Source organism: Hippocampus guttulatus, chromosome 9 (assembly GCF_054856545.1).
Source record: "Hippocampus guttulatus isolate MCC_2025c chromosome 9, RoL_Hgut_1.0, whole genome shotgun sequence".
NCBI lineage: Eukaryota > Metazoa > Chordata > Actinopteri > Syngnathiformes > Syngnathidae > Hippocampus > Hippocampus guttulatus.
In genome coordinates this window covers 10,124,520-10,263,622 of record NC_141269.1, presented here as the reverse complement: position 1 = coordinate 10,263,622, position 139,103 = coordinate 10,124,520, and the positions used below count along the sequence as shown (strand labels likewise).

The window sequence follows — 139,103 nt, the reverse complement described above, 5'->3', positions numbered from 1 at the left end:
CTGGCTTTTAGTTCAGTTTGGTTGGCAAAATTGGCTTTGGTTAGCAAAATTGGCTTTGGTTGCAAGTAGTATTTTAACACCAACACTGCACGGAAATACTGTTGTTTCTACTTGAAGGGCAAAATGTGTTCACTTTCCTACCTTTTACTGCCTTACTTATTGAAAGACTGATCAATTTCCATTTCGTGACTGAATATAATCGATGCACATGTAACAGAATCAACGTGCATTGTGGGGGTTGACACATGCACCATTTTCAGTGATTGGGGCAGCTGGAATATTTCAGAGTTTAATTGTTTTTGCGTGTCAGTATAAAAAAGGGATGGTTTTGACATTGCTTCCATCTTTTACGTGAACGTTTTCAACAAGGCTTAGAGTTTCAAAGGTGTTTGTAATAGGTCGTTTTGCGAGGTAACTGTGCCCTCAGTTGTGTCAATGGTCAAGTGCGAGAATAATTATCAGTTGAAACATAGTTTATCTGATCAGCTGCTTTTAGTTTGGGCATCTAAATGGATTTGTTATTTACTTTACCGAACATTGTCAAACACTGTAAACAAATACGAAACCATAATTTTTTTCCTCTTTATTATTTTAACCTTGCAGTCATGTGTAATACTGTATATCTGAGAGAGAGCTGTATAATACATTCATCCAGTGTACACCCTAATTCCTCCGTGTGGGCAGCAGGCAATTTGTGACTGCTTGTACACAAAGGCGTACAAGTGGTGCTGTGGACTCTGTTTACCCATCCCCCCATTCCTACAAATGTCTGTCTGCTTCATTTGCTCGCCCATACGACAGTACTCCCCTAAATCACTCCAATGCATTGAAGCAGGCTGGTGAATTGCCTCTTGTCTGCATGTAACTGCATGATTTATGCACTAACCAATTCATGTTCATGTTGAATTCTTTTCACTTTTTTTGCACTGTTGTAGCGATGGCAATGTTTTAAGTGGCTGATAAGATTTCTTGTGTTGAGCTCATTTTTGTTCCCCCGCCCTTTTCATTGAATGTTTGCAGAACATTTGGTGCAAATAGCACACGAGATGCCTTCCTCTAAAACAGTGAAGTAATACCACACAATCGTGTCATGTTTCTTGAGTGTGAGGTCAATGCTTAATTTGGTCACAGAAAAATCCCACACACCTTATTATGTTTGTCCTGCACAAGCTCAGAGGAGGACAGTTTATTTTAGGCTGTATTCAATGGAAAGGAGCGCACCAAAAACAAAGGAGAGCTTCATTGGATTTTCATCTTCATTCTTGGATTTTTCTTCTTTCTATTTGAGCCTTTTTTTAAGTGTTATTTAATTTATTCACATGAAGTCATCATTCCTAATATCGGCCCGAGAATTGTGTATCTCTATTTACAAAACATACTTTTTTTTTTAACTGTTTTTTGTTTGTTTTTTTAAATGCATTTGTACAGAATGGCCCCCAAACCCAATCATGGCGGTTTGGAGTTTAAGCACTCAAATAAATTCCGTCTCACATTTTGTCACTATTTCAATGCTGCACAGATGGTGGTCAAAACCTACATGGACATGGATCAAGATTCCGAAGAGGAGAAGCAGCAGTATCTTGGTCTCGCACTCCACCTTGCCTCAGAGTTCTTCCTCAGGAACCCCAATAAAGATGTGCGGCTGCTCGTCGCCTGCTGTCTGGCTGACATCTTCAGGATCTATGCCCCCGAGGCCCCCTACACCTCACATGACAAACTCAAGGCAAGGAGCCCGCTTTTGACAGTGGTTATAATCTTGCACACTACAATGAGAATCTGTGGAGACATTTTGGCTGAACAAGTGATTTGTGCTTCTGTCTGCAGGACATCTTCCTCTTTATCACTAGACAGTTAAAGGGACTGGAAGACACCAAGAGCCCTCAGTTTAACAGATATTTTTATCTTCTGGAGGTGATACTCAGATTTGTTATTTAAAATACGCACAGACTAAATAATGCACAAATGTTTCAATAGAGTGTTTATGGATTTCTTCTCTCTTCTTGTAGAATTTGGCATGGGTTAAATCATATAACATATGCTTTGAACTTGAAGACTGTAATGAGATCTTCACCCAGCTTTTCAAAACCCTCTTCTCTGTGATCAAGTAAGACCTCTATTGATTCATAATATTCAACACGTGTTTTGAGTTGTCATTTTTGCTTTTGTTTATTTTTGCTACAATGAGAACAGAACAGAATACAGTGTGAATGCTTGCTTGAAGTTAGTCAGGGCCCAAACATGCAACCAAGGATATAGATTTATATAATGATGACCGATGGATGTCCTGATAGAATGAAATACTTAATCCTGTGAGCCAATGACCTGTTTAATGTTCCTTTTAAAATAACAAAGAATCAGATAAGATAAATTTAATAATAATAATTTCTGTAATGCTTTTAACTTGGGAGATTTTTTTGTGTAGCCATTTTGAATAAGAAAAACTACAATATGCAATTAGTCACTTTCACAAGAAAATCAGCTATTGGTGGAAATCTGCTATTTGCAGTCAAGCTCAACCCCTATTCCCTACCAATACGTGGGTTAACTGTGCTGACTGAACACTGTGTTAAAACTTATGAATAATTTCAAAGACAATTTATTTGTGGTCCACCCACCCGTGTGTGTCTTCCTCTTTCCTTCTGGCAGCAACAGCCACAATCAGAAAGTGCAGATGCACATGATGGACCTGATGTGTTCTATCATCCTGGAGGGAGATGGAGTCACACAGGAACTGTTGGATAGCATCCTTATTAACCTCATCCCTGCACACAAGGTGAGAAGTTACACCTGAAATGCTTTTTCAATATTTCAATGTCTTCATTCATTCATTCAAGTCATTTGGGATTTATTTAAGAAGCAAAAGGTAATGTTGTATAATTTTCACCACTATGTTAACTTTTTTTTGTACAGAATCTGAACAAACAAGCGTATGATCTTGCAAAGACTATCCTGAAGAGAACCGTCCAGACCATAGAAACGTGCATTGCAAATGTATGTGGCTGCATGTATACTCTACTTAATCTTCGGTATTTTGGCTATCAACCTCGTAGCGTTTATTTTTTTCTTTTGGTCTTGTTAAATAAATGTCATTTAATGTTTTGTTTTTTCTTCAGTTCTTTAATCAGGTTCTCGTGATGGGTAAATCCTCTGTCAGTGACCTGTCGGAGCATGTTTTTGACCTCATCCAAGAGCTCTTTGCAATTGATCCTTTGCTGCTTACCTCTGTTATGCCACAACTGGAATTCAAACTCAAGGTTACTGGCCCAGACCCACGCACACACACTCGCTATTAACTTTACACTTCACAAGTTCACTCTGATTAATTTATCTTTTTTTTCCTATTGTCTAGTAATATAATTTATTTATGCATATACAGTATAGATAAAGTATGAAAAAATGTAACCCACCATACATGTTTTTGTCGTTTGCAGAGCAATGACGGAGAAGAGCGTTTGGCTGTTGTACGCTTGCTAGCTAAATTGTTTGGGGCCAAAGACTCCGAGCTTGCCTCACATAACAGACCTCTATGGCAGTGCTTCTTAGGCCGGTGAGTTGTGTGGAACCTATGCAGCCGCTGAACTGCTTCTAGTTGAAAATGTAAATTAAAATACTGTAATTTAATGCATTTGAGTCATAGTTTGAGGTACATTGTAATATACAGGTTTATGCAATCTGGTGCCACAGAGAGCTGAGGAATCTCCCCCCAATTGTCCATTAATGGGCATTTTAAGTGCTTGTATAAGTACCTACATAGGGGCTCTGCAAAATGCTGGGTAGCCTCAGGAGCAATCAGTGAAGGATATTCATTATTGGATATTCTTTGTGACTATATTCATGCAGGCATGACGATCAGTGCAGTATGAATGTTTTCCTATAGTGAATTTTGCTGTGACGGTGATGTGTTGTTGATGTTGCGTTTACTGCTCTGGAAAAAGCTACCATGTTGGAAAAGATGCCAATTCAAACATTTATCTATCTACATTCTCCTTCATTCACTATAAACTAGTTCATGAGTAACTTGTGTTGTCCAGGTTCAATGACATCCATGTCCCGGTGAGGTTAGAGTGTGTGAAGTTTGCCAGCCACTGTCTCATGAACCACCCAGACCTGGCCAGAGACCTCACAGGTGTGCACATGCCTTGATGTTTTCTTTACATACCGAGTGGATTACTTTGGTTTTCTCTGGCTAATTCAGTCTATTTCTCTCTCCAAACACCTGATTTAAGAGTTCTTGAAAGTGCGTTCCCATGACCCCGAGGAGGCCATTCGTCATGATGTCATAGTCACCATCATCAATGCTGGGAAGAAGGATCTTAATTTGGTCAATGACCAGCTATTGGGCTTCGTAAGAGAGAGGACGCTGGACAAGAGGGTGAGATAAATGCAGCAGTGTAACATAATGTCACGGTCACATTATTCTTCAATATATGCATGAACGTGAAACGGAGTATATTGAGCATGTTTCTCACGTTTGTTTTACTCCTGCCAGTGGCGAGTGCGCAAGGAGGCGATGATGGGCCTGGCTCAGCTTTATAAAAAATACTGTTTACACCACGAGGCGGGGAAGGAGTCTGCTCTGATGATCAGCTGGATCAAAGACAAGCTGTTGCACATCTATTACCAGAACAGCATCGATGATAAGTAAGAGAGCATATTTTCATCAAATCAAATAAAAATGTATCTCTATGACTTTATAGTCAGGAAGATGAAACTTTTTTTTTAAATGCACCTTAGAATCTTGATTTGTGTGAAGATAATGAAATGTAACAAGGACTCTCCAGTTTGTCCTCTGAAGGTCTCAATTTCTGTTCTGCAGGTTACTAGTTGAAAAGATCTTTGCCCAGTTCATGGTCCCCCACAGCCTTGAAACAGAAGAGAAGATGAAATGTCTCTATTACCTGTATGCCTGCCTGGACACCAACGCTGTCAAGTCAGTAATCCTGCACCTATTAGTTTTACATATCTGTTTTCTGGACAAAGTACAGTGGAACCTCGAAGATCGAACACGAGACGTTCTGAGACAACAGTCAACCTATGATTCTTGATATGACATCATAATTCCTAATATCAGCCTGAGAAGTCATGCACACACCCAACAACTATGCAGCTGTGTGGACCCTTCACTTTAGCCTGCACAAGCCTACAAGTGATGATGTAAATGTATCGTTTAGCATTGAGCAAATCAATTGTGCTCTAAAGTTTTACGCTTATATGGGCGATTCCACCAAATTAGTGCCATTTGCGTCGCCAGGCAATAAGATGAAAATACATTTTTGGAAAGCGACCTCCACATTGATATGTATTAGGTTTAAAGTTGGCACTCTATTACAATAAATGCCATGGCTATCGTTCCTCCATTTGGTCATTTTTTATGCTAAAAAAACCCCCACTAATACAAAAAAAGGTTTGAGATGCACCAATACACATTGTGAGTTGTTGAATATGTTTATCATCAAATTTAGTGCTTATAAAAATGAAAGGAAAACCGAGTGTATTTTGAGAGTGTGACAAAGAACAATTGGCACTGATGAGGTGGAATAGTCCATATTTTATAAATGTATATAAAAAACATACAATTTGACATATATACATGTCTGTATATGTATTTTTATATTAATTTTAAATTTGATGCAACCTCTTTTTTTCTGAACGCATTGCCTAAGTATTGGCAGATACTTTAAACAAAAGAATCTGATTCAGACTTGGGTGATAAAGTGTGATTCGGACATCCCCCGTTCGGGCCAAATTTCACGATACATAATACAATTTTGATTACTCAGCAGAACAAAAGCTATAGTTGTCCACCATTGTGGCTAACTTGTTCCTTGTCTTTTATTCTTTTGTAGGGCTTTGAATGAGATGTGGAAGTGTCAGAATATGCTGAGGGGCTTGGTTAAAGAGCTGCTTGACCTTCACAAACTGCCTGTGGTGCGTTGAATCAAAGGATCTTCATCTTGCTTCGAGCACGGATGTAGATGTAACCCAATTTTCCTCTCTCCTTTAGTCTGAAACCAATAACAGTGCCATGTTTGGGAAGCTGATGAATATTGCAAGTCAGTAACCCATCTACTCAAAAACTGCTGTTTTCATTATAGTCAATAACTGCCAAATAAATCAAGGCTTTTTTTCTTCTTTGCATTTTTCAGAGAACCTGCCAGATGCGGGGAAAGCTCAAGATTTTATGAAAAAGTTCAATCAGGTTCTTGGTGACGATGAGAAGCTCAGAGCTCAACTTGAGATCCTCATCAGTCCGACTTGCTCTTGCAAACAGGCGGAGATTTGTGTGGTGAGAGAATGTGGAACGCTGCATCTTTCATAGTATATCGCTTGCTGTTTTGCAATGTATATGCCAAAGGCATGGCCTACTGCCCGAATATTGCTGGGATAGGCTACAGCACCCCCGCGACCCTAGTGAGGATGAAATGGTTCGGAAGATGAATGAATGAATGGTGATTTAATCAGCGTTAGTGTAAAACGTTGACATTGTAAAAACTTAAAAATGCTGTGACACCTAACCAATCCATGAGCTATTTTTTTCCTATTCTCTCCATATTTTCAAATCTCGCTGGTATGAATACAAAACTGCCATATAAACAGTCACACCATCATAAATATGGATGTATTGTATGTATATACTTGGCCTTAATCTAGAATCTGACAAATTTACCACATTAAAGCACAATCATTTGTTGTTTTCTACAGAGGGAGATCACTCGGAAGTTAACGTTTCCCAAACAACCGACCAATCCTTTCTTGGAGATGGTTAAGTTCCTGCTCGAACGCATTGCCCCAGTCCACATCGACTCAGAGGCCATCAGGTGTGAAAAAGTATGATAAGGAAAAAAAACAAAATTCATCGCCTGTGAAATTCTCTGTGGTGCACAAATGGAAGTGCACTGTAAGTAGGAGCACGGTTGAACCTATGAAACTTGAGATTCAATAGCTTCATGCTCATGTTTGCCTTTGTGTTAACACCGACACACCATCAACTGGCTTTTCTCATTCAGTGAGACACCGTGTGGTGGGGAAGTGTAACTGCTTTATCAGCAAGGTTTGAAGGTTAACCCTTTCTGCATGATGGAAAAACACCATTGGGACAGACCACTGTGGCTGAATAGATCATATATTAATACCACTTTGTAATTGTTGTAAAAGCCTACGTTTTTTTTTTTTTAACTTTTGATAACCAAGGCCTTTTTTTGTATTTAGTGCTTTGGTAAAACTGCTCAACAAGTCAATTGAAGGCACAGCAGATGATGATGAAGAGGGTGTTACCCCTGATACAGCCATCCGCTCAGGCTTGGAGCTACTCAAGGTACATGATACTAGAAAGTCATCCCATTTCATTTTTCGATCATTTTTTTCCCCAATTGATTCATTGCAAATTGATCATCTGTCATGATTAGGATTCCCTAAAACAATCCTAATTCTTTCCAAGGCGAAGTTGACTTCGGTGTTAATTAACCAGTCTTATTACTCCTTTTAGGTTCTGTCGTTCACCCACCCCACAGCATTCCACTCATCAGAGACCTATGAGTCTCTTCTCCAGTGTCTGAAAATGGAAGATGACAAGGTGGCTGAGGCAGCGATCCAGATATTCAGGAATACTGGACAGAAAATTGAGACGGAACTACCACAGATAAGATCGTATGTATTACGTGACACAGCGAACCTACCCCAATGCTGATTTGTCTCCTTACTCATAAATTATCTTATGCATCCATCAGGACCTTAATTCCCATTCTACATCAGAAAGCTAAGAGGGGGACACCTCATCAGGCCAAGCAGGCCGTCCACTGTATACATGCCATCTTCAACAACAAGGAAGTGCAGTTGGCTCAAATTTTTGAGGTAAAGGACCAAAAACAAATCCTCCATTTTTGAGATGCTTTCTCGAATAAAAGAAAATCTTGATGCGTTACATGTCCTCCATACCTCCAGCCTCTCTCGCGGAGTCTAAACGCAGACGTTCCTGAGCAGCTCATCACACCGCTTGTGTCACTAGGCCACATCTCCATGTTGGCACCAGATCAGTTTGCCTCACCAATGAAGTCAATAGTGGCTAACTTCATCGTCAAAGACCTCCTCATGAATGACAGGGTGTGTGCAACGTGTTTCCATTTTATAACGGTTGATTATGGATAACTGCTTTAAAGAAGTGGTAGTATTATGTTAGAAATAAAGCTTAGGTTTATATTGTTTTTTTGTGTTTTTAGTCGGTGGGAAACAAGAATGGTAAGCTGTGGACCACTGATGAAGAAGTTTCACCTGAAGTTCTAGCTAAGGTGAGAGACACACACACACACACACCTACACTTTAAAGCACAGGTGTCAAAAGTCTGGTGCTCGGGGGCCGGTGTCCTGTATGTTTTCCATGTCTCCTTGCTGCAACACACGTGATTCAAATGATCAGGATCATTAACAGGCTCCTATAAAGCTTGCTGATGAGCTGATCATTTGGATTAAACACCTCCGGATGGATATGACGTTGAGCAGTACCGGAGCTCCCTGTTCTAGACTTGTTAGAGCGCAAGTGTCCGGCCCTCAGCATCGCGCTCCAGGGCGCGTCTGGAAATACTCTCAAAGCGAGCACATTCCCTCTAACCATTCAGAAACCCTGTCTGTTGCTCAAATTTGGCATTTTGGAATATAGAGTACCCCAAAAATGGAGTGCCGGTGCCCGCACGAGGCACACTGACTAGAGTGAGGACACGGTGTGCCAATGCTAGTGCTGGCTGCATTCGGAAATGAATGCCCCTCCAAACACACGTGCACAGTAGTGCACGGGCATCAAAGTGACTTGCCCAGCGCGCCCTTTCTCATAATCAGACAAGTACAATATGAACAGAATATGGCAATAATGAGCCCACTAAAAAAATCTAGTGGTTGGTCAATGGTCGTGACTGCATTGCGAGAGTGTATTAGTTCACGACACTTGCATTGTATGAACATTGAAGGAATTTGAATGTAACTATCAAGGATGCTATCATACTGCTTTGGGTCTCCGGCAAATAAGCATTTCCAGTGCACTGCAAGAGCAGCAACTTGGCACGTTAAACTGCATTACAATGTGCCCAAAAACAGTTGTTTTTTAATCAACCAATATGAAATCGTTACATCGTACGTATAACTTTTCTGTCATATTGCCCAGCTGTAGCTGATTTCATTGGATAAATTAGACCTTTTAGGTGTAAGTGGGATATATTGCTTGTGCAATGAAAGAGGCACATGAAAGCAATACATGCTCCCCGTGCCTCACTATTCATCTAATCATTTGTGTTCATCTGATCTTAGGTCCAGGCCATCAAGCTGCTAGTGCGTTGGTTACTAGGAATGAAGAACAATCAGTCCAAATCAGCAAACTCCACGTTACGCTTGCTGTCAGCAATGCTGGTTAGCGAGGGAGACCTAACAGAGCAAAAAAAGATCAGGTAACGTTCAAGTCAACGACCTGCTGACAAATACTTCTGATTCGGACATACCTGTATATGTTCCCCTACATTTTTTTCCCCCTCCTCAATCTATCTGCCCGGCCTGCTACCAAATGACCTAGTGGTTGGGGACCACTGCTCTTGTAGTAATTAATTTTGGGTTGTTTTTTTCTTGCCATTTCTTTTTCACTGCAGCAAATCAGACATGTCTCGTCTAAGGCTGGCCGCAGGTGGCGCCATTATGAAGCTAGCCCAGGAGCCCTGTTACCATGAAATCATCACGCCTGAACAGTTCCAGCTGTGTGGCCTTGTTATCAATGTCAGTCTATTCTTTATTTGGCATTTCACAAACGTACAGTATTAGTGGGCTGCATTTCTTGGTGGGAACACCATTTCGTAGATATTTGCGACAGGCGTTTATATTTGCCGCAAGGTAGAACTGAACTCACAATTGGAGGTGTTTCTCATATTCTGACTCCCATGTACCGGTAGTTACATCAAGTTCATAGCCCTGTGAGATGCAATGTAATTCTTCACCACCAGTCTACCTCATCAACAAACACGGTTCGTTTAATACCTCTGACAGTGTCAATCAAAACTGAGCCATATTTGGAACAGTGTTGTTTTTGATACAGCTCTTGCATTTAATGCTCTTGCATTGTACCTAATGAAGAGTTTCCTTCTGCATGCAGGATGAGTGCTACCAGGTGCGTCAGATCTTTGCTCAGAAGTTGCACTTGGCTCTAGCTAAACTCTCCCTGCCACTGGAGTACCTGGCTGTCTTCGCCCTGTGTGCCAAAGACCCGGTGAAGGAGCGCCGCGCCCACGCCCGACAGTGCCTACTCAAGAACATCTCAGTGCGCAGAGAATACATAAAGCAGAACTCGCTCACTCAGGGTAAACTTGGTCACATGTCGACATAACATGGTCTTAAAGATCACTATGATCACTCAGCTGATCTTTCTTTTCACAGAAAAAATGGTCTCCTTCCTTCCAGAGTATGTTGTTCCTTTCATGATCCACCTGTTGGCTCATGACCCAGACTTCACGAAACCGCAGGAATATGACCAGCTCAAAGACATTAAAGAGTGTGTAGCGGGTGATACATTTTTGTGCGGTTTGCTTTTAAGTGACTGCTACTGAGCCACGTTTTTTACTTTGCGCTCAGGTGTCTGTGGTTCATGCTGGAGGTGCTGATGACCAAGAATGAGAATAATAGTCACGCCTTCCTGAGGAAAATGGTGGAGAACATCAAACGGACCAAAGATGCACAATGTCCTGAAGACACCAAAGCCAACGAGGTACACACAGCAACAAATGCGAAGGAACCAACTAATATTGGCACAGAGATGTTATTTTGTAGTCTTTCCTCATGGTGTGGTGTTACATTTTCAGAAGCTGTATATCGTGTGTGACGTTGCTCTCTTCGTCATCGCTAACAAGAGCACCGCGTGTCACCTGGACTGTCCAAGCGACCCTGTTATATGCCCCACATTCTTCCTAGCGCTAGACAAGGCAATGAAAACACACGTCACTTCGCCTTTGAATGACACTGTTGATTTTCTTGTGACAACACACTTCACATACATTTGATTGTGCAGTAATTCACAGCAGACATAGTATATTGTCTTTTACTCTCGTTTTCTTTTCTCTCTCTTCTTTTTCATCAGGATTTCAAAAATGACAAAGACTATTTGTCAGGAGAAATGCGACAAATGCTGCTTACAGGAAAGGTGAATGTTGCAAAACATTGGTAAAGTTGTTTCAGAGCGTTTGAAAGTGATGTCTGCGGCTACAATGTTGCACCTGAAACACTCCAGACATGCAGTATGAAAGCACAATATCTGAGAGTGTAATCACAATTGACATTTAAGCTGTGGAGTCCTCCCATTTCCTGCCGTCTCTGGTGGCAGTGGTCACATGAGGGTTGTTGGTGGATAACCATTCTGCATAACAACCAGTCATTCACTTTCTGAGACCTTGAAATGTGTGCACAACCGCTAAAAAGATGTGACTGTTTGTGAAGTCTAAGGTTTTGTTTTAACAAGCTAAACCGCTGTAGAAGCGTTTAGTATAGCCAACCTTGTCCGTTGTCTTTGTTCTGCAGCCTAAACAAGCTCCGGTGTTGGTGACTGTCAACAAAACTCTAACTGTACCGGGCAGGAAGATCTTTAAGACCCAGGTAGTCTCCGATACAAGTAATACCAGCACCAACTCCTCGCCGCTTAACTCCTCCACTGTCAACAAGAACAGGTACACTCTCCTAACTATTGTATAGTGCCCCCCTTCCCCCTTACAGTTGTATTTTTAAAAAGTGTGTTTTAATTGGTTCAAATGTGTTCAGAACTGATGCAAAGAGTTCACCGATCACCAGCAACTTTGTCTTTGTTAAATACGATTCGCATTCCGTTTGGCGACTCTTCTATCACTCTGCAGTTTCTTCCCCCAACGAGTAGCGACACCTCATGGCACTTCTTTTTAATAAGTATATAACTCGAGGGATCTTACAATCCACAACACCAAATGCTAAGATTGATCAGCTGACAGCTGTACTGCAGGGATGTGGACATCGTATTTTAATTTCTACTGTATGTAATATTTTTATTTTTCATGTTAATATGCAGTCACAAAGTTTGGTCACCCCTGCTGTACTGCATGATGTGTGGTGGGAAAGGCATCGCTATTCTTCTGCTTCACCGTACTCCTTTTGGGCTCTTATTACCACATACTCATTATTGTCTGGAAATGTATTGTCTGCAGTGCACCATACCCAAATAAACAACCAAACCACAACAAAGTAGGTAATATGAATGTTGTCGATGAGATCATTTTCTTGAAAAGCAAGGGAGGGTAGAATTTAGATTTAAATATACACATTATTGATGTAAGCCGGGGGTGAAAAAAAAAAAGCTTTCCTTCCTTGACTGACCAGCAGCCGCAACTGGTCTGCAATAAATACAAACACACTGGCAGTTGAAAGCCATGTGCCATTTATCTTTGTGCTTCTAAACTTGCAGTAAAAGCATCACAGCCACAGAGCCTGCAGAGAGTCAAACACAAGAAAACAATGAGAACCCAGTCATCAAGGAAGACATAAAGAAGGTATGCACTGTGAGAGGTATTGATTGGCAACAAGTACAGCTCGTACTATACAGTATATTCACTCTGCCTTCTCCTGCTGTTGTAGATCGAGGTGAGTAAGAACATGGCTGCCGATGCTGGAACGGATGCGCAACCAGCGAAACGGCGTGGCCGGCCACCCAAAGCGGCTGTCGCCACTTCTCCTGCAGCGGCAAGCAAAGAGACGGCATCGGCAGGTGGCGGGGCCGCAAGAGGCAAGAAGAGGGGAGCGGAGCCCAACTCCAATCCAGCAGAGTCCATCAAGGTGTCAAAGCAACAGAATGACGATGGGACAAATAGACAGATGGATCTGCAGAGGTAAGGGTCCAACAAAGACGAGCTAACATTGTGTGTTTCTATCCAAGTGTCGACTCAAGTAACAGTTCAATACAATGGCATTTTGTCAATGGTGAATGAAAACGTGTCCAGGAACAACAAACTCATTTCACCGTTGACAGGGGGAGAGAGAGAGAGAGTGTCAATGCGTCTAGTATTACATACGTTAAAGTGCCATTTATAATTTTGAGTGCAAATGTACAGTGTCAAAAAACATTAATATAAGATAAAGCACGCCCCTACACCCTGCAATAAATGCTTCACCTCAATAGATGGCCTGGTATTCTCTGCTCTTGAGTAAATGCACATCTCAGGCCACTGTATGAGGAAATATTAATTGTGACGATTATTGATACAAATGAAGTTGACTGTCCTTAGCTATCGGCACTAACAAACCATGGAGCAAAATTTTTGTGGACACTTGTCAATGGAGAATCCATTTTAAAAGCAGGAAAGATTTCAACCTGTTACTGGCACAGAATAAAGAGCATTTTAAAAGAAAGTCACAGTTGTCATGGACTGGACATAGAAGATTCTAATTGGACGGCAACACTTGTCAGATTTTAACAAAAGGGCTGACTTTTCCGTTATGCTTGTTTTGTTCAAGGTAAAGGAGTGGAGCCACAACTGTTGGGGGACCCGATTTTTTTCAAAGCCTCCCATGCCATCATACATGTTCCTCTTGCTAACTTCCTGGACGTTTATGGACCTTTTTGTTTTTTTTAATCCGTCGCACAGATCTACATTTTATCCACACGTGGACTATCATGACATCCTAGAAGGTTCTAAACACGCTGTAGTTATCATTTGAAGCTCATTGTATGTAGGTCTTAAACTTGCCCATGTTTTCCCCCTTTTGATTTTTCTTTGTTTTGTCACGCTACGCTGCGCTTCTTTTGTGGAGACATTTTTAAGGAAAAAAAAAATCATGGACATTTTACAGAAATTTTAATCCGGTAAGACTATTGCTTATTAAATTCCCTGGTAAAAATCCTCCCATGTGACTCTTGGCTTCTTCCTCAATATTCTGTATACAGTGGTACCACGACTTACGAGTGACCCAACATTCGATTTTTTGGGGGGAGATTTGGTGACCAGTTTGGCAGACATAAACAATTCAAGAAAGAAGCTTCAAGCTTTTTAAAGTCACTTCTAGTTAAATTTACTCTCAGGCTAAACATAACCCCCCAACTCCCCACAAAAAAACATTTGTCAATTTAATAACCACATCCCTATGAAGGTCTGCTAGCTTAATGGTAACGCACAATGCCATAGAACAGCTAATAAACAGCATCAGTGGCGGTCTTGCAACGCTTTAAGAAACAGATATTGTAGCACAAATGGTGCAACAACAAAGACAATGTCACTACTCAGATGGATATTTATTAATATTATTATTGCAGTGTACTGATTCAGTTGTGAAACGTTTGCCCTCCATTAAACTCCCCTTGGTGGCCAAAGCATGCACTCCATAAAGGAGTCAAATTTGGGTCTGGAATGGAATATTTGCATTTCCATTCATTTCAACAGAGAGACGATTTGAGAAGTGTTTTGAGTTACTAGAGTGGTCAATCGTAAGTCAGGGCACCATTGTACTGAACATTATGCTCTCCCCTAGCCCATCAAACGTGTACTTTGTAAATACTAATGAACAGCTTTAAATATCAGTACAAGACACTGCATGGAACGTTGGATTTTTCTGAACTAATGTTTAGGTGACTCTTTAATGGCTTGGACTTCTTTGTTACAAGGCTCATCTTTTTCTGATGGACCAAATGAAATGGCGATTATGTAGTGTAACCTGCTCCACCAAGCCTGGTCAGGAACCTTTGCATAGTTTCATTTGAGTTGAATTCTTTTGTTTGTCCAAGTATGTGACTTTACTTCACCCTGGAGTGCATAAATGGTAAATACTACCATGAAATTATTTTTCTGTCTTTTTCCTGTTTTATAATTAAATGTAGTTTATACCTTTTTTGTCAATTATTTGTCCAGGCACTTCTGCGCCACTGCATGCGGAACATTTTAGCATAGCGTGCATACTCTCACCATGATGCTTACGTACTTATTACACCCCAAAGTTTGACGGCAAATCTTGCACCTATAAAGTTTTGTACTGTATTTGAAATGTCCACACACTGAACATTTCCACAGTAATGCTATTTAGCCACCTTTTTCTTTCACCCACAGCGAAGTCAGATGTTGCCTCAAACATTCCTCATCCTGCAATGAAATACTTGTTTGACGGCAGCAGGTGCTTTCAGCAAGTTTGCAACGCTGAACCTACCATTAGTGCATTTCATTACAACTGTACCAAATTTGTTAAGATGGTCGCTCCCCTCTCCCTCTCTGTTTTTTAAAGCATGTGTTGATGTTATGTATAAAATAGTACACAAACAGAATTGGGGGAGTTATATTTTACGCATGTAAATGTGCTGTAGAAAACAGACTCTGAGTCACAGAAAGATCCATGCCACACCAACCGCAGCAGAAAATATCTTGAAAATCCTGGAATTTCAGAAAGTTCACTTTAAATTGATGAAATCCCGAGATGAAGGAAATATAACCATACATTTGTTTTTGTTTTGATTTTGCATGTTTGCCTTTTATTTGACCTTCAAAAAAGGCATGAAATAAAAAGCACCATCACAAATCCTTATTAGAATCTCATTTTTCCCAAAGAAAGTCCAAATGGAAAATTGCTTTTTAATCACGCAATGCTGGACTTTTTTTTACAACAATCAATTGCAGCCATCATCAATGCATTCTAATTAGGAGGCTCTTTATCAAGACTATTGGCACGGATGTGTGTGTTTTTGACAGACCATTGCTAATACTTTTGGCATTAGCTATCCAGTAAAGAATGTTTTTGTAAATGCAGTATGTTAGGCAAGAAAAATGGTTTGAAAAGTAAACATACAGTTTCTATCGACTACGCTTTGGTAGGTAAGGCTGCTATTGCTGCATTCTATATGAAATTGGAACATGGGGGAAAAAATAGACTAGCGGTGATTTCGTGTCCATTCTTAGTTGATGTATCAGTGGATCATTGTCATTTCAATACCCCTCAAGGTGTACCATATCGAAGCCAAACAATATACCTTAAAAATGGTGCCATTCTTCTTGAAATCATGTAGGACTCTGGATATCCAAAGGATTAAGTAAGAGTAGTTTGTCTTTACTTTAGCTTTTCGTATGACATCACAAAGGCAACCGCCGTTTATTAGCCAACGGTAATACCTGCTCAATATCATCATACACATTCATTTGCATATTGTAGACAAGTGTAGACTGTGCAAGGTTAACATATCCCATAGATCAGGCTCCACAAATAACCTGCACAGGCACATCAGAAAAGACACATCAAAGTAAGGCCCGGGCGCCATATCCGGTCCGCCCTAAGTCTCTGACTAGCCTTTAGTGACCATGAAGTTGCGTCGAATTTGGCGGCGTCTTTGGTGATTTTTTTTCTTCCAAAAACGACGATCTTCATCAGATGCAGATTTCTGACGGGATTATAGACAGTAGTGTAGTGATGTGTCGTTCGCGAACGAGCCGGCTCTTAGAAGTGAACGATGGGAGCCGGTTCCTCATTGGGAGCCGGTCCGAATAGGAGCCGACTTTTTTTTTCTCCTGTTTTTTCCCCCTTCTGTTAAAGCCGCACGTGATTGGTCAAGATCCGTGGTAGAAGAGGAAGGGGAGGGTTATACACACACACACACACACGCTGCAGTTTAGAGAAGGGGAGGGGTTAGAGAAGAGACACAGCAGCACACTGAGCAGCACGCGAACAAGACAGACGAGGAGACGAGGGAGCTAGTTAGCGAAAAAAAAACACCACGGTGGAAAGCGGAAAGGTGAGAAAATGGATAGGAAACGCAGTGAAATTTGGACTCATTTCAATTTAATTGATAGTTCAAAGGCAGCGTGTAGACTGTGCAAGGTTAACATATCCCATAGATCAGGCTCCACAAATAACCTGCACAGGCACATCAGAAAAGTCCACCCATCAGTACAATTTGAAGAGAAAAGACAAGCAAGGGAACCAGCTATTAATGAAGGTGCTAGTGTGTCTGCAACTGTTGCCGCTGCTGCGATGTCACAACTGCCTAGATGTACAACCCAGAGCTCTATGAGTCACTTATGCAAAAAGCTATAAAACCAGCAAAACAGAACACAATTGACGAGGAACTGGGTAAAATGATTGCAAGTGATTTTCAGCCATTCTGTGTTGGCTGTGTGTTGTCGCAACATCTGTCCCCTCAGAGAGAATCTTCTCCAAAACAGGGCAAATATTAACAGAGAGGAGAAACAGGATCAACCCCTCAAAGCTGAGGCACTTGTTTTTTCTTAATGCCAATCTTCGCTAAAGACAAGCTAAAACCTTTACCTGGATACTGCTTTTTTCTTTTTGTTTTACAAATTTTAATTTATAATTTGTTGTGTGGTATTCAACGCTTACTTATGTTGTTTTACTGTAAATAGTTAAAAGCTTATAAACATACACATGCAGAGATTGGAACTTTTTGACGACCTTGTTTTGAGATGGGTCTTTGTACTTTGTTTTTATTTTTGTAGCACTCCATGTTGTACTCCATGTTGAGTATGTTCAGAAGAATATAAATAAAGCCATATAAATATTTGATATAATGTCTATTTTTTGCATTAGTAATTCATTTTACACATAATATTACGTTATTTTTGGTAGTAAATTAATTTAAGCAACAAAAAAACTGAGGAGCCATTTGGGAGCCGAAAGAGCTGGCTCTTTTTAGGGAGCCGAGCCAAAAGAGCCGGCTCTCTAAAAGGAGCCGGAATTCCCTCCACTGAGTGGTGGCGTTTGCCTGACGCGTGTTCGTTTACTCTTCAGTGTACACTCGTGCTATACTGTGATTGGACGAGTGTTGCAATGTCAAACGCATTTGACCAATGAGCTGCTTTTGTTTTCCCTTCTCTCCTCCTTCCGCCCCTCATTCCGGATGGACGGCGTAAAGAATAATAATAATAATAATAATACATTTTATTTATAAGCGCCTTTCAAGACACCCAAGGACACTTTACAATCAGGAACAAAAACAATACACGTGCACAACAACTTTGCTCACGTACAGTAAACAAACGTTGCAGTGATGTGACACATCAAACCAATTTTCCTCAGTGCGTGCACTGAACTCGGAAGCTCCTTGCTACACTTAAAGTGTGCATCCTGGTCTTATTCCAAGTCCAAAGTAAGTTGGACCCCGGTTTTCTTCATCCTCGCGTCTGTTCTTGTTTAATCATCATTTAAAGGTCCACAGACCACATTTTGTTAGGAGTTGCCCAGCTGTTGGCTTCGTCTTGCTAAGGTAGCAAGACGATTGTTCATTGGAAAATGAGTTTGAACTTGAATTATTTTGTATGTGCTCAAACCTCGTTGACTATTTAGCGGTACCGAGCGGGACTCTTTCCCGTATTGTTTCCACATGGACTGGTGATTTTGCAGCCGTATCCTCCCGCGAATATACCGTAAGTCATTAAAATAATAATAATAATTGAAACATACACTCGCTGGATGTTATATTCAGTACACCAGCACCTGCTAAATATACTCCCCGGTGGTTGGATGCATAGATGCAGTTGAAACCAGAAGTTGACAAATATTACAGATAGATACTGTAGTGACTTCCTCAAAATGTATTTTCTGGACCTTTTGCATTTTACAATTGAGAACCCCTGCTATAGAACATTTGAAAGACAACTTTTCCCCCTTGACTGTCTTACGTGAAATTACACTAAACCCTGTCCAAATATGAAAGTTGTACAGTTTTGCCTCGAGGAGGTATGTTGATCTGAAGCTCAAAGAATGAGCTAAGTTTAGCTTGGGTTGTTGGTGGAAATTATTATCCAACTAAAGCAGGTGAGCACCTCTCCCTCCATTGACAATTGGTTTCAGATGGAACGATGAGAACCACACGTTCTCATCGTGCATGAACACCCCTTGGCACGCCAACGAGATGATTTGATATGCATGTTGATGCATGGGGTGCATTGCGGTTCAAGGACAGTACATTTTCAAATGTAACTATTGAAGTTTTTCCTTTTAAAATCGATTTTCTGATTCAAATCGCTCTGCATTACATTACTAATATTCAAAATCCCGCTTCACTGAGTCCAGGTTCTCTGTTAAAGGCAAAAACATGTAAGGCAGCCTGTTGCAATGAGGTCAGAACAACATCGAACTATGAGTCATGCATTGTGCACCTAGCTGACCACAGATAAAAGGTTCCAGGCATGGGTTCTTATCCATCTAAGCATTAGTGTGTTTTGTTTCCATTTAGTGAGCTACGGTACATCTGCAGAAAGGGACCAACTTCTTCATTTTCTGTTTTCACTTGGGGCCTTATTAGAAAAACGCATTGAAAAAGATCATGAGTAATGTCCTTCTTAAATGGAATTAACTTCCTACTGGTTTCCCCAAGACCACAATGAATAAAAAGTGTAGAATGACACATTGTGATGAAGCGTCTAAAAAGTAATTATTACAGAGCTTGTACAGTATGCTGACGCTTCCTAACTCAGCAGTCTCCTCCCCCGATTTGTGTTTGTGTGTCTGACACAATTAGCGTGCACTGCTCTGACAAGCAGGAGTTTTGGGTTTCCGCTTCCAGTACTTTTGTCTGTCCTGTTAGGACTATTTCTGCTTTGTACTCAGGTCACATAACTCTAAAGACATGGCAGAAGGAGGCTTTGACCCTTGTGAATGCATCTGCAACACTGAGTACGCAATGAGGCGCCTCATCAACCTGGTAAGTTTTGGAACTTTAATCAGATCTCGATTTAGCAGAGTGGATTAGGACAAAGCTAAAGGGTTGCCATAAAACAAAGTGCAATAAAACAGTATTTCTGTAGTATGGAGAAGAAAAGAAGAAAAGCTAAATGACATCATCACAAAGGAGAAACAATTGGGATGGTGCCAAGACAAACTGAGCCAACATCCTGGTTCCTGCTCAATGATTACCTTGAGGGCTGCGATAAGATGTGGATTTTACAAAATTACAATTTACAAAAATTGGTATTAAAGAAAGTTATACCGTTAGAGGATGACATTTTAAAACATTTCCATTGAGTACATTGATAAATATACTAAGTGTGTGGTCATTTTCCATGTGACTTTGTCAGCCTGTACAGGTGTAACTTGTATGGTTAGATGCAACTGGATTGAAGAAAGACGCTCCGAGGCAATTTGTATTGCTTGTAGAAGGGTGTTGTCCCAAAAGAAAATACAGTGGAATCTTTGAAGAGGAAATGACCAATTTAAGAATCAAACTCGTGCTCTCACGAAGCTTGAACATGAAAAGTTTTAACATTTGTCACAGTCATACAAGGGTAAAACTAAGTTGACCATTGGAATATTTCTGCAAAAGTCAAAAAACATTTTTGGGAAAATACTGCATGGTAGTATGTCTCAAAGAAAGAAAAAAAACTTCCAAGGTTGGTTCAAAACATCATGTTTAAATCAACATGTTTTGAGACTACTCTATAGAAGCAATGCCGTTTTAAAAATGATATACTGTACAGTTATTTTAGCAAGCAGTTATGTAATGATGCAACATGTGGACTAATGACTAGCTGTTGTCATTCTTGGATCTGCCGGGCAACTTAAAATGGTGAGGAGCTTAACTTTGTTTTAGTGTTAGATCATAGCATGACTAACCTCTCAGTACACTTGTATGGCAGTTAATGATGTTAAAATTTCACTTAAACATTGCCTGTACATGCTGCAATTGGCTGGTGGACAGTTTTGGGGTAGACACCGCCTCTCACCCAATGCGGCTCACTCGCAACCCTGATGAGTACAAGCGACATGGAAAGTTGATGAAGTATTACAATTTCAATACAATACATCCTGATTTATATAGCGCTTTCACAACAGCCTCAGCTGTAACAAAATCAACAAGAAGCTGTCGCATCCGTTGACCAAAAAAGAGATTGGTTCACTTCTCCTGTCACATGTAAATCCATTTCAATTCCAAGCAGCGACTCTCAGTTCCAAATACGCATCTGTGCTCCGCGCCGACGCTCCTCTCTCCTCATCCTCAACTTCAGCAGCCGCACCAACGCAAACTGTCCAACAGCGCCGACATCTCCACTGAACAAAAGGGGCTGTGAAAAATGTTGCCCGTTACAAGGCGCAAAAAACACAGCACCACCAGTCAAGTTGCGCCGACATTCCTCCCAATCAAAATCTATGCTGGTACATGCATGCTGCCGAGAAAGCGCAACCACAAGCGCAGATTCTTCTCCTTTGACGAATGTCGTGGCCAAAAAAAACGCTGAAAACAGTCCACATCAGGTCCACACGACGAAACAACAAACACCATGTGACAAAACAAAAGACAAAAATAACAAAAAAACAGCAAGGCTCTTGAAGAGCACTTGCCGACGGCTGCCTACTTGGGTGCCATCTTGGGGCGGGGGGGGTATTGGTGATGACCTGTATTTATTTATCTATTGATTGGGAAGAACTTCTTTGTCAACCAGCATCATAGAATAGTTTTGAGCATTGGGAACACACAAATGCATTATTTTAAGATAATGTAAAAATAATAGCACGCTACCTATAGGCAATATGTATTAGGATGTATCAAACCTCCATTTTTTGCAAAGTATTTGCTTTTTCCTTCTTACCAGTCTTAACCTTGTTTCCATGTGGTGAAAGTCATTCCTGCAAAATATTTTGTTGTGTCCAAAATACTGTCTCTGAAGTGGTAATCCATGTGAAGAACCATCCAAGTATTCTTGCTCTTTTCTGTTTAATTCAGTCCATCGTTTCTCTTCCAGCTCCGAAATTCTCAGTCCTACTGCACAGACACAGAGTGCCCTTTGGAATGTGCGTATGACACCTTCATACATGCTTATTTCAATGATGGCATGTAGAATAGGGCCAGAGCATTGTGTGTTTGTTTTCCAGTACCTGGGCCGAGCGGAGGGTCACTCCATGGTTGGGAAGAACTGACCCTCCCATTTATGGTGATTGGATGGATGGTCCTCGTTCTAATCCTCTTCTCGCTGCGCCCTTCTTCTCTCAGAGGTGGTCCCGCTTCCACTGACAAACCCACCGAACCCCATAATGTAAGTTTTACTCCGTATCTGCAATTACTATAAAAGAGTGCATGTGTCACTCTGTTTCATGTTATTCAATGTCTGTTTTACTGAGTAATATCAGATTAATCTCGATCTAAGGATGAACCCTTTACTTTGTACACATTCGTGACACCGGTGTTTCCCAAGTAAATGTTGGATGTTCAAAAAAATTTACGACACGCAACCAAAAATAATTGCAAAATTTTGAATTAATGACGATATCATCTCACTTTACTCACAAATATACTTGCTCATGTAAAACCGAAGCCTGTTAATTGGAACACAAATCTGTTATATGAATGGCAACAGATTCAAAGAATGATTTGTATAATCTGCTATCTAGTGGAAGAGCATTTAATTGTTCTGCCTATGACCATATGTTGTCTTGATGAGCGGAAAATGTATTATTAATAATCAAGAGCATTTGGGATTTTTTTAAATTACAATCATGGATAAAGGTTTTTGAACTGCATAGGACACTGCTGTCAGTGTGTACACTTAAATAGGAAGAGTGCCCAGGTTGTGGATGGAGGACAGAGCGGCGAAATAGGGTAAAGTGCTCATCTATGCTTTTTTTTTTTTTTTTTTTTTTAAATATTTCCCTAGCCAGATCAACTGAGAATAAATACCTCTTAACTTTGAAATTTGTGTGAGGGACATCTTTTTGGGACTGTTGTTTTAAAATTGTATTTATGTCCTAACTTGGGCTGGGACATGCCGAAACAGCTGAAGAATTTTGCCACTCAAAAATGATTGACCTCATTTTAATACAAATTGTAAAGGTTTGGAATTGAATCAGCAGGAGCACAAACATAAATCCAATTGAATTAAACAGTTCTTAAGACATGTTGATACTGTAAAACTGACAAATTATGAATCCAGAATGTACTTGTGAGCATAATTCAGTAAAGAAGCATATCAACACCCACCCTGACCGATATTGGCCATTTTTGTGTTGTGTTGCAGAGAGGTGGAAGAGAACCACCAGCGCCACCTGTTGACTAGGAGAGGGAATCTAGCAGTCCTCAACTGGAGATGCACATTGACCCAAAGTGTGTTGCTGTGGCACAGATAACACCCATGGCAGCCTTCATTAAAAGATATTTTTCCTATTTTTACTCGGTTCTAATTCGTGTGTTTTGGATTGTAATTGCTGGCACTGGGCCAAAACCACATGTCAAAAATCGAGTGAATGTCCTATGCTATCTATCGGTCAGTCCATATTTGTACGTACTTTTTTTTTTAAACAATTTATGACTACTCTAAAAAGTTGAAAATGGCTTGCACTCTTTGACAGTGCAATGTTAATGGTAAAACAAACATGCCGTATTTTTTATGTCAGAGGAAGTGATGATTTTAGAGGTACACGGATTCCATTCAATGATCTTTTTTTTTAGGTCAGTCCGTCAGAATGTCCAAATATGAAAACAAATATATATATATAATGTCCAAATATGAAAACACATATATATATATATATATATATATAAACAACGTATGGATGTATTGTATGAATGTATGCATACCAAACCCGTAATTACTTGCCTAATGATCAGTTTTTGAATGTATTATGTTACTGAAATGAAGGACACACCGTATTTATGTCACTCATTGAAAGCAAGTCCATGAATCTATCAGTTAAGATACTCCCATTGGATACAATGGTACAATGTGACAACTAAAAATAACCACAGCTGCATGCTAAGTGTACATAAAGGACAAATCAGACATAAAAAAAATTGAGACAATAAAAACAACACAATAAAACAACGCGGAGAATCGTGATGAGTCGAATGCATAAACCAAGAAGCCAGCATTTTCAACGGCAGTTTCAGGTGTAAAAATTAAATGTGTAGATATCGGGGCGGGTGGCCCGGTGATCCAGTGATTAGCGTGTCAACCTCACAGTGCAGAGGTCATTGGTTCGATCCCGGCTCCGGCCTTCCTGTGTGGAGTTTGCATGTTTTCCCTGTACCTGTGTGGGTTTTCTCCGGGTACTCCGGTTCCCTCCCACATTCCAAAAAATGCATGGCAGGCTGATTGAACACTCAAAAAAATTGTCCCTAGGTGTGAGTGTGAGCGCAGATGGTCGTTCGTCTCTGTGTGCCCTGCGACTGGCTGGCAACCGGTTCAGTGTCCCCCTGCCTTCTGCCTGAAGACAGCTTGGATAGGCTCCAGCACGCCCCACGACCCCTGTGAGGATAAAGTGGATCAGAAAATGGATGGATGGATGGATATCAGGGCGACAAACGGCGAAGCACCAGGCTTCCCGTTCTCTTTGTTTTATGTTCCTCTGGACGGGGTGCATCCGGGAAAGTAAATTCCTTGTTTGTTTTACATATTTGGCTAATAAATCAGATTCTGATAATCACTTCTATGACGTTTTCTTTATATGCTTCAATTATCTTTGCAGCAAAGTGAAGTGAAATCTCACCTGAGAGTGGACTCATCGAGTATGCTTTATGAATGCCTTGGCAGTTCAGGTATTGTTCTGGGAACCGAGCACAAACGTTCGTAGTGCCCAGTGTTCCCTTAGGCCAGTGCGCTACCTAGAATCCTGGAACCCTCCCCACCCCCCTAAATAAAGAAGAGGGTGTAGAAAAACTGGAGCATATGAGGCAAAATTAATGGCACCTCTGTCTTCAGTGCGAAAAACGAATCTAGAAAAAAATGTAATTCTTGTGTGGGGTCGGCATGTTCTGCTGAGTTACTTCCGAGTACTGTGGGTTCCTCCTCATTGCACGCGTCAAGTAAATTGAGAAATTGTCCGAAATATTGTGTATCCTTGTGTATTGTGAGATTTTTCTCACAAACACAAAAAAATGTAATCACACTAATACAGTGGTTCTTAACCTTGTTAGAGGTACCGAACCCAATCGGTTCATCTGCACATTCACCGAACCCTTTATTAGTGAGAAAAATATATATATATATTTATATTTATATATTTATTTTTTACAAATTCAAGACATAAAAAAAAACAGAAACACAATTAGTACAAGTATAAAGTATACGTTTTTTAATTGTGCACAAAATGAACCAGCCGGTGATGGCCAAGCGGGCATGTCATAACTTCTGTAATTGACATGTTGAGTCGGGTGTGTCTTAACCTCCATGGCAGAGCCTCTGTCGAACCCCTGAGACTGATGCACCGAACCCCAAGAGTTCGATCGAACCCAGGTTAAGAACCACTGCACTAATGTTTGGGTTACGGCGCCACATAATTTTTTTTTTGCCCCACATAAAAGCTACATCGTATGAAAAACGTACACTGACGTCAAACAAGTAGAGTCAGTCGCCAGTGAAAAGTGTTTGTGACCCTTTTAATTGCGCGTTAAAAGATCGAGATTTGGTCATTCCACCGTCAATAACCATCGCATTTGGTAAATAAATGTGACGTCACTAAATTCAGCATAAATCTGAAGGGGAAAAAAAGGAAAGACCGAAAATGAAACACGCATGCTTATTGAGAAACCGGAAACTACGTCTCCCTAGGTTACCGTCAACAAAATAGTACCTCCACCCGAGGTTTACGTTTAATGTATCCATCTGTTATCCAATCCGCTTCTTCTGATCAAATAGTCATTTTATATTTGCAGAAACGACTATATGTAGAGTGATAGTACAGTAGTGGTAAAGTATATGAGAACTCTGGGCGCTCCTTGTCGACTTGTTGCTGCTAGCAAAACGTAACGAGCATGCTAAATCCTAGCGAGGAAGCCTGATTATCGTTTCAGACATGACGAATCAAGCATTCGACATTCTTGCTTACTCGCAGAGTCCCAAAACAACAAAAAGAACAACGTTCCAGGTCAAGGGTGCACTATGCTTTGATTACCACGCATGGAAAATAGACTCGGGCGACTTAACCTACTTGCTGTGTCTTTGCAGGATGAACTTGAAGCTGCTCTCAACGTCAGAGCTAGAAAAACAACACTTTTGTATTCAGGAGATCTGGATGAGGATGGCGACGGTAAGATGTATTGAATAACATGAGGGATAACACCATTTGTTCTTACAAACTACACTCAGTGACAGGACTATGCATGAACTGGACTCATGAATGTCTAAGATGGTTTGAGTTCAGATTCTATGTCTTCTTGCGTTTTTGTTTGTTTGTTGTTGTTTTTTTTTTGCTCCACACCCCTCACGCTGTCAAGATGAATGAAAGCAGGCAACACCACTTCCAAAACATACTGCATGCTGTTTATTGCATATGTTGTTTTCATTGCATTGTTGAAAAGACTGTGACAGATGATAAACACATTTTAATACATTACATTTGTCAAACTGTTTGCTCTCTTGATCAGCAGCAGTCCACTAGCTGGGAGAATGTTGGTTTTAGTATGCGATATAGATGGAATAAAGGCGAATATCTATATATATATTTTTTTTAATTTCTGTTTGCCACAGATCTTTTGGGCAACCTTCTTAAATCAAGAAGAAACAGGTCTGATGCATTCAAAGCCAGCAAGACTAAAAGCCAAATCAACGACTTTGACTTCTCTGATGATGATGAAAAACAAGGGACGAAAAATAGGACTTCCTTCTTGAAATCCCTGAAAAGACTTTCTGTGGAGGGAGATCCGATTGCACCACAGCATGAACACGAGACTTTAAACAGTTGTCAGTTATCCAGTGAAGATGATATACGGCACAAAAAGGATGCTGTCAAATTGGCGAGCCATTGTCCTCCAGGAGACAACTCGAGTACATCACGATTATCCCAGTCAGATGATGTTCCTCTGGACTTGCCTTTTCCTTTCCACAGCAGTACATCTCCAGCACCAATTAGGCCTGAGAGTAGAGCAGACATCAATGGTAACACAGGTTGTGAAGAAAGCTTCCGGACTTCATTAGACACTGACCTTAAATGTGTGACAACTACTGGTCAGTTGACACAATTTCCCTGCAAATACTTTACATTTAAGGGTAGACATGTTCACCTGTTCCATTATGCATTTATATGCAGGTATTGAGCGGGAGACACCCAAACCCAAACCAAGACAAAGGACATTGGGACTGAAAATCCATGTGACAGAGAAAACAGAAACGTCTCCACCAGCTCCCATCACTGACATCTCAAGTCCTGAAAAGATTACAAGGAGCTGCAGTCCCCACGTGCGTCATTTTACATCTTACATAGGCGTGTTCCCTATCTATCATTATCCGTCATCCTGTCTCTTAAGGTTTACGAAATAGAAGGAACCGCAAAGCAGTGCAGTTCTCCATCACTAAAAACCACAACTAGAAAATGATAGATGAAATCGCTGAGTAATAATCAATTAAATGTATTTTTATTTTTCATAACAGATATCACATGCTCATTGCTGATAAACATTGATAAATGAAAACCTTAACAGAACAACAAAGAAATAGTCTAATGTTATGCGAGGCACGTATGATCGTTTCATGTCATCAAATGTATGTATGTGTCAAAAATATCTTGTCGTGTTTGTTAGTTGACGGATGGACACTGTGCTGGGTCATGCGCTTCAAGTGAGTCGTTAAACATCATTACCACATTTTAAATGGATGATGTACCACGCAGCATTTTATTATTTGTATGTCTCTTTCGATTTAGATAGCTTCACGTTAGGTGATGCCAAAGAACAACAGAGGGAAGAAGACTCCACATCAGTGAAAGAGTCTAACGTAAGACGTTATGTTACGATGTTGTTTTGGTGAGGATCCTTTTTGATGTTCTTCATTTTTTCTGTTTAATTTAATAAGGTTACTCTTCCTTTTTCAGCAAGAGTCAGGAGAACACTCCGTTGCTCAAGTCACTCCAGTTCCAAACAAATCTGATATCCGGTCAGTAATGCTATCTTACCTGCGGTATGCTGATATATTTGTGAAAAAGCTTTGTGACTTCAGTGTCTTTGCTTTTTTTCATATCATTCAGGGCACCCAGTTCTCAGTCTCAGAGACGCAACACTGCGCGCACCAAAAAGGTTGAATCAAAGTACCTGGGATCCCTCAAAATTCTGGATTGTAAAGTTTCCCCAAATTGTCAACCACAAGCTGTCGATTCTCTCAGGGCCACTGTTTACCAGGTGAGTGGGACAATGACGTCTCTTGCCTTTTTCAAGAAGAGCTCCCTAGTGCACCGCCTATTTGTATTCGTCTCTGATGAAGGCAGTAGAACATTGGGTGTCACTCTGTTCAAATGTTATTTGTATTCCTCCAAGGAATGGCTCAGAAAGAAAAAGGAAAAGTCCTCAGAGAACTTAAACAAAGAGAGGATTCTGCAAGAACAAAACAAACAGGTGAGCAGCTGAGAAGATAAGAACCTTTCAGCACAGTGGACCATCTCTACCAAACTACGGTAAAACAAAATCGTGGTAAATGTTGTCATTTTATACACGCAGCTGACTTTGTTCCCCCAAACCAAACAGAGAGAAGAAGAAAAAAAGAAAGGTGCTGCCAATTCATACGAGGCTTGGAAAGAAAAGAAAGATGAGATGCTCAAAGCAAAAACAAAGGAAGACAAACATAGGTTGAGGGAAGAGCAAAAAGCGGTGGAAGAGGTACAGGAAAAAAGGAAAGCGGCTGAACAGGTACCATGTTTAAGAATCACGCATAACTTTCACAGACGGAAGACTAAAGTGAAGGCAGCAAGCTCCAACCTTCACATAGTCATTAACGGTGAAGCATTTTCACCAGAGTATTAAAAATGATCTTTATATTTCAAAATCATGGAGGGGGGGGGGGGGGGACAATGTCCCAATTATTCTGGATCTAATTGTAAGGGATGCCACGGCAGGTGTTTCATCAATGGAAGCGTGAGCATGATGACGTACTGCGAGAAAAGTGCCGACAACAAAGAGCAACCGAGAAGACGCTTGCACTGAAGAAACACGAGGAGGAGGAAGAAAGAAAGACAGCCAGCAAGTCTGCTTTTTCGGACTGGTAAGTTCAGAGCATTGCCCATGTGAAATATCCCTCCGCAAGGAAATATTAAGGGTAACGGTGAAGAAAGATAAGATGCAAGTTGAACAAATAATGTCGATGATGCTGTCACCAATCTGAAACATCGTTCCTTATTCACACTTGGATGAACGTGGAGGTGCTGTGAGGGTCATGCTTTTTTAAAAACTTTTCCAAGGCTTTGAATTGGATCCAATCTGTTGTGCTAGATGAGAAGCTGCGTTGGATGGGTGTGTCATCACCCTTTTGGCTGCGTGCGGTCAGAGACGAATTTACAATCATGCGTGGGCTCTTTGAGGTGAACAATGAGGAGCTTGCTCTCGTCGTTCGCTTGAAAGAGCCGGCTTGAACAGCTGTTTCGTTCAAAACTGACACAGTCTATCTAGCAAAGGATAGGCATGTATCACAAAGAGAAAGATCGAAATCGAACAAGAGAATTCCTGCTTACACTAGAGGCTAAAATTGAGAAGTGTTGGCAATCCGTACTGGGGTGTACCTGCACACTTTGGAGAACACAGAGCTGGTGGACGACTTGTGGACTGGTACGGTAGGAAAACATCTTGTCCTCAACACTAGCAAAAGCTATTTTTTAGTACTGCTCTATCACAGGTTTCAGAACGTCTTGGCCTCCATTGCATACTTCACTGTGCAGGGTTCTGCCACAAGATTTAAGCAGTGGCCGAGTCTCAGCCATTGGTTTTGCAGCGATTCCGCATACAAATATACGATGTGGCGTTGTCGCAAATTGTAGTCTATCAAACACACAGAAGCTTTCACATAGACTTAAAAATACATTTCAAGTCAAGTCCAACTTTGTCAACTGCGCTGTATGTGCAACATACAGACAACAAGAGGAGCCGCTGCGGGTGCCTGCGCCGCCATCAATTTCCAGGTTTAAGCTAGCATTGACCGTAAACCATGTGATTGTTTTCCCCAGGTGCGAAAAGAAGACAGATGCCCTGAACAAAAAAGTCACGATAGAACGCCAGGAAAACAAGAATAAAACTGAGGAGAATCTATATATCCAAGAGGAGAAGGATAAAATAGCTGTCGAGATGTTTGAACAGTGGCTGGTATGTAGTTTCTTACCTGAATTGAGATCAACTCCTTGTATGACTTCTCACATTATTGCAAAAATGTGTGACTGTCTGGGAGCACTTTAATGGATTTATTTTCTATTTAAAAACAGGCAAAGAAGGAGATTCAACAAAAGCGACAAAGAGAAGAAAAGCGACTCCAAGTGATACTGCGAGACAGTCCGCCCCCACCATGGAGCCCTCCCAATAAAACCATTCAATTTCGAAAATAACATTTGAAACGTGAGCTGTCCATGCTGAGTTAAATTTCATGCAAATGGCTTGGGGCCAATGCATGATGACTGGCTGTTGACCAGTCAAGAGTGTAACTGAAAAAAGCTCCTGCCACTCCAAAACGGGTAATTGGATGCATATAGTTTGATTTGAATATTTAGAATACAGACTAAAAAGTGTTCCATTTTATTCTGGATCTTCATGTCAATATAAAATCGAACCGTAAGACATTACAGAAAATGGATTAGGTTGGATTCATAGTGTTTTTGTAATTTCAGTTTTGTTTATTGTCTTTACCCCAAGAAATATTTCCCAAAATAAAATGTATCAATTGAGGACAGCGGGGTAGTCATATACAAGATTTCTCCCAGTGCCACATAGGCTTGCCAGGCAGTGTGTGTGTGTGTGTGTGTGTGTGGCAGATTTCACCCTTAACTAGTCGCTAGCCGATTGCTGACTAAAGACAGAAGCAACCATACACACTCGCATTCCCAACATGCATGTTTCTGGAATGTGGGAAGAAGCTGGAGTACATGAAGAAAACAAGCAAACACTTGACAAGAAGGCGGAGGCTCGCATTTGAACTCACAACCTCTGGACTGAGAGGCATTGTGCTAACCAGTCGTTTCCTAATATTCTGCAGGGGAATTAACAGTTATTTCCGCTGATGTATGCAGGATGCCATCAGAGCAACCTGATTGGATTCTTTAGTGTCATGATCTTTCAGAGATGTGATGCAATTGGGAGATTGTGTCATAAAGAGTCTGTTTCAGTCCAAGTTTGGTCCGTAGGAAATTCATCCCCAACTTCAGAAAAAACACAGGGCGAGGCAAAAAGTCAGGCTGTTGACTCACTGGGACAGAACATTCTGTCATAAAGGGTGAGGCAAAATTAGAGTGTACTAAGGGTACTCGTCTACCTGGTAACATGACCGGGGGAGGAAGTGTTACATTTTGTACACTAGGGACGTGAGGATAATTGAAACCAGGTGCGAGACAGAAGAGTTGGGGTGTACACGAGGCAGGAAGCTGACATGGCTGCCACACAAAGAGAAGGGACAGCAAATGCTTTGTAAACCAACAAAAAGACCACAATTACACTTTTAATATTTTACATCTGGGGTGGGGGTTAAAATTTTATAAAAAAAGGGGTACTCGCAAATGTTCTGCATTACTGTAGCGAGTAACGTTCCACATTATCGAGTACTGTTGTAACATCAGTTGACACCAAGTGTGTGTTCATGTTTCATAACACGTTGTGACCATTAGTTGTACCAGAAACATTGACATTTTGTTTGAGTATGAGTATGCACGAGTTTAGTATGGGACTGGTCTTTACATGTCATGTAAGATGTATTGAAACGTTGGAAGTTCAAATCCTGTATGTTTTTCCCCATAACAACTGCTCAAGCTGGAATTGTACTCTGTACCTCTGCACTGTGCGGTCTACGCGCTATTAATCACTGAGTCAACTGGCCGCTCCCAGTCGTTGTTTTGCGCTTAAAATCCACAAAAAGGAACTATGCGTGCGAAGGTACGGCAATTGTACGAAACGATGTGCGTTTACACTGAAAATCTACAAACAGGAAGCGGTTGTGCGTGGGTACGTCAGTATTACGTCACTTTACGTTTGTAACCGAGCTGACAGAGTCGCTTCTCTTCAGTGGAGGGATTTGAGACGGTTCGCTTGTTCAACTCCTATTGAAAGGTAAGCTTACTCGTTGAGTGCTCACCGTATTATCAAGTCGTCGTCTTCTTTTATCATTACTGTTTTTTTAATGCATCACTTATGTTGTTCAGGTGAACAACTTTCATCTCGTCATGCCTGTCTTCGAGACATTGTAGAAGACAAGTAAAAAAAAATTCTAGAAGTTTGTTGTCGTGTTGGCAGAGGTAAAATAAGGTTGTCTCAGTCAAGCTAGACATTTTGCTACCTCAGACATTCCCTTTATATGTGACATATACTGTGAATATTTGTAAACCGGCCCAAGTGATCATCGGTCGTGGTTGACTCGGGCAGAGGTTCTAAGAATGCCTCAAAGTGTGCGCGTGTGTGTGTGGTGGGGGGGGGGGGGGGGGGGTGGAATGAAAGGCTCTTTATCTGACCAGGCTTTCACGGTTCGACTGGCACTGTTGATGGGATTTAGGCGCAAGCAGTAAAACTGGCAGAAATCAAGCAGATTAAGTCCCGTCCCGACTAAATTTCATTTGAGTAATCATAAATAGTAGTAAATCAAGTCATTCAAGCTTGCTCAGTAAATGTGGAGTGATTGTAAAAAAAAAATCACAGATTGAGAAGTATACTGTAGTTACACTGCACAATACAATTGAAAATCCAGGTATAGGTACTGTAATTTTATAACTCAACATATTTTTATGAGTTGTGTGTATTTTATGTGATCTTTTTTTACATGTATTTATCCAAAAATCGAATATAGACTGCAATGAAAAGACTAAAAGATTAATAATCTTATTTTGTAAATATTTGTTAGAAAAATCTAACAAATATTTCGTGGCCAAATAAATCCTGTCAAAATATCTGGCAGTACCGTGAACGTTCCTCCATAACTGATGAAAAGATGAAAGAAAACCAGTCAGGGAGACTGTCAAGAGGCTGAGAGCAACACTGAAGGCGCTACAGAAAATTCAACCTGGCTGCTAGTACACGTAACAACAATCTACCGCCTTTCTCGTATGTCTGGATATATTATAATCTGAGCTATAATCAAATGAGAGATCGAATGTCAGGATAAAAGTATTGCGATAGCTTTCCTCTGCCCCGTTCGCCCACTTTCTCAAACTCTGTCCCAATTATACCTTCATTTGGTTCCTGGAAATAGAATGAATGAAATGAAATCCTGAACTCCCCCCCCCCCCCACACCCCTCCCTTTCATACACAGATGTTCCAAATAAAGAGGATATGTTGCATTGGTGCTGGCTATGTGGGAGGCCCAACATGTAGTGTGATTGCCCAAATGTGTCCAGAGATCACAGTGACTGTGGTTGATATCAACGACTCCCGAATCAAAGCCTGGAACTCTGACACGCTTCCCATATATGAGGTATGGGGTCAACTTTATTTCATGGTGCAGTGCAACTTCCAGAGTTGTAGATACTACTTTCACTTTTGCTATAACAAGTCATGCTTTAACTGCAGACTTTTAATTTGAGGATATTTATATGGGGGGTGGGGGGGGACTGGGGACATGGAGATATGTTCAAGAACATATGATATGGCATAGTAGGAAGGTTGCCTCATGTCAGACTATCTGGATCTCCAAGTCTGCGCCTAAATTGATCTTAACATTTTTGTGTAGGTGTAATAGGTTTCGCCATAGTGGTGCCCCTCTCATGAATTCATTATTTATGATTGATTGTGATATTGTATGTTGATGTGATTAAAAAAAACATTGTTGGAATTGCACCGTCATTGTCAATAATTCCAGCTGGTTAGGCACTTAAAAATACTTTGCATGTTTGTTATTTTAAAGCTCTAAAAGGGATGAATAGCATTCATATGGCTTTCGATCATATTTGCTATTATTTACCCTTTTGGATAAATCTAGTAAACATACCTGTACTGGTGACAATACTTGCAAGTACTTCTTTGCTTTTGGTAATATGTTTTTTCACTCTCATTTTGATCTGACCAGCCTGCTGATTTTTTTTTCAGTTTTTATTTCCAGTTCTATAGTCATCGCATTACTTTTGCCCTTCTGTAGTTGTATAACGAAAGTGCAAAAAGCCAAAGGAGAAAAAAAATAGGTCATCCTTTAGAGGCTCAATGATCTTAAGTCTCACAAGATGAGCGTTTGGACCCCCAGAATTTGTTGGTTGAACTCCAAATTGTACCACTTTATGAGCGTTGGACTGTCTTGGGTAAAAGGTGTGATATCAAGAGCGATAGAATAACCTGCTTGGTGAGGTTTAAATATTCATCATCCAGGTAAGTGGCATGCACGTCAACTGCTGATAAGGAGCATTTGCACGCCAAGCTTCTTTTGCCTTTATTGCCTTACCCGATTTGAAAGGTTTCAGCTCATTGTGGTTGCTGGGTGTGGTCAGAAACGTTGAGCTGGACAGAATTTTAGAGGGGCTTCGGTTGAGTAACTGTCAGCATGCAACCATTTGTGACCAGAGTATTTCAACACCGCGCTGAAAAAAACTGTTCCAGATGGCTCATTGTTGCAGTTAGATCATCATGACGAGTGTGCGGCTGTTACGCCCCAGTTCATAAAAAACAATCTCTGTTTCTCACCCCACAGCCTGGCCTGAAAGATGTGGTTGAATCATGCCGAGGGAGGAACTTATTTTTCTCCACAGACATTGACTCAGCCATCAGGGACGCTGACCTTGTTTTTATCTCTGTGAGTTTTCCATTCACACCCATGCAAACACACACAATGCTCAGCATCTGCACTTCAAACTAACGAGAACCCCAATGCAGGTGAACACTCCCACCAAGACCTACGGCATGGGGAAGGGCCGGGCCGCAGACCTCAAGTTCATTGAAGCCTGCGCTCGGAGGATTGTGGAGGTGTCTGATGGCTACAAGATTGTCACAGAGAAGAGCACTGTCCCCGTGCGAGCTGCCGAGAGTATTCGACGGATCTTTGACGCCAACACCAAGCCCAGCCTCAACCTACATGTGTGTATTATTAGTATTTATTATTGTTGCAAGTTGGTCTTCTGCTCTCCTATGTTCTCACGATACACCTCTGCTTTAGGTGCTGTCCAACCCAGAGTTCCTTGCAGAGGGAACGGCAGTGAAGAATCTGAAGGAGCCTGACCGTGTCCTGATTGGTGGAGATGAAACGGCGGAGGGTCAAAAGGCAGTCAAAGCGTTATGTGCCGTGTATGAAAACTGGGTGCCCAAGGCCAAAATCATCACCACCAACACGTGGTCGTCAGAGCTGTCCAAACTGGTGAGTAAATAATAATTAGAAATAATAATAATAATCGAATTAAAGTGGGATATTGCGTGGTAGTGAGTGGTAAATATGTCTGCCTCACAGTTCTGAGATTTGTGTTTTGAAACTGTGCTCCTGCATTCCTGACAGAAAGTCTGGAATTGTAGTGAATAGTGATAGATGCTGGTTCACATTCTCCTCCTCCTTAGAACCTTGATAAGAGCTGCTGCTTATTTACCGTTTTGTATCACCTTCGAATAACTTGGTGTATGCAGGCAGCCAATGCATTCCTGGCACAGCGAATCAGCAGCATCAACAGTATCAGCGCGCTGTGTGAGGCTACCGGGGCTGATGTAGAGGAGGTCGCCACGGCCATTGGCATGGACCAGCGAATTGGCAGCAAGTTTCTCAAAGCCAGCGTGGGTAAGAGAGGCTGCGCCATGAACTTTTTGAAACAGGAAATTAAGAAAAGTTTGGCAGTTTTGTGGAAGCATAAAATTCACAGGCAAGTCTCATTAAATGTTTGAGGTACAACCATCACCATGCAGGGCATCACGTTTTACTTTTTTATTTCAACAGGAAACCACTTTTTGCACCACATTGAACAATAGCTGAACCTTGACCTCTGATTTTCAAACTATTTATCTATCAATTTGTTGTTTATATAGAATAATAAACTGAGCTGGGTTTACAGTCATAAAGGCCTTCTGATGAAAAGCCATAAAAACAATTATGACCTGTGATTAAAAATGGGCCACAGCTGTAAGGTCTCTTGGAATCTGTTCTGGGTTCTGTGACGCGGGCTGACTTTGACGTTCTTCAAATGTGGGAACAATTTTTCCAAATTGGAAGAAATAATGCGGCCAATTAGATTGTTGCAATTATAAAGCCTTTAATCATTGTACACATCTTGTATCTCCTCCAGGTTTTGGTGGAAGCTGTTTCCAGAAGGATGTGCTCAATCTGGTGTATCTGTGTGAGGCCCTCAACCTGCCAGAGGTGGCCTCCTACTGGCAACAGGCGAGGACAGCAAAGTTCTAATTGTATGCTCTTTATGCCTCTTGGAAGTAATTTTATTCTTATCCCCCCTATCCCATCAGGTGATAGATATGAATGAGTACCAAAGGCGTCGGTTTGCCTGCAGGATCATCGACTGCCTCTTCAACACAGTGACAGGCAAAAAAATTGCTCTGCTCGGTTTCTCTTTCAAAAAAGACACAGGTGACACAAGGTCAGTTCCCTACCCACGCCCTTGTATATGTTCATACGTTAATCATAAACTTGCTCTTGTACGTCGGTGTTTAGAGAAAACTGGTTCTTTCAACCTCAACACATATTAACTTTGGAAGTACAAGATTCTACTGCCACCTTCTCTGATCACGTCGTGTGTGTGTGTGACCTCAGAGAATCATCCAGTATTTACATTTCCAAATATCTGATGGATGAAGGGGCCAAACTATTCATCTACGACCCCAAAGTTCTTAAAGGGCAAATCATTCAGGACTTATCTCATCCCAGCATCTCAGAAGACAAGCCAGAAAGAGGTAAAAGTGTATGCAACGTGTGACTTTGGTGTCTGCTAAAATGCACTGCACAATGGATTATCTCCTTTAATTGTAATTATGGGATCAAATGATCTCATCAATTCTGTCCTCCTGCTTATATGTTAATAATATATAATAATATAATATGTTGGCTCATAAATATACATTACTGTAATAACTAACTGGAAAATGCTGACTCAGTTTCAGAGCTGGTGACTGTGACCACTGACCCTTACGAGGCTTGCCAGAGTGCACATGCTTTAGTCATCTGTACCGAGTGGGACATGTTTAAGGTCAGTAATCTTTTTTTTTTTTTCTTACTTGCTGATACCGGTCATTTAAAAATAGTTTAGTCACCCTTCTCATGTCACTAAAGGAGCTGGACTATGAGAAGATTTACAAAAAGATGCTGAAGCCGGCCTTTATATTTGACGGTCGCAGAGTGTTGGACCACCTTCACGCACACCTCCAGGACATCGGCTTCCAGGTGAGAAACAAGTCAGGCACTGCTGCATTAGCATGATTGAATGCAGTACATCCTCTGAGGTTCAGCACACTCCATGGAAATCATCAAATTCTAAACTGTCACCATCATAAAATCATTATGTCAAAATATGCCATATAACCGTTACAGGTGAGCTTAATTTGACCTTCTCTTTTGAATCGGCATGTCTAACTGTTTAATGTCAAGTCTAATTTATACATATATAAATCACCCTCTTCACAAGTCTCCCAAAGGGCTCCAAAAGCCCATAGCTGACAAATATTAACATCCCCTGATGTAATACCCATCCATCCATTTTCCAATCCGCTTGTCCTCACAAGAGTCGCAGGCGTGCTGGAGCGTATCCCAGCTGTCTTTGGGCAATAGGCGGGGAACACCCTGAACTGGTTGCCAACCAATCGCAGGGCACACATTGACGAACAACCATTTGCGCTCACAACCACACCAAGAATCAATTTAGAGTGTATTCCATTAACCTGCCATGCATGTTTCTGGAATGTGGGAGGAAGCCGGACTACCCGGAGAAAACCCGCACAGGGAGAACATGCAAACTCCACAGGAAAGCCGGAGCCGAATCGAAACCTGCACCTCTGCACTGTGAGGCGGGCGTGCTAACCAGTCGACCACTGTGCCACCATTTCCAAATATACAGCTATTAAAAACATGAGCTGCTACTGTAACTTCAACTAAATCTTAGGTTTTCTTCCTCTGCAGATCGAGACCATCGGAAAAAAAGTAGTGGCAACACGGATCCCCTACACCCCTGCTGTTGTATGTCCTCGCATCGAGGCCAGCGAGCCTCCGGCCAAAAAAGCCAAAGTCTAAAACTGTTGGCACGCAACACATTCCTCCCTCAACCTTTTAATTGGACTCTGTCAAATCCTGCCTTATTATTTAAAGCAAGCCATACCAGCCATGTGACTTATGACTCTGCCATAATAGGCTGACGAGTTCAATCTTTAGGCTCAAATTTTGACTGATCAAGTTATGGTTGAACCTTTCCAAACACACAAATGGTTTATTGAATACACTAGTATTTATCAAGCAGTTTTTCATGTAGTTCAGCATGTCTTGCCATAGTGTATGTACTTTTTACAGCCACATTCCAAATGTTTTTAAAACCTATATTTTTTATAAATCATAATGCTGTATGTGCCCACTGTATCTGACTGAAAAGGCCAATGCAATAAAATGTCAACAAGTCCTGAATGTGATTGTTGAATTCCAAAAATGTGTCAGAGGTTTTTAAATTAATCAAAAACTGAATTTATGGTACAATGGTATTATTATAAACGTAGACATCTGAAATAGGTGGCCCTTGTGTAAAAGTGATAACAAATTTGAGTGCAAACATTGATTTACTCAGGTCAAGTAAATAATTATTGGTATCCCAAAGCAATGTCATTAAATAACCCCACATACAGCAGGTGTAGCAAGCCTTGAAGTGCCTCTTACAAAGAAAAGGTCCAGGGGCCCCTGAAGAGTGGAGACAGAATACAATAAGAGGCCCTGGAGTGGCAAAATAAGCAGCACAATTTTCTCATCGTGGACAGTCGACGCTCAGGTGGTTATCTGGATAGCCGCTGGCCTGTCCCTGCTCGCCTTCTCTTTAATCATCTCTCAAACGTCCATGATAGATGGTCCCAGTTTTTATGCAACCCCTCACCCCGCCCCTTGGCCTCGTTTACTTCACTCGAGTGTAAATATGCTTTCTATTCTGTATGGTGTGTTATACTGTGACTTGAAGTAATGCATCGTGGCACTGATATCAAGTTGTGTTTATAGACAGGGTTGCTGGTTTGTCACTATTCATTCCGCCGTAACAGCTGCTGCTTTTTTTTCCTTCAGCAAATTCTTCAGGAAGAACTCTCCTGTGGAGATTGAGGAAGGCAAAGTAGTTAAGGTCATCTCACCCTGGGGTGTCCAAACTTAAGTGCTTGGGCCCTATTAGATTTTTAAAAAGTAGGCCAGGTCCTTTGTACAAGGTATGTATGTGTAAAATAGTTTAATTTTAAAGTGCTATCAAATCAATTTGTTTGCAGCACTAATTTGTATTCTACTTGTTTACAGTAAGCCAACAAAATTAGGGGGTGGGGGAGAAAAATGACTGCTGAATTAATTCAGTCTAACTGAAAAGCTTATTGATTACACAAGTATATTTTTGCTACAAAAAATAGCTTAATATTCATCTGTGTTAATCATGAACTCATTGATTATTAATTTCCAGCAAAAATATGCCATCATAATTTGGCCTCCGTATAATGGAAGCATTCCCAAGCCAGTTCTCACCTGCTTTGTAGGAGGATCGAACCAGCGGCCCACTGGCAGTGTAGACAAAGCCCATGTCATTCCCAACTTTCTCCCAGTGTGCAAACTTCTCTGGTGTGATGTATTCATCCACCTAGGACCGCACACAAATTGATGTGGTTGCTATGAATTCAAATGTGATTTGAAATGTTGTGGAGCGCACCTACCTTTAAATGCCGTTTAGTGGGTTGCATGTATTGTCCCAGTGTCAGACAATCCACTGCAGCTTCACGCAGCTCTGCAACAGCACCAAAACTGCGTCACGACCTTCGATCACATCATACCAAATACTGCATATTCCCAGTGAATGTACCAGTCAGTGTGTTTTGAATTTGTTGGTCAGTCTCTCCCAATCCGAGCATGATGGATGTCTTTGTTAGTAAAGCAGGATTGGCCTTTTTGGCGTGCTTCAGAACGCTCAGAGATTGGTCAAAATTGGCTCGAGGATCTCGGACATGCCTAGAATTAGAGGGGGGGGGGGGACAATTATAAAAGGCAACTATGATGTCATTTAAAAAAAAATATTAAACTGAAAGGTCTTAAAATAAACTCAGAATTTGACCCCAAAATTAACAACCTTGATAGCTGCACAAAATTTACATAAATCTACTCCACTAGACCTCGTTCCAGAGAATTAAATGAGTTACTCCGAGTTTTGCATTTTCTTTGGGGTTTTTTTTTTGCCACACTCGTTCCTACATATAAACCATCAATGTGCGCAATGTCATGATAGATGCCATAAAATTGCAACATAACGACAAAGGAGTCATTTGTTTTTTCTTAGCCTTTGTTACAAAAGATTGAGCATCCTCAACATGAGATTTTTTTCTTTCCCCATTTTTTGTTGTTGTTGTTGTTGTACAACTTTGGTTTGTTAATTTTCAGTTTTGTTGCATTTTATTGTATTGTGTAAAATTAAGTACATTAATTGGGTCACAAACTCTCTTGGGACATGCCGCCCTGGATCCGTTTTGTTCTCTGCGGGATTGAGGTGCCCTGGAGGTCTCACTCCACAGGGTCCGCCTCTCTTACCTCCACTTAAGGAATAATCTGACTGTCATTGTCATATAGGCTGTCACTCTCCCAATCCGCTACGCATCTATTCTGGCACTAAAAGACGTAAAGCACAACCCCATGACTAAGCGGCTGTTAAAAAACAGGTTTTAAAAATGAAAAAGAATGAACTTATATGTTGTCAGACTAAAAAAATATCAGTCCTGAATATACAGTATACGTATGAGGCATGTCAAATTGAGCATTAGGTAGCAAGTGCACAATCAAGTTCATCTCATCGTGGTACCTTTGCAGCTCACGGACTGTCTCCACGTTGTGCGCGTATACATCCAGACCTGACGAGGCAATCTTCTCCACTGCTGCAAGGTCGCCCCGAAAATCAGGTGTCAGACATTCAACCAGGATCTGAGGGTTCCTGCATGAAGGTAATAGAATGGATGCTTTCATTTAGAACACGTTACGACACCGGTAGCTTGGTACGATCTAGCCCTGTGAAAAAGCAGAGATGCTGAGTTTGTTTACCTTTCCTTCAGGTGAGAAACAGTCTTGGCAAAATGTTCCGCCCCTCCATCCGCAATATCTACCCAAAATAAGGAGCAGATTTGAATACAGAAGAGACCACTGAAGTACTCTAATTCCAAGAGCTACATTTCCCTGTGGAAGTGCAGTTCTCGTGTCATTTGTTCTGAATGTGAATCTGAATCTTGCTCATGTTCCAACTGTGGGCTATGAAAACCTAAGACGATAAGGCATGAATATTTCCTGAGCTTTATTTAACCCATGTGGCTTATTTGCGCACATTCTTGTCAATTCTTTGTTTTGACCTTTTTAAAACCGAGTGCACCTGTATTGAACCATTCTGATCTATATTCGAAGCTGCTCTGCGTAGAGTCTCATGCTGAAAATTCAATGTATTGCCCATCCTACAGCTTTCAAGTTGAAGGTCGTTGACTTAGCCACGGAAAAGGCACGCAACCTGCACAAGCCTGAAATTCCAGACCTTTTTTTTTTTTTGCTTTCTCTCGTATTTATACATTAAATGTATGAACAACGTTTTTTTTTGTTTGTTTCTTTAGTAGGTGCTGCTTATGTCCCATTAAACTCAGACTGATTTGACAGTATGGAGAGTTGCTTTTAGTAACACAAGATAACACGCGAATTATTTCAACAAAGATCATCACATTGGCAAACAATTTTATTCCTGCTGAATTTAATACAAATAATGACTCAATGTTTGTATAGTCTCCAAAAATATGAAAATACTTTTAAATTTTTCGACCTGACATGCAGTCAACCAGCTTAGCCATTTGCTTCTTGGATCCTTTATAGTATTTAGGAATTGAGGAGCCCATCTTACCATCTCTGTCCACAGATGTGAGCACTACATAGTCGAGTCCCCATGCTGCGATGGCCTTTGCAGTGTTGTAGGGCTCTTCAGGGTCCAGAGGTGGTGGCAGGCGAGCAGTCTTGACAGAACAAAAGCGGCATCCGCGCGTGCATGTGTCGCCCATCAGCTAACCATTCGAATGAAATGACAAATTACTATGTAACAAATCAAAATGGTCCTCAAAATGCAAACAATTGATAATGGAAGTTGAAAGTAAAATGGCATCGTGCAACAACGAGTTTGATCCCACTTCACCGCAAGTTCAATGCAACCTGCAGAGGTCCAATATTTACGCACGTTAAATCGTAAATCCATGTGCACCCTGACAAAAGGTATTCAAAAGACAATTCAGTTCAGAGTGTGTGGTTTCTGTTGCTTTCACCAGCTTCTGATTGGCTAAGTATCAAACTGCTGGGGAAATATTTTTCATGTATAATACATCAAATATCGGTGGATGCAGATATTTTTAACTACTGAGCATGGAAGATGTATTATTTTTGAAAATAATAGCATGTACATAGGGCCTAAGTTACATGTTACAGACTGACCATAATGGTGGCTGTAGCTGTAGAGTACTCTCCTCCTCCCCAGCATTCGCCAATGTTAGGACACCTGGCTTCCTCACATACCTGATGAACACACCGATTCACTCTTTGAACTTGTGCAGATATGTGACAGCTTAATGTAAGCGGGAAAAAAGTGCTGTTCTTGCTCAACAAGTTTCCAAGTTAACTGCGGTTACACTTTGTGTAGCTTACAGTGTGAAGATTGAGGTCTCTCAAAGAGTTCTTCAGCCTGTTGTAGTTCTTCCCAATTGGGATTTCTGTCTTCAGCCAAGGAGGCAGCCGAAGCCTGCAAAATATTGACTTTTATAGCGCTGAGACAAGAATTCTCAATCGTGTGTGTTCTATAACTATATCTAACAAGACCACAATCTTTCAGTGGATTAAACTTGAGAAAACAAAATGAGTGAGAACAGACAACTACCGGTATGTCTTAGGAAGAGTGAGCATTGATATTTTCTTCAGCACAAACAATGCAGTAGAAAGCAGTACCACATATGCATTTCATTCTTGAAGACTTGCACATTTAAGACAATGGAAGGCAAAATTATCTTGATCCCGCCACATCTTGGTCACCACCTGAACTATGCACACAATAACCAGACATTCCAAGAGCTTCTTCCCTCTCATTCAGCAGTTGGCGAATAATTCCATCATGGCTTTTTGACTGTTTTTGCCAATTTTCCGCACCCCTGTGTGACAGCACACGCGCGCGCGCACACCTCTCGCCCTTTTGTCTCTTCAAGTTGCCTCTGTACTCTGCCCAGTTGTCTTTCTCGGATAGTTGCCCTGAAATGAAGTCCTGCAGCGTGGGGCCTTCATTATCGCTCAGGAGCACTTTGCTCCTGTCAGCCGTATTCGGAGAGGACTTGGCCGCAGATGATATGCCGCTTGTGTAGCTCTGTAGGAGACAAAGGGAATGAATGGATCGGATGATAACAATTTATACTCGATCCTCACGCGATGCACACCGCCTAGAAGATGTACGCAACCAAAGACTTCTTTGTAAACTTTGCCCTTGCTACTCGCACCGTTATGAAAACAGCAGCTCAGGAACTACGCTTACACCAATGAAACGATCGAAAGCGAATAAAAGATCTTTCCAAACCGAAGTAATTTCACAGTGTTGGAGTGAAATACTGACGTGCGAGATACTTGTCGCTCCAAGCCATGAGCGATGAGCTGAGAGACGGCCGACCACAAAGCAACTTTGCTTGAGCAACGCCATAACATTGGATACCAAGTTCCTGGCCCACCTCGGTATCGAACAACGTACATCGACGAGCGATTGTTCCGGTCTAGTGTTGCGTTCAAGTGACGGCGACAGCGGAGGAGCAGAAAAACTTAAAAATGTGTAGTGCATTTCTCTCCTTTAGACAAACCTACATAGATATTCAGGCCAAAGTTTTACTTTCTTCCTCTCTTTATCAACTAGTTCAAGTATTTGAGCACAATGAAAATTTGGAACAAGACATTTCTTGTTTTGTCAGCTGTTTTGGCCATTTTGCGAGAAAGTGTGCTCAATTGTTAATGTCTGGTGACGTCACAGACCCACGCTACAACAGCGCCGTGACGTATTTCCTCCCCCTTTTCTTCTACTAACAGCGAGGTGAGGTTGCCTGAAAATGTCAGTCATCGGACATAATCCAAGTCCATCAGTCAAAATTTCACATTAGGTTGACTTCTAACCTGCGGGGTGTACGTTACTAATAAGGCTTTTTAGTCGGAAGGCATTATTTTTGTGTCGTGGCCATGTCTGAGGGGAATATATGGGCTTGTTTGATACGTGATCGAAGTTGGTCGTTTTAGGCCGACAGTGCCGAGTCACGCAGTGTCCTACCCGCTTTGACTTCAACCATAGCCACTATCGATATGTAACAAATGCTGTGGAATGCTTACCAATAAAAATGCTTGAATTAGAACTGTTAAGTAGGGAGTCTCATTTGCCTTATGCTAATGCTGTCTTATCCGCTGTGGCTCCAGCTCTCCCCGCAGTTTTCATCTCTAAATGAGTCCGAAATCCGTGCCAGTGTTATCAAATGTGGTCGCGTTTGGCTTCTTTCCGAATGTTAATTTAAAAGTATGAAATCTCACGTCAAATCCTGACTAACTGATCGCGTCTCATGTCCCTTCCAGAATGAAGACCATTCTCAGCAGCCAGACAGTCGACATTCCTCACAATGGTAAGAAAACGCTGTTTGCTAGGGGCATCCCTTGGTGGCTAATGCTCACTTTGTTGTCTTGTTGCAGTCGAGGTGAAGCTGAAGGGACGGACAGTGACTGTCAATGGTCCCCGTGGCAAACTCGTCAGGGAGTTCAACCACATCAACCTGGAGCTACGTCTGCTGGGCAGGAAAAGTAAGAAGGTATGGAAGACCAAGCAAAGCCTGTCACAGAAGTTTAGGGAACGTTGGCTTTCAAATGTAATTTTAGAATGATCCTGAAATGCGGTATAACTTTTAAAAGTGAACTTAATTTGGCCTTCTGTGCAAGAGGCTCTGTTTCGGTCTTGTGCCCCCTGTAAAGTTTTATAATTTTTAAGAATGCAAATGTATGCCTGTTTATTGCTAATCATGTTTTGGAATGTTAATCCGCGAATACCAAGCAAATGGGATTGAGACCTGTAATAGCGGCCTGTATTGAACTGTGCTAAGAACTTAGACGTTCCTCCACAAATGGGCAGCAAATGACTTTGGAACATCAAGCTGCTCGTTTTGATTTGCTGAAGAACTGTATTTCAGCTGCGAGTAGAAAAATGGTGGGGGAACCGAAAGGAGCTGGCAACAGTGCGCACCATCTGCAGTCACGTCCAGAACATGATCAAGGGAGTCACTTTGGTAAGATTGTCACTCAGCTTCAACAATTTCCAGGACTGACTTCAAATTATACCTTTGCACTTAACGATGCTGACGTTTCACCACCACCTCTATCCAAGTCTGTTATAGTAAGAATTCGGACCCAAGCAGTCAAGCAATTTGTCCTATTTTGTGTTAGCCTAACCCCATCTGTCATCAGCAATGTGTCATTTCATTGCTCCTTTCACCATGCCTCACGTTTCTATCATCTTGTCTCACTGTAGGGGTTCCGTTACAAAATGCGTTCGGTGTATGCCCATTTCCCCATCAACGTTGTCATGCAAGAGAATGGGACGATGGTGGAGATCAGAAATTTCCTTGGTGAGAAGTACATCCGCCGTGTCAGAATGAGGACAGGTGAGTGCATGGTCATTGTTGCCTTCATTTGTTGACTGAACGTTCACTGGACCTTTGCATTCTATCTTCGTGCACTTTTCTCTGCAGATAATAAAATGGGCCGTTGACAGTGGACCACTAACTGAGACTTTGTAGCATTCTAATTAACATTTTGATAGTTGGCAACAGTTTGAAGCGCCATCAACAGTACCTAAGCATTTTGTGAAACTCCCTAGTTCCCTTTGCATTGTTCCTGGTTTATTGACACCCAAAGTGGGCCTGCTTTTCAGACAGAACTTGCTGGAGTGCTTTGTGGATTCGCATGATTAGATACATAGTGACATCTTCTGCGTTCAACACAAATTGCCATGATCATTGAGCTTTTGAATGAGGAAGCAAATTTGCCTTCAATACCCATCCCACATTGCTCTCTTACACATCGTAAACAAGCTGTGGAAAGGTGGGCTTAGATCGTCTGCATGAAAAGAGCTGTATTTAAATAAAGCTGTATTCTTGGAGTGCTTCACTGCTTACAGTATCTTGGATATTCCATTGCAGCTGATCAACTTAATGCAATATCGGGTGTAATTTGAAAAAAATATATACTGATGCACTCACTAAAATTATGGAGGGATGATTTTTCTTTTTAGGGTCTTAAATTGGCAACTTCAAATTAGGAGTGTGCCCTGGCTCCGGTCTGCGCTAATTTTGAGTTTACCGTTTTTGTATGAAGAAGCCTAATTGATTAAAGTACATTGAACGTGTTCAAGGCTGCACTTTGACTCAACATTCTCCCTGAAGTAAAACGTTTGTTTTGCTTCTCTCAGGTGTGATGTGCACAGTCTCAGCAGCCCAGAAGGATGAGCTGGTGCTGGAGGGCAACGATATTGAGCTGGTGTCAAATTCAGGTACAGTATGTTGTAACAGTCCATGTCAATACATTAGAATTTAGATATACTAAATCACTGCGACTACCAACAAGTGCTGGAGATTTCCAGAAAATTATTTTGTAGAGCGAGCTGCAATTAGTTTTATGTGAAGGTGCTGACCTGTTTTCTAAATCTGTGGCCCTCGTCTGCCTTTAAAGTCAATGCAATGATTTCCCTTATGATATTTTTCACACCAACTTCTTCCTTTTCCAGCTGCTCTCATCCAGCAGGCCACCACAGTCAAAAATAAGGATATCAGAAAGTTCTTGGATGGCATTTACGTGTCTGAGAAGGGAACAGTTGTGGACGCAGATAAGTAAAATCTGAATCCACACCCAAGGTCAGAAAAAAGATTTTCTATGATTTTAACGGACTGCAACATGCAGTTTTTGGTTTGTAAATTTTTTTCTGAAATTTCAACAGTTGACCTGATGAACCAACATGTCACCCCGATTAAGACACCAGAAACCTACTTATGTCATCCATCAAGCATATTCTGTTTTGACCAATAAAGTTGGAATATTGTTTCATCACCTTTGTTTTGTTTTTCATATATGCATCTTAACCACATGCAGGCTTGTCTGTTCGCTTTTAGTCCAGAACCAAATAAAACAAAAGGGGAGTTTAACAAAGAAATTATGCTTGCTGTATATAAAAATATTTGTTAAACTTGTCACTGTGACCACTTCTTGGTGTCTTGGGAGACACATTTATACACACATCCTTTTGTATTTCGTGTTCTGTTTACTAAATACGATCCGGGTATAGTTTCGTTTTTTAATACAGGCCAAAATTGATTTCGAAAAATTAAGTTGTACTGTATGCCAGAAAAGCTTTTGACATGTAGTTAACCATCCTGAAAAAAAACTTTGAAGGATGACGCACAAATAGAGAATAGAGGTTTTCTTTACCACTTTGCAATGAACTCGATCAGCCTTGTGTCAAAGAGAAACCACAATCTAAAATCAAGAGGAATCCAATTGAATCCCTCGAGCTGGATATATTGCTTCTTTTCCACAAAGTAGCACACATTTTGTGAGAATTGTTTGAAAGCCTGTGACGACCCTGATTATTCCCCTTCCCAACTAGCCATCATGCACGATACTAAACTGAATTTGCTGAGAATTGTTAAACCTACTCTTCCCAGTCTGCTTCCTATCCAGTTGAAAATCTGTTTTGAAACATGTCAGGTAATAATTGACTCATTGGATGCTACTTAAAACACCAGGCAAAGTTTCCTCACCCATCATTGATAACTGGCATTCAAAGTTACCCATCAAATCAAAACATCAAGGTCATCTTTATAGTCAAATATGCTTTATGTATAACATGGAGCACAGATGAAATTTCTTTCCTCTCAATCCTCAGTGCAGACATACTGTTCATTAAATACACACAGCTAAAGATAGCAGTACTAAATTTGAAATCCTTAAAGGAGTTTGAATGGGCGGCCAATCCATGGCCGTGATGTCGGTGGAGAAATGACAGGCGTTTTTTAAAAGTATCAAGACATTCTATTATTTTTCATTGTCCTGTCAATAGGATTTAACATTTTTCATTATTGACTACATACTGTATGTTTGGAAATTTCATTGTTTATTGTATAGCACTTATGAATTGTGACAAAATATGATTTTTTAATAACTACATAAATTGTGACGTATAAAATGTATTCATATAAAAAACGTGATGTCTTCCTAATCGTAGCAATGCATTTTACAATTACTAATTAGGCACGTAGTCTAAAACATACTGCCGGCAATGCAAATGTGTATTAAACATACCGCATATGTTGTGATGTTTTGTGGAAAATATCCCCTACATATGATGAACTTTATTTTGGAAATGTCCCAATTGTATTGCATTGAAATTGTATTGTAACTGTGGAAAGGTATGAATGACTTCGTCCACCCGTCAGTCTACAAATTTGGGTGCGCTGGCCTATATCTAGGGTGCGTTTAGGAATGGAGTGACGGGCGTCTAAATAACCCAATGACACATTTGAACAACTAGTCGCGTGTCTGAACGGTCGTCGTGAAGCATTGCGCGCTTGGAAAATATTTCAAACGCACTCCTAGTCTTCTCGGTTTGTACCATTTGTGTTTATGTATATTTGTCTATGGGCGCTTTATCAACGTCATCTTCGGGCGACAACTGAGTCCTGCTTCGCGCCAAGTAGCTGCGCGTTTTCCTCTCTCTGACAACAAACCTGAAACATTGTGGGGAGACGTGTTCACAATGGTAACGTTCTATTTTTGGCTGTCGCGTTTTCTGAAACCACAGACTGTCACAAAATGTTGACTTTAATGGGAACAAAGTGTCTTTCATCTTGCTAAATCCGCTTCAAATTGTTGCAACATTGGAGCCGTTAGCTTAACTGATCTATTGTCCCGTAAACATTTAATGACGTTGAATTATTGTACCTCAGTAAAATAAGACGTTTTGTATCCGGAGCATTTGGAAACATTTTGTGTGAGGCTCCACGCGAAACTGATTCAGTAAACAATTTAGCGCTGAGTGAATTATGTGGATTTCATTGCATCTCTGTCTATTTGTCGCCTTGTCAATAAGATCACGTTAGATAGTACCCTGCTCATATTAGTTTGGTTGCTCTCAGGACATTCGGAGATTCTTTGCGCCATCAGCACAGAAAGCGACTCCTAATGGAAACGCGAGCACGAAGAGGAATCCTCTTTCTTCAGAGGAAGATTCGAAAAAGAAAGAGACCAAGGCAAGAAAATGACATGTATAGTTTAATCCTTGGAATGCGCTACATTATTGTCTCATGTATTCTTTTTCTTAATGCTTCAGATTAAAAAACAAGAAACAGACGTGAAACGTATGCATGACAAAAAACGGAAAAAACATGCAGTCATAGAATCAGGTAATTATATTTCTGAAATTTGCCTATGATTGGTCTTTGTAAAGATAACTTGTAATAAGTCCCGCCTACGGTTAACTTGGTTTTGCAAAAGATTGCAATAACACTTTGAAGATGATCACACACTTGATAAACCATTTGCTGCTACTTTTTAAAAACAGTTAAATAAGACATCCAATGATTTTACATGACATGGAAATTATTCGAGTATTAAGTAATACTCAGACACCAACACTAGTGAGCATTTTATTTGACTACCATGCTTGTTTTTGGTCTATTCAGACTCTGACTCAGAGGATCAAGACAGAAAATCCAAGAAATCGCCTAAGAAGAAGCAGAAGATCGGCAATGCTGCACAGTCTCTCAAGAAAGAGCCTGTTCACTGTGTCTTGGAAACAGGTAAAATGGTTGTCCACGTTATGAAAATATATCCTCGCTGAACCTTGCACTTCTGTAAAAATGGATATATTTTTAATCAGACTGCTACACTCATTGATCAAGAAGTAGAGTGAAAAGAATGTTTGTGTCATTTTTAAAAAATGAGACCAAGATACAGTATATTATTTCAAAACTGTTGTAAAAGGCAAAAGTTTGTTTGTTTCTAGCAGAAGCCTGAAGGCTTTGTGCCAACAACAGTTCTAGCTAAAGAAAAATAGCCCAAAGCATCATGTTGCACCATGTTTCACTGTAGGCATGGTGTTCTTTGCTAAAAGGTTGACTACTATTGGTAGTTTCATATGTAGGGTTAATTAGAAGCACTCTAAATGGTGGCAGGTGAGTTCTGACAAGCCGTCTTCGGGCAGTATTACACCACAAACTCATTCCCAGCAAATCGAAGGCCACACATAGACACCTCTTACAATACATTGTACATTTTCATCAATAAAACATAATTAATTCATATCCTATATTGTAGCACTGCTTCGTTAATCACTGAAGGTTAGCTCTACATTACTTTTCCCCCCTCAGTTTTCTAAGCAGTATATGATCGTGTTTGTTTCACATGAAATAAATCCACTCAACGTTTGCTGTCCAACTCCTCACTGCTGTTTTCTCCACTCCCTGCGAGGCATGTGATGTCACTGATGTCAGCAGATCTGATTGTTCTCTTCTTCTCTTCAATCACTATATTTTTTCTTGGTTATTTTTAAAACAGCTTTTGCTCCTGAGTGTTATGTGTTGCATACAGAAACTCCACCTTCAGCCGCAGCTTTACAAAGAGTACAGCCAACCAAATTTGCTGTGCAGGCATGTTTATTTTTATTTTTTCAAGTTGACGATGCACTTCAAGTTCGCTTAGCGTGGAGGTGGTTTGAAGAAATGATGCTTGCCATAGTTTTAAATTGTAATGTACATACTGGAACGCATTTAAAAGGATGGTTCTGCTTTTAAGGTGTGTAATGGTGTTTAGTTGAACAACGACAGAAAAAAAAAAAAGTTTTGAAAAATACTTCTTTTGATTGTAGACTCAGACAGTGACAACTTTGAGTCCTTGAAGAAAAAGTCCTCCATAAGCAAGCAAAATGGCACCTCCCAAAAGAGCAGGTCAAGTCCAGGTCTGAAAGAGGCTGCAGAGTCTTCAATCAAGTCATCCTCTGTTCACTCGAAAAATAGAGCTAAATGTCCCACCACACCAGTCACACCAAAGACTGCACCACCCCCTCAGGCCAAACAAACCCCCACCTCTGCGTTGGACTACTTCGGCAACGAAAGCATCCAGCGCTCGGGCAAGAAGCTGGTCGCCAGCACTAAACGAAAGACTGTGAGTAGTTGAGACATTTTATTCAGTCTCATTTAAACGGTGTGTTGTGTGATGTTTACTGTCGCTATCAAGGCTAACTAAACTTACTAACAACTCGTCTCATCCTCAGCCAATCCAGGATACCGATGATCTGAACGATGAGCAAATAGCTCGACAGCTGCAAATGGTTGAGGATGATGAGGTAAACTGTGAACAAAACCATCTGTGAAGTAAAAGGGGTCCTTGGTTTGTGACGGAGTTCTATTTTTGTTGTTATGCAGCTGAATTTGGACAGAAATAGATTTGATGATTTATGGAATGCATTGTAAAATCAGAATTACACCAAATATTTGGATATAAGGTGATACAGCAGGCGAGAGGCAAGCTGCAAGCACATTTGCCTCGGAATTATGAGATTTGTAGTCCAGGTTCCAGACTCCCGGTGTGGAGTTTTCATGTTCTCCCTGTGCTTGCATAGGTTTTTTTCAGGTGCTTCACCTTTTCTTCCACATTCCAAAAACATGCATACTAGCTTCATTGAAGACACCAAAGTGTCTTTTTTGTGTGTATGTGAGGGATCAGTACAGGTGCGACCTGCCCCTTGCCCAAAGTCGGCTTTTATTCTCCGTCAACAGCTACAGGGGCCATGGTACTCAGCTTTTACTTTACAATTGTGGTGTGTTGTTTGTAGCTCAATAAAATAATAGAAGCAGCGCTCGAAAACAGTCACCAATAAAAACGCCAGGGTTTACAGTTTTTGTTGCAGCTTGAGGGTAGGTGTGAGCGGCTCAGTCATCAACTGTAATTAGTTGCGCATTGTTCAGTTCTGTCCAGTTCTTCCGCGCTGCTCAGTGTGGAGCTGCTTTTACGCTGCTGCAGAAATTAAAAATGATTGGGCACCGTTCTTAACCTCAACATGTATGTCAGTACCGTTGTGAACTATGAGGACCCCTGTCATTGGCTAAACTATTGCTTTGTTGTTGTCAGTTGTCATTGGTGAACAAGATGAATAAAAATAAATGTGTTTTTTTTCCTCAATTGGGAATTACTTAGCTGGAGAAGCAGATTCATGAAGATGAAGACTTTGCCAGAACACTTGCCATGCTGGATGCAGAGCCACAGGCAAAGAAGGTAGTGACAATTTGAAGCAGTAATAATGACAGTTTCATGCCAGCATTTTTATCAAATCCAATTTTTGTTTTGTGTTCTCATCCAGGTTCGTAAAAGCTCGGATGAAAAAAATGTGGAGGCATTCCACAGAAAGAGGAATTCACTCAGCCCTTCAAAGAACAACAGAGAGGACAGCATGTCAGAGGACATGATCGGTCCTTCACCCAAGAAAAACCCTGCTCCACTCAAACCCAGTTCCAAACTAGGGATGTTGAAGAAAAGAGACGAGGAAAAAGATAACGCGACAAAGAGCAAAGCACAGACAAAAATGAAAATCTCTCCCAAAAAGGGGCCATTTACCCTGTCAGGGAGTGAAAAGGTGCCGGCATCCAAAAGAGGGCCCGTACTTGAAACTTCTCCCACTGAACCAGCGGTAAGCTCCAATTCATTATGTACAATATATAACTCAATGTACTTTACATAGTGTAATTAAATGTACATTTAAAAGCAGTTACGGTGTTAATGAGGTTTAAAACAAAGCAAAGAAATGAAAAAATGGGGCACTAAAGTTACTAAATGCGCGTGCATTGCCAGAACAAGATTTTTGAAAACATAATTTTGAAAATACTTTGAAAGACTTTTGTCAAAGATATGGGAAAAGAGCATAATTTTTAACCTGAATTTAAAAGCATATACACTTTAGCGGTATGTTGTGAATTTATTCATTCATACTATTCACTTTGATAAAAGATACCAGCAAATTGGGGGACTTTTCTGTTGTAGTTATTGAACTCATCGGCAGTTGGAGTCTTGTGTCTTGGATTTAAAAAAACAGCAACAGAATTTAGCTCCGCTTGCTTGCTTGTTTTGTCATTGACAACATGGATGCCCCACTGAACTCAACAGAGGGTGGGCTCGCTCAGTAAACTAGCAGTGGTGCTGCAAGTGTGTGAAAATGTTTTATGACGAATGAGATCGGTAGCACGGTCACTTGTGGACCGTTTTATTTCTGTTCTCCCAATTCTGTTAGAGCACCAGACCTGACGAGGCAGAGAAGAAGAAACTCAACACTTCCGCTTACAGGAATTACCTGAACAGAGATGGACCAAGAGCACTGGGCTCCAGAGAAATCCCCACGGTATTGCATTCAGGTCATCAACAGACGTCATGTGTTGCTTATCAATCGCCAACTGTCGTGGGTCTTCCAGGGTGCAGATAACTGTTTGGAGGGTTGCGTGTTTGTCTTGACGGGCGTTCTGGAGTCAATGGAAAGAGATGAGACCAAATCCCTCATCGAGCGCTACGGTGGAAAAGTGACGGGCAACGTCAGCAAGAAGACCACCTACCTGGTGCAGGGTCGGGACAGCGGCGTCTCCAAGCTCGAGAAGGTAGCCAACACCTCATCTTTCTGACGTCATGTTCATTTCAAGTGAGCATTGAACTCTTTTAAATGTATATTTCAACATAAGCTGAAATATTTGTCCAATTGAGGCCAGATTTGCTGTAAAATTATTCCAGCTGAAGGAATAATTGTATTTTTTTTAATATATAATTCTGGTTCCTCTAAGGCGGAGAGTTTCGGAACCAAAATCCTTAATGAGGATGACCTGTTTGAGCTAGTTAGGACCAAACCAGGGAAGAAGTCCAAGTATGAGATTGCTGCAGAGGCCGAGGTCAGCAGACAGTGCTTTCTTAATTGTTTTTTGTGATTGAACAGGCTGGTTTCAACGAACTTCAGATATCTTTTGTCAATTCTTGTTTGTATTTATTTCATCACTTAGAGCAAAGCTTCAAAGACCAGGACTCCACCGGGCTCAGCCCCAAAGACCACTCCTAAAGCTTCAAAGATCTCTCCCTCCAAAGGCAACTCCAAGTCCCCTCACTCTCCGAGTCCCTCAAAGACTGCGCAGACAACCGGCCGCAGTGCCAAAACCATGGATGGCGGAACCCCGCCCGGAAGAGGCTCAGCTCAAACTGCTCGCAGGGAATTGGGACTTTCTTCTCAGAACTTCACCTCTTCAGCCTCAAAATTGAAATCAGTAACTGAGGACGGTGCCACTCTGCTGTGGGTGGACAAATACCGCCCGTGTTCTCTGAAGGCTGTGATAGGCCAGCAGGGGGAACAGAGCTGCGCCAACAAGCTTCTCCGCTGGCTGCAAAACTGGTACACGCACCATAGCAGCGCTGCCTCCAAACCACCAGGTAACATGCAGCCTTAGCTATCTTTTTGCACTTAATATTAATACTTAGATAAATCAAACTACTGTAGACTCATCCGCTTATTTTTTCCTGAAAAGTGGGCATGAGACTCTTATTTTCTGGTGTATAGTTGCCAGATTTGGAAAGTTTGCTGCAGGAAAAGATGACGGATCAGGTTACAAAGCTGCTCTGCTCTCCGGACCGCCGGGTGTGGGGAAGACCACTACCGCGGCCCTAGTCTGCGAGGTGAGTTAGAAAAGGTGGTAGCGTTGCGTTCAGCCTTGTTGTGACTGAGACCGAATATACTGTACATTTTCTTCTCTTGCGGATTGGCCGATAGGAGTTGGGCTTCAGCTATGTGGAAATGAATGCAAGTTGCACACGCAGCAAAAACAACCTGAAGGACGTGGTCGCAGAGTCCCTCAACAACACCAGCATCGAAAGCTTTTACAAAGGTAAAGTCGCTTCTGTGGCCGCGGGAACTTAAAATCACTGGGAAAAGAAAAAAGCATTTGTATTGATTTTACAAAAAGCAAAATTCTGTCGATATTATACATGATACACTGGACTGAAGTCTCATGTGATTAGTTATACATGCAGTGTTGAATCACTGATGTGAAGCTAGTTGGGCTCAGTTCACTGCAGCCCTATGACGCTTCATGGCTGTGTGATTGGTAGGCACGTCCCACAAAGTCAGCACCAAACACGTCTTGATCATGGATGAGGTTGATGGCATGGCGGGCAATGAGGATCGGGGTGGTATGCAGGTAGACAAACACGCATTGCTTCTTGGTTCCCGACCTTTTCCGGCCCATCTCCTTGATACTGACAAGCATTTGTGTCATCCGGCAGGAATTGATCAGCCTCATCAAAAATTCCAAGATTCCCATCATCTGCATGTGCAACGATCGGAACCATCAGAAGATCAGATCACTGGCCAATTACTGCTTTGATCTGCGCTTCCAGAGGCCGCGAATGGAGCAGATCAAGGTATGGGCACATCTTGCGGGCTTCCGAGGCGGTATCCAAAGTACAACGGGGGCGTGGTTGCGACAGCTTTTGGAGAATAGTGGGAAGAAGTTCAGTACCGGAGACTCTCCTCTCCCACCCATCTATGTTGAAAACACTTGTCGCAGTCCAAGTATTTTGTCACACCAGACTACAATTAACTGACTCAAGGCTGAGTTGGCATAGTGATGATGTTTTAAGTGGCTTATAAATTTGTTGCGCTGAATCTCGTTGAATACTTTGTCATTATAATTCGTCCATCCAATTGCAGAGTACGGCTTCATTGAATTTTCATCTTTGTTTTATGATTTTGTTTCCATAGGAGCTTGTTGTTTTGATTCATCATAATTTCAACCCGATAATTATTGGGTCCGAATTTATGGTGCATCCCAAGAACCAACCATTTAAATGTATTTTTGTCCAACTATCTATGTCGGTGACAAAGTGACCAATTAGATGCTTGGCCACCCGATTGCTGAAAGTACAACCTTGTTAACCTGTGTATCTCCCTGTTGCAAACATACAACAGAATCATAAAGGGGCTCCGATATCACCCAGCATGAGTTAAAAAAACAAATGGTGCCGCTTTTGTTTGGCGGTGTGCCTTGAGATTTTAAAGGACAGGTGAAAAATGTGCCTTGGCTCAATAAAGGTTAGGAAAAACTGGTTTAAGATACCACGGGTCATTTCAGTGTTTTTGTAACCTTTTCAAAAACATTCAAAAATGTACTTCATTTGAAATTCTTTAGATGGATGCATTTAGTTTTTATTTATTTCAGTATTACCTAAGACGTAACATTTTTTACCGATTGTGCCTCAATACATGCCCACCGCCGCCCCTCCTTTTTTCAGGGTGCTATGATGTCCATCGCTTTCAAGGAAGGAATCAAGATCCCGCCTCCGGCACTTAATGAAGTTATCTTGGCGTCCAATCAAGACATCAGACAGGTTTAAAAGAAAAACAATTCCGACAGGTAATCAGGTTTGGGAGCGTTAGCAGCTAAAGGTGTGCTGGCTGGATTTCCCTCAGGTGATCCATAACCTCAGCATGTGGTCAGCTAAAGACAAGGTGATGACCTACGACCAGTGCAAGTCTGACGCCGCCAGCGCCCGCAAGGACCTGAAGATGGGGCCCTTTGACGTCTGCCGAAAGGTGTTTGCGGCTGGCGAGGAGACGTCCCACATGAGTCTCATTGACAAGTCGGATCTCTTCTTCCACGACTACTCGCTAGCACCCCTCTTTGTCCAGGAGAATTATCTACACGTGCGGCCTGCCGCTGCTGGGTGAGGGAGGGAGGCCCACACGCGCTGTCCTCTTGCTCACTTCAACACAGTTAACGCTCACACGTTAGTTGCACTTGACAAAACTGCACTTTTTAAACTTATTTTTTAGGGGCAATGCAAAGTCTCACCTTGTGCTGCTCAGCAAGACGGCTGACTCCATCGGTGATGGAGACCTGGTGGACCGACGAATCCGCTCTGGGCAGAACTGGTCTCTGCTACCCACGCAGGTACTACACACACACTTTTCATAAGTAATATGGAAGTTGAGGCTCAGGTTTTTCTTTGCAAAGACAAAATAAATGTCCTCTAAATTTGACATACAGTGAGGAGTGTTGTGAACAAACCTGCTACTTTTGAATTCTTGAAAACAAAATTAGGCTTTAAGTTTAATAGAAATCACACATTTGTCTCTGCTCTCAACATTGTGCGCATTTTCACTGGTGAACAGGGGAAATTCATGCTGTACTCCAAAGTATTTCATATGCCCAGTTTTTTAGCCATAACCCCCCCTCCAAAATGAACAAATAAAATGAAATGGTGAAAAACAGCTTCATGCAAAATGTCCACAATTCAACCCAGCATAGTGTAGTTCTCAGGCTTTGCACATCCAGATAATCAGCTGAAGGGCTTGTACATTAGGTCCAACTGTCCGTTACGTCAAAGTGTTTTATGACTTTTTGTGTGAGTTTGTTTTAACTGTCTTTCCTTTTGAATGTCAGATTTTTACTCCATGCACAGCAATTTGAATGCAGCAATGATTGTTTTTAAAATACTCTCTAAATAAAATTCTGTTGATTTGATGCTGATGATGTTGTTTGTTTGTAGGCTATCTATGCCAGTGTAATCCCAGGTGAGCTCATGAGAGGTTACATGAGTCATTTCCCATCTTTCCCAAGCTGGCTTGGCAAAAACTCGTCGGCAGGCAAACATTCCCGCATCGTCCAGGAGCTGGCCTCACACATGGCTTTGAAGTGAGAGCGCCATGCCAGTAACCACCACGGGGCTTTTTTGTTTCCCCTCCGGGGTGCTAAAGATGTCATGTGTGGCACAGAACGATGAGCAGCAGACAAGCGGTGAACCTGGACTACCTCTACTTCCTGCGGCAGGCCCTACTCAGCCCACTCCAGAAGCTGGCAGCGGAGGGCGCCAGTGAGGCTGTGCGGCTACTGGACGATTACCAGCTCATCAGGGAGGACATGGACAACATGATGGAGATCGGTTCGTGGGGCGGACAACCTGACCCCTACTCCAAACTGGACTCAAAGGTCAGCAATGGGTAGCAGAGGCTGTGCTGTGGTGGGGGTGGGGTTGGCGGGTGCTGGGTTTGCTGTCATATATTTGAATGATGATGTGCACTGGTTGCGAACGGCTGCTTATCATGCTATGAAAATATCTTCCGTCTATCTGTCGACGGCGGGGCTGCGGACGGGGTTATGGAAAACGTCAAGTGCTTGCCAGCGCGCTCACGCATCACGTGAAAATTTGCCATTCAGAAAACTAAATTTGCTTTCCTTCCTTCCAGGTGAAAGCGGCATTCACGAGGACGTACAACAAGGAGGTCCATCTGACACCGTACTCCCTGCAAGCCATCAAGAAGGGGCGGCGCGGCGGCGCCGAAGAGTCTGAACTGGAAGTGCAGGACACCGAGAAGGACACCCCAGTGTCTGAGGATGAAGGCGGGAGCCTCAGTGTGGATGCCATGATCAAAGTAATGTCTATCAAACTGTTGACCGGCTTAATTGACCCCATCCAATCTTAGATCTGCTTGTTTTCCTCCCACAGCAGAAGAAGACCAAAGCCGTCACCAAGGAGTCTAAGAAGGAAAAGGCTGAGGATTCTGGGAAGGGGAAGGGAAAGGCCAAGGCCAAGGCTAAAAAGTGACCAAAAACAAAGCAGTATGAAGCTTTCTCCTGACCATGACCACTTCCTGCCCTTTTTCCATTTTTAAAAACCTCCCGAGCCTGATCGTATCAATTCACCTCATCATGTCTCTGAGTGTGTGTGGGGGGGGGTAGGGTGGTGGGGGTTCCCCAAATCATGCAACTGCTTCTTAAGAGTATAACAATGCTGCAGTAATGCTTTTGGCTGCTCGCTTTACCCTGATCTTTTTCTTGTAAATTCCCTTTTTGTAAAATAGCCAGATATGCCTCTTGTGTTTTTTTTGTTCTTGAAAATCTGTATTTTCAGATCCAAATATACTGAATGATTATGTTGCTAACAATGTTGTTGTATCCACTTCAAATTCAAGGCGGGGCAAAAAAAAAACATCTTTCCAACAGGAATGAATTTGCCCACAAGATGTTCAGCTCATTATCATTAGCAATCATTCACACATATGGGTTTGAGATTTTCACAGCATGTGGTATCGCAGCTTTTAAGCCTCGCTGGCCAGTTTTTCAGTTGTGTCCTCATTACACATTTCAGATGCATAATTTGTGACTCTGAGGTCACTAGCCCAAATCTCAAAGATGTTTAAGCTTCTCCAGCCATAAATCACTCAAAGGGTTCACTCACCGCTTGGCTGCTGTTTGCCGAGTCAGCCATTGCTCTTGTTGCCCACAGTTAATCATGACACTCCATCTTTACTTCAGGCTAACAGCAGTCCACAATGTTAATGCAAAAAAAAAGTCCAGTGCAACCGCGGATGCTGCCAACCACCTCTTAAATTAAGAACATCATCACGTTTTGCTTGGCTGTGTTTTATGGCTACATGTTTCTGACAAATGTAACCCGCCTCGATCGTAAACATGATGGAGGCTATTGCTGTGTGTCGAGGTATTTTACAGGGGCAGACCAAAAGTGCCATCCTCTTAACTTTTATTGTATAAAAGCCATCAGAGCATGAGAAGGTATACATGTATATATATCATTGATCATGTCAAATATGAGGTGCCTTATATGGTATAAAATTAAGCAAAAAAAAAAGGAGATAGCCGTCGTAGGTTGTCACACCTGTCATGGTACAAAAATAAACAGATTATTGTGCAATAATGAACCTTTATGTACATATTTAGCACATGTCATGTGCTCAAAAGCTTATTTTCACTCGAGTCAGCATTTAATGAAGTTGCAATATTCAAAGAAACGTAATTCAAGAAAATTGTAATTAAAAAGTAATATGAGGGGAAAATTCTATTTTCTGTAGACATTTCTGGTGTGACTTGGGAAAATACAGGGACCATACAGTTTACGTACAACTTGATTACAGTTGGATTTTCAGTGTGGTCTTTGTTTGCTACTGTCTGTATTCACATTGCCAGTGTCCTCTAAAAATTTGAATATGAAAGCGATTTATTTCAGTAATACTATTCAAAAAGTGAAACTTGTGTAATGTAAACATTCAGCCCACACAGGCTGATACATTTCAAGCATTGCTGAAATTAACTTATTCACAATATTCAAATGTTTTGACGAGCACCTGTACATTCGTTCTATTTGGTACCAAACCGAACCTTCCGACATTACGTCTATTTGGAAACTGGGGTAGATTTTTGGGGGAATGAGAGCAATCCTTTCTTCACAGTACAGACAGCTGAATTTTGCATGTTCCACTGAAAATAAGTAACTGAGGCTGTGCTGCATGAGAAAAGTTACAGATTATTAGAGTGCATCCTTCCCCAAATTTAGATTTATTAGGTAATCACTTAAAATCCTGAATGCTATTGTATTATTGATCACTGATATTTTGGCAAAAACTGTTTTGATCCATGTTTAATAGAATAAAAAAATCAGATTTTGATTGCTTCATTTGTCACAAGTGTTATGGTAAGACATGATGCATTTTAATACTTTCGGGTCACAATTCCAAAATGGGCATTGATATGAAACAGTTAATCTTGACAATTGATTTTTCAATCACCATACAGAAACTTTTGTCTTTCAGAAGTGAGCTGATACAATGCGGAAGAAAGACAGCAGCAGAGAGAGGAGTTGTTTTACTGTATGTCGGTCATTGAGAGAGGTAAGCTCTTTGCCAATGAACACATTAAAAACAAATCAAGAGTAACTTTCTGAACAGTCCTTCACCTTTCCATCAGCAAAACAGTGTAAGTGCGCGTCTTCTCCAAAATAAGGAGTTGGGGTCTGTGGAGGAGTGACTGTCCCACCCACACAAGGCCAGCAGAATGCTTTGGATCATGGCTGTCACCGGTGGCAGAGATTGGGATGTCAGCGCTCAGAAAATGAGGCTGGGGAATTATTGTTCACATTGTGAAGTCCCCTGGCACTTCTCAGTCGGGCTTTGCTCCTGGCAGCTTGCTGGGCCTTCTGGTATGTTCTCACATTTTGACCACCACCACACTGGCTCCGGCCCGGCCCAGACACAGCGGTGCCACCTGGTAAATGCAAGAACCACATCATCAGCATTATCAGAGCTGCACGCAACATGCACTCCCTCATTGTCATTCTCAACAGTGCTTATCCAAATATTCATGGGTATGAAAGAACAATCGATAATATTTTCCATGTACACAAAAGACCCATTTCTCTCAAATAAAACAAACAAGTGTTTGCAAAAATTGACAAGGGGAGTGTATTCAATTAAATATAGGTTGAACGTGATTTGAACATCATTGTATTCAGTTTTTATTGGTGTTTAACACAACTTCCCAGTTTATTTGGAAATGGGTTTCAATCTGGTTGCCTCTTTTACCTCCTGAACTTGCCCACATATGATCTGTCTAGGATGCGCCAGGGGTGACATTTTGCAACAGAGGAAGGAAACATTTAGCATACTTTGGGACAGGCGTGTGCCTCTGTGTGTTTGTGTACCTGAGACCACTCATTGGTCTGAGGGTCATAAGCCTCCACGGTGTTGAGATACATTTGTCCATCGTAGCCACCTACGGCGTACAGACGGTCGCCGAGGAGACAAACGCCCACTGCGTCTCTGCTGATACTCATGGGGGCCACTGCTGTCCACACATCAGTCTGAGGGTCATACCTGTTCACAGGCAGACACATTTACATTTAGGGCGTAACAAGTTAACCTCATAATAATTACAACTGTTTTTGTTGAGTTAGGTTAGACAACTGTTCTAAACTCATTTTACGCCTGCGGAATCCAAAACAAATCTGTTTTTCTCTATCGTGGCAAGTTTTTGAGTACACGATGCCTGTTTTTTTAAAATTTATATTAAATAAATGTGTGAAGGAATGAGTTACAAGCTTTGAAAACTAAAAAACCCCAAAACAAAACAAAATACAACTTACAACACTATGCCCATGGCTATATGGTTAAGCAAAAACGCAGCATTGATTCATTTCCTACTATGCGAGCTTTCTGTTTGCAGATATTGCAGCTTTCACCGCACTGTATCAATTGTGACTGCATAAACAAGTTGCCATGTAGCTGTAGAATACAGGTGTCAAAGTCAAGGCCCGGGGACCAGATCTGGCCCGCCACATCATTTTCTGTGGCCCGCGAAAGCAAATTAAGCATGTTAAGTTCCATGATGCTTGCTAAAGTCTGAACCAAAATGTCAAATTGTCAAATATAATCCACAATAACAGTCATTATTCTTGACTTGTGATTTTAAAACTACCCAGTCAGCAAAGGCATCTGGCCCGGATTCGGCATGAAGCTGGCACAGCTGGCCTTGAGTCGGCACTGGCATAATGCATGTGGGCCGAACACGGCCCAGGAGTGGCAAAGGAGGCACTGGCCTGACTCTGGCAAACCAGATGAGGGCCAGTTGTGGAGTGAAGTATTTGGGCCAGAAATCAATTTACAACTCCGGCCCGTATATGGCCAGCCAGTATTGAGCCACCCTTAAATGCAGTTTCAGATTTATTTTTTCAACACACAGCCTTGTTTTACAATTGCACACCGATGCGGAATTCCATTCATCACACACGCGCACAAACACACACAGACAACAGGAAGTGATCAGAGAAGGTGGCAGAGAAGGTGTTTTGTCCAGAGAAGAAGACGACAGCAGCCTCAGTCCGTCACTGAGACAGACCCATGACATTAGACGGTAGACAATAGCACTCTCACATTTACACATTTAATAGCACTCTCCTTAGTTTGTAAGGTGTAGGCAGGGATTACATTTAGATTTTATGCACGTGTAAATGGTTTAAAACTTCCTTTCTTTATATATCTTGTTTAATCATAAAGTGCATTTTTCAATACCAATTACTTGTTCAAGTTGGTACAATCAATGGGATCAGTTAGTTGCATTGCATATATGTGAATGAAAAAAGTAAATTGCACATTTGTTGAAGGAAATTTAAGATGCTTCATGAAATGTTTTGTAAAAGATACGTTCATTAAACTTCAACATTTTCCAAATGTTCTTGTGCTTCTTTATACAAAAACAAAGGAAAGACATATTGTTTTCGTTGTTTATAGCAAAGTATGGTATCATTTTAATGGTCCGGCCCACTTGACATCTACTGAGGCCGTATGTGGCCCACCATGTGAAATGAGTTTGACACCAGTGATGTATAGTAAGGCGTTTTTAGCCGAAAAAAAACAACCATGTACAGAAAGGCGTTTTTAGCCGAAAAAAACGACCATGTATATATAATAAGGTGTTTTAAGCCGAAAAAAAACGACCATGTATATAGTAAGGCGTTTTTAGACGAAAAAAACAACCATGTATAGTAAGGCGTATTTCGACGAAAAAAACGACCATGTATAGTAAGGAGTTTTTATCCGAAAAAAATGACCATGTATAGTAAGGCGTTTTTAGCCGAAAAAAAACGACCATGTATCTAGTAAGGCATTTTTAGCCGAAAAAAACAACCATGTATATAGTAAGGCGTTTTTAGACAAAAAAACGACCATGTATAGTAGGGCGTTTTTAGTCGAAAAAAAGTACCATGAATAGTAAGGCGTTTTAACGAAAAAAAAAACGACCGTGTATAGGAAGGTGTTTTTAGCCGAAAAAAAAGACCATGTATAGTAAGGCGTTTTTAGCCGAAAAAAAACAACCACGCATAGTCAGGCGTTTTTAGCCGAAAAAAAAGACCATGTCTCGTAAGCCGTTTTTAGACGAAAAAAAACGACCATGTATAGTGAGGCGTTTTTAGACGAAAAAAAGGACCATAATTAGTAAGGCGTTTTTAGCTGAAAAAAACGACCATGTATAGGAAGGCGTTTTTAGCCGAAAAAAGGACCATGAATAGGAAGGCGTTTTTAGCCGAAAAAAAGGACCATTATTAGTAAGGCGTTTTTAGCTGAAAAAAACGACCATGTATAGGAAGGCGTTTTTAGCCGAAAAAAAGGACCATGGAAGGCGTTTTTAGCCGAAAAAAACCCGACCATGTATAGTAAGAAGTTTTTAGATGAAAAAAACGACCATGTATAGTAAGGCGTTTTTAGACGAAAAAAACGACCATGTATAGTAAGGCGTTTTTAGACGAAAAAAACAACCATGTATCGTAAGGCATTTTAACCCGAAAAAAACGACCATGTATAGTCAGGCGTTTTTAGCCGAAAAAAAAGACCATGTCTCGTAAGCCGTTTTTAGACGAAAAAAACAACCATGTATCTAGTAAGGCGTTTTTAGCCGAAAAAAACAACCACGCATAGTCAGGCGTTTTTAGCCGAAAAAAAAAGACCATGTCTCGTAAGCCGTTTTTAGACGAAAAAAAACGACCATGAATAGTAAGGCGTTTTTAGCCGAAAAAAAGGACCATTATTAGTAAGGCGTTTTTAGCTGAAAAAAAACGACCATGTATAGGAAGGCGTTTTTAGCTGAAAAAAACAACCATGTATCGTAAGGCATTTTAACCCGAAAAAAACGACCATGTATAGGAGGGCGTTTTTAGACGAAAAAAAGGACCATGAATAGTAAGGCGTTTTTAGCCGAAAAAACCCCGACCATGTATAGTAAAGCGTTTTTAGACGAAAAAAACAACCACGCATAGTCAGGCGTTTTTAGCCGAAAAAAAAGACCATGTCTCGTAAGCCGTTTTTAGACGAAAAAAAACGACCATGAATAGTAAGGCCATCCATCCATCCATCCATTTTCCGAACCGCTTGATCCTCACTAGGGTCGCGGGGGGTGCTGGAGCCTATCCCAGCCGTCTTCGGGCAGTAGGCGGGGGACACCCTGAATCAGTTGCCAGCCAATCGCAGGGCACACAGAGACGAACAACCATCCGCGCCCACACTCACACCGAGGGACAATTTAGAGCGCCCAATCAGCCTGCCATACATGTTTTTGGAATGTGGGAGGAAACCGGAGCGAATAGTAAGGCGTTTTAACAAAAAAAAACGACCATGAATAGTAAGGCGTTTTAACAAAAAAAAAACGACCATGTATAGTAAGGCGTTTTTAGATGAAAAAAACGACCATGTATAGTAAGGCGTTTTTAGCCGAAAAAAAAGACCATGTATCGTAAGGCATTTTAACCCGAAAAAAACGACCATGTATAGGAGGGGGTTTTAAGCCGAAAAACAACGACCATGTATAGGAAGGCGTTTTTAGCCGGAAAAAAAACGACCAAGTATAAGAAGGCGTTTTTAGCCGAAAAAAAACGACCATGTATAGTAAGGTGTTTTAACCCAAAAAAACGACCATGTACAGTAAGGTGTTTTTCGACGAAAACAACCGTGTGCAGTAAGGCGTTTTTAGCCGAAAAAAACGACCATGAATAGTAAGGCGTTTTTAGCCAAAAAAAACGACCATGAATAGTAAGGCGTTTTTTAGCCGAAAATAAGGACCACGCATTGTCAGGTGTTTTTAGCTGAAAAAAACGACCATGTATCTAGTAAGGCGTTTTTAGCTGAAAAAAACGACCACGCATAGTCAGGCGTTTTTAGCCGGAAAAAAAAGACCATGTCTCGTAAGCCGTTTTTAGACGAAAAAAAATGACCATGTATAGTCAGGCGTTTTTAGCCGAAAAAAAGGACCATAATTAGTAAGGCGTTTTTAGCCGAAAAAAACGACCATGTATAGTAAGGCGTTTTTAGCCGAAAAAACCGACCATGTATAGTAAGGCGTTTTTAGATGAAAAAAACGACCATGTATAATAAGGCGTTTTTCGCCCAAAAAAAAAGACCATTTATACTAAGGCGTTTTTAGCCGAAAAAAAACGACCATGTATAGTAAGGCGTTTTTCGCCGAAAAAAACGACCATGTATAATAAGCCGTTTTTAACCGAAAAAACGACCATGTATAGTAAGGCGTTTTTAGCTGAAAAAAACGACCATGTATAGTAAGGCGTTTTTAGCTGAAAAAAACGACCATGTATAGTAAGGCGTTTTTAGCTGAAAAAAACGACCATGTATAGTAAGGCGTTTTTAGCTGAAAAAAACGACCATGTATACTAAGGCGTTTTTCGCCGAAAAAAACGACCATGTATAGTAAGGCGTTTTTAGCTGAAAAAAACGACCATGTATAGTAAGGCGTTTTTCGCCGAAAAAAACGAACATGTATAGTAAGGCGTTTTTAGCCGGAAAAAAAAACGACCATGTCAGTTTAGCCGTAAGAAACGACCATGATTATTAAAAAAACACAACTCCACTGCTCTATATGGTGCTATGACTCAGTGGTAGAGTGATGGAGTGCCATACCAGAGGTTGAGTGTTCGATCCCTGGTTGTTGCAACAATATCTATTCTTTAACCACCATATACAACTTATTTGAGAGAAAAAAAAAACAACCCAGAGGTTCATTGTGGTAGGTTAGCTCAGTGGTAGAAAGCTGAAGTCCCCAATCCAACGTCTGCTGTTCGATTCCCAGTGTTTGCAACAAGGTCACATCTCTCTTTAAACACTATTTGCAGCTTTATTGAAGACAACACATAACAAACAAGAAGTTATGTGGTGGTGTGGCTCAGGGGTAGAGAAACCATGTCCCAAACTAGCAATTGGGTGTTCAATCACCAGAGTTTGCAACCATATCCCTTCTTTCTCTGACCAACATGATAAGTAAGGCTTATTGAAGTCGTTTTTTGTATCGTAAGGCTTTTTTCGCCGAAAAAAATGACCATGTATAGTAAGGCGTTTTTAGCCAAAAAAAAACGACCATGTATAGTAAGGCGTTTTTTCCCGAAAAAAACGACCATGTATAGTAAGGCGTTTTTAGCCCAAAAAAAACGACCATGTATAGTAAGGCGTTTTTAGCCGAAAAAAAAACGTCCATGTATAGTAAGGCGTTTTTAGCCGGAAAAAAACGTCCATGTATAGTAAGGCGTTTTTAGCTGAAAAAAACGACCATGTATAGTAAGGCGTTTTTCGCCGAAAAAAACGACCATGTCTAGTAAGGCGTTTTTAGCCGAAAAAAACGACCATGTATAGAAAGGCTTTTTTAGCTGAAAAAAAGGAGCATGTATAGTAAGACGTTTTTAGCTGAAAAAACGACCATGTATACTAAGGCGTTTTTCGTCGAAAAAAACGACCATGTATACTAAGGCGTTTTTAGCCGAAAAAAACGACCATGTATACTAAGGCGTTTTTAGCCGAAAAAAACGTCCATGTATAGTAAGGCATTTTTAGCTGAAAAAAAACGACCATGTATAGTAAGGCGTTTTTAGCCGAAAAAAACGACCATGCATAGTAAGGCGTTTTTAGCCGAAAAAAAACGTCCATGCATAGTAAGGCGTTTTTAGCCGAAAAAAAACGTCCATGTATAGTAAGGCATTTTTAGCTGAAAAAAAACGACCATGTATATTAAGGCGTTTTTCGCCGAAAAAAACGACCATGTCTAGCAAGAAGTTTTTCGCCGAAAAAAACGACCATGTATAGTAAGGCGTTTTTAGCTGAAAAAAACGACCATGTATAGTAAGGCGTTTTTAGCCGAAAAAAAACGTCCATGTATAGTAAGGCGTTTTTAGCCGGAAAAAAACGTCCATGTATAGTAAGGCGTTTTTAGCTGAAAAAAACGACCATGTATAGTAAGGCGTTTTTAGCTGGAAAAAACGACCATGTATAGTAAGGCGTTTTTCACGGAAAAAACGACCATGTATAGTAAGGCGTTTTTAGCCCAAAAAAAACAACCATGTATAGTAAGGCGTTTTTAGCTGAAAAAAACAACCATGTATAGTAAGGCGTTTTACTTACTATACATGGTCGTTTTTTTTCGGCTAAAAACGCCTTACTACACATGGTCGTTTTTTTCCGCTAAAAACGCCTTCCTATACATGTTCGTTTTTTTCCGCTAAAAACGCCTTCCTATACATGGTCGTTTTTTTCGGCTAAAAACGCCTTACTATATACTTTATCTGGTCATCTTTTTCGGCTAAATACGCCTTACTATACATGGTTGTTTTTATTCGGCTAAAAACGCCTTACTAAACATGGTCGGTTTTTTCGTCTAAAAACGCCTTACTATACATGGTCGTTTTTTTCGGCTAAAAACACCTTACTATATACATGGTCGTTTTTTTTTCGGCTAAAAACGCCTTACTACACATGGTCGTTTTTTTCCGCTAAAAACGCCTTCCTATACATGTTCGTTTTTTCCCGCTAAAAACGCCTTCCTATACATGGTCGTTTTTTTCGGCTAAAAACGCCTTACTATATACTTTATCTGGTCATCTTTTTCGGCTAAATACGCCTTACTATACATGGTTGTTTTTATTCGGCTAAAAACGCCTTACTAAACATGGTCGGTTTTTTCGTCTAAAAACGCCTTACTATACATGGTCGTTTTTTTCGGCTAAAAACACCTTACTATATACATGGTCGTTTTTTTTTCGGCTAAAAACGCCTTACTACACATGGTCGTTTTTTTCCGCTAAAAACGCCTTCCTATACATGTTCGTTTTTTCCCGCTAAAAACGCCTTCCTATACATGGTCGTTTTTTTCCGGCTAAAAACGCTTTACTATATATGGTCGTTTTTTTCGGCTAAAAACGCCTTACTACACATGGTCTTTTTTTCGGCTAAAAACGCCTTACTATACATGGTCGTTTTTTTTCCGGCTAAAAACACCTTACACTATACATGGTCGTTTTTTTCGGCTAAAAACGCCTTACTATATACATGGTCGTTTTTTTTTTCGGCTAAAAACACCTTACTATACATGGTTGGTTTTTTTTTTGTTAAAACGCCTTACTGTTCATGGTCGTTTTTTTCGGCTCAAAACACCTTATTATATGTGGTCTTTTTTTTCTCCTAAAAACACCTTACTTTACATGGTCGTTTTTTTTCGGCTAAAAACGCCTTACGACACATGGTCGTTTTTTTTTCGGCTAAAAATGCCTTTCTATACATGGTCGTTTTTTTTCATCGAAAAACGCCTTATTATACATGGTCTTTTTTTTTCGTCTAAAAACGCATTACTATACAGGGTCGTTTTTTTCGGCTAAAAACGCCTTACTAGACATGGTCGTTTTTTTTCGTCTAAAAACCCCTTACTATACATGGTCATTTTTTTCGGCTAAAAGCGCCTTACTATACGTGGTCGTTTTTTTCGGGTTAAAACGCCTTACTATACATGGTCGTTATTTTCGGGTTAATACGCCTTACTATACATGGTCGTTTTTTTCGGGTTAAAACGCCTTACTATACATGGTCGTTATTTTCGGGTTAATACGCCTTACTATACATGTTCGTTTTTTTCGGCTAAAAACGCCTGACTATACGTGGTCGTTTTTTTCGTCTAAAAACGCCTTACTATACATGGTCGTTTTTTTCGTCTAAAAACGCCTTACTTTTCATGGTCGTTTTTTTCGGCTAAAAACACCCTACTATACATGGTCGTTTTTTTCGGCTAAAAGCGCCTTACTATACGTGGTCGTTTTTTTCGGCTAAAAACACCTTACTATACATGGTCGTTTTTTTCGGGTTAAAACGCCTTACTATACATGGTCGTTATTTTCGGGTTAATACGCCTTACTATACATGGTCGTTTTTTTCGACTAAAAACACCTTACTATACATGTTCGTTTTTTTCGTCTAAAAACGCCTTACTATACATGGTCGTTTTTTTCGTCTAAAAACGCCTTACTATTCATGGTAGTTTTTTTCGGCTAAAAACACCTTACTATACGTGGTCGTTTTTTTCGGGTTAAAACGCCTTACTATACATGGTCGTTATTTTCGGGTTAATACGCCTTACTATACATGGTCGTTTTTTTCGGGTTAAAACGCCTTACTATACATGGTCGTTATTTTCGGGTTAATACGCCTTACTATACATGTTCGTTTTTTTCGGCTAAAAACGCCTGACTATACGTGGTCGTTTTTTTCGTCTAAAAACGCCTTACTATACATGGTCGTTTTTTTCGTCTAAAAACGCCTTACTTTTCATGGTCGTTTTTTTCGGCTAAAAACACCCTACTATACATGGTCGTTTTTTTCGGCTAAAAGCACCTTACTATACGTGGTCGTTTTTTTCGGCTAAAAACACCTTACTATACATGGTCGTTTTTTTCGGGTTAAAACGCCTTACTATACATGGTCGTTATTTTCGGGTTAATACGCCTTACTATACATGGTCGTTTTTTTCGGCTAAAAACACCTTACTATACATGTTCGTTTTTTTCGGCTAAAAACGCCTGACTATACGTGGTCGTTTTTTTCGTCTAAAAACGCCTTACTATACATGGTCGTTTTTTTCGTCTAAAAACGCCTTACTATTCATGGTAGTTTTTTTCGGCTAAAAACACCTTACTATACATGGTCGTTTTTTTCACCTAAAAACGCCTTTCTATACATGGTCGTTTTTTTCGGCTAAAAACGGCTCATCATTCACTTCAAAGAGCCCGCTCTTTGTACCGGCTCGTTCGCGACCGACACATCAATTGAGACCTAACAGCCTAACATCTTGGGCCTCAGACCAGGAACTTGATGTCACAATCAAAAGATGGCTACATCTGGCTGATCGGGGTGGTGACAGGAAGGAGAGCATGAGAAGAAAAGAGGACATGGAGAGCGCAACAATTTGATGGACAGAAAAATACAGTTCAAGCGTAAGCTGCATCCCAATTTGGACTTTGTGTTCACTGTTAAATAAAGAAAAGTGCATTTTTCCAGTGTATGTGGAGTTATATGTGAGGTTCACAAATTATGACAATAAACATATTTTTATAACAGTCGTTTTTGAGACTTTTTTTTAATGTGGTTCAAATACGGCTCATGAAAGATGTGGCTTAATTGAGGTTGAATTCAGGCTGATATCAGGAACCTGTTCTGGCCCAGCGTCGGGCCGGAGTAGGGCCAGATATGGTTTTACAATGTGGCTCAGATCTGGGCCGAATGCGGCCCACATCATGGATGCCAGACGTGGGCCACTGCAGGACCGTCATTCATTGAGGTATGTGGGCCGAGTGTACGTGCCGTGTCTGCCCCAGAGCTGGGCCAGACCAATTTTGCTGACTGGGTAGTTATCCATCCATTTGTTGTGCGCTGTGTCTGTGATATATGGAGGTGATTCAACATTTATAATGATTTCCCAAAATTCATACCAGCCCTCCAAGTCAAACCGTAACTACAATGTGGCCCGCGACAAAAATGAGTTTGACATCCCTGCTGTAGATGATTCCAATCATAATCAGCCTAAAAATCTAAATCAACTTTTTTTTTTCCAGATTGTTCCCCAGTGCGATGGTACCTCTCCACACAGTCGCTTAGCCGAGAGGCCAGAGATGATGCAGGAGCATCGTGACCGCCAATAGCATACAGGAAGCCATGCCACGTGGCCACGCCCACGCCACCGCGCCGTTTCGCCATGGGAGCACAATCGTTCCACCTGGAGATGAAGGTCAGCATCTTAAAAGCCATCAGACGGGGGTAGAAACCAATCGGACAGCAGCAAATAGGGAATAAAGCAAGAGTATGTAGGCTGACCTGTTGGTGTGAGGGTCAAAACACTCCACTGAACGCAGGCAGGAGGAACCGTCACGACCTCCGACTGCATATAATCTGTGAAAAAAAAAGAAAATTACCATAGGGGACCAACAATGAGCCCCAAAGCTAATACTGCAGAACAACTGTAGACGGCCAATTTTCTGTGTGAGCCCATCATTTTAAAGTTCAGTGAGCAAAGACTGAGGAGTAACAGAAGGCATTGAGCAGATAACAAGCTTCGTCAGCTCGCACACAATGTCGTGTTACTCTCAGAAAAAAAAGACCAGCTGGGCAAAAACAGCCTGCCGGTCTTGCTGGGTGGCTTTGACTCAGCTGGTCGAGCGGGTTTGCTCAGTGACCCAAGTTTCGGCTGTTCAAAAATTTGCAGTTTTGTTTTGCTGCTCGTTTGCTTGCTGGTATCACCGGCACGCAAACGCAACAAAATCATGCTGGTCTATGCAGTTTTTTTAAAACAGGGTTCAACTCCAGAGTGACTTACAAATGTTGCATCTTCTTCGTGATGCATTTTTTTGACTGGTATGACTCTAGAGCGACCACACAGTTGATGTTTTCTATGATAACTTACTTGCTGTTGAGTACTGCCACTCCGACGGTGCTTCTGGGTGTGGCCATACTGGCAACAAAGCTCCACTGGCGAGCTTGAGGGTCCCACCTAACAAAATAAAATCAAGAGTAACAAGCTCTCATTTCATGCCGATATTAGACCACTATCATTCCCATAAGAGCTAAAACAGTAGAGGAGCTCGATATAAACAGAAGTCTACAATGCTCTGATTTCCTTGAGACACAGTGAAACTAGGAAAATGAGGTCGTCTGACTTACAGTCTAAACCAATTAATTTTAATTGGTGGGTTGGGAACTAAAAGTGGGTCGCAATGATTTAAGTATTTGTATTTTTTTCAGAACAGGATTGAGGCATAAAATGTGCCTCCATGGAACATGCAATATTGGCTAAGCGTCAGGAAATGTGACTCACTTGTGCTCTAGTCACTAGCAGCTAGCTACTCTAGAAGCAGATACAATGCGGCTCAGCGAGCAATATGCTTTCGCCAATTTGTCAAACTGAGTTTGAAAATGTAACATACTGGACATGGATTTTCGGAGGCTATTTTTAAACAAACAAAAAAAGTGTTATCATTCTCAACTTCTTTAAAATGGGTGGTGAATTTGCATCAATAGGAAATTGCGGAAAGCAACAGTTGAGAACCAGTGGTCTCGACATTTTATTTCTTCACGTCTTTCTGCGTTAAGATGAAAGCAACCTGCTAGCTAGCCAAAATTCATCCATCTATCCATCCATTTTCTAATCAGTGTATTCTCAAGGGGGTCGCGGGCGTGCTTGAACCTATCCCAGCCGTCTTTGGGCAGTAGGCGTGGGACACCCTGAATCGGTTGCCAGTCAATCGCAGGGCACACAAAGACTGTCACAATCACACTTAGGGACAATTTAGAGTCAACTTAAGGTCAAACTTGTGAAGATTAGGGCAATATCTAGCAGCAAAAAATACATCGATGGTCTACCAAGTCTCCAAAAGAGAACTAAAATGTGTCTCTTTATGGCGCCTCTGAGATGCAACAAAAATGCATCCTCCTCATCAACATGAGCTTTTACAAGGAGTGTGAACAGCTCGCTCACCTTTCTACTGTACTGAGGTAGCTCCAGCCGTCATGTCCTCCTACCGCGTACATTGGCCCTTCAAGGACAGCGACACCTGCAACACCCCATCACATATGCTTTTGTGTTTGACGGATTCACACCAACCCAGCAAAGAATTCTTACAAACTCAAACAAACCCACAGCAGTTCTGGACCACACATGGCTTGATTGTGTCGACGCGCACGCACGTGGTATTGGTGTGCAGAGTTGACAGCATGTTGACACCTCCACATTTGCAGGATTTATATATCAGTACATCTGTTCTGCCAGATGTGCTCTCAACCTCTTCCCGTCACACACCCACAAGCACTCCTCAAAAAAATAAATAAATACCCCAGCACATGCGTGTCTTAGTCGACATATAATTGAATAGGTGGGCTTGCAGGGTTCACCATCCACCCTGTGTGAGTGTCCTTGAACACAACACAGACTCAGAGACTGCTGATGTGCTTCGGCGACCCGAAAGCAACCATTGACTGTGAACAGAACGTAAGGCGATTTCTCAACAGATGAAAAAAATTGATCTGAGGCCTTTTCCACACTGTGCTTGGTTTTCTTTGCTTGCTGTCGAGCCAACCAAGAAATAACGGGGAGGCTTTTCCCACCGGTTGGGCTCAAATCACTCTGCTAGATCCTCTCCTATTGGATAGCTCTAATGACATTGCCGCGACGCCAATGTAGAATATGTAGATTAGAACATTCCTTCCTCATTTCCCAGATTCCATAATACACAAAGAATGGGTTCATCAACAGTGTCTTGTGCGTTGGTAGTTTGAAAAGGCCTGAAGGGATCTGAACAAATGCTTAAATAATTCACCAATAACATAAGGCGAGCCAAGGTGCCAGGGCAAACAGAAAGACTGAAAGAAAACTTGCTAATAATCTTGATTCATTTGCTGAATATGTTATGTCTTTGCCTCTGTATTTATGAGTTGTTAGTTTTATCATTTATTCTGTCTGTTTTCAACCGTCAAAATATTGCTTGATGTAAAATTGGTCGCTGGCACGAAAATTTGCCTCTGTATTTATGAGTTGTTTGTTTTATCATTTATTCTGTCTGTTTTCAACCGTCAAAATATTGCTTGATGTAAAATTGGTCGCTGGCACGAAAAAAGAAAAAAAAACATGGGGATGGCTGCCTTATTGGTTTATGAGCCTTAGTCGTAGTCATTTGGGTTCCTCACCTAGGCCGTGTCTGTGTGTAGATATGGGTGGCATGACACTCCAGCTCTTGCACCGAGGGTTGTAACACTCCACCGTGTTGAGGGTCTTGAGTCCATCTCGGCCCCCCACCACATAGAGGCGGCCATCCAGGACGGCGACGCCAAACTGAAGCCTCCGACCGCTCATGGTTGCCACCTGCTTCCACGTGTCCCGCCGTAGACAATACTGCTCAATACTAGTAGCACCTGCAGGCAGCCAGATAATTTTTTTTTTTTAATTACACCGTAAGGTTAAAAGGCACTTGATATTCATTCATAATATACAGTCATACAAAGATGAGAGCGGGTGAGTGAGTGAGTAAGTGAGTAAATACATCTTTATAAAGGAGTGACTCCCATCACAAAACAACAGGAATGATCCGTATTGGTCTGACGGGTGCACTTGTGTTGCGTTGGCCAACGATCAAGCTACCTTTTGTGGCGTCCATTCCGCCAACCGCGAACATGGCCCCAACCGTGGCCTTGCGGGGCCGTGTGCGCGAGCTCTGAAGCAGGGGCCGGCGATGGGGCAAAAGATGGTACTTCATTCCTTCCATCAGTAGCCGCTGGCAGTCCACGCTGTCTCGGAGCATTGGGCTGGTCTCCAGGTCTGCTAAGAACTGAGCGCACACATGAAATTAGAATATACACACAAGATCTCCCTCCATACTGTCTCTCTTTAGAACACACACATACGCTTCAATGCATCAAAGTTTAAGCAAACCGACCGCCTGTGTGTAACCTGTAGCCATCAATTCCATTAAAACATATGTAGACATGGGTGTGACTGAACATTATTGTGTACATACGGTCAATGCAAAGCAACTCTGCAAGCCTAGTCGCAAAAATAGAAAGATACCTCCAAAATTAAGTGAACGTGGTCACGGAATAAATAAATCAATGTTAAGATAAGAAAACCTTTATTTGTCCCACAATGGAGAAATTTGAAACAAATGAAGAAATAAATCAATTTTCAGAGCGTACCAGCAGGCAAGCAAAATGGATAAGCAGCTTACACCGCAGGGAGAATCCTTCAATGGAGCTCACTCAGTGAGAGACACATTAGGGTGAGTCTCCATTTGCTGCGTGTGTCATAAAGGAGGACGGAGACACACACCAACACACACAATCCTGACGGATGATGATGACACATTTGAGTCGATGCTAAATTTTTATGCATCATTCCGACCCAAGGTAATTGCATCCCGTGGCCGATTTGACGCGTCGTGACATTTAATCAACGACAAAAAAAGATTGATGGTTGCAGCCTTACAGCAGATTGTTCTATTTACAGCCAACATATGCTACACCGAATGCCTACCATTGTGTGTGAATGTGTGTGTTTGAGTTGCTCTAAATGAAGGAGCAGAGATCAACCTCCTGCTCTTGATGGGTAAATCCAGAGCGATTTAGATTGCCAACTTGCTAATAGGGTAATAAATGAATATTTATGATGCATCTATCTGTGAGTGGGGGTTTTTTTCCCACATTTTATTGGCATTTTACAAGTCCTGATGTAGCTCAATGTCAATGCATTTGCCAGTTTAACGTGCAGGCGATGACTCCCATGAAAAGGCTCTCTGGCTATCGCTTAGTCTGCGATGTCGCCGTTCCCTGTCTGCCATCCATCTTGCCACTGATTACACGTTACAGCAACCTGTGACTGGGCCAATATCATATATCTGAGGTGTGAAGAGAGATTGAGGCAGATAATTCGAAAAGAGGGACAGGGGCGCTGAGTAGTGGTTTGTCTGTGGTGCAGAGATTACAGAATTTAGCTGGGGTTAAGAGAGATATTGAGTCTTACATAGTGTTTGTATTTGTGCATCCAATGCCCTGGGCTACGTTAGCAAGAGAGCACGAAGGCAACATTTGGAAAAACATTTGCGATGTATCATTAGATAGAAAGATTCGTGTATAGATAGAGATACCCAATTTTTCCCCATGAAGGAAATGACATCATCAATGCCACGTGGGACTGTGCCCAACTAGGATTTGACTGTTTTTCTCCCTTTAGCGCGCCCTTCGTTTCCCTCATGACATGAACAGCGTATCTCAAAATGTTACTTGCGTGATTCAATTGCAGTTGAAATCACCAAGGCATCCTCAAACGTGCGGCGCAACTCTCACCTGTGGCTGCAGCAGCGGCAGTCTGACATGAGCGAGAAGCGCCGGCAGGTGACGTTGTCGGGCGCCCACGTCGTGATGCACCCAAGTGAGCAAAGCGGTTACCACCGTCTCCTCATCCGGAACGTTAAGATCATCCGACATGAGCAGCCTCTCCATCTCATCCACTGGAAGCAGCATGAACTCTTGGCCCCCAACCACCTCCACAAAGTGTTCCTGGTCGGGGGTGCAAGAGAGACAACAGAAACATTGGGAGTCTCAAAACAATGCATGATGAATAGATTAAAACTCATTTCAGCGAAGGCTGACAACAAACATGCTTTTAATAGACATGAAATTATTATTTTTTTTTTGGTTTTTTGCCCAGGGGTTGCTTCATTCATTATCCCGAGTTGTCTTGAAAGCTTCTCAAAGTGTAGAGATGAAGTGGTGGGCACCCACCATGGTGTAGGTGTGAGCGGCCCTCTGCAGGTCGTGGCAGCCCTGCGCGTTGGCGTAGGAGCTGATGCCGAGGCAATTGGAGGGGTGGAGCTGCTTCAGGAGGAAGGAACAACAAGCCTGAACCGCCGAAGACAACTGTAGAAGACAAGAGGCGGACAGCAAAGACTCAATGGTGTCCTCCCTCAACTCCAGACGCCCTGAAGACAAAGAGGTCAAACATGACAAAAGGGGGGAGGGGAACAACAACAAAAAAGCAATATTATTTAAGGGTTCCGATCAAAACAACAACACTCCGTGAGTGCAGACCTCCACCAAAAGACAAACAATTGCCAATTGCATGAAATAAAGGTGAAGACCCTAGATGTATCCAAAACATTCCAGATACAGTACATTTTCCCAAAAATCCGGTAAATTCACTTTTATTAAAAATATGTATCGATTTTTTAAAATTATATAAATCTAAAATATGAAATACATTCATATTTTTCTTCCTTTTAAAATATTCTGTATGTATCATATCCCTGATTGTATCAGATAATTTTACGGAATTTTTCTTTACACTATTCTAAAAGGTTCCTGGTACTGGTGGTTTTAAGCATAAACCTAATCGACAATCTGATCGAACTATAGTTCACATTTTTAATATTCAATATGCATGCTTAGTACTGAAATAGGGAATGAATGATACTGGATGTCGAACGTTTTTTTTTGTCAAGATGTAAATTTTTTTTAAAAAGTGACTGTTTTTATGCTATCATAATGCATCTTTGTGTTTTGTACTTCTGCATCTCACAGAAAAGTACAAAAATAGCAATTTGTTGTGAATGGAAATGTCCAAAAATATTCAACAAAGTGCTTCACAGAATACAGGAAAAGCAAGCAAACTAAAGAAAGCCAATTCCAGTGACATGTCGCAGATGCGCAGAAACACGGAAATCCCCTCCCCCCCTCCTCAAAAAAACACCCACTTTCACACATAACATCCGGTATGTGAGAAGACTACTGAAGCACTCTATTATTGCCAGCAGTTTGCTAAGCAAAATTTAGGACAAAAAGGTGACACTCTCAGCACGGTAGCACTATAAAAACCAATCATACCTGTGTAGGCAAATTGCACCAGAATCCACAATGCATCTGGGTCTACACCCTCCATCTTCACCTCATCCTGTTTGGCCTCCCGCACATCGCTGGTGAACATGGCCGCAAAGTAGTCGGACACAGATGAGAGAACCAGCCTGCGAGAGGTGAGAAGTTAGACGAGTATCGGTCCAGAAATAGCATTGAAACTCCACGCTAAGGTTAAACTGTCGCTCGCAGAAAGCTTTCATTAACCGCACTAGTTTTGGTCATTCGAATACAACTAACATGTATTCAACACGGTGAATATCAATTACCCGTCTGAGAGTCTTCACTTTGTGGCTTGCTTGTCACAAAAGTTTAAAAAGGAATTCATTTTTACTTTAGCTTCAATATTTTCCCACCAAGAAAATGAAAATGAACAACGCAGTCGTCATGATACATCCCCCACTTCAAAGCCACGGGGCAGACTTTGAGTCTTGTGTTTTGCAAATGAGCCACTGCTCACCCCTCCCCCTCTGCTGCAGGGTGTGCCCACCCGAGAGATACCCCTGCGTTATCATGATGACCAGGAGGGGAGGAGGCTACCCTTGAATCTGAATTTGACTTTGGATAAATGTAACACAAGTGCCAATAAAATAGCGGCCGAACTACTTCTTCGACGTGTCGACTTAACCATTCCATAATGATGGTGAGAGCTTAGAGTCGATTAACCGCCAGTCACATCACGGACCATACGGAAAGGCATCCGCTAATGTCGCTGATGAACAGTCTGAATACCCACGCCAGGGTTCCCACTCTTCCACTTGCTTTTTATTTATGGACCTTTTAAGGACTTTTGAGGGCTAATTTAGCCATTTTTAAGGACTCTTTCTCCATTCAGCAGGTGGATTTAATGAACAGAAAGACACATATCACTGAGCTGGTGTTCAAATCATTGCTGCCAAAGGAAGGGCACATCTTTATTTTTAGGGGCAATCAGCTAACCCTTTTTTTGACATACTGGATGTCAAATTGGCCCGAAATAACCCGAAGTGATCACGTGATCTTCATCGGAACTGAGCGGAGACGGAACCAGGAAGTCATGTAGCCCCACAGCGGGGTTTGAGGGGAAGGGCGCCAGGCGCATTTTCCGACAAAACTATTCATTGGAAGGGTGGGGAAAATGACATATATAAATGAAATGAACACCACAGGTTAATTTTTAAGGATTTTTATTGATTTTGAAGTTTTCCCTGAAAATTAAGGACAATTAAGAACAGAATTTTACAACTTCTTTTTTTTATGGATTTGACCCATGGGAACCCTGCAGACGCCTAATTGGAACAGAGAAAAGGCTGAGGAAAAACTGTTGTGTCTGCTTTTACGATGAAATCGACATAAGCGGTCAATCAAGAGCCTGTGGAAATTAACGGCAAATGTCGGCCATAACTAACCCAATAACCCCCACCCCCTCAAAGAAAAAAACATCCAGCTCGTGTTTGGATCAAGCCTTCAGCCAGCAGACACGCGGCTCATCCCCCTGCCAGCCCCCCCAGCCCGAGACTTACTCATCCAATCACAAATCACACCCAGACACATTCACTGCCTCCCAGACAGTCTGAATTTATAGAACTCAAGCAGGAATCCACATATCACAGTCAGTGATAGATTATTTCAAGAATTTTTTTTCAGGGGAGGGGGGTAACTTTTACAATTTCTGACGACCTGTGAGGCACTAAAATATGATTGGATGAGTGAAAGGAGGCGTGGTGAGACAGCATGGTTTAATATAATCATTCCGATTTTTTTTTCAGATGTATGTTTTCTCTCTGAGCCGTTTTGGCTTACCTGTGCGCGGGTATCTGTCTGTCTCCAGCCACCAGCGTAACATCACACAACTGTCGACTCCTCAGGTAGCCCTCCATCTTGCGGAACGTGATGTCAGCGTGGGACAGCGCGGTGAATAAGCCCTCCTCCGGACACGCACACGGCTCCATCGACACACAGGAGGACAGTGTGGCGCTGCTGTTCGACGTCCTGTGGACCCATCCATTCACACACACACACACACACACACACACACACACACACACACACACACACACACACACACACACACACACACACACACACACACACACGCACACACGCATACACGCACACACGCACATGCATGCACACAAACAAATTTGAGTTCACGAATCGAGGCATTGTGTGGAAAACTTTGCCAGTTGCCTCTTCCGCATTTAATCTCGCCTCTTCTTTTGCATTTCATCTTTGTCACCCTAGTACTTCATAAATGTTACCAAAGGCAAAACTTATAGAAGCAGAATCAGACAAAGCTCTCTAATGTTCGACATCTGAGAAGTGGAAATCTGCATACGTTTAGCCAAACTTAACCGATAAAGGGATGAAAAAAGTCTTGATGAAATTTGCTGTGCTCCTTAAAATTCCACCAACTTTGTTGATATTGTTGGTAATTGGAAGGAAGCAAGGAGACTTCTGTGGGGAAGATGAAGCCCGGAGCTGTTCCAACTCCAGATGAAGTGATAAGAGAGATGTGTCGAGCTCACCGATAAGCAATGAAGTATAGCTACCAGGTGAATCTTCAATCATCATGGCTGCCGAGACTGCATTTCATTGATGGGAGTGCGTTTTTAATTTAGTGGCCACATCACAAAGTGATGAAAAATGAACTGATGTTACCTTTTGGGATGATTGCCATTCAAAAACCGAGACCCGACATAACCAAAGAACATTACAGCCGGATGATTCAACGCAACTCAACTGTATTTAGAGAGCACTTTAAAACAACCATCCCTGTATGCAAAGCAAAAAGAAGGCACATAGCAGCAAACAATAAAATCGTAAATTAATAAGAAAGAAAAGAAAAGCACAAAAACGGTAAAAACCAAAACCAAGTCACAAGCTGAGTCTAAAGCCAAAGAATCAAAACGAGTTTTAAAGATGGACAGCGAAGGGTTTTGCCTAACGTCTGGCGGGAGATGTGACAACCGCATGAATTATTGTGTGTGTAATTATATTGTGGTACACTTTTCAACCATATGACTCAGCCTTTCATTCAACCATCCGTCAATCAATCTTCTTATCCTCACTCGAGTCGCAAATGTGCTACTCGGACCAATGAAACCTCGATTGCAGATCACTTATCCTCTTAAATCCTGTTATTAAGGGTGACACAAATCAATATTTGCACATTTACAACAAAGCGCATGAAAGCCTCTACGTGAGAGCCGCCGGCATTCAAAGCGACTCCCCCCGCAGAGATTTATCACCTGATGCTCAGTGAACTTTTACAGCACCTTTCAGGTGCTTTGTTTCAGCCTTGCTGCTCTCGTTAACTCTGTGTGGGTGGGGGATGGGGGGGGGGGGGGGGGGGACTCAAACGCAGATAATGCTCACGAGCATCTGGTGTGTACAGTAGTGCCTTCGCTTCACATCACTTGTACACCCCTTATTCACCGTTTCCCATCATCTGCCAATATACTTTTCTGCTCGTTCTAATTTTAACCCTGGAGACCAAACCTAGCGTTCTGGTGCAGATGGTGGGGCTAAATACTGCCCCGGGAGATGCTTTGAAGTGGGCAAAGGCTGCTTCGCAATTCCCCCTTAATTGAGCTTGGCAGACACTCAGTGTGAAGAGAAGGAGAGAGTCTGTGGCAAATTAAAACCATTCCAGACTGCGATTCTGGTGTGCGTACACACACACACACACACACACACACACACACACACACACACACACACACACACACACACACACAAAAAACTGTTGTTGTGCCATGAAATTCTATTGCACGTCCTTGTGATTAAACCTGATGAGCCTGCAGGCAAACAGCTAATCCACATTTTGGTCGTGCCAGGCAGATAACAGGAGTAAACTACTGCTGGTCAATTAGTGGTTCTGACGATTCACAGTTAACGCTAACAATAAATTTCTGACACATTACTCTGTTTTCTGCCAGCCTTCTCTTATTATAATCAATGAATTGAGCATTAAGCAGGCACAAATATCAGTCTGTGATGAAAAAGTAATTGTTGATGAAATGTGTTTTGGTAAGATTGAAATAAAATGCAGTGGGCACTGTTTGGTTGTAACAAGCAGAGTCACATTTGATTCTGTCTCACCTACTCTACTTTGCTGTCAAAACTGTGATAAGTTGATTTACACCCGCGCGGAAGTCTGCTGTAGAATTACTAATTTGTCCAACATTAATCTGCTAAGTGCTGCAATAGCGTGGAACAAGGGTTCCAAAGATTCCAAGAGACTCTCCCATCCAATCAAAATAATTCTTACCATGATCAACAGCCACATCAAAGGGTATGCTTGTACAATAAGTATATTGTAAATCCTTTGGTACTATTTTATAGGAAGTCTCATTACAACTACTGTGTTTAATGATTTTTCTCTTTTTTTGCAAGGCAGAAAACTGTCGGGCTCCAAACTAAGCCAAGCACAGCCAAGCTAGTACTATAATGTAGAAAAGAGCCCTTACTTTGGAAAAATCTGACAATTTGCCCCTAGATTGTAGGAAGCGTAAATGGAACAAAAATTAAATCCCTTATTTGCAACATAAACTACCTACAGTCTTTTTGGAGTGTGTTTGTGAAAAATGTTTATACAGTATTCCTGAAGAACAATTGTAAGGTCAGAAGTACAGTAATTGATTTTGGACCTGAGAGAGAGCCTGGCTCACAATATCTCTTTGAGTTCATCCCAAAGGTGTTTGTTGGACTCAATGCTTCCTATAACTGATGCCAAAATGTTACCATTTGATTATCCAAAATATCTTGGCTAAAAACATTAAGGAGCTAAGCCAGGGGTGAAGTCCAATCCCTGGGGTGTGTCTCAACAGAGTACCTTATTCCATCGAAGTCATTCTGCAAACACACAGAAAACTCAAGTACAAGTCAACTCAAAACAAACTGATCCATCGGAGCCCTTCTGACAAACAACAAGCTGGTCAAAACATACAATGACTCAAGAGGAGGTGGAAAGGTGATGTAATGAGTATTTTAAAAGGATGAAGAGTCAGAGGTTAAAACGAAACCACATTAAGGCAGAATTACATTCTGAAAAATTGCATTGAGGCTCCAACCACATTCGTAGAACACAATTATATCACATCACACCATGTTTTCATACAAATGAGACTATGAAGAGGGGAAGATGAGTGAGGTGTCCACTGTGGGGATCATCCAAGCATTCGACAAAATTCTATTTGGGATTCTGCTATCCTTCTACTCGGTGGCTCTTCACTGTCAAACATGTAGTCCATACTGTGATAGCTCTTTGTACTCCAACCTACCCAGACCATACATACGTGCTGCACGGAGAACCACATCTCTGCGTTGGTATGGCAACAACACATGTGCAGGAACAAGGCTACAATATATGCCTGCACAATACCCACACAACCTCAATTCACGTTCATATCATGATTTCCTTTTGCTCAGCTGTGACCTGATTGCATTACACTCGACAGATCTATCACATTTCTCCTTATGGTACTGTGTCCTAATTAAAAAAAAATACAAGAGCATCGAAAAACAATGAGCTTGAAGCAGGATGCATGCGTTAAAGTCAGCTGTATCACTTATTCAGGTTTGTGTGTATGTATCTTGGGAACACAGGCAGACACAGACGTACACACCATTATCTTGTATTTAATCAATCAATCAATACATGTATTCATTTGATTTTGGTAAAGAAGATTTGGGAATTGCGACGTTGCTACATAAAAAAACGTGAATGAATTGAGCGTCACTCAACGCATCACATGTACGAGTAGTGAAGAACCTCCTTCATGTTACATGACTGATTACTGAAACAATGTCCTTGAAGCTACATGCAGGGCTTTGGCGTATCGTGTTAATTTTGCAATTCATTCTGAAATTGGGTGTGCTCGAGCAAAGCCTGGAAAAGACGGCTCATCAGTAGAGCTGTTAACTGGAGGTAAATGTGGTCCTCAAGCTTTTGCAAAGGCGCTCCATCTTACTTGTCTTGTCAGTGTTTATTGAGTGGTCCTCCACCACTGCGTCAGGTCTGCACAGCCCCAACTGACTCACTTTTTACAAGGATTCGGTCGACTCATATCTGTTCTCGCTGACATAAAATTTTAGAGAAGTACAACAACTATAAGTAGTTTCAAGGATGACTCATCACAACTCGTCTGTCACCCCAAAAATAGGGAAGTCACTTGTCCCATACTTTTCAGGTAAAAACACCCCCTCCTACCTGCAAGAGCTAGAGTCAGTATCCGGGTGGTTGATGTTCTCCTCGGCGCTGACCGCCGCCGCCTCCCCGTCTACGCCTACACGAGCGGAGGTCTCGAGTCTCTCGACTCCCAGCTGCAGCACCGGGGCCTCGCCGGAGGGCTCCATGTTCGATACCGGGCGAGAACGGCGACGTGGCGGCGGAGAAGCCCACGCCGCGGGGGAGCTACTGCACTCCGGCTGGCTCGCTGAGCGAGAGCAGGAGTTCCCAGTCGCTCCAGCTCCACCCGAGCCGCTCCGACTCCCCGACGAATCAACAAACTTTCTGCCGTTGCAAAGGTTCGACCCGGCGCTGCCGCTCGTCACTAGCCCGCCGTGGCTACTCCCGACGCCGTCTGAAGTCGAGCTTCCCCCGCTAAATGCAGAAGAAGGTCCCTCTGGGGAGGAGGAGTGGCCGCCCGATCTCCTCCCGGCCAAGTAGTCTCTTAGCGGCGGAGAATGAGACGGAGGCACCGCGGGGTGACCGAACCACCTCCATCGGATCCTGAGGATCTGCTTGACATCGAACTCCTTCCGCGAGGAAGAGTTCGAGCTGCCACCGGACATAGCAAGCCAGCGCGCGAGGCGGAGGAAATGGCGAGAGGCGCGCCTGCCACTTTGCCGTTTCACGGCTGAGCTCAGAGGCTCGCTCTCCTCGCTAACGTTAAATGCTCCTGGACTGACGAACACCACGGCCAGCAGAGAGAGAGAGAGAGAGAAATAGCCGGGGGAGGAGTGAGGGGGGGCTCGACAGAGTCGGTGCCAAGAATCTCATGCACAAACCCACAAACATTTGCTTCGGTGCAAATGAATGACGTCTTTGATTTTAATACTTGTCAACACTCTCTTCAAGCAGTGTTTTTGATAACCTTGATGGAGGCAAGGCACACACAGTACCCTCCGTAATTATTGGCACCCGAGGTTAAGAGGTGTTAAAAGCTTTCATGCAGAAGCATAAGCTCATCCTGAAAACTGTAGCGGAGGTTCACCAGACCCAGAATCAAGCTCTCCCCATGGCCATGTCAGTCCCCAGACCTCAACCCCATTGAAAATCTGCAAAGCGAGCTGAAGAGGAGAGTGCTGCCAAGAGGACCCAGGTCGCTGGATGATTTAGAGACATTGTGCAAAGAGGAAGGGTCGAAGATCACGCTTTGTGTATTCTCGCATCTTGTGAAACAATCTAGAGCAGGGGTGCCCACACTTTTTGGACCGAAGATCTACTTTTCGATCAATTAACCTCCCGGGATCTACCCTTACCGGCACGTGCGCGCGCACACACACACACACACACACACACACACGCACGCCATGATGAGAAACAGCCTGAAACTGAGGCATGCAATGCACTTTTGCAGCTTGTTAACTATCGTAGCTCACACGTACCGTTTTAAAGTGCTTCCCTGGACCTTCCTAGATTCCTATTCTTTGACCGTGCCCTCTGTGAACTGTACACGAAGCAAACTCTGAATGAGAATAATGACGATAAAAGATAGAGCGCATCAGCTCTGATCAAAAGCTGCAATTGCAGACTGCTGAGCGCGAACAACTTCCGGTGACGTAATCACGCGCCATCGTAAATTCAAGATTTACCTGCTTTATTTTATTTTTTAAATATTTTTTTGTGAAAATTAGACTGATAGGATGATTAGGGTGCAGCGTACATTAACACAAAAAAATATATTAGTGACATGTACAAAGACACACAAATGGTTGTTTGTTTTTTTTCTCCTCGACACTCCTCGGATCTACTTGGGACCTGTCTTAGATCTACCGGTAGATCAGGATCGACCTAATGGGCACCCCTGATCTAGAGGATTGGGTGGCAAATGGGGGTCGTACAAATTATTAACATCGTGGGGTGCTAATAATTGTGGCACACATGATTTGATGTAAAATAAATATTTCTTAGAATGGGAATTTATCCATCACTGAATAATTGGACTTGAATTAAAGATTGGATTTTTTGGGGGAGGGGGAGGAGGGTTGGTCCTATATTATTTAAGAAAGTAAAATATTGGAAGCTAAAGAACACATCTTAAGCAGGGGTGCCACTAATGGCATCATGTTAACAGCCTCACACTAAGTGCAGGAGTGTGTGACCTATAATGAGTACTTTCGACACTGAATGGGTCTGTCTCGGTGAAGCGGGAGTTAAGACAGATTGTTAAACTAATTACCTAATTTGCAGTGTCCAAAAGCAAGAAATTATAGCTCCAACTGGTGAAATTGAGTTTCCTCTCAGGGGGGTAAGCCTTCCCAAATAGTGTGAGATTGAGCTCAGAGTATGTGATGCTCCTCTTTTACGCTTCAGCGACTCTCTACTGGCTCTTGATGTACAAAGTGCTGCATTACAAAAGAGGCTTGCATGATTTTCAAAGACACCCACCACAAAAGCCACGTCCTCTAAAAATGAAATGAGTTTGTCCTTGCATAGTACGTATACTGTACCCGCCTCCTCTCTCCTTCACAAACCATTGCTCGACACCACCCATTACATCAGTGGGAGTGGGCCCTGTGGGAAACCATCTCTTCCAGCTGCCCGAGGCATTCAGCAGAGCAGCCAGGCGGAACGCTCGCTTTCTGCCAGGACCACAGGATGACCCCAGGATGTATGGTACAGTTCTTGATGCACTTTCATCAATAGGAAGGAAGTGACCCACTTGAGCAAAATCAATAAGTCAAACAGCTATGATGACTTTTTGAATTACTTTGTTGTTTATTTCATAAATTGGCCCTGTAGACAAACAGCCAGATTCATACAATTCATTTTTCCTCTGGTCAATAAGGGAGCAAATAATCTGAAATTTAGCCTGCTTTTTCAGCAAGTCTCCGAAAAAGTTTCAGTTTTCAGGGTATACTGATGGAGGACTATTCCACACCTTAATCTGGTCAATATTTATGTAAGTAGATAAATATGTTCTCACACAAGTCCCTTGCAGCAAAGAGACAACCGTCTCAATCAGCACGGGGGTGCGCTAGACTAAGTGTTGGTATTTTTTCAGAGCCATGCAAGCAGGTGCAGCGAGGCGGATTAAAAAGAAGGTGTTTTGCGCCATTGATGACGTGAACACAGCTGACAGATTCTGTCTGCCCGTTCCTCCAAGTTCACCACAATCGTGTTACATGACCTGTGCCAGTAGTTAGACGTGGTTTGAACAGTAAAGTTTAGTCTACTTTCAGCCAACAAATTCTCAGGTGCGCCGGGCGCATGTCAAAGAAAACGCTGTGAGTATGTCAAAATGCCCAACATGGCACAGAGAGGTGAACCACATTTCAAAACAAGTGCATTGAGGCTTGTGTCGGCACGAAAATTTTACGCTTGAGCGCAGCTGCGATGTGTAAGAATAGAGGCCATACTGTTAAAATGCTTTTTGTCGTTTCAGTTTACCAGATTTTTTAGGGGGGGGGGGCTAAATCAGTACATAGTGACACAATTGTGCTTGGGCATGAGTCACCTCTCCCCTACCACCGTCGTCCTTTCAATTCCCATGTGTTATGTAGGCTAATTTGTGTTCTTCAGGCTACCGTAATACGCTCTAACGCATTATTGTGGGTATATAACGAGATGGAAGAATGTGCTGAAATGTCTGTCATGTAGTGTGAGCCACAGGCTGGATACCGCGTGCCGCCGTGTTTAATCATCTTGTGTGGAGACATCTCTGTGTGGAAGAGGAAGGAGCGAACCGTGTGTGACTGAAACAAATCTGGATACGCCAGAATTTCCGCATGCACCATCTAAAATAGAGCCAAAAAATGGCCCCAAGGGTTTATGACACAACAACTTTGACTAATGCAATGTTTCACCAAATTTGGTTTAGTTTGCTTCATCTTGGTATGGTCTATATTGGTGATTGATGAACATTTTTTGCTCTATTACGAGAACGTTTCTGGAAAAGCTTCAGAATTGTCAATGTGTTGCCACAATTTACGTATAATGTTTTGTTCCCATTCCCTTTCTAAAAATAGCCACCAAGGTTTACCATTGCCCCTACTGAAAAGTGGGACATGAGAATCACATGCAAAAATGTGAACTGTGCCAAACTGAACAGAACGGGTTGGTAGAAAACTTTTTAGTGGGGCTAATGTACGTATTTTCTTTCCTTTGTTATACAGCACTTTGACTTTGTACTTGCAAGTGGAAAGACAAACACATTACCTTCTGCGCTTGCATATTCTACCAGTAAACAGATGCATCCGGGGTCGCATTTGGCAACGTTTCCTGCTCCTGTCAAAACCTGACAAAAGAGCTGTAATGTATTCATAGCCACTCGTGCCCCGAGGAAGGAAAGCACATCTCAGTCAGTCGTTTGCTGTTGCAGATTAAAAGCAACGGTGTGAGGAGGTTATATGGAAACCTTTGCTTTATGGATGCATTTTCTTTCTGGCATGCACACACACACACACACACACACACACACACACACACAGTTTTTTTCTCCTTAAGAGTCCTAGTGCTTGTCAGAGGTAAACACTGGTCCCATGGTTACCTAAACTATTGGTCTCTTGGCTGTATTGTACAATACGGTACGGAGCCCCTAAGGTGAAAAGAAAAAAAAATGGCGTTCCCGCACAAAGTTTTGCGCGATAACACAATTTTTTTTGCAGAGGAACACTTTTTTTTTTTTTAATGCACGTTTATGTCCTTCCGGGTCATCTTCCAGCTAAATGAAAGCAACAAAGGTGGAGCGTTTTCACCCAGGTGCAAGTTTATTTCGACTTTTATTTTGAAATTGGTTTGAAAGCTGTCCACTGCAGTAAGTAACCATTGCCCCTGAAAGGGTTAAGGCAAGGGTGGGCAAACTTTTTGGCTCGGGGGCCACATTGACTTTTAAAATTTGACAGAAGGGCCAGGTCAGCACGAGCTATGGTACATTAAAAAAAAATGCAATTGTTGACAGCCCATATCAAACATCAACAGAACAAAAGCATGAACGTATTGTATTAATATACTTTTTTAAATGACAACAGTGTTGTTGATGACCTATTTTAGCCTGTGCATTGCTGCAGATGGGTTGTGATCAGACCAGTAGAAGTAGAGCGATACAGAGGTCCTAGGTGGTCGAAAAGACCCCCCCCCCCCCGTGTTCTGCAACTTCAAGTCAATGCGCCACCTGGCGTTGAAATGCCTGTCAAGTCCAATTGAAATTAATGCAATCATTCACATTGAACCTTAATTGTGGACCAACCTTCGGCGGGCCGGATTAAAAAGACCAACGGGCCGGATTCGGCCCGCGGGCCGTAGTTTGCCCACCTCTGGGTTAAGGGCTCAGTAGTATTGTGCTCTCATCAAGACTTCACAACTGGGCTTATGTACAGTGTGTGTACTCCATGCACACATCCAGGAACATGATACAGCGAAACCCCATTCACATATTTCACACTTGATAATCATCGCGCTTATGTGCAGTCAAGCAACACACTTAATTAGCATAGAACGGCAAAGAGCATACACATCGTAAATGATGCTTTTCATCCATCATTGTTCTCCCCGCCCTCCTGTCTGTCCTTTTTCCAATCCTCCTTTTTTCCTCCCAGGCAACAATACTTCCCAATCTCAACCCAACATTCCATTTCCCGTCCGCTAGACCAGTTTATTATGCTGCGACACAAAATACTGTGCTGCCAATGATGGTCTGTGTATACCACAGTGTGATTCCTTCAGCTGTGGACCTGCAAAGACAACCAAGCCGTTTTTCTAAACCAACCACCATATGCCACTTACATACACAAACAACTGTGTGCATATAAAAATAAGTGCATCAAAAAAAATTTCGCCCAAAGCAAGCTGACGTATGCTCCAGCTCCTTTGACCCTTGAGAGGATTTATTTTTTTTAATTAAATATGCCAGTGTGCAACCAGACTATTTGTGTCGCTGTTCACATGTACAGTTACGTAGATTGTATTGAATTGTAGACACTCTTCCAATGGTCAACTATTGCACAAATGCATTGGAAAAAATATTGCAATAATTTACTGTAAGTTACTTGCCCGCCCTTATCAAATACTGAACCGCAAGGTGCAAATAAATCGTACACGTTCTCCCAGCCTACTTATATCGTGTGATTGCACAGCATGCCAATCGTTATGCAGACAGGTCCGCGCCTGGAGACTTTTGCTCTGACGAGCTAAGCAAATCATCATCCATTCAAATTGACGGCCACAGATGGAGGCGTGTGCATGCGCGAATTACAATTACGCAGATCTGGTGGCAGGCCAATAAACAGCAAATGACAAGCACACGCAACCCAAAGACTTGGCAAGGTTTGAGTCTGAGTGTGCGCCATTGAAATAAAGCACAGATCGCCTCCGCTTGATCGTTAACTTCCAGAACATCGGTCAATGCAGAAAGAACACAGATCAAGGGCAGCATCATCAGCGGTCTGTGTATGTGTGTATGTGTGTGTGTGTGTGTGTGTGTCCGTGCTACACTTCATCTGTATGCAGGAAGTGCGTTTTAGCTTTGGATTGTTATCCTCTTAAAGAAAGAGAATGAACAGTGCCAGTATATACATGTATGGAGCTCTTAAGTGTCTCAGTGTGATGATCAGTGGAACAGCACATCCATCTCTGCACTGACTCCATTCTTTTCGTAAGACAGGTAAATAAACCTCCATCGGTTTTATATCACACACTCAAAAATGCTTCACATTGGCTACATCTTTCGATCACCGCCTCCAGGGACCTCATCTATCCTTTCAATAAGTTGTCCTTCCCATTGTTCCTTATTAGCTCATTTATTCCCAAATATACAGTCAGAGTTTTTGACAGAGAACGCCTGTGAGAGGATCATTGAAAATAAACGTGAACAGGGAGATGGCAAAACAGCCGGTGGGGGCTTAGAACAAAACACTGCCATGTTTTATTCAAGACAAGTGTCGCGAATGTGTAGTTATAGGTCGCTTGCACGCATCTCAGGCTAAGGCATTCTGGGAGGTCGTTTTTTTTCGACCGCAGCCATCTTGGGAGGTTACACACGCTGCACGCTTTTATATCACGCCAATTTGAGAGGTAAACAAACCCTCACAAAGTAATTGGTGCGCATATTTGGTCTTCACAGAAGATGTTACTCAGCCATTTTGCTTGCCTTGTTTTCGACATTTCTTCCCTGGTGCATAATTATCTTCGGAATTCAAAAGAAACATTGATCTTTTCCTGTCTTGGCATTCTTATAACAGCCAACTACACAGCAAGAGCGCACCGTTTTAAGAGCAACCGAGAAGGGTGTTATGCAATTAAATGAAAACAAGTCAAATGCTATCTACTCAAGACGGTGAATGAGAAAAACAAAGCAAAACAAAGCGCAAGCGACTCCACGTGAACACGACCTATAGGCAGTACAGCAGAGACTGTGGCGGTAGAACAGTTTGCGGAGAACACTTTGGATTTTACAGGAAAGCTGAAAAAACGTGCATCGAATTTTAACCTTCGAAACAGGACCAAACTGAGAGGGGGGAAAAAATACAGTGTCAAACACCATCTGTTCAAAGAAACTGGTGGACAACCCATTTGTTGAAAAAAAACCCCCATAAAACAAAACTGAGGAAACAATAGAATAACTGAGATCCAGCATATATTTACATTTTTTTAAAAATAATTGTTTACTCCCATTAAATTGAAAGACGCATGACTCCATGTTAGACGGGTCGAAGGAGATGGCACTCATTTTTAATTTTTTTTTTCAAGTTTAGAAAAAAAAAGTCTCTTTATCTCTCTCTGTCTCACACGCACGCACATGCACACACACACAAAGCTTCATTTTCTTTCTTTCATAAATACAAGGCTTTGCGGACTTTACTGTTATGGGAGGAGATGATTTATTTATTGCTGTAAAACAGAGTGAACTGTCTTTCTCTCTCTCTCACACACACACACACACGCACACACACACACACACACACACACAATAGGCTCACTTGCTGTAGTCCCCGAATGGCCCTATGAGGGAAAACAAGAGAAGAAAAAGTTGGGAATGCCAGCACAGAATGCAAACTGCCAAATTGAACCGCATCTGTTGTTTCTATGCATCTGTTCACCCCTCGACTGTCAATAATTCTTCCTAGCGGCCTCAGGAAACAGAAAATGAAAACCGTATAACACCAAGTTAAAAAAAATATCATCAACTTATCAAGTAACACACCACCCAAAGTAGGTTATGAATCGTTTCATTATTTTGGATAAATCAGGACAGTACACGATTGTTAGTTGAGAATGCGTATTTAGCACGTCGTAGAACTGGGACAATCTGGCATTGCTGCTTTTCTCATGTCGTAGATACACACTCGCCTTTACCGCTATCACATATTTTTTTGCATGCTTCATGTTGATTTACTGGAAGTCTATTCAAACAAACGACACGTCATTGTCGCAGTGCTTTGTCATTGGCCAATGTCAGCCATCTCTTCGGGGCCTCTCCTTCGGCTGGGGGCTTGTTTGCCTGCCCCTCTGCGGCATATCTGAGCGCACTGTTAATGAAAAGATGTGAGCTGGCATCTCTTTTAACGACTAGGAAGAGGTAATACAAGGGGGATGGTTTACAAATATTCAAGCCAAGACTCGGTTGTAGTGTACTTTTTGCTCTGCAAGAAACACATTTTACATAAATTGCACAAACAATCTGTAATCCCCACTTTGTAGTGCGTGTGTGTGTGTGTGTCTGTGTGTGTGTGTGTGTGTGTGTGTGTGTGTGTGTGCTTCCAGGCATTTGTGAGCAGGTCTTTTCGAATAGCTGAGGCATCAGTTTTGCAGCTGCGTGCATACAAGAGGACAGAACACACATCATGAATTATTGATGCAAATGAAAACAACTCAATTTTTTTTCGCCCTTTCTGTGCCGGTAATTCTCTCGCCTCTTGTCGTTAGCCCAGGCAGTCATCTGGCACCTGTGCGGCTCTCCCATGACTGTGACGCTCAACTGGTGCCCAGTTTAGAATACAGCGTACATGCAGCCACTTCGGTGTGCCAAGGTTATGTGCTCGCACATGCTCAGATGCACGGACAGATGTGGACGTTCACGTGCATGCATGCACACAGTTTGCAAAGAGCTTACTGTAGATTTCATCAGCCTTTCTTTTTCCACTGGTTCTCATCTCTTCTCCCAATTTCCCTATCTGAAAAAAACAAACATCCATGGTATCTGTGTCATTTCCCTGCCTTTTTCCCCTCATATTGCTGCAGTGCCCTCTTTTCTTGTTCCCTCTCTGCATAAATGGAGCAAGAGAGGAGAGGAAATGAGGGAATGGAAAACACGAGATTGAGCCGCTGAGCAAGAGATGGAAGATGGAGAGAGCATTTACAGCCAAATAAAGAGCAAGCCTTAATAATTTAATCTGCTCCGAAGCCGCAAACCAATCACAGACAGCCCATCGCTCCCATGGAAAAAGGAGAAAGCGAAGGGGGCCGCCGCTGACAGCCCCTCCATACCGTGATAAATTATTTGAGGTCAAACGCTGGTCTAAAGACTCTGTCCCCAGTCAAATGTCAAACCCGCAGAGGGCGGCTCAAACAATAGAGGGGAAATGAACATTGTGCGGTACCAAGAAGTGAAGCGTTTCCATATTCGACAACAGTGGAGCCGACAAAGTCAAACACAATCTGCTGATTCATGCTGACATTCTTCCACAAATCTTTTCCCCCCACAACAAAAATGTCAACTCATTTGTTCCAGACTCAGACTGTCACTAAAACCTTGGCAACCGAACATTCTTACTCACTCATCTTGACAGCAACAATTTTAGGAAAAACCCTCATGCTTGCATAGCTTGTGACACTTTCATCTATGTTATTTAGTACTTTGGCATCCGCCTGGCAAAAGACATTTTGTGTATCCAATATGAACTTTATATTAATACAGTGGGAGTGGAGTGAAACTCCTCTACAATGGAATCTACATGGGTGAAAATACCCCCTAGTGTGAAAAAATATTCATGCATGAAAGCCATTCCCACTTTTCTGCCCCCCCCTGACGAAAAGTCCCCCTGTTCTGTTATACGAAATCTTTTTCTCTGCTCTTGCCACGCAACAAGATTCACTACAACAAAAACAAGACTTCCGCAAAAGTCTAATCCAACCTCAGCATGTCACAGTGACCTCTACTGCTTCGTTCGGAAACGGCAACAGCAACCACCACACTGGTTTACACATGGGCAGTCGTACAGGAAGTATTAGTTTCAGACGTAGCACGAACGTTGCATTGCTAAAATGGTGACAAAACGGACCTTTGCATACCATGGAGTTAAGAAAAGAAAAGCTTTACCGCTTGAAGACAGGATAAAGGTAATAAAAATGAAAGATGGAGGAAGCAAAATAAAAGACATTGTGCAAGAAATTGATGCAAGTGAAAGTAAATGCTGATCGTAAATTTCGCAATTTCTTTCCCTTTTTTTCTTTCTACGCTGACTATATGAAGTGTCAAATAAGTGTATGTTCATACTTACATACTTAAGTACATATATATGTTTTTTGTGTGTGTTCGTGTTTACGTCTGAGATAAAATTTGCTACAGTGAAAAGTCCCCTGTTGTGAAAAATTTCTTGCTGTAAACATGATTTCGTTGACGAGGAGTTTCACTGTATTTATCTGAATTCATTCTATTATTGTAGCTCATTACACTTCAGCAGCCAGAGCCTTCCTATGTTCCGGTGTGGGGTCATTTCTTATTCTATGGTTATCATCACACATTTGCTGTTGCAGTCAGTGGTACCATTTTGTGACGGATGCTGCAGCTCTTGCTCTGAATCCATCTCATATGCACGACCTGGCAAAAGGAGCACACAAATCAATTTTACGTATTGTGTGGATGCGGCAGTCTAACTGGTTGGGTTACATGCACACGCTCATCTATTGTTTGACCTGAGGAAGGTCACCTGAACCACCATGAATGAAAGACAGAAAGAGAGAGCAAGGCATACTGCAATACGGATGCAAGTAGAGGATGAGGTTAAATTGGACTAATGAAATACGCTTAGGACATGCTGTGTCACTTTTTTTTTTAATGATGTGATTGTCATGGAAGTGTGCCGTCATAGGGAAAAAGGTGATGTTGATCGTATGAGCCTTTGACTGACAGGGTCATAAGAGAATAATATTTTGTTGTGGCATTGAAATGGCAAAGCTAGCCAATTTTATATATTTTTTCGAATCAAGTCTTCATATTTCAAGAAAATCTTTATTTTGTAGAAAAGCCTACCCACACAGCACGATCTGATAATATAGTTAGATATGAGTTCATTATAATACTTCAGCTTGGTGATCAAACAATCCCAACATAAAAAAGGCGATTTTAACATATGCAGTTCTTTCTCGAGAATGATGCAATTTCTGTCACGGGCAGTTTAAAAAAGAAATGATTGGTGGCGTAATTCCACACTTGGGGTGCAGCCACTTCAGAGACCGCCATCTTTGGATACAAACAAGTCTGTCTTTCATGTTACCATGTTGGCATTGTCGTGAGGACATCAAAAATCATGACTTCAAAAGGTCATAAATTGCTGACATTCAATGAAAAAGCAGAGCAAACTTAAATCTAATTGAGTTTTGGAATGCACATAAATGCTAAAAAGTGAGTGGGAAAGTCACGGGCGGTTTGTTTTATGGCGCTTACAATTACAAAACAACAAAACAAAACAAAACAAAAAAATAATAATCACTTGTCTCAAGCAGGTTTCATGGCATGAGTGTAAAATGGGCAATCTGGCTTCCAATCACCAAACGGCAGTTTGAGGCTAAGTGCAGGATAAAAGAAACAGGCAGATAAAACATGTTGAGACTACAAATGAGCATGTTGTTAGCGTTTAGCCAGAAAGAGTGACTCAGCATTAATCAGCACTTCGTGGGATAACGATTCGTCATTTCAAGGACAACAGCTCACTACTCGGCGAGCTTTTAGCTTCCACATCTTTTACTGGCTGAGTGAAAGTATGAATTCAATCAACAGGAGAGATAGCTGATGGAATTCGGTTCACAGACGATAAACTTGCTTGCTCTGTATCATATAGTAGTTCCCATAAACCTACCGGCCCGACAAGCTTGTTTTTCCAGCAAGAACATGAATAACATTATCCAGAAATAAAAATCTGTGAAAAGACCCATTTTATTGTCACTGATGAGCCTGTGATAAAAATACGTTGTCTCGACACATCACAGCAGTTATAGGGCATAAAAATGCTGTGCTCGTCTTTCATCATGCTTTAACAGTACCTCTTGAAAGGCTCTAAATATAGCACTTGCGCATACGCACTCAAACACGCACAAACACACATACGCTCATACTTTCTGTGATGACAGCCATTACTGATTGTTGTCATTATGTTTAACTTATTGTGTTTAAAAAAAACCTGAATTTTCCAAAAAGAGACTTTTTTTATAGACTCTCTCTTTCCCATCCGCCCATCGCAATATAAAAAGTCTACACACCCGTGTTTAAATTTTTTATGATGTTAAAAAAATACCTGCAACCATTTAAAGTGCCTCTGATTCACCACAAACCAATTTCACATCTTCAAAGAGGCTTTTCATGACATTATTTTACTTTGCGGCAGAAGCCTAAAAGGTTTTGTGCGAACCTTGACTGCTATTTGGAACTGTTCATAATTTTCTCACTCTTGACTAAGGTCCCAGTTCCAGCTCAGGAAAAAAACAAAACAGCCATGGAGAACCCTTGATGAGCCAAAAAGGTCAACCTTGGTTTTATCACAGCTGAACATATTTTACCACATGCATTTAAACAATTTCAACTGTGTTTTTGCAAAATGTATCTAAAAACAAAATCCATCCATCCATCTAACCGTTCGTCCCTCCGACTGTCTTATTATTGGGTCATCAGCTATTTGTCATGTATCGTTGGGTTTGCTGGTTTGTGCTTTGATTGTGTTAAAGATCCCGTTTTATTGCAGGTTTGGCATGCAAAAATGCATTTTCCCAAGAGGCCTGTAAAATTTGCTGACGCAAGGCGAGACCAATGAAGCCCCCTTTTAAGTGTAAATGTTTATGTCGAGTCATAAAAACGCAACTAGATATTCTCGAGTACCTTGATGAGCATGAGTATTTTCACATAGTCAATTTATGGAGTGAAGGCACTTTTCTTCGATTGCACTGAGAGTTGGTTCAGTGAGATGCACTTGGAGCTCATTGATTTTTCGCAATGTTAAAACGTTTTTTATTGGCGTGGCATTTTCACCCTCTGCATAAAAGGTTAGAGGAGTGAGCCAGAAAGGGATACAAAAGGAAATGCTCTCTCCTAAGAAACTCTCGTCAGCAAAGAAGTGACCTTGAAAACCCTTAGTGGACAAAAAAAGAGAACCGTGGATATCTTTCTGCAAACAGACAGAAAGCGACCCGAGATGATTATAAGATGGAGGAGTGCAACCTTTTTCACCTGTGAAAAGCAGCTCACCTCTATGAAGAACCCTGTCATTTCGACGTCATGATTCATGAAGGATTAGAGGCAACGCCTTCGTGCTTGCACAGCACTAAATCATCGTGCTCTCCTTCCTCCCCCCTCCTCCTCCTTTTCTTTCCTCATAGAAAAGCATGCTTTCATTTCCTGATATTTCTCCCCGATTATTCATCTCTATTGTTTCTCAAAAGCATTGTGGGTGTGTGAGAGAGAGCGAGAGAGAGAGAGAGAGAGAGAGAGAGAGTGTGTTTTGGTTATTTTTTTTTTAGAAATGAGTGTTGCTAAATGATGATCATTTCCAACTGCAAAAGCAACACAGTGACCAACTTTTTAACCGTGACAATGTGAACTAAAATAAATCAATCTATAAATCCCATCTGTTCAAAAGAAGTGTGGCTAATTCATTGGAAACTGCAGCCGTCCATTTTGTCCACACGTTTGAAGCAAATATCTTGTATTTTCACAGCGTAGTTATGTCTAGCCTAAGAAAGTCACTGTTTTTGTTTTCAAGTCATAATAGCGGCATTGCTTCTTTGAGATTTAACAGTTGACCAAGGCCTGCTTTCACCACATTAAGCAGATACGCCTCCAGCGTTTGAGAGAAAGACAAAGGCTTCTTTTTATTTATTTATTATGATTTTGAAGCCCCATTTTAAGTAGCGGTATATACTGCGGCAATTTTTTTTCAACCATTTAAATTTGGCAGGTTTTTAAACAACATAATGGAGTGTCAAATTTAGAAGATGGATTGTTGACTGTCACTTCATAGGTTTCGTTTAAGAAGAATGAAGAAGAACCACAATGGAACAACAACTGTCTGATCAAGTTTGCACAACTGAGGAAAACCTGATGGCATTAACGACAACACTTGGAGGTCACAATACAGTAATCCCTCGTTTATCGCGGTTATTGGGGACCAAAACCACCCGCGATAAACGAAAATCTGCGAAGTAGCGACCAATAAACATCCATCCATCCATTTTCCCAACCGCTTGATCCTCACTAGGGTCGCGGGGGGTGCTGGAGCCTATCCCAGCTGTCTTCGGGCAGTAGGCGGGGGACACCCTGAATCGGTTGCCAATAAACATATACAGGTAAATAAATACTTGTATTTATTTATTTTTTTAAAGTCCGCAAACGGTCAGTGAGAAGCTGCAAAACAACAGCGAGTAACATAGAGCAACATATACAGTACTGTACTCCATGTATATGGAAAAAAAATATATTTTTTAATGAAAAAATCTGCGATGCACTGAAGCCGCGATAAACGAACCGCGAAATAGCGAGGGAGCACTGTCTTGAAATTTGCAAAACACTGAGTGCGTTTCTCAAAACAATCTGCACAAATAGCAAAACATCATGTTTGCTGCAGAAATGCCATTTCTCCAATTCCTTCGTACATCTCTCAAAAGTAAATATTTGTGTCACTGAACGTCAGCGACGCCACGTCGGTGTGCCGATGTGTACGCAGAAAGAAATTCTAATTAGTTCTTCATGTTGTCAATAGAGCCTAACCGTGTACTTTGATTGGATGCTCTGAAGTAAAGTGCCACTTACGGTAAGTTTTGATGATAAATTAAAAGTTACACCTTCACGGACTTCATTTCATTTTTTACTGTTTGCGCGGTAATTTGTTGACAAACATTTCGTTGAGATACAGAAAGAAAAAGAGCACTGCCATGCACACAGAAAGAAATTAAAACAAACAAAAAAGTTGACATGTGGACATGGGACTATGCCCTTCGGTAAAAAACAAACAAACTGTATGTGCAACACAGTCGAAATTACACTGCGGTGTTCCTGCTTCTTTTGGGCCACAGATTCTCATCCAGATCACAACAATTATCTTCACGAGCTAGCTCAGAAAACCAGCTCATCGCTTGTTGATCAAATGCTTCACACATTTCCCTCGGTTAGAAAGTCAAACTTTGCCTCTGGAAAAAAAAAAGTTTGAAGCGAATGCGTAGAAATATGCTTGACATATTATGACCACCTGTTCAACCGTTTTACATGTCAAAACTTGAACTCATGCCAAGACAATTCAGCAGAGATTCATCCTAATATGTTTCGTATTACCAACGCAACCGAGAAAAAACGTAATATTGTCTGATGTGACTTAATTTGTTTTGGCATGTCTGTAGATTCACTCCGGGCAGTTCCGTTAACACCAACAGGAGACACGAAACCCAACACAACCATTACAATGCGACTGTTTACATCGTCTATGGGTGCATGCCATAGCTCCCAGCATATACAATACATCGCAGCCTCTCTCAACGCTCGCTCAGACACATGACATTTCGACTCACATCGTGCCCGTAGGTCCCTTTGTCATCCTCTGTGTGAACACGACAGGAAGTACGAAGTACGGAAGAGAAGCGTTGAGCAGCGGCGCGCCGCATGCCGACAGCCCCTTGCTTCATCGCCCACTTCTGCCTTGGTCCTAAGGTCTTCCTTTGGAGGCTTGGCCTGCGGCAAAAAGATGAACGAAAAGGGTGGGACGTTTTGAAACAGAAGAGGGAGGCGGGCGGCACAGGTTAAAAGTCATACTCGAGAGCGTGCGAACATGACAAGGTCAATCGTGACGAAGCTTCTCGTCCTCGTGATCTTCATCTTCATCATCTGCCTTGCAGATTTTTTCGCTTCATACGGAGGTGAGGATTTTATTAAATGTGTGTGCACGTGTTTGTGTTCATTCCTTTTTAAGGCCTTCCGCCAGAAGTCCTTCTTAGTTGGTCAAAACCAACAAACCTGAAAAATGTACTTTCATTCCACATTTGGCCTGGGTAGGAGTAATTTCGGGCTTTATGTGTTATATGTTAATGCAAAGGACGGAGCTCCACTCCACCACTATTGTACTAGTAGATGACTTCCGCAACGTGTAACTGTAAAAACGCAATTTCCTCTCTTGGCTCCGTGCCACGTGCTCACACTCAGACATTTCCTCACGTCTTCTTTTGTCATGTCAGACATGTTTTCTATTCAATTTTACCCTTGTCCGATTTGTTGAACTAAAAGGTTCTTTTTCTCCACTTCTTGCATGTTCAAATAATATCTGCATTGTCCGCTCTCTCCTTTCAGTGTCCAAAGTCAGCCTTGTCTGTTTGCCGTGTGAGCGGGACAAGCGAGCGAGGAAGAGGGAGAACTGGCGTGGGAGTGCAGAGGCCGAGGTGAGAAGAAAAACGTCATGTGACCCGCCTCTCATCCCAGGAGAAGAGCGATGGCGTGAGACGTGTGACGAGAGAAAAGGTGACAGCAGCCCTACGACAAAGGATGTGAGGAGCGAAGACCCACACCTAAGATGGTACATGTGTGAAACACAAGGGAGTGCGGCGGAATTGCAGAGTAACAACTCCCATTCAGGTACAAGCAAAGATACGATTGGCTGCAGTTTGAAAACATCCTTAAAATGCCCTCTCTCGACACAAGTAAACCTGAATTGCCTTTCTCGTGTTTAATACAGTGTTGCCACAGCCTAGTGACCTGGAGGTGTCAGTGAAGTTTGAATTTGGAGAAGCTAACTTCCTGAAGCTCACCTTATATGGCCGCAGTAATTCCAGCTCCCTGCATCTTCAACCAGCTGACGAGGAGACGGATGATGATGGAGGTCACGGTGCGGCATCTTATTGCTGTGGGCCAGTCCATCCCACTTTGGAGACAATCAATCACATCGTTTGTCTGCTGAGACTCTCAAATGACACCCTCTCTTCTGTCGCAGAAAATAAGAAGTTTCAAAAGACACAAGAAGGTTGGCGTGGGGAATTTATGACTAGCGTGTACCGTCACTACACATTCGCGACTGTACAGCTTTGCTGTAATAGTGCTCGGTTTTGAGATTGAAAGCCAATAACAGAAGTTCTGGTTATTGGCAGTATCGTCACGGCAGAATTGTCGATAAAGCAATTGTACAAAGGGTACCTAATGTTGAGTCTGTTGTCCTTGAGATTGAGTTATTGTGTCTGCGATCTCTGTCCCAGATGAGTGGGGTGCTGTGTTCAAGATCCTCTGGCTGGTTCTCTTGTGTGCGGTTTTGCTGACTTTGACCTCAGCTTTCCTCAGACGAATGAAGCGCAGCGGACTCTGTTGCAGTAAGACACACGATCATATTTTCACTTCATTGCACACGGCGTATCCAAAGTGGCAAATGTATTCAAATTTACCTGCACATGTTTTCTGTCTATCGGGGAAAGTACATCTTGATTATTGCTTCTATGGGCAGCAGTTGACAGGTAAATGTATGAGTAGCTAGCTAGCTAGCTAGGATATCTCTCTACCTACACTATACTGTGGATAGCTATCTATTAATTTTTTATTTTTAGTAAAGTGCACATAAGGCACTAAAAACATTGTTGCTTGTTCACAATTTATGCATTTACTTGACTAGTTTATTCTCTGAACTAGTGTGAACTGCATTAGTATGTGGCAGGGGGACAGCAAAATTACGGGGTTTAAACTCGGGTTAGTGTTTCAAAGTGGAGTTTTAAATGAGGTTAATGTTTCAAAGTAGGGTTTCACACTCTGGTTAGGGTTTCAAATGGTGGTTATGGGTTCAAATAAGGTTTTGAAAGATTGTGTTACAGTTTCAAACTAGGGTTTAAAACGAGAGTTGGGGTTTCAAATTAGGGTTTTAAACTTGGTTAAGGCTTTCAAAGTTGGGTTATAAACTGGGTTAGGATTTGAAAGTGGGGTTCTAAACTCAGTTTAGGGTTGACATTTATTTTCCATGTCACACTTTGTATCAAATAAGATACAAATCTGATGTGCCTCTAGATCAGATGGAAGCAATGACAGAGATCAACATTCTAAACGGTAACTTCTGGCACATTTTTAATTGATGTGCATGCTTTGAAAGTGACATGACTTTAATTATGAATTGAAATGCTTTCAGGGAGAAACCTTCATAATTACAAGCCTCCCCCAACATGGTCAGGTTAGTACGAAAAGAGAATAAAATGTCATGGATTTTTCTTTTTCCCGTAACTGATTTTCTTTTTCCATGACAGGATTAACATCTATTGCAGAGGTCGAAGTAGCTGGTAGGAAATCAGAACACACAAACATAATTCAGCACAGATGATGATAACAGTCATAAAAATACATTTGGATGGATGAATCTTACTGTTTACGATGTTCATGTCTTCATTTTTCAGATGATGCAGAAATTGTACTGGATGGAAATGCGGACCACTGTTATGTGACTGGTAAACTGCGTGGGTTTTCTCCGGGTACTCCGGTTTCCTCCTACATTCCAAAAACATGCGTGGTAGGTTGATTGAAGACTCCAAATTGTCCCTAGGTGTGAGTTTGAGTGCGGATGGTTGTTTGTCTGTGTGTGCCCTGTGATTGGCTGTAAACCGGTTCAGGGTGTCCCGCGCCTACTGCCCGATGGCAGCTGGGATAGGCTGCAGCATGCCCTGCGACCCTTGTGAGGATAAAGCGGATCAGAAAATGGATGGATGGATATGTCTGTGTTTAAAAATAAAGTTTTCGACGCAATATTTCGTTTGTAATCATTGACCACATGCATCTCACATTATTGTAAACGATATTTCTCTTCCAGCCAATCTTCATCACCGTCCACAGTGACTTTCCCTCCTGCTGGACAGGACACAGCTTTAGGCTCACAAAGAAAAATGAACATGACATCATCATCATCATTCGTCCCCGACTTTAATGTGGAAAAAAAAAGATCTGGGATGCAAGTGAGGTTTAAAGTGACTTAATTTTCAAATGCATGACACTGCAAAGTATCTGGACGTAACCGATCATCTTTCCCAGACTGTATGGCTAAAGAAACTTGTTTTTAATGGATCACTAAGGGTTGATGCCGCAGTGGATGGTTTAAAAGGCAAAATTTGGCAGGACAGTAAAAATGTGTGGAACAACAACACAAACAAGAATAACAAAACGTCTGAGCACGTACCTGATCAGAGCATTTATTTCATAGCTACGCATGCCATTTGCATTGGATCCTGGTAGGGTGAATGTTGGGGAAATAGATTTCCTTCAAGGCGATATCAATTGGAGCAGTTAGATGTCATTAATATAACAAAAAAAATACATTAATCTTGAATACTGGCATTTTAAAAAGAGAACAATCCTCTTATGTCAGTCAAGGCAATGGAGTGCAAGGGTGCTTATACATATATTTTTTCAAATATATATTAATGTAAACACCAACGCGTTTTGGTTATGCTGTATTTTTGGGAGATTATCTTTGTATTAAGCACACGGCTAAAAGCCTCCATGTGAAAACAAACAACATCAGGGTTAGCCACACACAGAGGCTACCTGTAGACCAGTTAACATGTCAATGTTAACTTTGTATTATACACATAAATAAACAGCTTCTGACAATGTAGACAGAAGCTCTTGTGGAATTTCTTTACCCTTTCTGTACAATATTGTGTGAGTGCGCGCGTGTGTTAGTGCTGCACATGTGCTGCTGGTTCTGTGCATGTTGTGCAGCGTTGACTCTCGATGTGGGAGATCTGCAGGACAGGCAGCAGAAGTTGAAAGGCATTTTGGATGTAGTTGGTACTGTTGGAGCCCTGAGGACGACAGAACCAAGACCTCAATTAAAACCAGAGCACGCAATTTCAAAACAGAAAAATTGTGTGAGTAGGGAACATTTTAAGTCTTTCTACAATTGGGCAAGACAGCGGTCAGCAAGACTCTAGCATTGTCACTTGTTCTAAAAGTTGTGGCGGAGTTGTTTTCATGCTTTTTAACTGACAGTCCTGAACATATTTTTACACTTGTGTGACATTTCAGAACACATAATTGGACGTCCGAGGTGCACACCCTAATGTGATAATCATTGGTCATGAAAGAAAAGGCTTCAGTGTTTTAATATTAACAGTGTTGAATTTAAAGTTAAATGAACATGGGAGAGTGGAAAACTTCTGCTCTGGATTTTTTATTCATTTTTGTTCCGATGGGAAGAACTGATAAAGATTACCGTATTTTCCGCACTAAAAGCATTCAATTTTCTCAAAAGCAAACGGTTTTTCTTATAATCCGATGCGCCTCATATATGGATCAGTATTCTGATTTCTTGGACATAGTATTTTAAATGTTCTGTAGAGCGCTTTGTTACAGCTGCAGTGGTTGTGAACGCTTGATACAAATAAAGCTGTATTGTATTGTATTCCCTTTAGCATAGCTCCATCTAGCGGATGCAGAACGCAACCCCAGCCACTACTGTAGCTTCCATGCGCCCTATAACGCGGTGCGCCCCATATAGGAAAACGGTTTTAAAATAGGCCATTCATTGAAGGTGCGCGTTACACTCCGAAGCGCCTCATCGTGCGGAAAATACGGGCACATGGATTTAACAAAAATACAACAAATTGTTTTGTAGTCCAATGGAGAAAAACGTCAATACATTATAGGATGCTGGTCAGTGACTGACAGTTTGAATTCCAAAAATATGTTTTGGTCATATATTAGTAGACTTTGGTTACACGTATTTATTCATTAAAAATATATGTATCACCAATTGGCTAGAACCATTCACACAATTTCACAGGTAAGCATGAGTGTTGAACACACGACAAACATCAAAGGTACATGTAACCAAATATGTTTCCGGCTAACATTGGAACAACAACACTTTCTAATTCCAGGATAATGGAACACTGATTCTTAACCTATGGAGTTCGGCTCTCACCTCCAGCAGCACGCTTTCAATGAGCGGACTGAGCTCCTCAGCTTTCCTCTGACACTGACGATGAATGACAAGAGTGTGTATGAATTCATACAGAATTGGTCATCTCCATTCAGCATACTGACTTCAAATCTTGCACACACTGGCTCGCACTTACCCCAACAAGGAGCAGCGTATCAGAGAACTTTCCGGCCAAACACTCCACCTCCTTACACATGGCGCATGTCAACCTGCCAGGAAAAATGGAGGTTGGAACAGGCCTCGCCGCAGTCACCGCATGAAACGCATACACACACACACACTCTAAGACTAACACACACTTACCTGGTGAGGACATGTGCCTGATCCCTTGCTGGTTTCTCCTGCTCTTGCTCTTGGCCATGTAGGATGAGTTCTGCCACCTTGTGGAGCTGCTCAATACTCCGGGCTGTCACTTCCGCCAGGCTGCTCACTGACGACATGTAGACAGCCTGCAGAACAAACACGGATGTGGACACGGACGAAATGAGATCACTGGTATTGATCATTCCATTAATGGCCCATCACAGTGACGACACCTCACCTCCACAGATTTGAATCCGTCCTCCTCCAACTTTGCTTCCTCTCCCTCCTGCTCCTCCTCCCTCTTCTCCTCCTTAGCCACTCCATCTTCGCCCTGCTCTCCCTGCTCCCCCCCAGGCTGCTCCCGCGTCTCCCTGCCAACTGTCTCCGTAGTGACAGGCCGTTCCACCTTGCTCACCCACTCGTGGGCGCTGATCCGAGCCTGGGGATGCACAATTACGAGCTGTCAAAGCTCTGCATCGTGATGTATTAGCATCACGTGCATCTGCACGATTCGATGCTAATATGTGGATTCCATACAGTCAGTCTCATTTACATACAATTGGTCATAATATCAACAATGTCGTTGCAGTTTGGGATCAACATTTATTTCCTACCATGGTGACATAATAAACGAATTGATTGACGAAAGATTGATTTTGTTTGTACTTTAGATAAGTCACCATAGAGACTGAGCAGTCGATGAGGGTGGGCAAAATGTGGCCCAGGGGCTACCTATGCCCCACTCCCTTCTTTCAACAATTTTATAGATTTTATATACCATAAGACATTTTTATCTTTTATTACCTCTATCTACAAATGACATGGACCGGCTGTCCGTATTGAGATTTTAAAAATTAAAAGTGGCCCCGGAGTACAAAAGTTTCCCTTTCGCTGCTGTAGATACCGAAAAGGCGCCGTTTCTTCTGCAGCCCAAGATACAAACAGTTGTGTTGTGTACATCTTTTACCTTATTGAGTTTGTCCGGTGTGGCAGCAATATGAAGCTCAAACAGCAACTCAGTCAAAACACTCATAAACTCTTCGTCTACTTGATCAGCGTCTACAGAAATACGCACACGAACACACATGGACAGAGACACTTGAATCACTTACGGTCATCATTCGGAGAGCAACAGCATATCACGGTATTGTCAAAAAAGCCTTCATAGCCACAAGAAAGAAAAAAAAAAACGTCGAGGTTCAAACGCCGTTGTGTAATGTCATGCGTGACTTGCACTAATCTTGTGACACTTCAGCAAAACTCAAGAGACGCATCTCTCATCAACGATAGTAACCATCTTGAAAAGAATGGGTGTCACCAAAGTTGCTGATGTTGCCATTACGGTCCATTGAGAATGCTTTCCCATCTTTATGTATAGCGATGCACAGGAGAATGACAATTTGCAGAGGTGAGTAGCCAAAAATTATCCTCAAGGAACCTTACGAAAAGCAAATGGTTCTAACTTGAGTAAAATGAAGTGTCCAATCAGTACCCAAGTAGTGACTCCCAGTTTCAAAATGGTTGGTGACCCCTGGTTTACAGGCACGTAGCACACAGTAGGCTCACCTGGCAGGCATTATTAAATGTATACAGTATATATAATTTGATTGTAGTGATTTTTTAAAAATTTATCAGCAATGCTGACCTGTTTCATTACTCAAAAACAACACAGGTTCTGCCAACTTAGATCTTTGCCTTCAGTACTGTGAACAATTTTTTTCCTACCTTTTGAATGAGGACAACCAAACAAAGTTCCAGTAAATGGATCTGAGTGGGTTGGAAATAGGTGAATAGTATACGGCATTATACCTACTCTGACAAGTACAATTTATCCGTAAAATTAACTTAGGAAACTGAGTAAATAATGCTTGTCATTACAGTGAATATGACATTTTATTAAATTGAAAAATAGTTTATAGCACGCGCGAGGAACTTCTTTTTACACTTGTATTACAGTAAAATTTTGCTTTTGCTTCAAAATTGCTGATACAGCTAAGAACGATTTTACAATGGTGAGAGGTTAACCCTGTAATAGAATATTTCCAAAAGGGAAAACGATATTAAATTCAAACTGTCACCACATAAATTACCCTTCGCCTGCTCTTCATTCCCAGCCTCCTCTTCCTTTTCCTCCTCTCTCTTGATGAAGATATCCTTGATGAAAATAAGCTCCTTTTTCACCTCCTCCTGCTCTTCTTCCTCAAGGGAGGAGAGGTACTCTTGGACCTGGGGGTGACTTGGCTTTATTTCTCGATTCGCACTCTGCTGGACAAAATATTTCGTCTTTCCCTATAACTATGGGCTGACCTTGGCCTCACTTTCGTTGGACAGGATCTCGAGAGCCTCCAGGTGGGACAAGCCCTGGTAGTCATCAAAAAGAATCCCATAATGAGCCGTCGGTGCGCTGATGGGCTGGTTGCTCAGACGTGCTCGCTCCTTCTCCTTGGCTTCCTTCAACATCTACAAAACAACAGGGACCAAGGTGGAACCATGCCGAGACGGGGCGTGATCGCGTCCTCTGAATGAGTGTGACGGAGAGCTTCATGACCATACCTGGCTCAACGATGCGGTCTTCTGCATCAGTGTCTTGGTCTTTTTGAAACCCGGATCGCTCTCAGCCAGAACGGTCATGGTCTTCTTTCCAATGAACTCCAGTGCATCTAGGCCACCGCTGATCACAGATTTACCCTGCGGTTCCCAACATGACGTAAAACAGGGGCGGGGGGTTATCGACTCAGGTCAAGATACAAAATTGTGGGGACTAAAAGAGGAGTTTAAGATAAGATAAGATATCCTTTATTTGTCCCACACTGGGGAAATTTACAGCCTCCAGCAGCAAGAATGTGGGTAGAAAGAAGAAAGAAGAAAAAACAAACAACCACCGTTCAATTAAGTGCAATATAAGTATTGTTTGCAATTTTCAGAACAGATCCCTTTTTGTCATTGTGGTTAAAATTGTCAGTGTGATCTAGCGGTAGTATTTTGTACATGAGGAAAAAGGTCTTTAGGAACCCCCCCCAGCCCATTCTGGCCTCCTCTATTTTTAACAAAAAACATTACATTGGGAGTGATGAGCTTTGCTGACACCATGAGGGAATATCCACATCCCGCTAGCAACAAAAGTTCAAGTAAAAGAATTGGAGAAATCCCAAGACAAAATAAGATAAAGTATATAGGAGCTACTGTTCAGATGTGGAGTCACAGAGCTGAGAGGAGGAAATGGAGGAGCGGAAACGGCGCAGAACTGGCAACATTTCTGCTTGACAGGTAAATATTTCAACTCTTTGAATTGCAATTGATTGCACATACAAACTCGATTAGTAGTAATGGTGGGAACATTTAGCAGTTTTTTTAAAATCACTTCAATGATTACCTCAAAAACAAAACTGGATCAAATGTGGAGCTGGGGATTGTGCACAAACATTGGCCAGAACTTCCTTGGCAGAGGTAACAACAATAAAATATTTCGAGGCAAGTTTTTCCATGAGTAGCGGGATGATGTTTGCTCACCGTGTTCTGTACAACATTAGAGATAGCAGAGAAGACGCCCCTGTTGGAGGCAGCAGCGCTGGTCGTGGTCGACTCTTCATGACCTGACAGCTGGTCGCTCTCCCCTCTTCCCTCCGGCTTCTCCTCTGTTGTGTCCTCCTCTTCCTCTCTGGCTTCCTCCCCCACAGAGGTCCTGTGGAGACGCAGAGCTTCTCCTGCCTTCACCTTGACCGACGTCAGACTGTGACCTGTTACGCATCAAGAGAAACACATGAAAATCCACCGAAGACAGAACATAGAGGGGAGAAGGATGAGGTCATGTGTGAGACATACCCACTGTGGAGGTGGCGCTGCTCAGGAGGGATTTTCCCCATGAGCCCCAACCTCCCCAAGCTTGACGTGAGCTCTGCACACAACGACATATTTTCCGTACATGTCGGAACCTCTCATCATCTATTTCATTCACACCTACTGTGCCATAACACATTAGAATAGGTCATCCGGTGTGCTGGAGGAATTTCACATTTTCACCCCATTTCATTCTCACAAAAAAAGATATTGTGGATATTTAGGTACAATATTGAGCAAACTGCGATGAGCGCATCAATTATTTCAGGACAGTGTTCCCTTGCATACTCATCTGTTGTACGCCGCGTTTGTTCTTAGGCCAAAACACTGTCGAAAATGAAAGTCTTGCTTTCATCTTGTGGCATCTGGTTGCCAATGAAATATGTTGGCGTGAGTTGAGGAGGTTCATGAATTGCTTTGGTGCCATCTTATGTCATCTATATGCAATTACAGTTGTGCTCATGTTTTCACATACCACGGCTGAATATGTGAAATATTGGCAATTCTGGTGGAAAATATGACTGGGGACTGAACAGGGACCATCTTTTCATTATTTCATTGTTTTGTTGAATCATCGTGCTATTTTGAAATGCCTCATATTTTGAGTCCGATTAAAAATAACCAAAGGGGTTTTGTCTGGTCAATCATCCCTTCTTTCAAAAATGTTAGACAACTTACAAATTCCACCAGTTACTCACACATTTCCACTATTTGCAACAAGGCTCGGTCCCGAACGCTGCACGTGTTTGTGTCGTAAAACAGGAACCTCGGCTCCAAAGCTGCGAGGACCGATTGTTTTTATTTTAGCTTCACTTGTGCATCCTTAACATTTCTCAAAATGAATTGACTGCATCAATCTCTCTTGCTGAATGACTAACCTCCTGATCCTTCTCCTCCTCTGTTGCATCTGGCTCCAGGCTCACTGATTGGTCACATTCAGTCAGATGACCGTCACACTTCAGATGACTCTCGGAGGAAGTTAGGATGTCTCCGGTGTCCTCGGTCACCACATCGGTGGTCTGCAGGGCAATCTCGGGGATCTGTGGAGGCTGCTGGGTTTCAGCGGACACTGCGGGGTCTTCAGGGACATCGTGCCCACAGCTGAGGTCAGAGTGTGTGGTCAGTCCAGGTGGCGGGAGACTCTCGGCATCAGACGGGGCAGACTGGGACATCGTGATCTGGAAGTGGAGATAATTACTGTTTTTAATATATTGTACATGATAAGGGAATTTGGGATGGTATCTATGCGGTGGGGAGCCTGCTGGCCTCATCATTATCAGAAGGACTGAATGAGAACACACAAACTCAACACAGAAAGGCTGGAATCAAAATTTGAATGCCGACCCTCAGAATTGTGAGGCTGATGTGCAAACACCATGGAATCTACAGTCTCTTCATTATTCAATTGTGCCATAATTTAAAAAAAAGGATTTAGTATGGCCAACTGGCCAATACAGGAGTGAAGAGGAGTGCACAATGCATCAATACTAAATTCACTGTATGTAGAGAGGATAAAATTAGATGAAATGAATTTCAGATTGATGTTAATATCAAGTCATCCCTATTAATGTGCATAAAACTGCCAATCTACATCTAGGACATGGAAAATAACATCCTCTTACCCTTCCATATTCTCCGTTCTGTTACAGACAAATTCTGAGATGCAGTATTTTCAATGGTAATCAAACAAGAGTACCACATTGCCACCTGCTGGTTACTGAGTGCACATATATTCACAATCACAGCACTTGTCTTGTTTACACTCACTTTGTGCAGAAACTTTGATGCGGGGGGGAAAAACGAGTTTTAGACCTCAACCAGTGTGCGTAAAATAAATATAGGACCTTAGGGCGGTAGGGCTCGGGAGAAACAATGACGAAGACACACTGACTTGTATGCCTCATCTGTTAAATGAAACCAAAGCATCCACTTAAATGTATGACAGTAAAGTAAAAGCCGGGTGTCAGAATTTGTATTAACTATTCGTACTACGAATGCACATGAGAACTTTCAAGAAACAGCAAAATACGTAGCACCGCACAAGACTGAAATTCTATACCTATACATTGTATGACTGGCGAAAAACGCATTCACCAGGGCAGATAGTTTAGAGAAATATGTTTGTCATGTAAACTGGAAGCTGGACAACTTTGTATTGTTTTGGTGTGTAAAAAAATGACAGCGCAACTTACCCGTTTGGTACCAGCCGACGGCTCCTCTTCCGCCCCGCCACGTCGGCAGGCCGGTGAGTCTCCACATCGAAGAGTAACAACAGTCAAGAGGTTTCATCGCGACTTCCTCAAACGGTCGTCTATAGATCCACGGAATAACACCGAAGAGCAACAGCCGTCAAGAAGTTCCCTGGTCCTCCTGGGTACCACAGACATTAACTGTATACATTCTTGCATAAAAACGGTGAAGATGATGTTCACCACCGAGTAAAATATGTCAAAAATAGTCATCTGTGCCTACGCGCAAATATCGTCCTCGGAGTAACGAGCCCAAGATGGTACTCTTTGTTTTTTTTGCACATCACCAAGAGTTAAAAAGTTTTATCACACACATGCTAAAACAATAATGATTTGTTTTTGGTTCGGGCAATGTCAACACTGACGTGCAAGTGCAGTGCAAGGCAATCGGCGACAAAAACAATGAATGATGTTGGCAGTCGAACCAACCGGAAATTAAATCATAAATTTGGTTTAAAAAGTTAGTAATAAGCCCCTGGTGCATGGCTCGTTGGTCTAGGGGTATGATTCTCGCTTAGGGTGCGAGAGGTCCCGGGTTCAAATCCCGGACGAGCCCTGTTTTTGCACCTTTCATTGATTCGGAAATCACACAACAATGATAACTGATAAATAGTCTCGAAGAGTAACTCCCCTCCAACTAAACAAACCTTTTTGCATCAATCAACTATAATGCCACTAAGTTATAAAACTTTAAAAACGACAGTAGAACTTGTGATTCTTAAAACCCTATCCTTAAAATATTGATTCCATAAGACTAACTGAATGAAATGTTTTGAGGTACTCCAGGGCAGCACTGTGCTCGAGTGGTGAGCACGTCTGCCTCCCAGTGCAGAGGTGCAGGGTCCGATTCCAGCACCGGCCTTTCTCGGTGGTGTTCTCCGCGTGGCTGCGTGGGTTTTCTCTGAGTACTCCGGTTTCCTTCCACAATCCAAAAATATGCATGGTAGGCGAATGAACACTCTAAATAGTCCCGAGGTGTGATTGTCAGCGCAAATGCTTGTTCGTCTATGTGTGCCCTGCGATTTGTTGGCAACCAGTTCAGGGTGTAGCCTGCCTACTGCCCGACGATAGCTGGGATAGGCTACAAACGCATGCCCGCGACCCTCGTGAGGATAAGCACATTGGAAAATGGATGGAAGGAGGTACTACAGACTAAAGCAAATAACCATAAAAAAAAACCACAATTCTGACAATAATAGCAATAAGTTTATTAAGTGGTATGAATATTTTGTTTTAAAACAAATGCAGAATTGCACACACATCTGTAGTTATGCTCACAGTTTACACATTCCCTTTGAATTACCAATGTAGATTAAAAGGAGATAAAGTTCATGAGAGACACAACATTGCAGAAATGTGTAATATTTTTCATTATTATGAGTATCAAAATCATGCTTAATAAAAACCTGTAATTGCCCTTTCAGTCTAACAATTAGAAAATATATATGAATATAATATATAATATATATTACAACTTATATTTGCAGACAGACAAAAACCTTTACAAGAAACAAAAAAGGAAAATGCTGATCTGTTGAGCCGCTACATTTGGGTATGTTTAGTTTATGTGGATCAATGTATGCTTTTGGGAATGCTGGTTTGAATCTTACCTATAAAGTGCACACAGCATGGAGACATGAACACACTCACACAAACACACATTACTTGTTTCTCTCTTTGTTCTCGGGAGGCTGTAAAGAACGGATAGCTAAATAAGGGAAATTTGATTGGAATTATGTTGGTACACAGAAATATTGAAAGCAAAAAAAGTCCCGTCCGGTTCCTTGCCTTGAACGCTGACATTTCCCAAGTAAAAGTGTCTCAAGAGAAAAACTTAGATTGACATTGCATCACGACCTTCCCGCCCTCCAAAAAGATCATATTATAGATATACTGTTGAAGCTTGATATAAGAAATGAGATATTTTGTTGCACTTAATATCCTTATGCATGTCCTGACCGAAACAATATAATGCCCCAGGTACAGCAACGTTCACATTTCTAAATAAAAACAACCAAAATACTTTCTAACCCAGATTTCATTAAGTGCATTTTTCCTGCATTGTGTTCCATTAAAGTGTGCACATAAGAGAACGCATCATTCAAGCTTTTCGAAGCAGATGAGGTGTGTGTTGTTTCAATTTGGGGGACTAGCATTAGACGAGTTAGCCACATTGCCCACAAGTAGGTGTGATGCAATACAATGTGAAAAACTTCACATTTCATTGGCCCTTGAAGACAAATTAAAAAAAAAAAAAAAAAAAAGAGTTTCCTTTAACATGAAAAGTTTGTTCATGGTGCATATGTGTATGGAAAGCACTTTGACCATTTATTCCAGAACCTTGTTATCCAGTTTAAAGTCCATCCACTGGTACGCCCATTGGCCTCACTAGTAAGACCATAAAAAACACAAAATAGGATGACAAATTAATGCTCATAGGGAGGTTACAAGTACAAGTACATGGACCTAAAATTGAAAATCAAGGGCTTTGGGCATAAATTCTCCAACGGCTTTCCGTACGTGTGTGTTTTGTAGGGCCACAAGGGGGAAGCACTCTCAAACCAGCTGAGATGTTGCAATCACTTTCAAAAGAGAAAATGTTTGGATTCCCCAAAATGTAATGGCAACATGCTGTGAATGATTCAAAGTTGTTGTTTTTTTTGATGCAGTAGGATAACAGCTCATATTCAGGTCAAAGAGGTGAAAGCATCACAGCTTGCCCCAATCCGTACATTGGAGTCCGATATTTATACCCCCAGCCCCGCCCCTCAAAGTCCAAGTGGTACAGTCCAATGTTGGATTCAGGACCAGGTAGCTCAAGTTGTCCTGAGTTGAAGTTTCACACCAGGAGGTGGCGCTTTTTGTGCAAGGCCAGGTGGTCGGAGCGGGAAAAGCTGCGCTCGCAGTCGGGACACTGGAAAGGTTTCACTCCCGTGTGCTTGCGAAAGTGTCGCGTCAGCTCGTCGGACCGGGCAAACTTCCATGTGCAGCCTTCCCACATGCACTTGTACGGTTTCTCGCCTGCAGGAGCGCACAAACACATTCACGGTTCAAGGAAAAAAAAAATGCTTGAACACTGTCGCAACACAAACTGCACAAGCTAAGGCGTTGTTTCTCGAGCTTCACTGAGCCAAGACACACACGTCACATTACAAACATCTCACAGCATGCCACCTAAATTTCTAACGCAATTGCTAATCAAAACAGTAGCACCCGTTGAAACATTCAATGGCTTAAACTTACCATATGTTGTTAATAAGTTCCCTACGATGTGTTAGCAGCCATGATTCTCCTTTCCCTCATGCAAGGTGCATTACAGTACTGTATTTTCCACACTAAAGGGCGCACTGGATTATGAGGCGCACCTTCAATGAATGGCCTATTTTGTCGTTTTTTTCATACATTGGGCGCACCGCATTATAAGACGCAATCTACAATGCCTCCACTAGATGAAGCTACAATCAAGGAAACACCAACAGAACGATCAGATGTCAGTAAAATTTATATACGAAAGCAGCGACACAGTTCACTTAACCAACAGCAAATTATAACATTGACTCGTTAACGTTGGACTCTCTTGCCACTGCTCTACTTCCGTGTTCAACTGCGGAACCGGTCGCCTTAAGTTTGAACTCTGCGTTGTCAGCATGTCTCGAGCAAGGAGCCATTTTGGGGTCGAAATATTACCGTAATGACCATACACAAGGCGCATCGGATTTTAAGGCGCTGTGAGCTTTTTAAAAAATGGAAGGCTTTCAGGTGCGCCTTTTAGTGCAGAAAATACGGTAAGCAAAAACAATAGCTTAAAAAAACAAAACAAAGGAGGAATGGTGGGACAAACATTAAACCGTGAGAATGGGGCAATGGCGTGCTCCTAAAATATGTTTGTACAAATAAACACCTCCCACCACCTGCAGTTACACTACTGTTTGCTGAAATAAATTTTTATGCAGTTTATTGTGAATGACATTTTCTGTAGTGTATCTTACAGAGAACGGCTTCTAATATTAGCTGGAGTTGTTAAAAAAAAAAAATTCTACAGTATTACATAGCTCTCCCTTTTCAGTAGGATACAGTGCAATTGAGCGCCACTGCACACGAGCTCTTGCACGGTACTGTATTTATTGTACTGGGTGACAGTCGACAGTGCGGATGTACCTAATCTTGTGTCACAAAGCGGAAGATCTCACCTGTGTGCGTCCTACGGTGCGCTTTGAGATGTGAACTCTTTGTGTAGACTTTGTTGCAACCAGAGAAATCGCAACGGTGGATTCTTCTCTTTTTCAGCGTGTCCGGAGAGTCAGCGGGGAGAGGATGCTGAGTGGCCGAATGGACAATAACGGACGGGTTGTTGCCCCTAAACACACACGGGAAGAAGAGAATGGTTGAGATTTAACCAGCAGGAGGAGTCGGTGTCACATCATTGCGGCCTCCTTTGCAGGATGTTGAAATCACCCGAGTGAACTGTTAGTTGGCAGATTCAAGTGGCAGGCAACCCTGCGGCACAAAAATAACAACTGCCTGTCGGGAAGTTGAAAAACACCTCCCACTTTTTCCAGCGCACCACACCTTTTGGTTTGGTTTCGTCATCTTTTGTCTTTGAACAGGCTAAAAATAGTCCAAGTACTGTGTAAAAGTCCACAACGTTCATCAATTAATGAGTCTTTATTTCGACATAAAATGGTAATAGTGGAACATAATTCATTAGGTCACACTCTTTTTTTCACCCTACATTTTTTTAAAATTCATGACTATCTTGTGATTGAATTTGAGGTTCGAGTTGTTTTCTTTGTCATTTAAGCATTTAAAGTACTACAAAATGATTGTAACAAAATAAAAACTTGAGACCAGGCTAACAAAATTCCAGGTGTACTTTGGAAGAACATTAACAAGAATTGCATAATTGGTTAGCTCTTTGTTTAGTTCAGAGGTTGGGCGTTCAAATCCAGGCTCCGGCCTGCCTTCTGTGGTGTTGGCGTGTTCTCGGAGTAGTCCAGGCCCCTCCCACATTCCAAACACATGCATGTACCATTAATTGAAAGTTTATTGTCCTTTGGTGTGAGTGTCAATGGTTGAAGAGGAAGGGGAGGTCACCAGGAACATGTTTATTATTGATCATCCTGTTTGAATTATCCTTACTTATTCAAACGTGAAGGGTTCATTTTTGGAGAAAAAAAATTCCCCCTCTTAAGTCCCACTATTTTTTTTCATGTGAATTTATCAAAACTCATTTGAAAACTCATTTGAAAAAATAGGATTTTGGTGGCCCAAGATCGCTCACTGAGCTCAAGTCGCATGAGATTTGATAACAAATACTTGATGTTACACACTGAACAATACATTTTCCTTAATTGTGGAATATTCCACAAAATCTACTGCCTTTAGGGTGTCTGACTTGGAAGGTTCCACTTTAAAAGTAATTGTTTGCAGGAAGTAGGACTCTCATATATGCTATTCACATTCAACACAATAGAAGACATTTTTGTGACATCATTCATTTGTTTTTGGATTTGTGAAAAAGAAAAGGAGTCTGGACATGAACGCATGCGCGTGCGTGTGTGTGCGTGTGCGCGCGCGCGCGTGTGAGTATGTACATGGGCGTACGTGCATGTGTGTAGAACGGCGTGATAAAGTGGCGGTTAAAAGCAGACACGGGGTGTTGAAATATGAATCTTTCACATTGGTCCACTGCAAAGGAATTTGCAGGCAGGCAGGCGCAAACACACACACACACACACACACACACACACACACGCACACACACACACACAAAGACCAATCCTGGGTGACGGTGGTGAGCCAACATGACCTATATTTCACGTACAGTACACGCTTGAATGACTTTTGAGAGGTGATGACAGCACTGGACACACCCACAGCCACACTTGGCACACTGACAATGACTTCAAAACTAAGCCAACAACTACCTGACGACACTTGTCCATTAAATGTCGGATGAAAGGTCGAGGAATAAGAACAGATGAGCGAGAGGAGAAGCAGAATAGACGTGGGGCCTGCAGATGCCAGACGACGAGCGCTAAAAAAACACAGGAAGCGAAAAGGAGGGAGGTGGTTACGAAAGACAGAACAGGAAGTGGAAGAGTGGCGGCGACAGGATTCAGATGGCTGATATAAACTTGTAGGACAGCCTCGTCGCATGGAGACCCGTACCAGAGGACACAGCCGACTGGAAAGAAAAGAATAAACGGTGGGGCGAAGGAATTCGGAATGGAGATGTTATCCAATGTATCTCCTGTTAGCATCCACAATTGTTTAAAGAAGAAACTTTTTTCCCCATTTACAACAAGAATGGTTACCGTCGTGGACAATATCACTGAACACATTTTGTTTTGATTGTTTTGATTATCTTGATTTTTTTTTTTAAGTTCCTCTAAAATCCTGCACTTTGTATTTCTTTTTGTAAAATGTGTACTGTCGTTTCTGAAGGAATAAACGTGTAAGCGCTCATCTAATCCCAAACTCCAATTGTAAATTGAGCAGATGCGGGGTACATCCTTGATGAGAATGAACCCCCTCCCACTATTTAAGAAAGAGAGCGCTTGAGCCCTGCTGCGAATAGCAAAAATCCACAAAAACGGCGGCAAAGTGCTATTGTAGTTCTGTCTAAATGAAGCTCCTCAAGTCACTTCGACATCCTTCTTTGGGACGAAGAGGCCAAGGCATGGCAACAATGTAATAATACGTGTGTGCGTGTGTGTGTGTCAAACTTACTCATATTCTTGTGATATCCTGATGACCGATGACTTCATGTCGTGGCTGCTGTGGTGCTCATGAATGAGCTCGGGACGGGGCTCGGTTTTGATGAGCTTGTGCAAGTCGTGCCCATCGCCTCGCCCATCCAATGACTTTCTGGATTGAACTGGGCAGAAAAAAAAGTCATTTTGAAACGCTCACACACACATAGAAGCAGCCTTATGGTGTTCGCCAAGCAAGAAGCATTGTGTAAAATTGTAACATTTTGTAAGCGCAGATCTCTCTCTACACAAGTACAGTAAGCAGTGAAGTCATTCTGATCACATTTACGCCAATGTAATTTATGCCATGTAATAAATGTGGCTAACCAATGAAGTTAACCTTGGAATACTCTGCTCTTTGGCTTGTGTTAAGAATATTAGCATTCCCTCACTTTCATTAAGTTTATATGAATATGTGCTGCCTGCTCGTTGTTTTTGAAGCGTGTGCAGCACAGTTTATGTGAACCAAAAGCTACATTTAAGATTTTTGTATATTGACAATACCATTATGTTTTTGTTGCATTGTTCACGTGTACATTTTTTGTACGGTTAAAATTCCATCGAATATGAGTGAAAATGTTGTCTGAAGAATGAATGTGTGCATTTTGTTTTGGGAGAATGCTCAAAGTAAATAAAAGCAACAAATGAGGGCTCACCTGTTTTGTGGTCTCTGCTTCGATGATGATGATGGTGATGATGCTCATCGTCCGCCGGAACAGGCGGGCTCACCATTATGGGCTGGTGCAAGTGGAGCGGGGAGGGATACAGGACGGACAGAGGCACCATGACCGGAGACACCATGACCCCCGAGCTCTGGATGACGCCGGAGCCTGCGGCCATCAGAGGAGCCACCATGGTGGGGTACGATAGCGAGGTGGCGGGCGGCGGGAGCGCGTGGGACGGCGAGGAGTGCCGCTGGGTCAGCTGGGGGGAGCAGCGCGGGGAGGCACGGCTGGCGGTGCTATAAGGCGACGGCGGGGTGCTCCGCGAGGAGGCCGGGGAGGAGGCGGATGAGCAGTGAGGGGAGGACGAGGAGGAGGCGGCGGAGGACGACGAGCGCTTGCTCAGGGACAGATCAACGGGCTCCAGCTGGGTGTGCGATGGGTTGTTAGCGGCGCGGGACTGGGTCAGGGCCTGCATGTGGCTGTGGTGGTAGACGTGGGTCGGATGGGAGAAGTAGACTCCGTACGGATCCGGCGTTTTCACCAGCGGTGAGTAGAATGACTGCGAAAGAGAGGAAGAGAGGATGCAGGAGAAAGGAAAGGGAACAAAAGAGCAGAGTTGAACATTCCCGCTCAGCACGGAATGCCGGCAAAAACAGGCTTCTGCCTCACAAACAACTACAGCCAGCCAAGAAACGTCAGCACAGTTTTGCTCGGGAATGTCTGTCAGAACCGAGTGCTGATTAGCCCGCTGCATGGCGGCGTGCGCGGCCATTGTATGCAAATGTCCACTGTGCTGCAGCCTGTTTGTCCAGGAAGAGTCGGAATGTGGGAACCGGGCTGTCTCGGCACGTAGCATGATTGCGGGTCGCTATGTGCGGGCTACTTGCTACATGGCATCAAAAACATGCTCGGGCATGATGCGAGCACACACACACTGCACAAAACACACACGTGCCTTACCGTCTCCATGTCTGTCTTCAGAGGGTAATCATACATCAGCATGGCTGCAATGGCCGAAAGCCTGTAAAAGCACAACACAGGTATACATATATGAAGACACTTACAGGTAATCTTGGTTTCAATTTAGGACATAAAACAGATGATATATGGTCAGCACATCCACCTCACAGTTCTGAGGTTGAGGGTTCAAATCTGAGCCACGGCCTCCCAGTGTGGCGTTTTTTTTTTTTCCCCATGTATGCCATCTTCCTCTAACGTTCCAAAAACTGGAGTTAATTGTCAAGTTAGGATAAGCGGCGCAGAAAATGGATGGATGAAAGCGATCATCCCATGCTAAATAAGTGTAGATAAAATGCATCGAGAACATCAAGACCACATTTTTGTTTTTAATATGAAGAAAACTGCGTTTGAAAAGAAAAAAAAAATCCCAACAGTAAAAAGTTATCTGGGGCTTTCCAAGTATTTCAATGAATGAGAGCGTTCATGGACAATTACACCGAGTACATCTACCTGAGCGCTTCTGTGTTCTGTATATTGCCGCTTCTCTTGTTGTTTCTTCACCTCTTTCCCTTGTCTTTGTCCTCTTCCTCTGAAAGTTTTTACAGCAACTCTATCACTAATAGACACCAGTTCCTTTCCCGGTTTGCCGCGACTGCAACCCTTGCAATGGTGATTAGCTGCCGCCCCCCCCCCCCCCCCCAACTAAATCAGACCAGCGTAGAATGAAGCGTAGCGAGCAAACCAGGAAAATATGCATGCACACACCAAGTGTAACCACAAGGACTGGTTCAAAATACGTGTGTGCGTGTTTCCATCGAGCCTTTAGGTAACATGACCTGCACTGAGAATGTACCTTCAAGGAGTTGTGAGCGTGCACGTGTGTGTGTGCGTGCGTGTCCTGATCAAAGTCCACAGTCGGGAGACAAGTTAGCCTTTAATTATTAACAAGTGGGCAAGAACACAAGCCCTCGCGCCCCATCCAAAACAGGCATGCACACAAACATGCACACTGGGAGTCCAGATGGCGAACAGACCAATGGGGAAGCAGGATGCTTCCCTCGCTGGGTCAGGAAGGGTGTGAACATGACGACACAGGCCGCAACCGTGGCGCGGCTCCGGAGAAACAAAGAGCGAGCAGTCAGGTGTGGCCTGTGTGTGTGTGAGTGTGTGTGCGCGCGCCTTCTAGAGCGGGTTTGTATTGTGTTGCAGTTCAACTTGAGGTCAAGCAGTTGTTCGTTTGTGGTTGCCAATCAGATGACGTGAGGAGCACAAACAGACGTTTCATGGCCGTATCTGACGACATATTCAACGGCCTCTCCCCTTGCAACTGTTTGGACAACGCTCAGCTCATGTGCGATTTCAACAATGAGGAAACGGTTTCATGTCAACAATATTTTGACCACTGTGTTTGCCCTTGCTCCTATTCATGTTTCGCTTGTGCTTTTTACTTGGGCACAGATACTGTATGGAAAGAAATATGCTGCTTTGCTGGGTAAACCCCCCCCCCCCCAAAAAAAACCTGCCTGGGTATCGTCAAATCTTTTGTCATGGTTCCGATGGGGCTATTTTGCAGTGTTTCTACGTTAAGGAATAAACAATAAAAGTGTAGGCATGATTGTTCAGCCCTGAAGGTATGTGCTCTACTTCGACTTGTCGAGTGTGTTCCAAACAAGCTGGAGTGTTTTTCCACGTTTCATAATCCACTTTGCCTGAGCCCGTTTCGACAACTACAGGCCTAAATATTGGGACATTTTCAAACATCCCCTTGAGAAAGTGAAAATGGGCATTGGGGTAAGTTGCGGGTGGAGGGCTATAAAATAGGGCAAACTTCTGGGAAGACTTTTGAGAGGTTTTTGGAGTGTGTCGCAGATGCGGGGCCGTTGCTCGACTTCATCTTAATGGTTTTGGATGGCCTCGAAGTATTTTCCTACCTACAGTCCAGTGTTACGTAAATTCGCGACTGACTTAGTGTGTCAAGCTGTTCTAAAAATTAAATAGATAAGAATAGCAGTCCGAAAATTCCTCCCAAGCGCTCTGCATTCGTGAAACTCCTCGAAAGACACAGACAGTCGTCAAACATTTCCCCACATGCATTTCATGTCCTCTAAGGTTGATTTATGCTCGGAGGGTTCAATCTTGTCAAAACATGCAACAAACAGGACAAATTGACAGTGACAGATGTGAGGCCACACGCAGGTGCTCACTTTTGTGCATATTACATTTAGATGATATTATTTAGTTACTTAAGCATCTTCAGGTCCAAAGATAATAAAGCTTATCAATTATGATTATCTCCAAAGAAGTGGAAACGAGCGAGATTACTGCATGACAAGAGACGACCTCGTCTCTAAAGATGTATCACAAACAGAAGAGTCTGAAACGGGATGTGACCAATACAATAAATGCAAGATGCCAAAGACGCACCATCAAGTGAAAGTCAACCAGGAAAGGCTACGGAATAACAATAACCAGCCACGCAAGTACCAACATTGACCAACCATGAAGTGGGAATCAGATAATAATAATAATAATAGATTTTATTTATAAGATATTCAATTCTTGTTTGCGGTAAAACAATTGTGTGGTAACGTATGTGTCTCATGATCACTTTGAAACAACACCAAAAGAAATAACATACATACATGCCAGCACACTTTAGGCACAGCTGCACAACCAAATGATAAGTTGAAAATGGGACGCTAGTTGACTCACGAGGTGTTCACCTTGTGTATGAAATGCACGGTGAATTTTTACAGGCAGTAAAAATTTCACATTACATTTACTGTCACGCAAGTCTAATTAGACAATAAGTCCATTTAATTCTGAGAAGTAACCCATCCATTTTCTGATTCGCTTTATCCTCACAAGGGTCGCGGGGCGTGCTGGAGCCTATCCCAGCTGTCTTCGGGCAGTAGGTGGGGGACACCCTGAACCGGTTGCCAGCCAATCGCAGGGCACACAGAGACAAACTACCATCCGCGCTCACACTCACACCTAGGGACAATTTTGAATGTTCAATCAGCCTGCCATGCATGTTTTTGGAATGTGGGAGGAAACCGTAGTACCCGGAGAAAACCCATGCAGGCACGGGGAGAACATGCAAACTCCACACAGGAAGAGGGGGGGGAGCTGGAATCGAACCCGGTGCCTCCGCATTGACGTGCTAACCACTCGACACCGGGCCGCCCAATACTGACAAGTCATGAACACAAATGTGAGACAAAATACTAGAAACAGCTCAACGTTACAACAAATGACAACCACAAGAATAAAAACCTCGCTAAATGGATAATTCTCTGACGGTGTCATTAAAATCTGAGCATTATTTGTCCGCATGAGTTGATGCATGGGTACCTAATTTAGTCGGCTGACCTAGTTTTATTGACAAGCATTGTATAAAGGAAGAGTTTTGGTTTCGGCTCAAATTGACCTAGTGGAATTTGCACAACACATCACACACGCACGCGTGCGCACGCACACACACACACACACACGTAGTTGAGGTGCCAGTGTGTGCTACACCTACTTTGTAAATATAAGTAGGCTACCTGTGCACTCTTTGTGTGTGTGTGTGTGTGTGTGCGCGCGTGTGTGAAGATTGGTCAGCAAATATTGTCCCTTTAGGTCAGTGGAGCTACTGTGTGCTCAACCTCGCAAGACACCTCCCACTTTCAGCTCCTTTCTCCCCCGAACGTGTCTCCTTCTACACCCCTCAACGGTCACTCGTTTCCTATTTATCGGCTTCGCACGATCTCCACTCTCCTCTCACTCCATGAATGATAAAGAACAACATGACTGAGGGAGGAAAATATTGTGGTTTGGAGTCCCTGGCTACTGACTTAACCACATGCACACAGATACACACACACATACACAACAGGCATGCACGTACACAGTTGTTCAGTGCACACAACCACACACCACGTTTCTGCTTGCTCAACAGAATACACACATTAAATCACTAAAGGCCTAAATTATAACAGACATGGACACATGCTCACCCGTGCATACACACACACACAAACACACACAGACACACACATACACACGCGCACACACACACACACACACACAGAAGGGGGCTTGTGCGTGCACGCTCTAATGGCAAAACTGCTGGAGATGATGAGATCACCAGAGAGAGCACAAACCTCCAGACGACAGCTTTGTCCAAGAAACACGCCACAACTCACATTTCTCCACATTCTTTTTCGTCTTCTCGGTCTTTACGGACTCATTTCCACTCTGAGCTCATTCCTACTTTAACCACCCCCCCCGCCCCCCCCCCCCCCACACACACACACACAGACATACGCACACACTCTATCCATCCCTGTTACCCTTAAAGGACGGAACTGATTAGCGCTGACTGATTAGCATGCTAGCTGCATGAGTCATCAAAGTGGTGAGGTAATATCAGAGTTGCTTTTATTTACAACCCCATGTAGTTGAACTTTTATGTTGAGATGACAACAACCTAGTAAAGATTTATTTTATGTATTTTTTTACTTCACACGTAGACAACAGTGCTGCCAAAATTCACAAGAACTGAAAAACAGCAAACAACAATGTGATTAGTACTTGGTCAGTTAGGCTGACAAGCAAACAAGGCAAGATACCAAAAGTGTAAATCAACTTCTGGTCACTTATTGGTCAAGAAAAAAAAGAACATGTTGTTCTATGTTAGTGTCTTATTGCTATTGTTGTCACCATGATACAATTTGGAAATAAGATTGCCCAAAGCATGCTAAGCTGAGATCAATAGACCTAAGGTATGCTGTGACCCATTTGTGACAAAGTCTGCTACGTGTAGTAGGTGTGAAGTACATAACGCACTTTTCTGGTGGCTACTGCAGCATTACAGCATTACAGTCATTAAGGTTTTGACTGCAACATACTTCCGCATGTCCAAAGACAATATTTAAGGGTACAGTGTGTAAAATATAGTGCTATATGGTGGCAAACTAAGAGAATGCAACGCCCTAGGCTGGCAGCGCCTCTGAGAGAGACCACACCTCTCAAGTTTCCCACCAATTCCGTCAGGAGAGATGGAAGCAAAATGTCACCTCAAATGACTTCTGGTATTCACGAAAGTGACGGGTTAATTACATGCCATTTGTTGCACATCCCGCAGTTATCATGTGGAGCAACTAACTACCTTTGCTAAGTTTGTCTCCTTCGGTTATCCGTAGCAGAAAGATGGCGACGAAACATGGCAGCCTCGTATAGGGCAAGGTGCGCCCAAAGTAATATGATTAGCGATTACTACAATTACAGAAGAAAAATGTACGTTGAAGTGACAAAACTTCTTTTTTTTTGTGTGTGTGCATATTATTGAAATAAATAAGCGGCCCGGTGGTCCAGTGGTTAGCGCGTCGACCTCGCAGTGCAGAGTTACCGGGTTCAATTCCAGCTCCGGCCTCCCTGTGTGGAGTTTGCATGTTCTCCCCGGGCCTGCGTGGGTTTTCTCCGGGTACTCTGGTTTCCTCCCACATTCCAAAAACTTGCATGGCAGGCTGATTGAACACTCTAAATTGTCCCTAGGTGTGAATGTGAGTGTGGATGGTTGTTCGTCTCTGTGTGCCCTGCGATTGGCTGGCAACCGGTTCAGGGTATCCCCCGCCTACTGCCCGAAGACGGCTCGGATAGGCTCCATCAACTCCCGCGACCCTTGTGAGGATAAAGCAGATTGAAAAATGAATGAATGAATGAAATAAATAATGTTTTTTTTGAAAAAATGAACATTGAAAAATCATATTTAAAACTATTAAAACTATTTTTAACATACTGTTTCTTCAACAGATGACTGATTTTACCACATAAATTATTCACTAAAACTACTTAAAAATGAATGCGTTTTCAAATTGCCAAATCAGCGAAAAAAACAAGACTATTTTAATCTGTTTTCCGTCAAAAACAACCACCTAGTGTTCAGACTCCATTAGATGAGCTCAACATCCACCAATGAGCTTCTTCTCCATCATTATTATGATCACCTCCCTTATGAACCCTTTCATCACCCCTCGCGAGCCCTGACCGACACCAACATGGGGCCCCTCTCTTGCAGAACGAGAGTCTCAGGACAGCCAGACACAAGGGGGCCCATCAGTCAGGAAAGATGAGCCAAAATCTCTCAGTACACACACGCACACGCACACGCACACACACACACACACACACAAAGACATGCCACAGCTGACATACGCCGACATATGACTCTTCAAGTCGTGCACTCGGCAGAGAGGTGAAGCTTTCCAGAGAACAGCGGAAGCCCTCGCACTGTTATTATTTCCAAACGGCGTGATGGGTCGGGGGCGCCAAAGAAGAGAGGGAAGCCAGAGAAAGGGAAGAGAACAAGGGGAGGGTGTTGGAGGGGGCTGCTGGGGGGCCTGTGGTTTCCTGTCTCCCCCTAAAAAAAAAAAAAAACTTCACCTCCCTACCTAAATAATAGGAGAAGGGGAGTAGAAGAAAACCAGAAAACAGCCCCTCTGACCTAAACTATGTCAAACTGGTCGAAACGAGAAAGCAAATATGACAAAACTCCCATGAACCTCAAACAAGGGGAGGTGGTGTGTGTGCATGTGTGTGTGTTTGTGTGTGTCTGTTTGTGGGAGGCGGGAAGCGGCAGATCCGGTGGTTGAGACGCAGGGGTTGTGTAACAGCCTGTGTGCGTTTCGGTTTACGGGCCGTCTGAGTGTGCTCACTTCCTCGGCTTCTTCATTGAGGATGACCAAATATTCAGCAGCCGCTAGTTTAATGTTTAGCTCTTATGTTCCACAAGACGTGCCCTTTGAGCAGCGTGTGTGCGTGTGTGTGTGTGCGCGTGTGTGTTGCACTCTCACGCATTTTGTTCCACCAGATAACATCAGCATGTTGCATGTTGATTCAGGGAAAGAGGTGCAGGGGTGGGTGGGGTATTGGGTGTGTGTGTGTGTGTTTGTGTGGAGGGGGGCTTGTGGCCCTTGAGACAAACTAGTGTCCAAATAATCATAAATAACTCTCCTAAAAGCTTCACCAGTGCTCACAAAAGACAATGAAGTCAGACAAAGAGGCTGAGGTTGCCCCCGTTCCACTCATCTGCCCCCCCCCCAAGTCCACATCCCTCTCTCCTCCCTCGGTTCTCACTCGTTGGCCTCTAAACAGGATGAGGGCTTCATATGCCAAGAGGAATGTGTGACGCAAGTCTCAGCCTTGAAACAAAGCACAGGAAACGTGGAGAGACACATAGCCAGGAGATGGGGGGGGGGCCCTCGCTGAGAGGATGCGACGCGGGGGAGGCGACGCGGCGCATCAGGTGTGACTCACACACCTGTCACCTCACACCGGGGACTCGGCTGTCCCACTCTGTCCACACGACCGACTTTGGCATCATATTCACTCCAAATGACATAACTATACATGCAGCCTTATGCTTTCAAGCACGCTCGGAGCAATTAGTGCCTTGCTGTGAATGTGAGGGATTGAACCTGGAAACCTGTAGTCGCAGGGCACAGTTGAAAGCCCTTGTAAATATAATCTGACTACCCCTCGCAACTGCACAGACATATAGGGAATTGATACATTGGAATCCTTTTGTCACATAGTGCAGATGTCCTCATCAAAACACAAACTTACAAAACACATAAAAACACACACACACACACGACTGTAACTGCTGGTTTCCACTTCAGGTTAAACAGATTTAAAAACAACAACAATTACCACTTCTTGCCCGTAGTCAAATTAAAATTAATTCAAAGAACAAATGGCAAAATGTATTCACACACCTAACTTCAAAAAGAGCCCCAAGTACAGAATCCTGGGAATCGAACCGCCGAACCTGAAACCCCTTGTGTACATTCACAACCACTTGCTCACAGACGGGACATTTGAATCCCATTACAAAACATCCCACCAGAAGCTCGAGTATTCTGAACACCACAGTAATCGAAGCTTCAATCCTTTGGTCACAGAATGCAATAATTTTGTCACCACTTATCACACTGAGGAGAAACGCACACATGGTACATGCCGGGAATCGAACCACAACCCCACCACATCAAAAGTCCAAAAGAACACATGGTCACATACACGCACACTACAAAATACGATAACAATAACAATAATAATAATAATAATAATGGAGTATTAGTAAGAGTGTAATTTTCAACGTGAATGAAACAATAGTCATGGCCATTTACAAGTGTAAGTCGATGGGTAATTATATTCCACAACACATTTCCTTTTTTTTTCAATTGAATGAACACATCGTGGTCAAACTCACCTTTCCGAAAGAGCGGGAGCCGTCTACTTGCTGGACAACGACTTGGAACTACTCTCTCCGTTTTAGTCCGCTGCAAAGTCACTCTGCTTCGGCGTCGCTCACATGAGAATAAACCAGTCAGCTCCGCGCGGTGGTGTCTACACGCTGAGCGGACGACCACTTCCCAAACTTATAAAACTCACTGACTTACTCGCTTGGTGTTTTTGTGTCTGTGTGTGTTGTGCGTATGTGGTGTAGAAACTGCTGCTGTGCTGTCACATGATCCACACTCTGTTTTCTCGGTGGGGTCGGACCGCTGGGCGGGACCGGGGCGGGGTGGTCCACTCCATTGTGTGTGTGCGTCTGTGTTGTCTTTACTGTTCGTCAATAAAATTATTTTGCATTGAGAAATCTATTCTCTAAATAAGTTAGTTTTATTTAAATTTTGTAAAAGGTATATTTAGACCCATAGTGAAGTTACAGTAATGCACATTCTGTGTTAGCAGGCTCTAGGATGTCCATCTATCTCCCCATTTCACAATGCTACTTATTCTCATTCCTGTTGTGTCCCGGTACACCCTTGATTGGTCACCAACCAATCACAGGGCATATACACATAAACAACATTCACATTCACACCTTAGTTCAATTTTGAATCCCCCAACCTCAGTTGTGAAATTGTTGTGGTAACCACTTGCCGCCCTTTTTGTATGTCCATCCACGTATCCATTCATCCATTTTCAAAAAGCATATCCTCCTTAGAGTCACAATTCTTATCTCAGCTAGGATCGGCTTCTGCTCACAACTGACTGGATGGATAATAACGAGAATAACAGAGCATATGTATGGCTTGTGATTCATTGGCAATCAGTAGAGCTAAGTTTTTACCATATTTTGCCCAAAAAACTTGCTTTCCCCCCCCCCCTTTCATCAAAACAAGCTGTCTAGAAAATGGATAGATGCGTAAATGAATACATCATCTCAAAATAATTTTCCTTAAGTCTCCCTCATTTGAAATTTTTTTAGCACAGCATATCCACCATTTTTATGGAGTGTGCGACTACAGATATTGCTCAAAGCCACAGGCGCAGACTCTTTGCAGAACTTTTTATGTAACTGTAGCTCTGAAATTGTTATGAGAACAAAAGTAGGCTGCGCTGCAAAAATCTTTTTAAAGTCCAAGAAGAGCCACCCTTTTAATACATGAAGGTAATTGTTTTAGATCCACAGTGCACCTGCTGAAGAAGGTATGATGTGATTGGCTGAATCTTTCTAATCCTCTGCCTTTAACCATCATGTGATAAAGAACAGGTTGATTTTGAGCCATCTCAGGAACACTCGGACAGGAGGTTGATCAACACAACACATAGTGTATTTAGAGTCATGGTACTTTGTAGTTTTGTTTGTGTTTGTTGTCATGGTTGCAATTCTAATTGCAAAATTTCTTTTTTGAAAGGATGTGTATAGCTTTTGGACAATGTCAACAGTTGCTCAGTCTGTTATATTTTTGTGTAAAAGCAATAACATCACACTCAAGATGTCGATATTTTCCACAACATAGGTCACTAGTTAAGACTCAAGGGAAAATTTAACCAGCATTCAGTCGGAAGTCCGACCTAACTTCTGCATTGACATTATTTTGATTGTTTCTTGTGTCGTATTCTAATTTCTTGTGATGGGGCTTTGGGGATTTTCATTAACTGTACGCTATAATCATCATGATCATCACAAAAAAGAAATCATGAAATATTCAATTGTACATAGTGAATCAAGCCTGCCATATATTTAAGGACTGCCAAACTACCCAGTCCCTGATAAGATTATTGACCGCACTCACTATTGTATTTTAAACCTCTCGTTATCATTCACAGTTGCTCTCGTTTTGTCATGGAACTTTGTATTTTCATTCTTCATTTTTATCAATCTTGATCTTTGGTTTTGCGCAATTGGACTTTAGTTTGTGTATTCTCTATGTTCTCTTGTACCATTGCATGCACTTTTTGTTTTATGCATTGTTTTTTTTCCCGACTCGTTGTGACAAGAGATTTCAGTTTATAATTTGTCGGTGCGCTTTTCCTGCAATAAATATGTTTGTTATCGCCACTGTCTGAGGCTGCATGTCTGGAATCCAAAACATTATTCGGTTCAGTTCAAAACCTGACAATGACCGAGTAATTGACCATTCAGAATTCAACTGATTGTGTGGAATTGATTGCCGAGTACTGTAATCGTGTCTGGAGCTGTTGATTCTGTCTCGATTAATGTGCTGTTTAAAGAAGACCAACATGACTTCAACTAAGCGGAACTACACCCACGCAGACATTTTCTCTTGCACATCTGCTACGGGCAACAATAATAAGAACGTTTTTGACTATATAAATACCCTAGTCAAATGAGTATAAGCGGTTTGTAAAATGGATAGATGGAATTACATTTCGCTTTTTTTTCTTCTTACTACTTTAACCTTAGTCAAATTGACATATCTCGAGTGTTTACCCCAAATGTTGAATAACATAAGTTGTTCAAACACATGCCGTGGTCCATGTATATGTGGTGGCCTTTGTCATCACAGCCCCGTATGTGCCGACTGCAGAACTGAGACACCTGCTACGCCTCAGATGATTTACATGTGAGTATAGGAGCCTTTCAACTCTAAACATACATCCGCATGGGTGCATGGAGCTCAGTCAGCGTGACAAGTGGAGCGTTACGTGAGGAGAATGAGACAAGGTGAAGGATTGCAGTGCGGGATGAAGTGCCGCCATTCAAAATGGGTTTCTGTGTCAAGCATGACTCAGACGGAACGCAATGTACCACACTCCAAAGTACACAAAGTGTTATGGGACTTGAGATCACAAGCGGCATCACGTACGCTTCCTAATTTTGCTTTTATCAAATCAGAACTTCTTTCCCTGGATTTGGTTCGAATCACGGGTGTCAAACTCAAGGCCTGTGTGCCAGATCCTTGCAGATCCGGCCATCGTCTTTTTATGTGACCGGCGAAAGGTTGACCTAATTTTTGCTTCTGTTGAAAACAATAGAAATGATAAACAATTGTAGGGGCAATTATGCAATACAGGAATGGGCAACTGGCAGCCCAAGACCACATTCTGAGTGCACCGTTAATTTTCACCCCCCCCCCCCCAAAATGGAGGGGGGGGGGTTGATAATCATTATCTATAGTGGACCCCCAATACTCAAATCTCAGCACTTGCAAAAATGTGTTTGTTTGCCGTTTTAAATTACGATTTAGCCCAATTTAAAATAAGCTTCACACCTGCTTTTTAAGGCATCTAGACTTCAGAAAAATGTTTGAAATTCAGGTTTTCACTCTTACAGTATCAGTTAAAACCACACCCACTCTAACGAATCAGACAAGCCAATTCCAAACTATATTCTCCATGATTTGAGATGTTCAGTAAGAAGCATTTTAATGTCCATTTGCAAACTTTTTTTTATAAGGCAGTCCGTGAAATGTCCCACCTAGTGAGATTGCCAGTGCATGACAGAGGTTGTAACTACAAAGGTTGGCACGCGTCTTTTCAGTGAAACAGTTTTCCAAAATGTACAGCCAGTTGTTGTTGTTTTTTTTTAACATGAACTCCAGTTCCCAAATACGGTTGCTTGCCCTGTAAAGGACGATATGCTCACTTATCACCCATCCATACCTCCGCAGCCACATTCTTCTTTTTTCCGCCAGCCTTTTGTGACAACAGCGGGGCTTGCTCATCTGATAAAGAATAATGGCAGCCAACCTGCGCAAATATGCAAACTGGAGAAAGGCAAATCCTGAAGATGTAATCAGAAATATGGAAGATATTTGGTTCCCAGTACACAGTCCAAACCTCAACCAACTAGAAAAGTGCGATCAGAACCGCAAATGTTGACGTTTGCAACATCGGCTGCGCAGTGCACTATTTGCAACACATCTAATAAAAGGGCAACTACATAAAACAAATGAATTTTAGCAAATATAAATACACGACACGTTTCGATTGTAGTAATACTTATGAAAAGCCTCCTGTTCATTTTCAATTACACGTCTGTCCAGTTTGAGTCTTGAGTTTCGGTTTAATTGTTACAGCCCGAGTGCAGACTGTGTATTTTGTCACAAACCTTTTCCACCCATTTTCAAGGACACTCGCAGAGATTAGGGGGGCGCCGCCAAAACAAAATATGACTTTGGGCCCTTCGTCAGAGTTGAAAACCGAAAAGCCAATTTTCTAGGGCCTTTGAATGTTCTCCTCCTGCCCATATGCAAATGAAGGAATCCAAATGTTGAATACGTATGACAAAAAGCTAAAATGTCACCTTGCAGCCATAGCATCATGGATTCCATCCTGGTGTTATTTTGACAGAAGGTGTAGATGTGAGCGACAGCACAGTGACTTGATTAAAACACTAATTATTGCATCTGTACAACAACCTGCAATTACTTGATGGGTAATAACATCGTCATTTTGACCTTTTTACACTGACACCCTCATTCACACTCTTGTTTCCCTTTAAAGGTGTGTATGTCTCCACATGTGAAACAGAACTACAGTATTTGCAAAATAAATGTAATTGTGCTTCCTAAATGAAGGTAAATTCCTGTTAAAGACAAATTAAAAGCTGTTTTTCACTGAAGGAGCTTTACTCGAGTACAAGAAACTTATGCCAGAGCTAAAATGTGTGTGATCTTGTGATCTAAATTCGAACACATGAAGTGAAATAACTACATAAATAACAGACATGGTTGAAACGTGATTAATCGATTGATTACTTTACAGACTTTCCTGTTGCTCGGTTTAATGGCACAAATGTGAAAATTAGTCAGACAACCTAACCAAACATGTTTTCCATAGCTGTAAAAAAATGGCTTCCCAAAACCCGATGGCGGAGGCTGACATATGCCAGTTTCCATCCATCATTGTCTTCAAAGATTTTTGTGAAGGAAACGTCAGTGATTCGTTGATTGTAGCTCTTCCGTGGAGTCCCCCCCCCCCCCCCTCCCGTTCTTCAGAGTACATTTCAAGAGAATAGAGATGCTAGTTAATGTAACGATGTTTGAACAGCTCCCGGGTCACCAGAGCTAGGAAAGCGAGCCGTTCTTGTCCTCCTTTCGACGGCGAACAAGCTGAAACTGAACCAACAGTGCCTCTGCTAATTGCAACCAAGTGGTGCACGCCATTCAGGTTTAAGTACGTCAAGACACCTTTCATACACAAGTGATTACACACAAATGACAGACTTGAGCATTTTTATTTTATTGTTATTTATTTATTTATTTTGCGCAGATTACTTTTAAACATCTCTACAGATATTCTGAGTTTCTGATGCCACGCTCAAGTGTTGTATTGACACAAAGAATGCTTCCTTGAGGATTTGCCTTTGGCGAGGGTGCAGCCGGCGCCTCGTTGGTCTTTAGAACGCAAACGAGCTGAGACTGAGACAAGAATGGTTTTGCAGTTAAATCCTCATTGTCTCAGTTGCTTCAAGACATTATTAATCAACCACAATCTCCACTAGTTCCACGGAAGCACTTTTGACACCATGACCGAAATGGCAAAAAGAGAAAACAATCTTCTCACAAATGTGAAAAAGTAGGTTTGTCTATTGGCTTAGAAGACAGCTTGGCCATTCACGAAGACTGACGCAACAAGTTTAGAAATTCAGAAGGGGAGAGTGTATTGCATATCTGCATTTTTACAATGCGGGTAGACAATCAAAACAACAACTCCTTTGTCACACGTGTGTGTGTGTGTGTGACGTAGTTAAAGAAAAAAAAAAAAAGAACCGAGATGAATCTACAATGAATCTACAGTATTGAGCAACATTTAGTATTTCTCAGAATGTTTCCATTTGATCACGTCAGTAACCGAACATTGGATAATTTCCATCTTAAACCGACAGCTAACATATAACTCGCGCCAGTTGTGTAAGAAAGGTGACTATCATATTTTTCTCTCCCGGGAGAACAATCAGGTTTGTAAACACACCCCACACGCGGACAGGCAGTCAACATGAGACAACCATACGCTGAACATTTTCAGAACAGTACATTCATTGTTAAATATGATTGTGTCATTGTATGCACCTCTTTAAACGGGCTGTAAAGTCAAACATTTTTGGGGAGGCCGAAAGGGCTGTAAGGTTGACCACAGGGAGAATAGCACAGTGTGTTTGAAAGTCTGCATGCATGCGTGTGTGTGTGCGTGACTGTGTGTGTGCTTCTTGGGTTTGCCTTCTGGCAACACAAAATCACACTAATCATCAATTGTCTGTGGCAAGAGCATTCTTTCTTTTTGTTAGCAGGATAATGCAATACCACAAAACAGACCTCAGGATTATACATTGGACCAAGCAAGCATTCATTTGTTTTGGCTGAAATTTGGTTGTACATAAAAAGCACATTGAATCAAAAAAATCTTTTTGGCGGGGGATCACCGAAGATTGTTTCAAATTAATTTTGGTGGTGAAAATGGTCAGACATAATTATTAGGATTGTTTGATTGCAAATAGTCTCAAATCTCAAAGTAAATAAACATTCTTAAAAAAAACAAACTTGACCAAACAATTCAAATAGGAACATCCCGCAATCACGATAGCAGAAGCAATAAAACTCGCAAAAACAAGTGATGTGGTTTTAGTCGGGACTCAAAAGAGCAGATGCTTGTCATTTATGGCCTTGAGCAACTTTGGACAACATGGGACATTGGGGAAACTAGGATGTTGGCCTTTCTTTGAAATTGAATTTAAAAATCTTAAATTTAACTTGCTTAAAGTTTTGTAGTCCTGTGATTGGAAAGATATCTCGGCACTGCGGGTGGAAACCTCCTCTATCCAAATGTGGTCAATTCTATTTCGTTTTTTTCCACAAATCAAATCAGAATGATTAAATTACACAAAAAGAGCATAAGCTGGCTTTCACGCTGGTCTTACTGGTGTCATCAGCTTACCCCAGCAGGGTAAGAGCAACATGAACTCAATCTCTGGTTCAGTTGGTAGAGCAAGTCATCCAGTGACCGAAGGGTCAGCGGTTTGAATCCCAGCTTGGACTGCCTACTGCCAAAATTTCTCAGAGTTGCCCTGACAGCCCGAGTTAAAAACAAAACGAAAGTGTTTTTATTGTGCTTTTACTGTTGGTCTTGCTGGTGAAGTTTCTGCATGACTTCTTAGGGGGACTTCCTTCTTGTCCGACACTTGTTTGACAAATATTTGAATGCAGTGACAGGAATCCCGTCGGGTGGCCTTTGTCCGGCGCCGCTCGCAGTCGCTAGCTCAATTTGCTGTTCAAACAACATGATAGTTAGCCTGCAATGTGGTCTGGCCTCCAACGAAACTACACTCGCACATACACCCAAACAAGCATGCACAACCTGCCATGATCTAGAAATCTAGCGCCATCAAAATCACACTCGCATTGTCCGCTTTGCATGCAACTAGTTCCCTGATTGAAACATTTGAATAAGGTAGTTGCTTATTATCATCATTATTATAATAATATTACTGATGATTTGTGTACCTGTACTGAGTTGTGAGGACAGAGACACATGAACCATTTTCCTTTCTTGCAATAAGTTCAATTTCCATTTCTGTGGTGACACTTTCTTTCCTTTTGCCGTGACCGGTACCCTGCTGTGGCACCATGCTTTGAGTCTTGCAATATCAAGATTCTTTTTTTTTTTTTTTTTGGTAGGAATTTTTAGGCATATCTTGGCAGACAAATTTTGGATCAACTCCGAATGCTACCACTTTGGAGGTTCCTCCATACGGTCATCAGATGCCAGTCATTTGAACATGTAGTACAACTGGCAGAATGCACGGTCAACGACAGCAAAAAAAAAAAAAAAAAAATCATACGTGCGCGAAATATGCATTGGGCAAGTACCTCCTGATGGGTTTTTTTGAGGGTCACAGTGAGGATCTTATGGTTAAACTGCAAAATTCAGGCTAGGTTTGCGGTTGCGGGATTCTTCTAGCTGGGTGCACCCTTAAAAAGATGGCTGTGTGTGTGTGTGTATGTGCGCGCGCGCGCGCATGGGCTGGGTGGTGTCTCATTGAATTGCCTCCCCGCCCTGTGGGGAGTAGCGCTTCCTCCTCAAGCTTCAGAAATAACGAACCGACAGCTTTATTGTGTAAGAAACCAGCTTGCTGTCACTCACAATCTCTCTCTCTCTCTCTCAGTCTGTCTGTGCCCCACCTCACTTCCTCCAAAGTACAGTAAAAAAAACGTACGAGTACTATATATACACATAGGTGTCAAACTCAAGGCCCAGGGGTACATCATTTTATGTGGCCCACTCAAGCAAAGCAAGCATGTCTGCTTCCATGATGCTTGCTAAAATCTACACACCAAAAATTTGTCATTCGTAATAAATAACGGAGAGCTAGTGCAAGCATTTTCTACTACAGTAACTTGAACAAAAGTTGGACTATTATTCTTAACTTCTGATTTCAGTTCGTGATCCATCAATTTGTTGTGTACTGAATATCGTACGTAATAAGATGAAAAGACGATTAAAGATAACAAACAAACATAATGGAACTCAGAGGAAAAAGTAACTACAATGTGGCCCGCACACAAAAGTGAGTTTGAGGCTCCACATTTCAGTCACTATACGGGAAACCTTGGAGTCTATAAAGAGTTCGGTCAGGAGAAGAAAACACATACAGGCATGCACACACACACACAAACACACAAAAAGAGACCCCCCCCCACCCTCCTTCCTGGCCAGTTACAGATGTGAATAAGTGACAAGTGGAGTCCTGGTTACACCCTGGCTCTGAGGAAGGGTGGAGAAGAAAGAGAGAGACATTTTGTGGATGCTGGATGTGCTGACAGGACACAGGCGGTCACACCCAAACTGTGGCGCCTGACCTTCCCTGACAAACAGTAACACCCTAACACACACACACACAAATGTGTGTGCAACCTCATCCCTCCCTGCGGCCATGTGTCCGTGTGTGACTCAGCAAGATCACGACAATGTGCCTGCGTGTCCACCTCTTGGCCACGTACAACGTTGCCATGACAACTCGCAGCCATGTGTCCATTTGGAAGTTCACAGGGAAGGTACAAGAGTTGGAAATGGGAAAGTGTTGTGAAGAAGTCCCCGTCGGTGACCCCGTCGGCCAATAAGAATAGAATTCATTTTGGCGCAATTTATTTTCACTTTCAGTCAATATTTTCCATTTAGTATCTCATGAATAAACATGAAACTTAATGAGAGCCCACTGGAAAAAAATCAGGAGCAGCTCCTTTCTACAATGCAGTGCCATTGTTCTACGCCACGACAAAGTACATCCACAACAAAACATTAACTCTCTCTAGAAATATTCACTAACATGATACATGCCTTTCATAAATATCATCTTGACCCACAAAACTGACGTGACACAAAGATGGGATAATCCGGAGAGCAAATTGTCTTCAAGTGATGGAATAGGAGCTACTCTCTGCAGATTGCACAGTAAATTCTTGCCATGTATTGGCCTAGCTAAAAATCTCACAATGTAAAAAATATATATATTTTTTAAAAAGTGCCGCATCCTGAGTCCTGTGCAATAATGAAAACATGCACATGTGCTAATGTGTCACGTTGACAGTCATTTGACGATGACATTGCTCAATGCTTAAGGAACGTGCCTTGTTGTTGTTTACGTTGATCTCAATGGTCATTTCCTTGCTGCCTACTTTGAGCTCACGCCAACTTTTCTCAATGCTTGATTTACCATGACACTTTCTCTCCGGCATCCCACATGTAACATGGAGGTCAACCTGGTTGCGCAGGTCAGTGATTCCCAAGCAATGTGCCACATCACATTATCTTGGACATAATCCACTTTCACCTAATGGGTCAGGAAATCGTGATTTATTTCCTGGGAACAATGTACTTTTGTTCATTTATCAATGCCAGCTGCATGCAGGGGCACAGGTGGAACAATGAAATGCTCTTCCACTAGATGACAGATGGAACAATTAACCTGTGTATGCGGCTGTTGCGTTTCCTACACTGAAATAACAGCATTGTGTTTCACATAACAGGCCCAGATTTCCTACTGAGTACCGCTAAGTACATTTAGAAATGTGACCTTCTCCAAACTTCTGAATGCAACAGTCCACTCAATGAATGTTTCGGTACCTTTTGCATTGCGTGCAACTTTCTAACAAGGAGCTGAACAGCAAAATCCACAAGGGTTTGATCCATGACAATTTCCATGCAGAAGTCCGCAGTTTTGCCTTTCTGTGTAGCCGTAGTCACTGAGGAGTTAGCGCATTTCACAAATGCGCATTGCGCTGCTCATGACAAAGAGTTCCAAGGTTTTCATTTGAATCTTCTAACAAACTTGCAGTTGAAATGATTATTGCTTCCGTGACATGCATAACAACCAGAGAATGGTAAAGGGTGAGTTCGTGCTCTCAAATCACATCAGTCCAAAACAAGAAGCACTCTGTTTATACATGTACAGTATCTGTATTCAAATGGCACGTGGGCATCAATGAACGTTACGCAAGGACAACATGTTAACTAGCAGTTCGGGCATGTGAGACATCGCAACTTCTGGCGAGTATGAGGAAACATGCGCTTCGGCAGCCGTGGGGCAATGTCCTGGGTGACCCACACAACACACACGCACACTTCCCTGCCAAGACTTTCTCATCATCACCTC

At 42.1% G+C, this 139,103-nt stretch overlaps 11 protein-coding genes and 1 non-coding gene across 27 annotated transcripts in view; 8 read left to right on the top strand and 4 right to left on the bottom strand.

The window, feature by feature from the left end:
- pds5a (PDS5 cohesin associated factor A) overlaps nt 1-14,857 on the top strand; it is a 19,078-nt gene extending 4,221 nt beyond the window's left edge. Inside the window, exons 3-33 of one of the 2 annotated variants that reach the window (XM_086120448.1) lie at nt 1,520-1,723; nt 1,825-1,911; nt 2,007-2,104; nt 2,647-2,773; nt 2,911-2,991; nt 3,114-3,254; nt 3,432-3,547; nt 4,032-4,126; nt 4,227-4,372; nt 4,490-4,641; nt 4,817-4,930; nt 5,847-5,928; nt 6,005-6,053; nt 6,147-6,286; nt 6,703-6,818; nt 7,210-7,315; nt 7,487-7,647; nt 7,728-7,851; nt 7,942-8,100; nt 8,217-8,285; nt 9,295-9,431; nt 9,627-9,750; nt 10,124-10,328; nt 10,405-10,519; nt 10,600-10,732; nt 10,827-10,946; nt 11,102-11,164; nt 11,539-11,684; nt 12,449-12,533; nt 12,619-12,869; nt 13,495-14,857. In XM_086120448.1, coding sequence (XP_085976574.1) covers nt 1,520-1,723; nt 1,825-1,911; nt 2,007-2,104; nt 2,647-2,773; nt 2,911-2,991; nt 3,114-3,254; nt 3,432-3,547; nt 4,032-4,126; nt 4,227-4,372; nt 4,490-4,641; nt 4,817-4,930; nt 5,847-5,928; nt 6,005-6,053; nt 6,147-6,286; nt 6,703-6,818; nt 7,210-7,315; nt 7,487-7,647; nt 7,728-7,851; nt 7,942-8,100; nt 8,217-8,285; nt 9,295-9,431; nt 9,627-9,750; nt 10,124-10,328; nt 10,405-10,519; nt 10,600-10,732; nt 10,827-10,946; nt 11,102-11,164; nt 11,539-11,684; nt 12,449-12,533; nt 12,619-12,869; nt 13,495-13,498 — 3,750 coding nt within the window. In that variant the 3' untranslated portion in view covers nt 13,499-14,857. Of the gene's footprint in view, nt 1-1,519; nt 1,724-1,824; nt 1,912-2,006; nt 2,105-2,646; nt 2,774-2,910; nt 2,992-3,113; nt 3,255-3,431; nt 3,548-4,031; nt 4,127-4,226; nt 4,373-4,489; nt 4,642-4,816; nt 4,931-5,846; nt 5,929-6,004; nt 6,054-6,146; nt 6,287-6,702; nt 6,819-7,209; nt 7,316-7,486; nt 7,648-7,727; nt 7,852-7,941; nt 8,101-8,216; nt 8,286-9,294; nt 9,432-9,626; nt 9,751-10,123; nt 10,329-10,404; nt 10,520-10,599; nt 10,733-10,826; nt 10,947-11,101; nt 11,165-11,538; nt 11,685-12,448; nt 12,534-12,618; nt 12,874-13,494 lie in introns of those variants that run through there. The other variant, XM_086120449.1, reaches the window with a different exon arrangement.
- A 3,000-nt stretch (nt 14,858-17,857) lies between these two features.
- Nucleotides 17,858-23,128, top strand: smim14 (small integral membrane protein 14). Of its 2 annotated transcripts, none has more exons than XM_086120913.1 (5): nt 17,858-18,115; nt 19,579-19,672; nt 21,708-21,756; nt 21,838-21,998; nt 22,977-23,128. In XM_086120913.1, the coding sequence occupies exons 2-5, from the start codon at nt 19,598-19,600 to the stop codon at nt 23,013-23,015; spliced, it is 324 nt and encodes a 107-aa protein (XP_085977039.1). In that variant the 5' UTR covers nt 17,858-18,115; nt 19,579-19,597; the 3' UTR covers nt 23,016-23,128. The 2 variants fall into 2 exon arrangements, with proteins under 2 accessions (XP_085977039.1, XP_085977040.1); XM_086120914.1 differs by lacking the exon at nt 17,858-18,115 and adding an exon at nt 18,134-18,392.
- A 2,369-nt stretch (nt 23,129-25,497) lies between these two features.
- map9 (microtubule-associated protein 9) lies at nt 25,498-30,590 on the top strand. Of its 2 annotated transcripts, XM_086121094.1 has the most exons (13): nt 25,498-25,821; nt 25,902-25,983; nt 26,424-26,900; nt 26,983-27,131; nt 27,473-27,509; nt 27,595-27,665; nt 27,763-27,824; nt 27,916-28,066; nt 28,202-28,279; nt 28,409-28,570; nt 28,777-28,922; nt 29,878-30,013; nt 30,130-30,590. In XM_086121094.1, exons 1-13 carry the CDS (start codon nt 25,750-25,752, stop codon nt 30,247-30,249), a joined length of 1,743 nt encoding a protein of 580 aa, XP_085977220.1. In that variant the 5' UTR covers nt 25,498-25,749; the 3' UTR covers nt 30,250-30,590. The 2 variants fall into 2 exon arrangements, with proteins under 2 accessions (XP_085977220.1, XP_085977221.1); XM_086121095.1 differs by lacking the exon at nt 26,424-26,900.
- Nucleotides 30,591-31,882: 1,292 nt separating this feature from the next.
- Nucleotides 31,883-38,412, top strand: ugdh (UDP-glucose 6-dehydrogenase). 2 transcript variants are annotated; one of them, XM_086120131.1, is made up of 12 exons: nt 31,883-31,957; nt 33,151-33,312; nt 34,516-34,617; nt 34,698-34,898; nt 34,978-35,175; nt 35,436-35,583; nt 36,086-36,180; nt 36,261-36,391; nt 36,565-36,704; nt 36,906-36,997; nt 37,081-37,191; nt 37,924-38,412. In XM_086120131.1, the coding sequence occupies exons 2-12, from the start codon at nt 33,151-33,153 to the stop codon at nt 38,032-38,034; spliced, it is 1,491 nt and encodes a 496-aa protein (XP_085976257.1). In that variant the 5' UTR covers nt 31,883-31,957; the 3' UTR covers nt 38,035-38,412. The 2 variants fall into 2 exon arrangements, with proteins under 2 accessions (XP_085976257.1, XP_085976259.1); XM_086120133.1 differs by lacking the exon at nt 31,883-31,957 and adding an exon at nt 32,063-32,142.
- A 136-nt stretch (nt 38,413-38,548) lies between these two features.
- lias (lipoic acid synthetase) lies at nt 38,549-43,763 on the bottom strand. The gene is made up of 11 exons (XM_086120134.1): nt 43,625-43,763; nt 43,203-43,381; nt 42,676-42,769; nt 42,466-42,546; nt 41,888-42,044; nt 41,053-41,110; nt 40,817-40,945; nt 39,830-39,975; nt 39,684-39,754; nt 39,499-39,610; nt 38,549-39,080 (listed from the first exon to the last, which is right to left on the bottom strand). The coding sequence occupies exons 1-11, from the start codon at nt 43,706-43,708 to the stop codon at nt 39,019-39,021; spliced, it is 1,173 nt and encodes a 390-aa protein (XP_085976260.1). The 5' UTR covers nt 43,709-43,763; the 3' UTR covers nt 38,549-39,018.
- A 265-nt stretch (nt 43,764-44,028) lies between these two features.
- Nucleotides 44,029-47,133, top strand: rpl9 (ribosomal protein L9). Its single transcript, XM_086120147.1, has 8 exons — nt 44,029-44,089; nt 44,617-44,663; nt 44,731-44,846; nt 45,222-45,317; nt 45,560-45,692; nt 46,499-46,579; nt 46,814-46,940; nt 47,024-47,133. Exons 2-7 carry the CDS (start codon nt 44,618-44,620, stop codon nt 46,918-46,920), a joined length of 579 nt encoding a protein of 192 aa, XP_085976273.1. The 5' UTR covers nt 44,029-44,089; nt 44,617; the 3' UTR covers nt 46,921-46,940; nt 47,024-47,133.
- A 1,344-nt stretch (nt 47,134-48,477) lies between these two features.
- On the top strand, nt 48,478-60,562 carry rfc1 (replication factor C (activator 1) 1). 4 transcript variants are annotated; one of them, XM_086120135.1, is made up of 23 exons: nt 48,482-48,841; nt 49,218-49,331; nt 49,412-49,484; nt 49,764-49,880; nt 50,948-51,243; nt 51,353-51,424; nt 52,276-52,353; nt 52,439-52,765; nt 53,363-53,470; nt 53,541-53,720; nt 53,901-54,005; nt 54,114-54,534; nt 54,662-54,777; nt 54,872-54,986; nt 55,210-55,298; nt 55,384-55,521; nt 56,392-56,487; nt 56,570-56,823; nt 56,933-57,050; nt 57,649-57,794; nt 57,875-58,088; nt 58,346-58,531; nt 58,583-60,562. In XM_086120135.1, the coding sequence occupies exons 1-23, from the start codon at nt 48,839-48,841 to the stop codon at nt 58,769-58,771; spliced, it is 3,555 nt and encodes a 1,184-aa protein (XP_085976261.1). In that variant the 5' UTR covers nt 48,482-48,838; the 3' UTR covers nt 58,772-60,562. The 4 variants fall into 4 exon arrangements, with proteins under 4 accessions (XP_085976264.1, XP_085976261.1, XP_085976263.1 ...); XM_086120137.1 differs by having other exon boundaries at nt 48,483-48,841; nt 58,609-60,562; XM_086120136.1 differs by having other exon boundaries at nt 48,487-48,841; nt 58,606-60,562.
- Nucleotides 59,624-84,942, bottom strand: klhl5 (kelch-like family member 5). The gene is made up of 13 exons (XM_086120139.1): nt 84,339-84,942; nt 79,928-80,116; nt 78,119-78,255; nt 77,021-77,217; nt 76,583-76,795; nt 74,886-75,072; nt 74,435-74,659; nt 73,230-73,305; nt 72,159-72,245; nt 71,573-71,647; nt 71,337-71,474; nt 61,594-61,765; nt 59,624-61,157 (listed from the first exon to the last, which is right to left on the bottom strand). The coding sequence occupies exons 1-13, from the start codon at nt 84,920-84,922 to the stop codon at nt 61,101-61,103; spliced, it is 2,337 nt and encodes a 778-aa protein (XP_085976265.1). The 5' UTR covers nt 84,923-84,942; the 3' UTR covers nt 59,624-61,100.
- Nucleotides 84,943-100,059: 15,117 nt separating this feature from the next.
- LOC147200253 (uncharacterized) lies at nt 100,060-103,578 on the top strand. 5 transcript variants are annotated; one of them, XM_086120144.1, is made up of 10 exons: nt 100,060-100,403; nt 100,831-101,112; nt 101,213-101,362; nt 101,468-101,497; nt 101,727-101,837; nt 102,520-102,558; nt 102,638-102,679; nt 102,753-102,785; nt 102,900-103,012; nt 103,310-103,578. In XM_086120144.1, exons 1-10 carry the CDS (start codon nt 100,316-100,318, stop codon nt 103,421-103,423), a joined length of 1,002 nt encoding a protein of 333 aa, XP_085976270.1. In that variant the 5' UTR covers nt 100,060-100,315; the 3' UTR covers nt 103,424-103,578. The 5 variants fall into 5 exon arrangements, with proteins under 5 accessions (XP_085976270.1, XP_085976271.1, XP_085976268.1 ...); XM_086120145.1 differs by lacking the exon at nt 101,468-101,497; XM_086120142.1 differs by having other exon boundaries at nt 101,213-101,497.
- Nucleotides 103,579-103,671: 93 nt separating this feature from the next.
- fam114a1 (family with sequence similarity 114 member A1) lies at nt 103,672-111,844 on the bottom strand. The gene is made up of 13 exons (XM_086120140.1): nt 111,772-111,844; nt 110,458-110,757; nt 109,565-109,637; nt 109,253-109,479; nt 108,296-108,430; nt 108,050-108,202; nt 107,833-107,968; nt 106,710-106,801; nt 105,981-106,181; nt 105,743-105,888; nt 105,576-105,648; nt 105,422-105,475; nt 103,672-104,300 (listed from the first exon to the last, which is right to left on the bottom strand). The coding sequence occupies exons 2-13, from the start codon at nt 110,749-110,751 to the stop codon at nt 104,175-104,177; spliced, it is 1,710 nt and encodes a 569-aa protein (XP_085976266.1). The 5' UTR covers nt 110,752-110,757; nt 111,772-111,844; the 3' UTR covers nt 103,672-104,174.
- Nucleotides 111,845-112,312: 468 nt separating this feature from the next.
- Nucleotides 112,313-112,384, top strand: trnap-agg (transfer RNA proline (anticodon AGG)). The gene has a single exon. It is a non-coding gene; the product is annotated as a tRNA-Pro (tRNA).
- A 628-nt stretch (nt 112,385-113,012) lies between these two features.
- Nucleotides 113,013-128,729, bottom strand: klf3 (Kruppel like factor 3 (basic)). 5 transcript variants are annotated; one of them, XR_015101815.1, is made up of 7 exons: nt 128,469-128,729; nt 120,209-120,269; nt 119,240-119,807; nt 118,561-118,708; nt 117,756-118,015; nt 116,019-116,185; nt 114,703-114,849 (listed from the first exon to the last, which is right to left on the bottom strand). XR_015101815.1 is itself a non-coding variant. In XM_086119887.1 (6 exons), exons 2-6 carry the CDS (start codon nt 120,248-120,250, stop codon nt 114,668-114,670), a joined length of 1,107 nt encoding a protein of 368 aa, XP_085976013.1. In that variant the 5' UTR covers nt 120,251-120,269; nt 128,469-128,729; the 3' UTR covers nt 113,013-114,667. The 5 variants fall into 5 exon arrangements, 3 of the variants coding, with proteins under 3 accessions (XP_085976013.1, XP_085976015.1, XP_085976014.1); XR_015101816.1 differs by having other exon boundaries at nt 117,756-117,865; XM_086119887.1 differs by lacking the exon at nt 117,756-118,015 and having other exon boundaries at nt 113,013-114,849.
- Nucleotides 128,730-139,103: the final 10,374 nt, after the last annotated feature.

What these genes read in the sequence shown, in the direction of transcription:
- smim14 (XM_086120913.1), top strand. Translation starts at nt 19,598, where the DNA reads ATGGCAGAAGGAGGCTTTGACCCTTGTGAATGCATCTGCAACACTGAG. An exon ending in CACAGAGTGCCCTTTGGAAT is followed by an intron (nt 21,757 to 21,837) that starts GTGCGTATGACA and finishes TTTGTTTTCCAG; the next exon opens with TACCTGGGCCGAGCGGAGGG. An exon ending in AACCCACCGAACCCCATAAT is followed by an intron (nt 21,999 to 22,976) that starts GTAAGTTTTACT and finishes GTTGTGTTGCAG; the next exon opens with AGAGGTGGAAGAGAACCACC.
- map9 (XM_086121094.1), top strand. Translation starts at nt 25,750, where the DNA reads ATGACGAATCAAGCATTCGACATTCTTGCTTACTCGCAGAGTCCCAAA. An exon ending in CATCAGTGAAAGAGTCTAAC is followed by an intron (nt 27,666 to 27,762) that starts GTAAGACGTTAT and finishes TTCCTTTTTCAG; the next exon opens with CAAGAGTCAGGAGAACACTC. An exon ending in TCAGGGCCACTGTTTACCAG is followed by an intron (nt 28,067 to 28,201) that starts GTGAGTGGGACA and finishes TATTCCTCCAAG; the next exon opens with GAATGGCTCAGAAAGAAAAA.
- ugdh (XM_086120131.1), top strand. Translation starts at nt 33,151, where the DNA reads ATGTTCCAAATAAAGAGGATATGTTGCATTGGTGCTGGCTATGTGGGA. An exon ending in AGAAGACAAGCCAGAAAGAG is followed by an intron (nt 36,705 to 36,905) that starts GTAAAAGTGTAT and finishes ATGCTGACTCAG; the next exon opens with TTTCAGAGCTGGTGACTGTG. An exon ending in CCGAGTGGGACATGTTTAAG is followed by an intron (nt 36,998 to 37,080) that starts GTCAGTAATCTT and finishes ATGTCACTAAAG; the next exon opens with GAGCTGGACTATGAGAAGAT.
- lias (XM_086120134.1), bottom strand. Translation starts at nt 43,708, where the DNA reads ATGGCGTTGCTCAAGCAAAGTTGCTTTGTGGTCGGCCGTCTCTCAGCT. An exon ending in GAGCGACAAGTATCTCGCAC is followed by an intron (nt 43,382 to 43,624) that starts GTCAGTATTTCA and finishes TGTCTCCTACAG; the next exon opens with AGCTACACAAGCGGCATATC. An exon ending in CACATCTGTGGACAGAGATG is followed by an intron (nt 41,111 to 41,887) that starts GTAAGATGGGCT and finishes TATTTTGGGTAG; the next exon opens with ATATTGCGGATGGAGGGGCG.
- rpl9 (XM_086120147.1), top strand. Translation starts at nt 44,618, where the DNA reads ATGAAGACCATTCTCAGCAGCCAGACAGTCGACATTCCTCACAATG. An exon ending in TGATCAAGGGAGTCACTTTG is followed by an intron (nt 45,318 to 45,559) that starts GTAAGATTGTCA and finishes GTCTCACTGTAG; the next exon opens with GGGTTCCGTTACAAAATGCG. An exon ending in TGAGCTGGTGTCAAATTCAG is followed by an intron (nt 46,580 to 46,813) that starts GTACAGTATGTT and finishes TTCCTTTTCCAG; the next exon opens with CTGCTCTCATCCAGCAGGCC.
- rfc1 (XM_086120135.1), top strand. An exon ending in GTGCGGCCTGCCGCTGCTGG is followed by an intron (nt 56,824 to 56,932) that starts GTGAGGGAGGGA and finishes CTTATTTTTTAG; the next exon opens with GGGCAATGCAAAGTCTCACC. An exon ending in GGTCTCTGCTACCCACGCAG is followed by an intron (nt 57,051 to 57,648) that starts GTACTACACACA and finishes GTTTGTTTGTAG; the next exon opens with GCTATCTATGCCAGTGTAAT.
- klhl5 (XM_086120139.1), bottom strand. Translation starts at nt 84,922, where the DNA reads ATGTCCGGTGGCAGCTCGAACTCTTCCTCGCGGAAGGAGTTCGATGTC. An exon ending in TACCTCAGTACAGTAGAAAG is followed by an intron (nt 72,246 to 73,229) that starts GTGAGCGAGCTG and finishes TTATTTTGTTAG; the next exon opens with GTGGGACCCTCAAGCTCGCC. An exon ending in TTTGACCCTCACACCAACAG is followed by an intron (nt 71,475 to 71,572) that starts GTCAGCCTACAT and finishes CTTCATCTCCAG; the next exon opens with GTGGAACGATTGTGCTCCCA.
- LOC147200253 (XM_086120142.1), top strand. Translation starts at nt 100,316, where the DNA reads ATGACAAGGTCAATCGTGACGAAGCTTCTCGTCCTCGTGATCTTCATC. An exon ending in GTTTCAAAAGACACAAGAAG is followed by an intron (nt 101,498 to 101,726) that starts GTTGGCGTGGGG and finishes TCTCTGTCCCAG; the next exon opens with ATGAGTGGGGTGCTGTGTTC. An exon ending in AGAGATCAACATTCTAAACG is followed by an intron (nt 102,559 to 102,637) that starts GTAACTTCTGGC and finishes AAATGCTTTCAG; the next exon opens with GGAGAAACCTTCATAATTAC.
- fam114a1 (XM_086120140.1), bottom strand. Translation starts at nt 110,751, where the DNA reads ATGTCCCAGTCTGCCCCGTCTGATGCCGAGAGTCTCCCGCCACCTGGA. An exon ending in CCAACGAAAGTGAGGCCAAG is followed by an intron (nt 107,969 to 108,049) that starts GTCAGCCCATAG and finishes AGTCACCCCCAG; the next exon opens with GTCCAAGAGTACCTCTCCTC. An exon ending in ATACGCTGCTCCTTGTTGGG is followed by an intron (nt 105,476 to 105,575) that starts GTAAGTGCGAGC and finishes ATTCATCGTCAG; the next exon opens with TGTCAGAGGAAAGCTGAGGA.
- klf3 (XM_086119887.1), bottom strand. Translation starts at nt 120,250, where the DNA reads ATGCTGATGTATGATTACCCTCTGAAGACAGACATGGAGACG. An exon ending in TGAAGACAGACATGGAGACG is followed by an intron (nt 119,808 to 120,208) that starts GTAAGGCACGTG and finishes TCTCTTTCGCAG; the next exon opens with TCATTCTACTCACCGCTGGT. An exon ending in AGGATATCACAAGAATATGA is followed by an intron (nt 116,186 to 118,560) that starts GTAAGTTTGACA and finishes GTGTGTGTTTAG; the next exon opens with GGGCAACAACCCGTCCGTTA.